The 143349-nt window shown below is 44.8% G+C and overlaps 2 protein-coding genes across 6 annotated transcripts in view; one reads left to right on the top strand and one right to left on the bottom strand.

Annotated features, from left to right (window-relative positions):
* The window catches only part of PAPOLG (poly(A) polymerase gamma), a 19023-nt gene extending 16321 nt beyond the window's left edge, over positions 1-2702 (bottom strand). The window contains exons 1-2 of the mRNA XM_062489424.1: positions 2262-2702; positions 1-61 (exon numbers count right to left, since the gene is read on the bottom strand). The exon at positions 1-61 is cut by the window's left edge and continues 98 nt beyond it. Coding sequence (XP_062345408.1) covers positions 1-61; positions 2262-2320 — 120 coding nt within the window. The 5' untranslated portion in view covers positions 2321-2702. The remainder of the gene's footprint in view (positions 62-2261) is intronic.
* Positions 2703-70200: 67498 nt separating this feature from the next.
* Positions 70201-141510, top strand: BCL11A (BCL11 transcription factor A). 5 transcript variants are annotated; one of them, XM_062490610.1, is made up of 4 exons: positions 70201-70692; positions 76362-76691; positions 131720-131862; positions 140945-141510. In XM_062490610.1, exons 1-4 carry the CDS (start codon positions 70638-70640, stop codon positions 141044-141046), a joined length of 630 nt encoding a protein of 209 aa, XP_062346594.1. In that variant the 5' UTR covers positions 70201-70637; the 3' UTR covers positions 141047-141510. The 5 variants fall into 5 exon arrangements, with proteins under 5 accessions (XP_062346594.1, XP_062346593.1, XP_062346591.1 ...); XM_062490609.1 differs by having other exon boundaries at positions 131720-133447; XM_062490607.1 differs by having other exon boundaries at positions 131720-133599.
* Positions 141511-143349: the final 1839 nt, after the last annotated feature.

Below are 143349 nucleotides of genomic sequence, written 5' to 3'. Positions count from 1 at the left end.
CAAGCTAATTGGAGAGGTAAGTCCATAGTGCCCTTGAGGCTGGTTCTGCTGCCTGGATGTACTGGGAATGAAATTAAAGGAATAAGTACATCAAAGAAGAAAGTCTTATTGCAAAACACCCTTTTGCTTACACTTGACAAATCCATTTCTGTCCTTTTACCCAATGGTGACAGAAAGGAGAAAAAAATCTTGCTTATCATTCTTAGATTACTTGACCTTACTTAGAAGTCACAACTACTTTAAAACATTAAAAAAAAGGCATTTATTTGTGTAAGAAACAATCCAAGATGCTGCCATCTTAACACAATTTATTTGTATTGCTCCAGCCCACCAGAACTAATCACTGGGAAATGAAAAGGTTTGAAACCCACCAAGGACAACCCTATAGACAGCAGGACTTTTGGTCACATTTTGGTTTCAATTTAAGGATACCCCCAACAGTCTCCTGCTAACACCAAACACGACAATTAAACTTCTCTTAATTAAATGTTTTTGTTAGGTTTCTACTTATTCAAGAAGGGCATTATAGCTGATTGTAAAGGCATATAGGTTTGTTAAACAGAGTTGATGCAATAGATTTGGTGCATTACTATATAAACCCCTTGCTTTAGAAAGGGGGAAATGGAGAAAAAGCACCTTATTTTGCAACCAGGAGAGAGAAAGGAGTGGATGGGATAGGACATAAAAACGGTACTTTATGCATCAAAGATCTCTACAGAAACACCAGCAGCAAAAGGGGGAGACACCCCAAAAGGTCTCATTATGCTCATGAGGGTCCAGACCCTAAGGCTCAAAGGATTAATTATGCCATTATTTAAGCTGGATATTTTTCTCCTTCCCATATGTACAGCTTCAAAGATCAGTTGGTTAGGGAAAAGGTATTTATACCTGTTTAAGGTTCCTGACCCCATTCTGGCTGGAACATTAGAAAATGCTCAAAGGCCAGCTTCACCACTTGATTTTTAAAAAGACAGGTTACTACACAGCTCCTTACTTCTAATTGTTGCCTTTACTCCTTCTCTAAGAAATTTCCCCTCTCTTTAAGTATCTTCATGCAACTATACACAGAGCTTGTAGTCACCTAGGGATTTTTTTCCCCCTTTCCTCTCTCCAAGCCTGTTTTTCAAATTTTCTTCTCTGTGCTTTCCAAAAAGCTGGAGGGGCAGGTATTAGGACTGTAGTGCTATCAACTGGTGTCCCCAGTCACAAGAGCTGCTTACTTATAAGCCTAACTAGGCCTTGACCTAATTTACCTTGTTTATAGACATTGACAATTTCCACTTCATAAATAAAAATATTCCTAATTAATATTTTCCTTCCTTTGGTATCATTTTCATAACAAATACAGGAAGAAAGCCTGTACTTAATTGCTGTGCATTACAACTAAATTAAAACACCCACAGCAGCAACTGCTTCCATGTTTGATGCATTGCTTGCATTGTACGACTTGCACTTCATAAAGTTTGCACAAAACAAGAACAGGACTTAGACTACACCAGCATCTAAGACCTTTCCAAGGTACAAAAAGGCACCACCTGCCTTTCATTGCCTCATTCTGCCTACAGATAATACAACTGAAGCTTGACGTAAAGCACAATATCAATTAGATAAACCTAATGTCATCAGCATCAAATAAGTTTATTATTAATAAGAAAAATCCTCTGATTGACAGTAGATACATTTCAGCTGCTTACATGTGTTACTGATTGTTTGACCTCACAACTTAGGAGGTGAGGGAAACAGCACCCAGAAAGTTTCACTGAGTTAACCTCCATAGAATTTGTCGCCCTTTTGGAATAAAAAATAAATTAACTCTTGCTTTGCTCTCTCAGGCATATAAGTGCTTAATTAAGGGATCTTATGGATCCTAAGACACATGGCACACTATTTATTTACCCATCAGCCTTTTGTTTAAACAAAGAATCCTGTTGCAGTTTAATATTTTGCCAAATCTTGTTTTACAACCTGTGCACCAGAGCAAAATCCTCCAATGTGCATCCATTCTGCTAAAGGACGCTTTTACCCAAAAAGCCACCCTAAACTGATTTATTCCACGTTTAGCCCCTTATTTATAGCTTCCCAAAGCCTCAAGGCGTGTCTCCCCCCCACACACCAAGGGCGGAGGGCTAAGCTCACACTATGTGGCTCAGGGTGCTGCCTTCACCCATCGGTTGCGCGGTAGAACCCCTGAGCCACCAAAACCAACAGCAGAAACCAGGAAAAAAAAAACAAGGAACGAGTTAAAAAAAAAACCCCACCACCTGGGACCTTCAAGGAAGGGAGCCCAACTCCACCCTTCACCGCTGCCACACCAGCTCATGCTGCGCGGAGCCCGCCGGCAGCCGCTGCCAGGTCGAGCCTCCCTGCCCCTGTCCCCGGCCCGAGGCTCAGGCAGAGTCACTCCTCGGCAGGGCTCCGCAGTTCGCGCAGCCCCAGACCAAGGCGCAGCCCCGTTACCGCCGTTCCTCGCCCGCCATTGCCGTTGCTTGGCGACGGCGTCGCCACCACACGCGGTGAGACTCGGGCGAGGGCAGTCCCGCCACCCGCACTTCCACCATTTATTTCAACCGAGAATCCCTCTTCCCCTCGGGCGAGGGCAGCGCTCGGCCCCACGCGGGCCCGCCGGGGCCCCTGGCGGGGCGGCTCCGGCGCAACCCTCCCCACCCCGGCGCCGTCCCCTCAGGGCAGGGCGGGAAGGCGCCGCCGCCTCACCCGCGCGTCTCCTTCATGGCGCGCGAGCACAGCCCGCGCCGCCGCCCGCGCTTCCCGCCCTTCTGCACCGCCGCCCCCTTCCCGGCGGCCCCCGCGCCGCGCGCACGGCGCCCCCCGGCGGCCGCGGCGCGGCGTTTTCCCCTCACGGCGCCCCCCGCCATCTCATCAACGTCGCTGACTTTACGGGGAGGGTGTTCCTTCCCCGATGTGGCCGATGTTCCTTTCCGGAGGAGAATATTCCTTCCCCGTGGCGCTGATAGACCCGCCGAGGCTGGGGTAGTCCCCGGCCCACCTGCCCACCCCTCTGTCCCGCAGGACGCTCCCGCTCCTGATACCCCCTTGCAGAGAGGAGGGGTAAGAAAGGACGGGAATCGCTCTGGAATTAGGCTCCTGACAGCCTCCTGACATTCGCTTCCAGAGAAGACGGGTGAAAAAAATCCCCAGGAATCGCTCTTGTATTAGTTTATTCTCATCCAGTAAGTGCACGCCCATCATCCTTTGACTACAGCTGGTATCGGGAGGATTTAACTCGCATGGCTAATGCCAGCAAATAGCTTTGAGTACCCACCAAAACGTCAGTACCCCATATATTTATCACAGAAACACGGGATGGTTTGGGTTGGAAGGGACCTTGAAATCCGTCCAGTCCCACGCTCTGCCATGGGCAGGGACACTTCCATTATCCCAGGTTGCTCCACGTCCCATCCAGCTTGGCCTTGGACACTTTCAGGGATAGGGCAGCCACAGCTTCTCCTGTCCCAGTGCCTTGCCACCCTGACTGTGAAGATTTCTCCCCTAATGTTTAATCAAAACCTACCCTCTTTCAGTTGGGACCCATTCCCCTCCTGTCACTACAGTCTCTTTGAAGTAGTCTTGCCTTATCTTTCCTCCATGTTCCGTTCAGGCCACAATTACCATCATTTGGGGCCAACACAGTCTGTTACAAACTAAGTATTTAATCAGCTAAACTACCCTGAGAATATGGAGTTTAGATGATAATTCCCCACTCACATTCAAGTCTGCAAAATGTTTAAAAAATCAATGGTGTAATGGTTCTATAAAGTTGAATAATTCTTTGTACAAACTTCTGCTTCCGGCTGCCCTAATATCTTGTCACATCACAGCCTTTCTTTGAGATTAGCACATGGTTTCTGTACTTTTCTAAGTTGTCTGTAACATCTTTTTTCAGGTAAAATACATATTATCTTGCAAGAGACTTTGAAGAAACACAAACTTAACTTTTGTCCTGAAATTGTAATAAATTAACAAAACAAATGTACCTTTAGCAGGATAGTCTTAGCTGCCCTACTCAAATAACTTAATGAGGGAGTTGAAAATTTTTTTATCTATTGAACAATTGCATGGTAGTGTTTGTGCTAATATTTCAGTCTTTGATATGATTGATGCTTCTGCAAAGAGTTATATTGATAAAAAAATATCAAGCAAATTTATTGAGAGCTTTTGTTAAACCTCTAGCCAAGCACTTTTTATTCTCAGAAATTTATTAGGATTTTCTTTAATGTTTTATGGTCCTGGCAACAATACTGTGATCCTACAATTAGGAAAATTTGTATATTGCTTTTTTTTTTCCTTTTCTTTCAGGTCCACACCAGCTATTTAGTGTGAGGAAAACACCTGCCTTTATTTTTCCTGAGTTTACAAGCCAAATTACCCAAGTTTAATTTTTTAAAACCTATTTCTGCTGCATGCTTTAGTACCTCAATTGGAGCTGCATTTGCCCACAGATGTGATGGGAGGTTTTTGAAGAAGTGATACTTTACTTTAAATTACTTGGAACATTTAGAGAAAAATTAACAGCTTATCAAGCACAAAAGTTTTTCTTCAGGTGCAGCTCTAATGTTAAATGGAAGTGAAGACTAATCAAGCTTAATGTTCATTTAATAAAGAGAAAAGGCAGGAGGTGTTTGAGAAACAGAAAGTGTTAAAGCTGGAGTGAGATAGTTAGGTGAGTTATTATGGTGGCTAGAGCTTGAATTCACAAATAAAATGCTTTTCCTGGAAAAAGGGTAGTGCTGAGAAAAATAATTAAATAGGATTCTTATTGTTAGGGAGTTTATGAATTTTGGTTTCCAGTGTTACATTAGGTGACTGGGTTAGCTCTTCTGTGGGTGGTTTGGGTTTTTTTTATAGGAAATAAGGATCTCCTGTTGCCTGCTATTTTTTTTAGTCTAGCATTAGTTATAGTTAGTTATTATTAATTTGTTTCTAGTGTATAACTGCTGTATTCTCTGCCCACATAACTTCCAAAGTTTTATGTGTAGTAGTGACTAAACCATATTATGTTTTAGGGTGTGTGGAGTTTGAGGACAGTTTGTTTCAAGGTAGTGCTTTCCTTTGCTGGACGTGTTATGTTAACTTTAAAATACCTTTGTGTAACACCTGGGTTATTTAAATGGCTGAAAACTAATTAAATATTGTAGTTGGGGTTCTTTCTTGGTGGGTGTTTTTGTCATCCAGATAGCATTAGAGTGATGTGAAGTGGGGGGATGTTTGGGTTTATTTGTTTTATTTTTTAAAGTGCTGCTACATTGTCAAGGAGTCAATATCCTTTTCTGTAGTAAAAATGAGCTGAAATCTGAGTACTTTTAATCTGTTAGAGGTTATTGCTGAATTATGGAGAGGTGCTTTATAAATACCTAGGCTATGCATTTTCACATGTCAGAGTCTGTATACATTATTTTAATCTAATCTGTGAAGTTAATGATGGTAGTGTGATGTGGTTTATAAAGGACTTATGGGAAACCATGTGTTTGATAGACTTGTGAAGTTTGACAGTCTTCTTATTCCTGGATAAAAGTAGTTGTCTGTATATTCCTTATAATTTTGCTGTTGTTGTTTCTTCCCGCTTTGCTTTTTCAGGGTCTATTCAGGTGGTACCCTGTATTTCATAGGGGATTTTGCTTGTAGATGCCTGTCCCTTTTCAGTGAAAAGTGGCAACCTTTTCCATTTTTCCCTCTTTAAAAAGTGTGGTTTTTTTTTCTTTCCCAAGTGAGCCAATTAACCGTTACTATTTTATTTGATAAAGTGCTTTGTGATTATCACATTTAAATGTTATAAAATTTTAATGATTAAAGATGAATGCGTCTAAACAGATTTTTGAAGGCAGCTTTGGAGGAATTTGGGATTTATGCATGAAAAGTTATGTACTAGCTACTACACCTGACTCTGCAACATGTGAAATATGCCTTAGAGGGAGACTGCTGCAGAGAAAATATTTGTGTGGTATTAAAATATTGTCTGCATCACAGAAATTTATCAGAAAAAAGTAGTTTATTCGAACTTTGTGCAGAGGATCATATCTGTGTGATGTACTGTATTTCACTAGAGGGGTTTTTGTCAGCAATAATTTGTATATATACATTTAGGCTCTGATTAATATCAGCTAAAATATGGAATTCAGTTCTGGAAAGCTGCATTTTATAATAAATGTTCCCAGGATTCACTAATCTATCACGTGGAAAATCTGTGTTGAGAGATAACACTGAACAGCAGAAGGTGGGGTTACTGAAGACAGATCTCGGATGGATTTTAAAAAGTGGTGGCTGAAGGATTTTAGTACTTTGTTGAGGATTTGGGTTTATTTTTTAATTTCATCAATTTACTGAAGGGCTGTAGTTCTGTTTTAAACTTACAAGCTGCATAAACCACTTACATTTTAAGCCAGTCCTAGCTGCTGCTGAAACACCAAGCTTGCCTTGGAGGACATCCCTTTGGATCCCTTACTGTTACACTGCCACTTGTTTTTTCAGGCTCGGTTTCCGTAATGGTTGTTAGCCCCTCATATGGGCCGTTCGCGGGGATTCTTCCCTTCCCCGCAGTCACTTGGTAGGGTTTCCACATGCCCCTGGTGATGAGCCAGCAAAATGGAACGTCTGGTTTGCTTTCCCAGGGAAGTTTTGGATGCTCCTTGTGCCCTTGATGTGAAATTCGTAATGCTCTTCCCTGCCCTTCAGCAAAAAGCTTCACTGGACCTGCACAAGCTCGCAGGGCAGGTGCAATTGTCACCAGCAGATGGACGGGTCACTCCCTGGTTTCGCTCCCAGTTGAAGCAGAGATTAATGCCGGTGTTACCAGCTCCTAAAACAAGTTACTTAATGGGAGCTAACTGTGAGCTCACTGGAACAGCACTAATCTCACTGAAGTATCTGTCTTTGATCAGCTCATTCTCTCTCAGCAGGCCGAAAAATAGCCACAGGACAGGAGTGCTCGGTTTACAATCACGGTAATTTCGCTTTAGGGTTTATCTTTAGCTGTTGGAGATTAATGAATCAAAAGGGTGTTTAAATTTACAACCAGTTCTCTTCTAATCACTTGGCAGTATTATTTCTGGCTGTTTTCTGCTTTGATTACCTGAGCCAGTCATCCAAAGGACGCTGCTGTTCTGCCATCTGATAGTGGGGTACAGCTTTAAGTGTCTGGGAACTGGTAAGATGATAGCAGAGGGTGTTGAGGATTTTTTGCTTTCCCAGCTGTTTCCTAAATTGTGTATTTGTTGCAAACGTGCCCAAATCCACCATCTCCCTTTCTTCACTCGTTTTTGCCCATGAAACTTTTTGTTGTTGTTGTTGTTTTTGTTTCCCCCACCAGTATGCATCCGGTGTGGGGACTGTATGTTTGGGATTTCCATTTATGGGGAAGTGTGCATGGGATCTGTGATGCTTAAGCATGAGCAAAGGGTCTGCTTAACAAGGTCCAAGGATGATAGCGTTTGGATAAGCAGCTGACATAGGGAATTGTAGGTTTCTTCAGTTTCTTGGGGTTTCACTATTAGGGGAAACTTTGTGTGGTGAAGTGTTTGCACGTCCTGTAGAAAATCTGGGTATTGTGGTTCTGTACGGATTTGGTTTAAGCTTTAGTACCCTCCAAAGCTATTATGTGCATAAGATTTCTTGCCCTTTCCGTTTTTCTTTAATGTGTCTTCTTTAGGGGAATAAAATGGAATGAAAAGTGCACTTTGTAACGAGAACAGTGATCTCTGATGGCTGCACCTGAAGAAGAAAAAAAATCTTATGTGGTAGGTATAGGTTCAGAAAGTCTCCTGGGTCAGAAATAGTTGCCAGGAAGGTATTGCCCTAATTCAATAGGATATAGCTCTTGTAGTTTTTTTCTTCAGCACACTACTTTCATTTTGCAGCTAATATTTGTTTTACAGGAGTACTGAAGAGGTGTAACTTGTTATTGTTGAAAAAAATATTTTCTCTGACCTGAATAGAAGTTTCTGCAGATGATTATCTTTATGAAAAGCTTTACATAGACAGCCAAGTGTAGTTTTTTAATTTTCTTGATCTCTTTAATCTTTGCATTTTTTCTTTACTCTTCTGATGGGGACCCAAGTCCTTGGACAGCTGCTGGTGTGTGACACTGGTACTGTTGCAGTTCCATTATAGTGTGAACGTGGCTGTGAGCCTGTTTTTGAGCATTAAAGCCTGATGCTAATACCCCTGGTACACCATCTCTTATGAAGTTGAAGAGTCTTCTTTGTCATGAATTCATTAGTTTCATGCAGAGATCGTATATAATTCTGATTGCTGCTTGCAGGGAGACTTTAAAGAAGGGAATGGATACTGATAATTACTGAAACACCTAAATTGTATGTGTGAGTGGGGAGAAATTTTTATGTCCATTAACCTTGTAGTAAAACTCTGTTGAAGGGTTTTTTTCCCCTCACCTTTTTATATGTAATGGTGTTATGTTCAATTTCATGCAGAAACAGGAAAAGAGGGCATAAGTAGAGTTCAGCTTCTTTTAGAGGATTTTGTGATTTTGGAGCTTGTATCCAGTCTGGTGCATTGTTCACAGGCTTCCTTTGTTGTAGTTGATAAAGTAAATAATAGATAATTGATATTTTCTTTTTGAACAGTTGTTTAGTCCGGGAATTTATGTGCATGGTAAGCATGGAAGCGATGCTTTCTTAGAAGTCTTTAAATAAACAAAAGTTAACTAAAAAAGGAGATGAAACAAAGGAGAGTGACAAGTAATGAGCTGAAAAAATAGGAAAAAGCAAGAGGAACATTATAGAATAACTTTACTACAATTATATAGTTCTTGTGCATATCCTTTAGGACTTCTTGCCTATCTGTGTATGTACAGGTGGATATGCACATTGAATTACTTCTGTCTTGATGACTGGTAAACTAACATAGGGCAAAATTAATATTGCATACAAATATGCAAGTGTTTCCTGATAGGTTCAAATTTTTAACACATTTAAAAGAAAAAAATTAACCAATGTAAAATTTTAGTTTTTGAATATGTTATGTATTCTCTTAGCTACAATTAAAAAATGAGTGAGAGAATAGAAAGCAAGAGACAAGCAAGTGAACAGTGGATTGCATGTGTGTGATGTTCATGACAGCTGCTTTTCAATGAGGCAGTCCAAGGTCTGGACCCTCAGGAATATAGTACCTGGGGTGGGTGTTCCAGTGTGTGGGTGAAATGCTGAAATGTTGTTGAGCTCCTGAATACAGGGCTCATTCTTGGGTGCATCAACTCTACTGAAATACAAGGGGCTCCTACTTGGGTTAAATGTAACTTATTCTTGGTTTTGGTTTTCTTTATGCTGCCATGTAAGAAAATGGCAATTTTGCAAATAAGCCACCACATTGTCTTTATTGTACTTTCATCTACGTGGTTTCTCTTAAATAATGAATATGTAGTCCTTTTTCTATTAACAAAATTCATTTTAGTCTGAAAGTTTCCCTTTTAAATTTTTTTTTTGCTGCTGTTTGAAGCAGTGGAATAAAGGGGAGGTGTTCACAGGGAAGATTGATGTCAAGATTTCAGATACATGGATTATTGTTTTCTGAGCTTATTGAAAGTTGGTTCACTATGAATTTGTTGCCAGAAAAGTTTTCCATGTTTGAAGTTGTTTTTTTCTGGGGAGCCCTTATTTAATTTATGTTAACTAGGTACATTAACTCCTTTCTGGGATGGCTGAGTTTAGTCTTTAAGGAGAAGTCTCTAGGTGTTCTTTGCTATTTTACACAGGAGTATTTAATTATTCCAGATATTTAAGAAATAATGCTAACTTGTGCAATGTTGCTTTTAATTATGCTCGCATCTGCCAGACTTTTGGGACAATTTCACATAATGTGAAAACAAGGACAAGTATGATCTTGGATTAACACTTTAATCTTTGTAATGGCTTGGTTGTTTGCAGAGGTGATACAGGAAAGGAAAGCTAAGACTTCATTACACAGCAAAAAACAAGACATATCTTGATAAGTAAAATCATTTTGGTCACAACAACATAGCCACAAAAATAGTGTGTTGTGTTGATTGCTGAAAACTTGGTAGGGGGAAGAAATGTTCCATCACAGCTGTTGGAAAAGTGGAGGGAATAACTGGTTTTGTGTATTTATGAGTTTTCCAGGTAGTCCACATCTGTGCAAGTATCTTCTTTGTTAAGCTGCTGGTTCCTTCCCTGACACATGACCAGCAGGTTCTTAATATTTCTGTGTACTGTTGTCTAATGCATGTGAATAAAAGCATTGGATATGCTCTGTGGCTGGGTAAATGCAGTTAGTTGCAATGTTTCTAGAAAGCAGTGAGTTACTGTTAAGCTGTGCTTTTTGGAATCATCTGTGTTTTATCTTTTTTTTTGCTAGGGTCAGGATTAAATGTATGAGATGGTATTTCTTGTTTGGACTTAGATGTTTATTAGTTTTTATTTGTATTACAGTTTCATAGACCGTGAGTTCCACAGTACTTCAAGCTAACAAGGTAAAAATGGAGTTTTGTTTTTTTTTCTATAGGGCTTTTTAAGAGTAAATTACCTAATTATGAAATGCTACTTAAATTATTTTTACTTTTAACCCAATAACTAATTAGTCGTGGTGATTTTTTAACCTAATTATGCAATATCACTTAGACCTGTGAAGAAGAAGGTGAAGGAGGACTAGTCTCCACCCTAAAACTTACATTTTTTTAATATATATTATTATACTCTAAAACCTTAAGCTCTAAGTTTTCTACCATGTGATATTACACATGCCTATTTCAAATGACACACTCATAATTTTAGTTCTTTTATTCAATTTTGGAAGCCTTCTCCATGGCCTCAGGTCAAATGCAGTGTTCTCCTGGGAGTCAGTGCCTGTCAGCATAGAAAGTCTTAAAATTCTCAGTGCCCGGGGTTCCAACAGTCATCTGAATATTTAGGTGGAAACTTAAGGCTTCTGCAGGGTTTTTTATTTGGTGATCCTTCTGCATGTGTCATAGTGTGTGAAGTGGACTCTGCTGTGAATGAGGAGCGTGATGAGGGAAGAGTTGAGAGCTCCTAGCAATGAAATTACAGAAGTCTTGCTGTGTGAGAATCGTCCTCAATGTGGCATCCTCATGAGCGCAACTGTATGTATGACTTGTCTGGTTTTGCTTTAGGATTTCCTTCAATACCCACAAATTCTTCAGGCAAAAATCAGGAAGTAAAATTAATTTTTTGAGGTGTAAGTAAAGTGGTGAGGCGTTCAGGTGTTTGTGGTACGTGTTCTCCACCCCTAGTTAGTCATGGCTGTGGAAGGAGCTACTTGCCAAATACTTGATTCATAACTATGCTGTGTAAATCTTGTTATCATGTCATAGTATGAGGCAGAATGTAAATTCTGGGTGAAGGTCTCTGCTAAAGGCTGGGCCTAAAGTGGTAACAGACACAGATCTGGAACTGTTACCCTGCAGCTCAGCATCTTGTTGGTTATTTTTACTCATCTAGAAATATGTATTTTTCACTAAGCAAGAGACATGCATAGACTGCCCTACCTCTTTCCTGGGAGTGTAACTTTATAAATTGATATTTTTTTCTTTTAAACTACATGTGGATTCATTTCTTTTATCCTTTCATGTGTCCCATCAATGAAGCACGTAGGAAGATAAAAGTATTAATTACCTTCAACTACTAAGACTGAGAATAAATAGGTTTTCATATTGCTAGTTTCATACTGTACTATAATTAACAGCATCCAAGAGTGCAGAACTTGACACAGATTAGAAAAGAAACCTCAGTGCTGTTCAGCTTTTACCTTCAGCTCTGTAGCTTTCCAAAAAGTATACAGTGGATTTTCAGTCCAGTGGATGTTTCATAGCTGGCAACAGATAAAAGCCTTCAGTTTCCTGGGAGAGAACCAGAGTGCAGCAAAAGCTGGTTGCATAGCCACTAGTGGAATCCCTTTCATACTGGCTAGATAATCTTGAGAATTTTTAAAATAACAGTAAGGAGAATCTCATTTCAGTGAGGCAGAGTTCATTCTTGATAAAGAGCTTTCTGGAAACTAGTTCTTTGTAACTATGGAAACACCTAAATTTTCTAATCTTTGATGGAGAATGAGAACAGACTTTGCTGAGTTCTTGGTAAATCCCAGAGCTGATAGTGAATGCTTAACACATTGAATGTAGTAGGAAAGAGGCTCTTTGGAATTTGCTTCCAATAAAACATTCTCTAAATCAGAGTAATATCCTTATGAGGCTGCTTAATAATGAAAAAGGTGGTCAGGTGAATGGAGTGGTGAATGTCCTTGGAGTTGAGAGAAAAAGGCTGAAGCGATGTAAAATAATTTTCTGACTCTTCCAGGAAATTATTCTCTCTGCCCACAGCCTGGTTTTATAAAATTGGAATCAAACCCAACTGTACTTCTTTTCCACTTAAAGAAGAAAGCAAAACTTCTGGTAACACTAAGCAGCAGTGGAAACAATATTTACTGCTATGGAGACACCTAAAAATCTGTATCATGCAAGGAAGATGAAAAACTACTTTAAATCTACAACTTGAAAGTTAAGTGTGCAAGTCACTAAGAAAGTCATCAACCTACTTAGATTTGAACAGAATTTGATATGGAGCCAGATTCAGGTGGAAGGGGTACATCCTGAACCTGAACTAGCTCTTTCGATTCTGGTAGTAAACTTACTATGGCTTTAGCTGTTGTCAAATGGGAAGGAAAACACCAGATGGAGCAGTGAGAAAGACTTCCTTGATGGTGCTTTTGGCTTTTGTTGTAAGGGGATCTTTATTTTTGGAACACTCCCTCCTGTAGGTAACATGCTTCAGAATGTTTGTGAAGGAATCCAGGGAGCAACACAGAGTTTAAAAATTTTAGTATGTGCTAAGTCATATCACACTGAAGTAAACAGAGTGACAAAGCACAAGGTATTCAGAGTGGCTGTTCCTAAATAGTATATTCAATGCCATGCCTTACAGTTTCCTATTTTCATGTTGCTGATTTTGTGGATCTTGTTACTGGAAAAAGATGAACTGGAGAAAATCTGCATACATAATCAAACTTTCATAGTTTAATTGCAGCCCCCTCAAGCACTTCTGTGAGAATTGTGATTTTTACATGAGTAAGGCCCCTGCTGTTGGTGAATGCCACTGGTCCACTGTCTTAATTTGTAAGCAATATTGCTTGAGATTCATGATTCTTCTCTCCAGTAATTCACCAAAGAGAGAATATAATGTGAATGTAGTTTCTTAAAATTTGTCAAGGAGCTGTAGGGGTAGTTAGACACAAAATGATTCTTTTATTTAAGATGATTTAGCTTTAATAGGAAATAAGTGGCTAAATATCCATGTGAGTCTTGGAAAATATGGTAGCTGGGTTGTAACAAGCCATGGTGATCCCAATGAGTGCTTTAAACCCAGTAACTCAGTGCTGTTAGAGGAAACTTAACAAATGGTGCAAACCCTGGAATTTGAAATTAGTAAATTTTTTTTTTTCACTGATGCAGAAAGAATCTTTTTTTCATGAGAGATACATTCTTTTTATCAGGAGTAAAGCAGATTTTTAAAATATTCTTGCTTTGACAGCTGTAAGTTAACTTTGTTTTTTTTTTTTTTTTTAATGTCGTGTTGGGTCAGGTAAAAAGTTTTCTCCCAGATTTGACCCAAGATTTTTCCCCATGCTGTAATTTCAATTGTTGTTCCATGCTGCTGGCTTAACCCTTGTGCTTTCTCAGCTGAATAAGACATCTTGCAATTGTCATGACTGTTTTGTATTGTTAATTAAATACCACAAGCACGTCTGTCTCTGAGAGAAACAGGCTGTCCTTTGTGTTTTTTATTGTAATTTGTGTAACTAGAGGCAGAAGAATAGCAGAGTCTATTTTTAATTGACCTTTATACCATATTTTGGCCAGCATCTGCTCAGTTACATGATTGCAGGTGATCTGGATTTGTGTTGTACCTTCAGCAGGGCAAGCGAGCACAGAGATTGCACAGATGATTAACCTGTGCAGACACCTGCATAGCTTTCCATCCATTTACGTGTAAGAGATTTAGCTTTTGCAGAGTGTGTAGTTCTCATCTGAAACTTCCTTGTGGCAGATGTTCTTCTCCCAAAGTGATATTTTTCTGCCTCACGCATCCTTCCCCCCCCCCAAATAATCTCTTTGTGGTCTTTCTAAAAAATAATGAACAAAGGACGCGATCGTTGTCTGTGGGGAACTGAGTACAGTACTTCGTGCCCAGTGTTGATTTTCATGGGGAAAAATACAAGCTACTGCTCCCTCTCCTGGCCTCACAGAGGAAATATATGGAATTGTCAAAAGGGGGCATTCTTGCTTTTTCAGACAAATGAAAAATAAGTCATAAAATAAGTGTATAGTTAGACCTGTCATTTAGGAAGAGTAGAAATTGCTCAAGCTGAAAGTCTTAAGCCAAAGCAAATATAAAAGATGGAATATTAAATATCAGAAGTGATTTGCAGACTAATTTAATCCCTTACTTTGTGGACAGAGGTTTTATCTATTTCACCTAAGGTTTACCCAAAGCTTTTGTTAATTGATGAAAATGCCCACTGCAGTTACACATGCGTTGTCTGTGTCTAGAAATACGTCCCCTCCCATTGTCATTTAACTCTCAGAGGATAATTCTCTGTATCTGTGGAAATGCAAATCTGACAAAGTCCTGCTGGTCTGTATAGGTATTTTCTGCAATTGATTTTGCACTTTGTTCTGGCATGTGTAGAGTTGCCAAGTAAGAGTTGAACAAACTGTGTATTCTTCTAAAAATCTCTTGAAAAGGTAAATCCTAATGCATAACCGATCTGGAAGTAGGTCTAGAAACTGAGAAGTTCCTGATGCCCTGGGTAGTCCTTGCTCATGCAAACAAAAGCACACCCAGGACTGACTGCTGTCAAATATAGAATGATTTTGGTTTTATGCTTCTGTGTTAAGAGATGTCATCAAAGATACTTACTTCTAAGTTTGCCTGGGCATTTATGGCTTGAACCTTTTAATAAAGAGGTTCAAACTGGTGTTGATGATTCCTGTTTGTAACCAAATTTTACTCTGGTCTTAGGTATTTTTTAGTGTTTTTATTTATTCTAATGTTATGGTCCTTATGAATAGGTAGAGTCTTCATATACATGGTAATTAATTTGCTGTATCTCTAATATTCTGGATCAAGTAGAGGAAAGCAAACATATGACCTGCATTTAAAAAGTCACATCTGCAGAGATCTTTTTTTCCCTCTTGCCTAAGGAATACTTTTCTTTGTAATTTAGTTTATCTAGCTAATACAAATAAAAATTATTTCTTCCCTAAGTTTATAGACTATTTTAGTCACTGTATTTTAAAAAGATGCTACTTTTCCACCAAGATTCTCTTTTTCACATCTCAGCATCTAATTTAAATGTAGTGGAGTGTAGGATTGGGATAAAGATGTTTTTCATGCTAAGTGGTAGAATCAGAAAACACTAGCACAACAAAGAGGTTAAAAGTATGTAGGTGAAGAGACGACCATAAAATAGTTCAGTTTTAAAACAAGCAGAAAATTTCAATGATCTTTCTGTGCTACTCTTCATGTCCTGCAGTCATTTATCCTTGAGGGAAGTGGGTGCAAGGCACTACAAGATATTCCTCCCTCAGACTTACAAGCAATCACTAAGCTGCAGAAGAGCAGGCAGTGTTTACATTGACAGTTTTCTCTTGGTAATGGAAGAAAAGCACTGGCCCCAAGCACTTGATTCTGGGCTCCTCATAGCTCTGCTTAGCCGGGGTGGGAGGTTAATTTGGAGTTAACTGCACCAAATACTCGAGTTTGTTACGCTTTAAACTGCTAATGAAGACATCGTCTTGCAGGGACCCGGGTATTTGGAAAAGATTAAGTTGGAATGAACTGGAGCTACAGAACCAAAGTGCTGACAGAAAAGCAATTGTAGATGTAAGAAAGAAATCCAAGTGTTATCTGTACTCATCAACTCAAAAATAAGACATGAGCAAAGAATTTCAATTAATTCACTCTGCAAAACAATGCAATGAAAAGGTTAAAAGGTGAACAGAAAACTGGCAAGATGGTTAATCTGCTCCTTGATTAAGTGACTGATTATGTTTTTTGGGATTGTGCCTGCAAAGATATTCTTCCCCTACATGAACTGTGACCAGTTTTAGGATTGCTCTGTTTGTGTGTATATGTAACTATTCCATTTCATCCTGTTTTGTACTACTTTGCACCAAGTGCAGCCTCTGAGGGTCGACTACAGCAGGATTTAAAAATGCAGATGGCCATTCTGCTTGGGCTCACATAATGCCCAGGTGTGTGTTTTGAGCATGATTTTACTCCACTGCAAGTTAGGTCTCCTAAGATAAAAGATATGTTATTAGTATGATTTTTTTTTAAGTTGTCCTTTTGGAAAACAAAATGCTGTGGTTTGGTTTATTAGTATGCTTGTGCAGGTGTGAGGGAGTGTAAGATACGTAGATATGTAAGATATTAAAAACCCTCAAACAACCAAACAGAAAACAACTACAAATGATCTTCATGTGCCATGAAGTAGAAATCAGGTGATGGATTACTTGTAGGCTACCCCAAAAATGTGTTCATGAGAATAAATGAAAGTATTCTAAAAGAAAAGACTAGCAAATGCAAGTCAGACCTGATTCCAAAATGCAGAAGGGAGGATCTTGCAGTGACTGGAAAGATATATCAAGTAAAGAAGGCCACAAGGTATGAGGATAAAGGGCCATACAACCAGCCAGGAATAATCATTTGTGGAATAGCATGGAGTAAGTTCTAAATCCTTGGAGTTCTAATCCATGGAGTTCTGCTAACAATGATAAATCCAAGCAACCAAAATTATTTTGATGATACTATTATTACACAACAAAATATTTGTAGTCTTCCTAACGTTCCTCAAATTTCTGGGGAAGAAAAACCCAACCAAGCAAAATCCCAGCAGAAACCTGATGATCAGGAACCTGAAAATTAACTAAGAGCTCTGCTAGTTCACTGTACTAAGAGGGGTATAACAGCAACAGGGTGTTGCATAAATGCAGGGATTGAAATTCCTGAGAGGAACAAACTTGGGTGGACATGAAATAAATAATCAAAGGACTTTGCAGTGCGCCAGCCTGACCCACTAAAATGGTTCAATTAGAGGTCAAGCCTGGCCAGCTCATGTTTAAAAAATGGATTTGTGAGAACTTTGTGTTGCACATGACCAGTCCTTTGACTGCAGAGTAAGGCTGTGTCAGGATGACAGTTGTTCCCTGTGTCAACACTGCTCTGGCTAATCCATAAGAGGGACACAATTATGATTCCTTTAATAATATTAATGAGTTCTATGTCTATCCAGTTCTAGAGGAGACTAAATACATAGCAGTCTGATATTTTCGTGTTTTAGCTTGAGCCAGTGATGAACTGGTTAAGGCTTTTTTCAACTTGTGGTAATTTTGTTCCAAAAGAAGTGTCAGAGGCCTGGTTCCTTTACCTCTTAATTCCTCTTTGGAATACAAGGGTTAACTTTTCTCAGCTGTACGATGGACATCACTTTAAGTAAGAATCAGCATGAGAGGTTTCAGTATTAAAGTAGAACTTGATTCTGTACAGAGTTCAAATTTGGTATCAAAATTGTCAAGATTTGCATGTTAATTTGGCTGTGAATTTCCACGTGGGCTGCTGGACATCCTTCATTTGAAACCAGTGTGCTGTAGACTTTGATTTCATTTAAAGGGGATGGAAAAAAACTAAAATCCTTGAGAGGATAATCCAGGGAGCCCTGAAACCAGTCTTTGAGCTTGTCCTTGCAAAGAATGTAGTGCAAAACTTTCTGAAGACAACACTTTATTAGGAAAATTGAGAAATTAAGCTGATTTGTTCTTTAAACTCCCCCACAGAAACTACTCAATTGATTTCAGAAGATGAGCATAAGTGATAATTTTGTGATCGAGCATCTACTTACAGGTAAGAGCAAAACTCCAATGGATTCTTGGCATTTGGAAAAATGTGAACAAGTTCTAGAACTCTTGGCTTAGCTTTGTCCTCAGATATTGTGTTAAGAAACCAGGCAGGGAAATGCTTTTGTAACTAGTTCTAAGTGGGAAGCAAAGGTAAGTCAGAGCAGAATGATAAATAATGTGTTGGTCTCTGAGAAGAGAAGGTGTCATCTTGTTCCTGATGCACTGTCAAGAAGATGTTTTACTGATTTGGCTCTGTGTTGAAGAACACACAACAGTTACTCAGTGAGTGGTTTTATAGGGAATCTCACCCGTGTTAAAATAAACGGAGCCCAAAGATAACATGTCTTTTATGCTTTTACGCTTTTCAGATGATAACTGTGAAAAATTACCTAGGGAAGGTTAGCAAGTTGTACCTGTGGCCATTTTCTCATGAACCCTGAGTGATAAAGTTTACTATCTTGCATCATGATGTGTTGTCAAATGACAGGTTTGCCTGTCTCTAGCCAATGAAAAGTAATTGAGGAATATTATGGTTTTATAATCTAGGTTTCACCATATTTGTAGCTTTTTTGAGCTGTTAGACCTGAACAAAATAGGTCAGTGTTGACAGAATAAGGTTGGCTCTCACTTTTCTTCAGATTTTGCCTATACTTTGTGTGCATCTTGTACCTGAAAGCTTCATATGGGAAGCATGTAGTTTTCTGGTGGTATTGCTGTTGTAATTTCAGCTTGAGTTAGGATTTTTTTTTTTGTGTTATGGTACAATATTTTTTTGGCTGCTGTTCTGAAATCTGTATCTGGAATCTCAGTTCTGCATGAATATGAGCAAGGAATTTGAGAGGCTCCTGTAAGTGGGGAATTGGGAAATCCTACCAGCTGGAAACTACTTAATAGTGGAAGCTTTGCTGACCGGAGGTTAGCTGTCCACAAGCCATTTATTTTTGTAGGTATGGGGCCAAGATATGGAGCAGCATAATTGCTTCTCTTGCTCTATTTCTCACACCCTCCCCTTCAGAAGTGGTTTTATGTGTCACACCCACGTTGTGCCCTGATATATTAATAACTGGAGAAAAAACAAAACCTCCCCAAACAGATGTGTTTTGTGTGGTGATTTTTGTTTTAACATAATCTTTACTCTTGGGACAGAAGTGTCTGTGTAAACAGATCCTTGTGGCTGAGATTTTCTGTAGCTGTTCAATACCTGCCTGTATGACTGCTTTTAGTCACTGTATACATTAAACATTACTATTTTTAGCCAGCTTCTTCAAGTACCTTCATCTGCATGAAATGTTTTAGTTTGCCACTTGGTGTTTGTCTAAGCCAAATAATAAAAAAGCAAAGTATAAAACCAGGATGCTTTGCATCTATTGCACTTTTCCAGGTAAGTTATGTCCAGAAACAGGATACATTAAAGAAAAAAGGTGGTTTTGCTACAAATGACTCTTTAACTCCTGTAGGGAAAGAGACTTCACATGGGTTTTGTTTTTGGTGCTGCTGTTGTGATATCCTGTTTCAGGGATGCAACTTGGTAAATAGATTTCATTGTAACCTCAGAAAAACAAAAGCTCTGGAAATCCTGAACTTCCATGTACTGTGGAAAACAGATCTGTATTTGTGCTAAAGTAAGAAGATAGCTCATGATCCAGATATGAAGGGTGTAAAAAAGCTTTTCTTGGAGGTGTTGGGTGAACTGAAGGACCCCAGGATGAAAATGTGTTTTTCAGGTTGCATGTAGTGCAAAGATGGTAGCACAGCTGAGATGAGGCAGGTGCTCAGTATGTATAAAACAGTAGAAAAGGTGTTAAGTGAGCTGGAAAAACTGGGAATCATGGAACCAGTGTGGTGACTAAATGCTCTTCTTTTGCATGAAGTGTCTGAACTCCTTAGTATGGACTCTGTGTACATATGTTAAAGGTAAATAGAGCAATTAGGACAGCATAGGAATTATGAACCAAAATTCCAGGCTAAACAAAGTGTTCAACTATGCACAAGAAATGAAAATATTGTTATATTAGCCCTGGTCTTCAGCTGACCACGTACTAGATTGAAGCAGCTTTGTAAAGGAAAACACTTGTGGGAGACAAGTATGTAATCCACAAAGTTATACCTCATATTTGAATGTTTTAGCGTGAAATAAATGAAAGGTAGATTTTTCTTTGAAAAACAGTTTTCTACATTAGGGAAATACTTTTTTGTTTCCCTAGTTAGGTTTGATATTAAGAAATGGTTTTTACAGGGTAGTAAGCTATACTTTTTCCAGCCTGCAGTTATCATGGATTTTCTTAAATTAAAAAAAGCCCACAACCAAACAACAAAAAAAATCCCAACTTGAAGCAACTCTGAGGGATTTGCTAGCTTATTATTTTGCCCTGAGGCAGGATCAATTTTACCTGTTATTCAAGACAGAAGTTTGTCTGGTTTCACTTTAAGACCATTATGATAAAAAGTGAGTCTTCCTGCTGTCCTCTGTTCGTGTTTGATTATCTTTACCTGGTATTTTGTCTTATCTGTGTAGAATAAGTAGTGAGTTTCTGAAGCAGCCTTTTGCACAGTGGAAGGCTGTTAGTGTCCCCTCAAATGGCTTTGTTACACAAAACAAATTCCCTAAGGGCAGTCAAATATAGCACAAACAGAAAATTATAATGTCGGAAAGACAAGGATGACACTTGAAGCCAAACCCAAATGGCAAGTGCAGAAACACTCACCCTGTTTGCTTCTCAAATCTTTGCTTCTTAATGCAAGAGTTTTTCTTTCTAAATACCACCTTGAAGGACAGAAATTGTTGTGTGGCTTTGTAATTCTGCCTCTGTAGTTAAAGGGCTTAGTTTCTCTACAATGTGGGGAGTTTTTCCGAGTTCATAGCAAGTGGCTCTTTGCTGGGGTCTGCATTGGAACAGAGTACAATCCTACGTGCATTCCACTTCCACCTTATGGAGGGGAGGGATTAGATGAGTTGTTTCATGAGCTTCTCTGTCAAATAGCCTGAGAGACACCTTGCCTCCCATAAGACTTCCACATCTGAATCTCATCTATCAAAGGAAAGTCTGATATTTTCTAGGATGCCACGATTTGTGGAAATGAATGAGCTTAATTAAGCTCATGGGAAGCTCTCACAAATGGCTAGAGATAAATATCAAATGGGGTCAATACACTGTCATGAGACTTTTGGCTTGTTACTGGATGTTCCCATCCCTTTGGGATGGCCTGGAGGGCAAGGACTTCTGAGAAGATTGGGGTCGGCCATGATTAAAGCTATATTTAGAAACTTTTTTAATTGCATAGACTTGAGGCACATTAGAGCTTGCTGATTTTTTCTTTCTTTTTTTTTTTTTTTTTTGGTACGGAACAGTTTTCTGTTAGAAAATGCCGTTTAGTGGAAATTGGAGTGTTCCATGGGACTGTGTCAATCTGATTGTAGCTTTTGACAGAAAGAGAATATTAACTCAATTTGTCAGTGCTTTAGTAATATGAGTGTGTCATTTGGACAATGTGTGCCTTATTGAACTATTTGACATGTTTCATGTTGGAACTTGAAGCAGAATTTAAGTAATTGTACTCTTACCCAGACACCAGTTTGCATATATGATAACTATTATCTTCTGCATAATAATTTGTTGATGATAAATCATATTAAAGTGGATGGAACATGTGGGTAGACAAAAAAAACTACTGAGTGTCACTGCCACAGAATGTTATTTATTATTCTAATAAAATAAAAATTAGGTTCTAGATTAGATTCTAATAAAAATTTAGAAATGCTGGAGTTTCTTGGAAAATAGAAGTTGTCCTCAGCTGGAGAAAGAGTTGGCAGAAAAAAAAAAAGAAAAACAGCAACAAATCCTGATGTAAATCAATTCTATCAGTGTTAAAGGTGTTTACCAGTTTTGTGAGTCTGGAATGAAAGTGGTGGTCTCAGATTTTTCTACAGGAAACATAAAACATAAAGGGTGACCAACACACTAAAAATCAGAGGTCTGGGAAAAAAATACTGTAGGAACACAAATTATATGAAATAATTTGGAAAGCCAACCTCAGGGAGAACCTGGCCTACAGTTCCTGGTGGATGGTTGGAAATCTGGAACAGTGAGACACAAAGGAATAGCCATAAGAAAAGCAGTATGAGCACTCTGAATGTACTCAAACATATTTTATGTAGCTAAATGCCACAAAGAAATTGCTTTTGAGCAAATCAAACTCTGTACTTTACAAGGGACAAGATCAGGCAAGTTGTAAAGGGACATGGGAGGAATGTTCATTGGGGTGATGGGATCAGCTCCTGGATTTCTGTTGCAACTTGCTGGCTCCTACAGTGGATGGATTGGCAACAAATTCATTTGCACTTCTTTGCTGGGGAGAGGAAGGTGTTTGCTGCCTGTCGATTTGTAGCTCACTTTAAAGGGTAGGTGAACTGCTTAAGACTAAAAACCCAAGTATCTATTCATTATTATAGTGTCAGAAGAGGAAAGTGGAAAAAGTTAACATGAGGTCTGAGGGTATTCTTGGACTAGTCTCTAGTTTTAGCTTGTACTTGGCATTTCCCCTTTGGTGTTTGTTACAACCGACAAAAGATCTCACTGGACTGTTTCTTGAGAAGAATTCAACATCTAGGTTTGATTGTTGCTTGAATAGTGTGCCTGCTTTTGAACTTGCACAGTGGGTTATAATTTTGAAAGTTTGTAGTTTGCTTCTAGCAGTTTGGTGTAGGGAGTGTGCTGATGTAATATACCTGGGGTGGTTCAGATCACAAAAAGATCACACTGTCTGTAGAGGTGAAGTGCAGAGATAACCCTGCAGAGTGGATATTTCTGCCTTCATCCTTTCAGAAACACAACATAAATCTAGTTCCATATTTTGCAAACTTCCTATTGGAAGTGTTATTTTTAGTGCTATGGCATGTTTTTTTCCCCTTCCTCAGCACCATGACTTTGTTGCATCCATGGCTTGAGCACTTCAAGTAACTTGCCAGCACTAACTAATGCCATTAAGCATAGCTTGTGCCTCCAGAATCCCAAGACAGTTTTCCAGTCTCTAGGTGACACAAGACCATATTCTGAACCCACAAATTAAAATTCTTAAGTGGTACCATTGATGAAGGAAAAATGCTTTACATTACATGAGCATACAGGAGGGAATTTTTTTCCTTGGTTTATTTTTCACATTAAAAAACACCAAAAAATAATATAATACAACTTAATATATGCTGCTGTGTCCCATGTTGGGGGATGAGTGTGTCATTCCATATGCTGTAGCTAAACATAAATGAACTGTTATTAATGATTGCCATAATGTTTTCTAGCAGTTAGCTGGCTGTGATTCTAGGAATTTTTTTCCACTGTGTTTTGAAGGGTTAGGTTATTTAAACTTACTATCAAATAGAATCAGATCAAAGTGAGCTAATTTTTCTTAAACACTAATCATTTTAAGACTGTTGAACTAAATATAGAGTCAGTTCATTAAATCATTAAAACAGCCTGCAATAATGCTCACAAAGTCATTATAGTGCTATTCCCCAGCCAGAGAGGTGGTGTTGCCTTAAGCACAGTTTAATCAAATTAGATAGTGGGTTATGTCCTGGGGTTTCTCCTATTGATATTCATTAAAAATACATGATTTATCACTAATCTCTGTAAGGTATATCCTACTCCTCCAAATGAATTTTGTAAATGTCAGGGGGAAGAAAACAGAATAGTTTATTGTTATAACAATTTAAGTGTGGTGTGATCACATTTACATTTGTATAATATGTAATTTAGTGATAGATGATAATTTTAATGCGCTTTTAAAATTTCCATCCTTAGTTAAAAAGTTAACAAAAATGGAAAACCCTCAGGAATAGCCACTTTATATTTTAGTGCTGTATAAGCATATGAATTAACTTTGGAACTAATTATTCTGTAGATCATCATGTAGTTTCTCTTATAGTTTGTCTATAAAAGTTCACTGTTTAATTTCATGTGCTCCTTTTAGCTCCATTTTCCATTTTTCCCTTTTATTTGGAACACTTCTGTTTTATAACTCCTCTGTCCTCTCCTCTTCACTCTTAATTTTAATGCTTGCCTTGTTTTAAACAGTGAGGAAACATTGATGAGAAGATCACACAGAAATATTCCCCTCTGTGCTGTCACCACTGTTTCTTTTAAGTGAATATTTCTTCATCACTGTAATGCTTTTTAATTTTGTAACACTCTAAAAATGGGGTAGATTGATTGTTTCACCCAACACCCAAACATGCAGCTGGTTAATGGTGCGGTGAGCCTCTATGACACTTCAGACCAAGATGAAACACGTTTGATTAGTGGTTATTTGGAATTAGTACAATCTTATTTCCTCAAACTGGAATTTACCTGAATTATCCCAACTCTTAAGTGCTCCATGAATTTCCATTATTTTTGTATTGCTGTTACTTATGAATTTTTGATACCACTTGGATACCCAGCTGAATATCCCCAGTGATACCTCTTGCTCTGAGAATTCCGTGGCGTTGTGTTGTCACTTCTGTCCAGGGAAGAGCCACCTACTGTACTTGGTTATGGCTCCTGCAGTGCTTTCCCTGGGTCAGGGATTTAAAATAATAGATTTAAGACTTCTGGGAGAAATGGATCAGGTTCTCAGTACCCTGATAATCTTCTATCTTAAGCTCACTGCTTAGCTCATGGCTTTGCTATGTGGACAGTAGGAAACTATTGACTTGATTGTTGGATATTAATCATGTTACCACAGAATTGCCACTTAATTGAGACTGGCTTGAATTAAAACATAAGTTGTTGTAATTACTGAGGTGATGTTGTAATTACTGAGAAGTTCATATAACACTTGCAGTAGGAACTTCAGATGTGGTTTTAAAACCCTGTCCCACTTGAATTTGTCAGCTGTGCCAAAAGCTATTGTCAGTTATTCTGAGGTAGATTTGAACAGATTGCTGCTGTCATGGGCTCTGCTGTTGATTTATACTGGTGCATCTGAACGAGGCGCTTGGTTCTACACCTCTCAGGAATTGAAAAAAATCTTCTAGGTATGTAATTACTCTTGCTGGACACTGGAATACCAGTGGTTTTGGATTTGCTGGGGTGTAGCTAAATGTAATTGTGATTCTAGAGCACTTGAAGCCTCTCTAGTTGGTGCTGTTGAAGTTCCCCCCTGCCTCCTGTACACTGGCACAGGAGCTTGTCTCATGCTAAGGTAAGTTGAGGAACCTCAACCTGCAGAAAAGCTTTCATATTGGCAGCTGAATTCATCCTAGGTTGTCTTACTGTGGGATTTGACAAATACCAGTTCTAGAAGCAAGGAGGAGGTTGGGGGTGTACAACATAGTGAGGAGAAAGGCAGGCCAGGAACAATGCTGTAAGGGCTGGAAATGGCACAGAGCTGAACTCTTGAGTTAAAGAACAGTAGTGCTTTTGCTCATGGTCTTATTTCCAACCATGTGTGAGGTTTTGTGGGTTTTTTTGTGTTTTTTTTTTCATACTGAAGTTCAGTGAGTTTTCTGAAAATCAGAGCTTTTGTCCTACACTTTCTAGCTCTTGTTTTGTGAAGGAAAGCTTGAAAACCTGTCCAAAACATGATGAGATTCCATTGACTAAGACTTGAAGCATTCAAATAGAAAAGATACACTCTTTTCTTAACTGGCTGCCCATGTCATGGTTTATAACCAAACCCCTGACATTCCTGGAATGTGAGTTGTGGTAGATGGAATTTTTTTCAGTGTGCTGGGCTGACAAAGTGGAGTAAAAGAAGCAGCCTCAGAGGTAACTGAGCGGCACAGAAGTCTTGTTTGGGTGCAGGAGCTGCTGGTGCTGGGTGCAGTGTGTGAGGCACTGTCTGCATTCAGCCCCAGTGGAGCTGTAGTGTAGGTCTGGCAATCAGCCCACGAACCCTAATCCTGCAAATATACATCACACGCTCCATTTTATACTCGTGAGAAACCCTGCCTAAATGAAATCCTATTTAATTGTGGGTCTAGTGCTAATTAAACATCTGCCTTTCAGTGGGTTTTATTATTATTATTTTTGTGAGATTGTGTGTAATGTATAGGTAACTACACATGTATAGGGTTTGTTCTATCAATTTTTTTAAAAGGCAGTATATGACACATTTGTTGTTTTCCTGTAATAATTCCCCATAATAAAGTGCTCATGAATGACACCATCTACTTTTCTGGTTTTACTTTTGTTTCAGAACTTCTCAAAGCAAAATGTGAGGTACAATAGGGCAGCTGGCTATTATCCATAGACTCTTCAGCTTCAAAGCCTTTAAGGTGAGATGTGAACAAGACTGTACCTTAATTATTGGCAGCAGCTAGCTTGGCTTTTCAAAGTAATAAATGGGGGTCCTTACAAAGTCTCTTCTTAAGTAGCTAAATGCATAATCCACCTGGGATATTGTTTTAAAATTCATTTCATCTTCAGTAATTTGATCAGAGAAAGAGTTGTATTGGTCATTTCTCTTGTGTAAGAACTGTGTCGCACCTAGGGGCAAGGAACATTTATTTTCATGATTAATACCTGTGAGTTTCATGGCCTAATGAGAAAGCCCTAGATGTATTTGAAATGAAATTGCCTTTTTTTTCCTTTTTTGACCCTTTGTTCAATTCTTGTAAACACTTCAACTACTGTCCTTCTCCTTGTGGGTCTGAAGATCCTGTAACACCTACATAGCATTTGTTTGTATATGTAGTTGCAATATTAAGGTATGGGAGTTCCAGAGCAAGTCATTTTAGATGGACACCTGGATATGTTTGTGTAACTTAGTACATTTCTTGAAGATGAATAGCCCTGGAATTGTGAAAGTTAATGGAGTATTTTGCCCTGTTTTCCCTGGCACCCATCCAACCTCACCAAGAAATCTAGTGCTAGGTTTTGTGTTGCTATTAAGTCTATCAGCCTCTTCACTGCAACCTCCTCTTTGTTAAAGTCCAGTCCAAAATAGATATATGTACCAGATAAAATCCCTACTTAGTATATTCCTACCTGCACTGTTTCCATCTCATGTAATAGCTTGGTGTGAAAGTATTTTGAAGGGATTTTAAACATCCCAGTCTTCCCTCTGCTCCAGTGTAAAAGCAGCATTAGACCTTGATGATCTCACTGCGGTGTCATCTTTCTTTTCTCTAATGTCAGCTCTTACTATATCTTGCCAGTATTCAATTGTAGATCCTTGGTGTGAAGGGTATGTCTTAATTCCCCAAATGCATTATAGCCTTGTGGCTTTGAATGAATGCTAAACCATTTTTACTTTATTTGCTGGTGTGTTTTTGCACTTGCTTTTCTTTAGTTCTCCTGCTCCTTCAAAATCATTCACTGAAAGTTCATCATGTTCTGTAAAGACACAAAGAAATTAAAGGAATGCCTTGGAGTAGGCTGGGAAAGAAGGACATGGAGCCCTCATGATAGGAAGGCAAATACTGAAGGATAGGCTCACCTGTTAGAGCTTCTGGTGTCATTAAATACTTATCCACTGTGTCCAGAAGCTTAAGTGGGTAGCCAGAACTCCACTGTGTAAGGCAATTAAAATGACTGATGTCTTAATAAAAAGGCAGCATGTAGTTGATATTTTGGCTGTTTGGTGTTGTATTGGCATGATTCAAATGCTGCATATTGTTTCTGTGTTGACATCCACCACCACAGAAGATAACTTCAAAAATAAGAAGCAGTTGTGCCACTTTAGTAGGGGTGCCCTGAAAAAGGCTTGGAGTAGCTGGCTGTGGCCCACCTCATTCAAGTCACCTGGCCATGAATGTGATAGTCTGCTTGCAACACTGGGAATGCCCAGCTGCTGATCTGCTTTGTGCCAGCACATGCAGAAACACAACTCTGAGAAGAGCAAGAGCCAATTCAAAATCTGCTGGTCAGAACACTGGTGAGCAGCCTTGGATGGGACTACATGGCCTGGTTCAGTGCTATGTAGAAAGAGTTGAGCTAACTTGGAGTAAGTCATGGAACCATCAGATGATGACCTGGGTTAGCTCCTTAGCTGGCAGGCACTGGGTGAGAAGCAGCATGTGACAATGCAGTGGTACTTTCACCTCAGATAGTGATATCTTTGGACTGAGGTTGTTTGGCCAGTGCCATTAAATCCAAGATGCTGAGCTTTGCTGAACAAAGCAAATGTTACATTAAAACATAATTGAGCAAAATCAATAGCTGTGCTGCTCTGAATGCAGTGCTGGTGGAGACAGTGCCCCTGGTTTTCATTTGAGATGCTGCTGTTACAATTAATTTCAAGGATCAGTCCTTGCCTGTGCACAAGATGAAGCACATTAAAGACTTCGGTTGTTTATATTTGTGTCCCAAAAAAAAAAAAAAAAAGGGATAGAGCAACTGAGAGAAGCAGAAGTTTTCTTTTACCAGAGAAGAGGAAGGGTCTCTGAGGACTTTTGCTATTAGGTCAAGACTCACGGTTGGAAGCTCAAGGGTTCAGTTCCCCTCTTGTCTCAGCGTATGAAACCTGCTGCTTGTGACCTCTCACGTAAGCGTGGTCTGTTAGTCACTTTTTCCCCTGAAAACAGCTCCTGCAAAGAGAATAAAACATTCTTTCATGCTGGTGCAAAAGGTTTAAGTATTTAACAAATTTACATATACTTTAGTTAAAAACTTGTGTGGCAGATTTACCATCCACCCCCTAAAATAAAGACTGATGTTTCCATTAATTACATGATGATTACTTTCCAGCAGGATAAATCAGCCCCCGCTGAGCTCCAGGCTGCCACAGCTAGTCTGGTACCTATGCCTGAATTCAATACTTTAAAGCCGACTTCAGTATTTCTTTCACAAGTAGTACCTGTCTGAAGGTTCCTAGACATAACCACAGACACCATGATGCCAGTAGAATCTCTGACTTCTGGGCAAGTCTGAATAATTTCCTTTGTATTTATCAGAGATAAAAAGTAAACATGTTTATGGAACTTCTCGTGTTTCTGTCCTACTTGTAACATCATGTGTGTGCCAATCTGAATGCACAACTCCATAACACGAGCCCAACTTTGAAAGCATCTCCTTGTTTGATTGGTAAATCACATATTTCCCTATAACTTTGACACTGTCTTGCCTTTATTCTTCAGGGGATTTTACAAGTGTGTCCAGATCCTGTCAGCCTATTTGTTCATGGTGTTTTTCTCACTAATTTCCGCATTCATGTGTGCATCTGATGTGTATGGAGTGTGAATATTTGTGCTGTTTCAATGAGAAAGATGCAACCATAGTCATGTTGCATAAATAAGAATTTCTCTGTTCAAAGCGCTACTCAGGAGTGCATGATTCAGCAATGGAAACAATTTCTTTATAAGTGGTGTCTGGTTTGAATTCTGGCTGCTATCTTTTCAGACTAGACAGGTTTTGGCTGTTGTACATTTTTGTTCCCCTCTCTTTCATCCATTGTTCTTTCTACCACTAGTCTCTCACTGCTCTCAGTGCCTTCCCAGATGTTCCCCAGTCTGGAATGACTCACCTGTCATTGCTGTTCATAACTTACCAGTTTGGTTTGACCTTTTGATGTGTGGTGGAGCTGAATTCTCTTTTCCTGGTAACTGAAAATGTATTTTCTGAAGCTGCATGGTTCAGAACACTGTACAGAAATGTTTTTATGGTGATTATTATGGTAATGAAAGAACTGTTGAGTTCTCAGGAGTCAAAAGAGTCACTCAGAATAATGAAGACATTTGAATACAAGGGCAGTAGGTTAATTCCTGTTTTACTTCAGGGTCTCTTAGGAGCCTTCTCTATGTTCACCATTACGTTTTTGTTGCTTGCACTTCCTCATGTATCTCGTCTTTACTCACCGTGATGTTGATATCTGTTGATATGCCTAGCCAGCATACAGCATCTGTTATTTTCCACACTTAGGCCACCACTCTGGAAGTGTAGAAAGGATTCCTTCTTTCTAATGATCTGTGCCTCATGATTTAAATGTCTTATATATGACTTCATACCTGCTCAGTTCACATTCTGAGTTGCTGTGTTTTTGAGTAGCTATCCTAAGAGAAAGATGGATAAAAAGAACTTATGAAACTCAGTTTGGGTGGATGTATTTTCTGACATTAGTGCTGTGTAGCTCATTGGGATCGAGCCCACATTCTGCTTCACCAAACACCCCTTTTCATGTGGCAACACCCTGAGGCTGGTCCTTGTTCACCAGTTCCTTGTGAAGGCTGTGCTGCATTGAGTTTACAGTGTCTGTATTGCAGTTTTGTCTCTTGTTCATACCGAGGTTTGTCTGCATCTGAAGGGTTCAAAGGATAGTGTCAACAAGCCGTAATAACCTCTGAGCCCAGCTGCATTTTTAGCAGTGGTATCTTCTGAGTTGCTTTTCAGATTCAGCTTGTACCTTGTGCAATAAAAGCAAGGATGGGCTGTGTGTAGTTTTGTAGCCGTTTCCAGCTTCAATGTGTGTTACTTTTTTCCATATTTGTGCTTTCTAGCAAACACCTGAAGATACAGCTGTGCTCTGCCACCTCTTCTGCCATCCTGTCTCCTGTGCCCATACCCCAGAACAGTTTTGATTTTGAGTCTCAGAAATCCTGCTGGTTGCCTTTGCTGAGGACATTAATATTCCTTTGTGGCAGGCTGGTTCCTACATGGCACTCCTTGGCATCTGCTGCTACCCACTGTGCTGTGAGGTAGCCGTTGTCCTTCCACAATACCTTGTGCCCGTGTCTTTGACAGTGAGTATTGAGGCTGCTCTGGCCCAGTCAGGTAGTATTTCTTGGTGAGTGTTTATTCAAAGCTTTGCACAACTTCTGGGTCTATGCAGAAGTGCTGTTACCTGGTTCTGGGAAGGAACCAGGTGGGTACAGAGGCCAGGAGGACCCAAAATAATTGCCTACCTTTTCAGTACCCTCATGCTGCTTATCTAGTTTGTGGCTTTAGCAGTGATGCCTTCAATATTTCTTTTATTGCTCCCATAATTTTTCTTTTATGTGAGGGATGCTTGGTGAAGCAGATGCTCTGCTGGCTAGACTGTTCTACTTTTCAGGTGTGACATGCCAAGGAAACATCAACTACTTCAGTAACATTTTGATAATACCAGAGAGATGTCAGTCTTTTGAGGTGAGGCTTTGTGTGTATGCATGGGTATGGCTGGTGATGTCTTTGAAGATGCTTGTATTCCACTTATATTTGCAAAAACATGGCTGATTTGCTCCCTGAACTTTTCAGGGATCCAAATTTTGATCTCTACAGGCCCTTACTGTTGCCCTTACTTATACCATCTGGATGTGGGACTTCAGAGGGGAGGCTGAGGTGGTTAAGTTGTCACCTGAAGTATGAGGGAATAAAGTCTGTGTGTCTGCTCACACTGAGCAGATGAGGAATCTGAATTTCCTAAAGGAGTATTGAACCAGTTGGTAACTGATTACTCCAGGGACTCTCCCTCTCTACTTGTTTCCTTGCTTGAGGAAACGGACGTGAATGCTGCATTGCTCTGATGCTGGCAGAAAACTCTTGCTGGATGCTACTGATTGTAGCAAAGACAGGCAGGATGCTGAAGTGCCAACAATGGCTATACATTTCAAGTCTGATCAGTTTTAGAGCCTTCCCTATTAAGTAGTGCCTCTGTACTTGTGGAGCAGCTTGTACCCAGGCAGTTCCATGTCTCAGGCTGAGCATTTCAAAATCAGAAGGCTTTGAAGAATCTCTAAGAGATTTTCATCCAGGTGTTCTTGCTCCTTAGTCTACTTGCAGATTGAATGGTGTGGTTGTTATGCTGCTGGGTTATTTCAATTTTGCTTTTGTGGGTGCAGTGTTGTTTTCTGCTTTTGTGTAATGCTCTGGAACTTCTTGTAGCTCAGTGCTATCACTGATGACCTACAAGCAATTTGGTGTTGCTTTTTTTTTTTTGTGCATTGTTGTTATCCTTGACTGCTAAACTATTTCAGGCTTTACCAACCTCTTGACCTTGGCTGGTTTGCATCACACTAATATTGCATATGTCTAGAAGTTAAAAGCAGTTGTTATAAGAGTATTAGGAAAAATTCAAGGTCTCCAAAGGTAGAAAAAGCCAGATTCAAAGATGCTTGGGGAACTTAGCTGGACTTAGTCATGTAAAACGATGAAAGAACCTGAAGATTTGAAATTACGCTCTGCTTCTCCAGTTCACAAATAGAAGAGAAATCTGATAGTAGGGGTAGAATGGTGTGTGGGCATGCCATTAAAGAATGTTTGAGTGGCCCAAAGGGTCTAACTCAAGGAATTACTGATAATCTTCATCTTAGGGCTTCTCAGCCTTTTGAAGCCTTAAGTTAGCAAACTAAAAGATTAAACTCATGTAGGTTTTGGTGAATAATTCACCATGTTTGGGGGACAACTGAAGACAAGCTCTTTAAGTCTGCCCTATGGATATCACTGTTTGCATTAATGGAATAATGGAGAGCTGCAGCAAATTGCCTGATGGTATGGAAACAGGGTGGGGTGCTCTGCTTGTAAGAATATTATAGATATTTTCTAATGGTACAGGAAAGAATTCAAAGGTATTGAAGCCAATTCTAAAGTCCAGATGCAAAGAGTCAAATACTCCCATCCCCACATAAAGAAAGGGTGCTGACAGGAGGTGCAGGATACAGTGATTGTTCCCTTTGGAAACGGAGTGATCAGTATGTGTTAGCAGCCTCTTCCAAAGCTGGGGAATCTTCTGTTCAGGTGTTTGCCTACCAGATTTCTGTTCTCCAGTGGGAATACTGAAAAGATCAGGTCTGTGGATTTTAATCTGTGCTTGGGATCTCTCAAGCCAGTGGCTAAAAATGAAGACAATTGGTTTGCAACTTGAATTCAATTATGTTTCTTTTCTGTAGATACAGTGGATTCGGTATGTCATATCAGTATGACAAAAAAGGGAAGTGAATTATCCTGAAACTATTGTTGGGGAAGGAAAAGATTTGTAGATGTTAGTTAACATACTTTGACAACTATTTGCCAAAGCCATTCATTACATCTGACTCTGCATTAGAAAGGGCACAATATTTCATTTTCCATTTCCTTTCACAAATAGAAAATTAATTGCACAGACTTGCAGAAAGTGCAGATATAACTCGTTATGTATTGTTAAGGCTGTCTGTGATAAATTTATCAAGCTTAGACAAAAAATACTCTGAAATCACAATGGATCTATCTTAATTAACGTTCTTTAAGTGACAGTTACACCTGTTTGGAAATGGGAGGTAGAAGACAAGTTTTCCAAAAGCACAGTAACATAGTGGTCTCTGGTTATAGAGGAAGCCGGCAAACATGAACTATACTTTGATTTGAGCCCTGTTACTACCTTTCATGAATGAAATTGAAAGTCCTCTTTTGCAAATGAATTATTCCAGTGTATCTGTTTAAAAAAAATAAAAAATAAAAGGAACCAAGCTGGGCTGTTATGACCATGCAATAATAGTTATCTTGCTGTTCCTAGTGATGTAATTGAGCAGGTATATGGGGTGAAGGTGAACCCATTAAAGTCCATCTCTTTAATGCAGTTATGACATATGCTGTTTGTAGAACTCTCCAGCCATAAAACTATCCTACAGTCATCTGTTCTTGGTTATATTGCTGATACAGCTTATCTCTGCTGGTGCCACTGGAGTGGTGCTGTGGAGACTGTCCTTAATGACAGCAGAAACCAGAGGGAGATTAGAAATGGTGTCACAGTTTACAGAAAGAAGCAGCAAACAGGTCAGGGACACCAGGACATGTTACTACCATGTGCCAATGGGAAGTTTTGTGCTGTTGGCTGAAGCAAGACAGACTTGCTGGTGGATGGCTGAGCACTGAGAAGAGTTTACAAGTTGATCTTTCACTCTGGTTTCCTCTGGATTGAGGTTACATCCTGGCTGTAGATTTCTTGAGGGAACAGCGCAAGACTGGCACCAGAGGCTTTTGGGGTGAGGCCTTACAAGGGTGATAGGGGGAGTGTGGTGGGCACCACTGTCTTCATTACTGTCAATCTGCAGTAAAGCACTTGCTGTAGAGACAGCCCTAATATGTATATTGAAGTTCTACAGTTGTTAGATTATGATTTAGCAGTTATCTTGTTTTCTGCAGGTTTGGTTTCACAGATCATCTGCTCTTAGAGCTTTTGTTACAGGCCTCACCTTCAGCTGGTGAGTTGTGAACATCTGAAACTTCTGCTTTTCCTGCGTGCTTTTCCAACACCATCCTCTGACCTCCATTTCACCCCTTCCTGTGCTCCTTTCCCCCACTCTGAATTTTTGGAGTGCTGAGATGAGCTCTTTATTTTTGCCAGTACTTTTTAGGTTTGAATTCTAACAACAGAAACTAGAACTAAGTTTAATGCAGGTCTTCCTATTTTTTTTTTTTTGTGTTTGCCAAGAAATTAAAACTTTTTTTTAAAAAAGCAACCTGCAGAAGTCAGTATCAGCCTATTTCCTTAGTTGTTTCAAACAGTTCTAGAGTTCCTTCAGTTTTTCTGCTCAGCTATGCAGATGTGAAACATTCCTCCCTCAGTCTGAGCATGTACAGACCTCTCAGTGGCAGAGCATGATAGAATTTGTGTGATGCACGTACCTCATTCCAGTCACAAGTGTCATTAACAGCAAAACTATGTTACAATTTTCACCAAAAAAGCCTCAAACTCAGACTTGAAAATGTAGGTATATTTGGTTTGTTTTCCTGAAATAGTGTTTGTTTTTACTTGGCTTCTGAGATTATCAAGGGTTTAATAAAGCAGGGATCTGCCTAAATAAGTGAGTTTAAAGGAATCTGGTGGAGAAGATCTAGTTGTGGTTTTTTGTTTGATCTGTAGGTTAATGTGTGCAGGTCAAACAATCCTTCAGTCTGCAAGGACACTGCTGCTGGTGTTGGTGGAAGGAGTTTGCAGACATCTGTCTCAGTGCACTTGCTGTTTTAGTGATGGACCCATTTCCTCTCTGTTTAGAGCTTCGTTACAGCCCCCTTCTGTAGAAAAATACACAGTGGGGCTAAAAGGGCACATTTCCCTTCCTTTCTTCTATTTCTTTCCCTCCTGCAGCTCCAAATGTCCTCTTTGCTATTCACCACTCTCCCATTTTATCTGGTACAGTGCTGTCAGCAGAACAGCTGATGCTGACCTCCTATGTGCCATTGTTATGCTTTATTGCCAACATCCCAAGGTAGGTGACAGAGTTTTCATTTCTTGGCTGTTATTTGAAATTCTAACTTGGGTAGGTTTCACTGCCTTGGTTAAAACTCTGGGCATGAACTGAAGATTCTCTTTTACAGACAAACAAGGGGAAAAAGTTCTGACACCATAGAATTGGAATACACTGTTCAGGCTCACAAAATATACCAAGTAGAAAGAATGGAGTTTCTGGCTTTGAATTTAGGACATCAGTGGTGTGTGGACTTAGATTTATGATGTCTCAGCCTTTTGATTCTCCTGCACTTTTCAGTGATGGTCATCACTGCATTTTTCATCTTATTGATTAGAAGACCTTGAGGTTTAGTCACATATGACTTTTACCTCTGCCAGTGCCATTCCTAGATTGGATTAGGGATCAGGTTTGTGTTCTTTTTCTTCATCCTTCTCCTGGCTCCACATATTTGAGTCTACTGACCTCCAGTCTCTTTGAGATCAAGTTACTGTGTTCAGCAAATATAAACCTGTGTCTGATTCTGTAATCTGAGAAGTTGCTCCCTTTCGGTCAATACTTACCCAGAATTTTTGGGGATTTGCAGCCCTGTCTATTCTAAAATCTCAATCCATTCCCTGACTGTGATTTAGAAGATGGTGGAAGGTGAATGGAAAAAGGGGAGATCTGTGAGGAGTTGAATATTTTTCATTTCTTTCCAGAGCTGTTTCCGTGCTGGACTTCTAAATCAACTTCCAATATCTTTGGCATAAACCTTTGCTTACATCCAAGAAATAAGTTTTCTGTGTCAGTTGCATTATGATAAATCTGAATACCCATTTCTGGTGTCCAGCTTTGAAAACCTTGATTCTTCTCAAATAATATTTAGAAAACAGAATAATGAATAGTCTGTATCTCTGACTTTTGTTGCTTGGATTTGCAGATGAAGAATATGGGTTTGGTTCATAGGCTGAAGATGCAGGGCTAGGTTTATTAATAGGATTGGTACATCTCATACAAGGTGAGCTCACAAGCCATGATTTTGCGCAGCACACAAAACATCCAGATAACCTTAAGCAACAGACTGATTTCAATTAGATCATTGTCAGGGTTACACCAATCAATTTAAGAAGCAACAGCATGTAACTTCTGTGACACAGATTTCACAAAGTGGATAATTCATAATTAATGTTACGAGGACTTTAAGAGGTAGAACAGTGCACAAATATTCTCCTCCCTGTGCATGAAATACTCAGTATTTGCCATGAATCCCCATTGAACTCAACCATACTCCACAGAAGTCTACCTTAAACTGAAGAAGACACAAAGAAACTGTATTTGAAGTTGTAATTCAAAAAGAATAGTGAATGCTAATTACCTACAGCATAAAATAGGCTGTTAAAGTAAGATTTTGTGATTTCTATTAGCTAGCTCATCTCAAAGGCTGATGGGTGTATATGAATGTGAGAAAGCTTAGAAGTTTAAATTATTTTGATTAAAAATCACACTACTCTTAAAGATATAATGTGGAAATAGAAACATTGGTGGAAAAGTGCCCTGTTTCCACATTGCCCATCTTTTTTCCTTTGCAGGAATAGTTGAAAAGGATTCATGTCCCTCAGTAATGCAGGGCCATGGTGAGATGCCTTCTTTGGACTCCCTCTCTGCAGGGCAAAGGCAATAATGCCCCAGCTGCTGGTCAACACCAGCACCAACAGTCTCTCTTCTGTGTCAAGCAGAAGTACCAGTCTAGTTCAACCAGTTCAAACAGCTGGTTTGAACTCACTCAGCTGATTTTGTCTGTCATGTGTTAGGAAGGAAACATCTGATATCCTCTGTGGGCAGAGGAGTGGTTGAGGAGAAGAGTTCACAGCAGCACTGTCCTCAGTTGGACTGTGAAGAATCTGACAATGGCCCAGTTATCTTCACGGGGTCTTTTGTGCCACAGTTAAAGCACTTCCTGTTGTGTGTGGACGGGGCTGAAGGCGGAGGAATGGATCTGCATCAGTCATAGCCACATCAGTAGGGAGAGAGAGATTGCTGTGTGGGGCAGTTGCACTGTAAAGAAAAAAGGGAGAGCTCACTTCCTCTCCCTGCAAAACCATTCCTTCCTTCCCGGCCCCTGCAGTTATCTGCTCCAAGCTGTTTTTCCACTAGATTATCTCCAGAGTAGTTCTACAAAGAGCATTGAGAAACAAGCTAGCACAGAAGCAGTAGAAGGACTTGGGTATTTCTGTCTGATGTCCTGAGGTGTTCCAAGTCAGCTTGATATGAAATACACAAAGGTGGTCACCAGACTATGTGTCTTTACTATGAGCGAGGAGACAAGGTTTCTCAGTGTCTTTTCCCTTCTCAAGACGAGTGTGCCATAAGTTCCTGATTTTGGAGTTTACTAGCTCATCACAATCTGCTTCCCTCTGGAGGTCACCAGAATGGAAGGGGAGATCGATGAAAATTTATTTATCCCAAGGGACAGCAAAAGCTCCTTCTGTTTCACAGCCCATCATGACTCACCCAGCCATGTTTGCTTTTTTCTGTTTGATAGAATTGATGTATTTTACACTGACCTGTATTATGAACAGAGTTCAAAGCAACTGCGTGTGATGGGATTGATTCTTTGTAAATGAACTATTTTCTGTTCCAGGGTTCAAGCTCAGAATGTCATAGTTACTTTTTCATTTTGGAAGGACTACCTCTTTTCTCAGGCAGGAAACAAAAGCTTATGGTAGAGAGCATTTCTTGGAACCTTGACTCTATAAATAACTGTTCTGTAGAGCACACAAAATACCAAAATACCAGGTCTAGTGTGAGCCATGGAGGAAGTTTATGCAGCTACTTACTAATATGACCCTTGCATCAGTTCCCAGTGTGCTGCTCCCCTCCACAGTGTTCACGGCAGGACTGAGGTTGTTCTTCTGAACCTGGATTCAGAGAGGAGTTTTAACGTTTCTAGGTATGTACCTCTGCTGAACGTATAGCAGAAGGTGGACTAAGGCCTAGTATTAGTATGCTGGATTGAGGAAAATATTAAATATGTATCTGTATCAGCACCCAGCAGCTGTCAGGATAAAGGAAATTGTGTGCCAGTTGGTGCATGCAGTGGCATCCTGTTGTGGAGAAAAATGCTGACCACACTTCACCCTTTGAGCCAGCTGTCTTCAGGGATTTTCTGTCAGAATCCATCTTCAAAACGCTCCTTGTCTTCCAGCCTCCTCTAAAGTCTTCTTGTCTTCAGGTCAGTTATTCTTCACAAGGTTCTTCTCCAAATTTCAGTAAAAACCCAGGGGATACTTGACAATCCACTGGAACTGAGGAAAGCTGAAATCATGACTTGGCAATCTATTTTTGATAAGCTGACTTTCAGGATTTATTCATTCCTACTGCATGTGTCTGCAGCTCAACCTAGTAGGCATAAATGACACATTTAGAGTGGAGTAAAGGTTGTACCTGAAGTGAATTTTTCTTTTTATTTCTTTCTCTTTTAAAAATAGTCTCTGTAGCAGACTTTCAAAATCACTTGTACCTTTGTGGGGTTATCCAAGATGTCTTTGGTATCCACGTGTATTTTTTTTTGAAAAGCTTGATTTTTCAGATTATAGATACTTCTCAGAGTTTTGTTTCTCAGCTCTGAAAAATTAAACCTTCAGAATCACCTACCACTGTGTCCAGTTGCTCTTTGTTTCACCTGCAATAAACTTTGTAATATGGACTGATTGTACCAAAATAGTCAATAACATTTTCATTATCAAAGTTGTTATCAGTTTCTTACAGATGTCACAAAAGCAGTGAGTCCTGTATTATGTTGTGGAGGAAGAGCAGGGCCTTCAGGATCACTATATGGAGGGGGCAAAGGTGAGAGGGGACCCTTGGGCATGTGGAGTTTTCTGTGTGTGAGGCAGATGATGGTTTAGTAGCAGGACTGGGGTTGCTGGGCCTTAACAGTAGGAAATGAGGATGAATAAGCAGAAAGGAGAAGCTGGAAGCTTAGAACAAGGCATCTGAAGACGATATGGTGACACAGAGGAGGATGTTAGAGTAATTCAAAGCACAAGAGTAAAATGGCTGGAGCAAAAGGCCCAGGCAAAAGGAACATTACTTTCATAATCTCATAGTCTGCATGGAGAGGAAGGAATCAGGAAGTCTCTGAAAGGAGAAGGTGGGCAGAGAAAAGAGTTATTGTGACATGTTGCTTGGAAATAGATTTTATTCTCTGAAACCAATTACTTTAGAAGATCACAGAAGGATGGGAGTCACTTGACTAAATGGGGACACCTGCATATAGGTATTGATACCTCAACTTACAATTTAAATTCTCTATATTATCTAAATCTCTGTAAATGGGAGAGAAGAATATTCATAAATGGGTTGGGTTCCTGAGGGCAGGGCCTTTACAGAACCCTGAATAGCTCTGCAGTGTTTTGAGTTTCTCTTCATTCTGCAGGTTCTGTCACCCAAAAGACTCTGTAAATTGCTGGTCAATTTATGCTGCAAGGTTGCGGTTTTTTGGCAGCACTTTAAGGTAAGCTGAATTCTTATAGGATAACAAAGCAAAGGTTACCCAGCACTCTTAAATAGATTGCCATTTAGACCCAAATTCACTAAAAGCCTGCAATATACCTGAAATTAGAGAGCAAGTGTCTCCAGCTGATAAAACTGAAACCAGAGGAACACAATGCTGTGGTGACTGTAATAATATGACTGTATTGTGTAATAACTATAATAGTGATGGTATCTGCAAGTGTAACCTTTAATTACTCTGCCTGTTTCTGCAAACTCTTTAGGAAGTAAAAATAACACCTATTTGACACATGTTGTGAAAATTAAATTTCCCAACAGACAAGAGTGTAGGAATGTCTCTCCAATGTCAAACCAAACTCCCTTCTAACACAATGTTTTTGTCTCTGACAGTAACCAATAGTAGACACATAAGGGAAAAAGGATAAAATATGACAGGTAGTGTGACACTGGCTGGGTTGTAATTTCCTACTTTCAAACATTTGCAGATTAGGAATTTTCTGAGTCTGAGCTTACTTTCGAAGCATCTTGTGTAACAGCCCAGCATAGTGCTTCTATTATGCATCTATTTTCTTTGATTGTTTCTGTCCCCTGGCATTGGGTCTTCTTGTCCAGCTCAGTGTCACACGTGGTGCATTCCAATTGATTTAGAAGCCTAACACCCATTTTCACAAGGGTTATATTAAACCAGGTCTTCTGAGAGTCACTGACTATATTGCCCATAATGGGAGTTTTCTGGAGTGATTTTTGGAAAAATGTTGTCGGAATCTCTGTAGGATTTTGGGAATGAAGGTAGTGAATCAGTTAAATGCTATTTTGTGTTTGAAGAAGAAAGGGGGGGGAAGGACAATAGAAATGGGATGTGTTTAAGTTGGAGTTATGCAGCATTAGAGAATCTTACATGTGGCACAAGAGAAATATCATTGCTATTGCCACTGGTATAGATACCTGAAATACTTGTGTGTTGGGGTGCTCTAGTCTCCCTTTTAGATGAGGTGTTAGCAAATAGAAAACTGTATTGTCTATGGCTGGTGCACAAGACCACAGTAGACTAAAATATTTATTTATCAGCCAAAACTCTGTCTTGCTGTATCTCTGGCTCTGTTACAGGCACAAATATTAGTTTCTTTTGTGCTGTAGGTGGTTCTTGCCAAAGGGAATGGGGGAAGAGGGTCGTCCCTGATGTCCCCTTTTTTGTACTGACTTCTCTCTTAACACTTGCTAAAAGTAGCACTGAAATCAGTCCAGGTCCCTTAACTTCTCCCGAGGGAGAATGTGGAGAGAGGTGAAAGTGTCTACTACAAATACATAATTTTCTTTTCACTTCATTGTTCCCTCTCCATCTGACTTGGCAGGTGAGTGGGAATGGTGAGCAAATCGATCCTCAGGCAATCAATGACACGGCAGCTGGCCAGAGCTGAACACCGATGTGCGGATCGCCTCCAAATCAATTCATACGCTGCTCTTGCTCAGGTTACCTGCCACTTCAGCAGGGAGGGATGGAGGGGAACCAAGGAGAAAATTGCACAAAAAGTATTCTGGGACCTTTCTAAATAGGCCACTTATGTGCAACTCTTCTTCCCTCATCCGTACATTTATACTGGATGTAAGGATATGATAAGGTCACGATGCAGTGTCTTGTTTGAAACTCAGACGTTGCTTAAAGAGAGAGCTTAAAGGAAGAGACTGAGCAGTCCTATGTCTTCTTTGCTGTTTTCCACCTTGGTGTTAGGTATTTAACTAGTCAAGCAGTTGGATGTGCACAAGCTTAAATAATCCTGTGGGGTGTTGTGCCACAGGGAACTGTGGCTCCTAATTTCTAAATGCTCCTCAAGGTGAGCGGCTTTTGTTTTGCTTTAGTAAGGCAGGAGTTGTGCATGTCGAAAGTGCCTATTGTACAAAGATCTCAATTTACTTGGCAAACTTCCATGCATTAAGTCTCTCTGCTTTGCTGTCAAGGAGTGAGGTATTGTTATCTCCATTAAGAGCAAGTGAGCCAGGAATAAATGCCCGGTCTCTTGGTATTGCTGCTGCTTCCTTTTATTTTCCTTTCTTCTCATGGATAGTCGCCCTTAATTTAGAGTGTAGATTGTTGAGGCTAGAGATGGTTCTGGCCCCTACAGAAGAGGGACAGACCTCATCCCCATGCCAACATGAGGACATCTCCCTTTTTCTCCTGCAAGTGGCTGGCTGTGACCCAATTCAGTGCTGTCCTTAGGGATTCTCTTGTCTGTGCCACAGTTGCCATAGTCCCTAGGGAAGCAGTCAGCAAATAATTTAGGGGTAGGACCACCCAGCAGCCTCTTCTTCCCACCAGTCACTGACATGAGACTTTGGCAAAAGACTCAGTCTTGTGTGGGAACATGGATCCACATACACAGAGGATAATCCTGCAGGGAACCGTGTCCTGCGTAAGGGTAGCCCTGGATTAGTCCTTTGCCTTTATACATGGAACATGTCACTTGGGGAGGAGGAAATAAATGTAGTTGGCTGAGTGAATTGGTGAAAGGCAGTGGCAGATCTGTGGAAAGACTTGAATATTGTGTGCTCCAGCCCATGCTGCTTGCAATAACACCAGTGCTGGATGACTGAATATATTCAGAGATTATTGCTCTGTGTGTCCCCTTACTAGGGTACCACAAGACCTGATGTGGCAGAGGAGCTGCATTCCCCTTGGAATGGAAGGTAGGAACAGCGTGCACACAACAGGTACAGCCATGTCAATAAGGAAGAACTGGCATTCATTTATTTTGTTTATTGCCCATTAATTTTAAGGAGTGCTGATACACTTGTCTGTTTTCAATAGCCAAATTGCTGCTAATCATAACAGGAAGTAAATATTGGCCAATGCCTTGGGAACACATTGGATCACAAGCGGTTTGTGGCAGAAGTTGTCTTTTTGCTCGGCACCTGATGAGATGAGGCCTTATTTCTGACTGGGGAACAAGAGTTCGAAGGTTGCTCATCACATGTCCTCTCCTGCTCCAAGATAAAGCTGGCAGGTGGAGCCAGGCAGGTGGCCCAGACCGTATGGCAGGGCCCAAGGGTGAGCTGCTGCCATTTTTTATGTACTCTGAGCACAACAGGAAGGTTCAGGAAGAACTAAGTGTCTGAAACAACATAAGCACAGTGTTTCTTGCTGTTCTTCTGGAGAATAGGTACTTAGCACAGTTTTATTTCTTAGCTTTGAAAAATCGAACCTTCAGAATCACCACTGTGTCCAGTTGCTCTTTGTTTTACCAGCAGTTAATAATTTATGTAAATTCTAAGAGGATAAAAGATAATCTGCTGTTTGCAATCCAAATCTATGGTGAGGTTTTGTTAGTGCTGGCTGGACTGTGGCCTAAATTGGAGATGGAGTGTTTTACTCATCTGGTATTTGTGATGATGTAAGAAGCATCTCTTGATCCCACATGGATGGATCTCACCTACTCAGCATGGATGCTAGTTGGATGTGCAAGGGATTAGTGATGGGCTGTTGAGCTTCCAGAGCCATGTAGAACTTTTTTGTGTTGGCTTTCTTGAGAGAATCTTGTCATGGTTACATCTCAGCATCTGGAAAGGGTTACCCTTGTGATGCTTTGAGTTATATGCCGAAATTAGTGTTAATTATAGTTATGGAAAGTATATGATAACCAGATATGTCTTAAGGAGTCTCCCAGACCTTGGAGCGCTCCTGTAATAGTCTTGTTTGAGTTGCAAAGAGGCTGGAGAGGGATTGTTGTTTTACTAGGCTAAGAGTCTGGAGATGCTAATGACCATGGAAAAGTAGGATGGGCACTGCCAAAGCTTCTCACAATTAATGGTGCTATTGTTTGCCTGCCAGCGTGCTTCATGAGTTAGTTAGTATGATAGGGAAACAAAGACTTGACCATCTTGAGAATGGCTCTTGAGGACTCATTAGGTGACTCACCTACATCTGGCCTTCATCCAGGCAAGTCAGGCTCTAGGGCAGGTGTCCATGTTGAAGTGTAACCTGAACCATTCCCTGCCCAGCTCTAATCTCTCCTAAAAGCCAAAGGAGTTTTACTGAGAAAGCGTAGGATTGTCTGGAGTTGGGACAAGGCCAGAGCAAGTTGAAATCCTGTCTTTTGGCCCTCTTGGACTTGAGCTGCTTTCCTGGTGTCAGAACACAGGATGTCACCTGGCAGTTGAGCTGCAAATCCAGCAGTCCCAGACTGCCATGGGACACCCCTCAGAGCTGGGAGACTCCTGCACATTCTAAATCTGAGCTGCAGAGATGCTGTCATGGCAGGGAAAAGCAAAATGGACACAGTATTTTTTTGTAGTAGATATACAGATTGGTATTTTATCCTTTACTGCCTTGGTGAGAACTTTTAGAATAATCTAAAATAGCTGAAATCTCTCTAGAGCTTTAGCCCTTCGAGTCTGCTCTTGTTGAGCTTGGGACGTCTGGTTAATACATTTTTCCATCTGTAGAGTGTGGGGATGGAAGAGAATACTGATTGCTACCTTCTGATTACATCCTTAATCATTCCGATGTTTGGCTGTTGTTTGGAAATAAAAACCTGGATTATGATGATTTTCTTGTCTGGGAGAACAAGGTCTAATTCTTGGTTCTTGAGTGAGGTTCCCCTGCTGTCCCACTGATACACAGAGCTCTGACCCAGAGATGTGGCTGCATTCATTTGTAGCTCTTCTGTGGCCTGTTGTAGCCTCTACTCCTGCAGGCCTTTTGTGAATGATGGAGGGAGGCACAGAATCACAGAACTGGTCAGGTTGGGAGGGAGGCATCTGGTCCAACCTCCCTTCTCAAGCAGGGTCATCTCAGAGCATGTGTATAGGATTGTGTCTAGACATTTGTGGAATATCTATAGTGAGGGGAAACTCCACACCCTCTCTGGGCAATCTGTTCCAGTGCTTGGTCATCCACACAGTCAAATTTTTCCTCATATTTAGGTGGAATTTCCTGGGTTTCAATTTGTGCCTGTTGTTGCTTCTTGTTCTGTTGGTTGGCACCACCAAGAAGAATCTGGCTCCATCTTCTCAGCACCCTCATTTTAGATATTTATACATATTGACAACGTCCCCTCAAATTCTATTCTTGAGGCTGAACAGGCCCAACTCCATCAGCTTTTCCTGGTAAGAGAGATACTTCAGTCCTTTAACCATGTTGGTGCCCTCCTCTGGACTTCCTCCGACAGTTCCATGCCCATCTTAGGTCGGGCAGTTATAACTTGGGACACTTCTTCCCATCACCGCTGAGCTCGGAAACCACCAGCGGCATCCCCGGGCGGGAAAAACCCAACCGGACGTGTTGTTTTCGGGCAGGCGCTCCCGGCGCTCCGGGTCCGGGTCAGCATCTCAGGACCCGGCGGTAGCGGGGTCGGCAGAACCGCGCTGAGGCCGCACGGGGGCGCCGCCCGCCCGCGGACGCGGCGGTGGCGGCGGGACAAAGAGAGCGCTGAGCCCGGCACCGCCCCGGGCGGGGACGCGGGACCCTGGGCTGGAGAGGGGGACACGGGCTGGAGAGGGGGACACGGGCTGGCACCGGCACAGGCAAAGGCACGGGCTGGAGAGGGCACACGGGACCCCTGCCTGGTACCGACAGGGACACGGGACCTCTGCCTGGTTCCGACAGGGACACGGGACCTCTGCCTGGTTCCGACAGGGACACGGGACCCCTGCCTGGTACCGACGCGTACAGGGACACGGGATCCCGGGCAGGGACGGGGCTGGAAAGAGGTACGCGGAACTCCGGGCCGAGAAGGGGCTGCCGGTGAAAGACGCTGCGCTCTGATTCACGCCTGCAGTTTACATTATCGAACCTTCCCGCCGCAGGAAAACCCCGGGAGGGAGTGAATTTATATATGTGTGGTGGTGGTTTTTTTTTTTCTTTTGGTGTTTTTTTTTTCCCAAGAGCTAATGAGCGGGATGTCTTTGGGCAGGATCCCATCAGTTGCTTTGCCGAGCCGGGGAGGGAAATTACTTGTGCTTTCGTTCCCCTCTTTGATCCCAGCCAGTATGTAAAAGAATTGCAATTACACTTAAGCGGCACCTTTTACCCCACAGCGTCCAAATTCAAATACAAACCTGAAGATCAGCTTGTACTCTTTTTTTTTTTTTCTTAAGTTCCCGGAGAAACTTCTCGTGTGGGCGCTCTGGCTTTTCCCGGTCTTCTCTCTGCTATCTCCCTTTTGTCGGTTGTACGGGCTCAAGTCCCCTGGGTGGCAGCCCGAGCTACTCATTCATCATCATAACAACCGTTTAGTGTAAAATTAACAACAACTTAACTACTACAGCAATAAACATGGTCCTGCATTACCACAGATTGATGAGGATTACTTAGTTGCAATCAGCTGGGGCACAGACAGGAGAGGAGAAAGGCTGCCAAATCAATAGCTTTCCCAAAGTTTAAAACTTAATCTCCTCCCTTTAGTGTTGCTGATGCTCGAGGGGTTGTTTGTGGCTGGGTTGGGAGGAGGGAAATGGACGGAGGGGAATTTCCTTCCCCCATCCCCCCGGAAAGCTGACACTTAGTATTTGCTTTGTGGGAAGATGAGGACAAAGTCCTCTGTGTGCATCTGTTCGTACACTTGATTTCTTCGGCTTTTATCTTGAAATGGGTTGGATTGGTTGATTATCTAAATATATTTCGCCTTTAATTCCTTCACTGTTTAAACTCGCATCTTAACCTTCTAAAAGGCAGCAGAGGACCCCTAAACGAGCTGCCAATCGATCCCAAAACAACAGTGCATGAGAAAGAGGGAACTCTCAAGCAAATCGGTCTTCGCTCCCACGAACACAATGTGCTGGTAATCTGGCTCTGGTTCCCCGTGAAAACTCGGAAGCAGTTCATAGCAAGAAACAAAAGGACAAGGCAAAAACAACTAAGTGCACCTAGAGCTGCATCCAAACAAAAGAAAAAGCCTAAACAAACCCAAGGTTTTCTATTTCTTCCTGAGCCAAGTAATCCCTTTGATTACATCTAATACCTGCCAAAACCCAGATGGTATGCCCACCCATCGCACAGTGTGATAATGCCACATTGTGAAATCTAGCCATTAATATTAATTGTCAGCTAGAGAATCTATCTGAACTACTAAAGCTCGAGGTTGCCTTGCAAAAGCAGGGCATGATTTAGCAGGGATTTAAAGATAATTCTTATTCTTTCGTTCTATATATCGAATACGTAGAATGTTAAACAACAGGCCTAGAATGCGATTCCAATTTCTGCCTCTCACAAATCTGATCTTAAACCAGTGTGTTCTTGAGGTCTCTGCCTGGTGACCAAAATAGTAACTTAAATTGCTGTGGGTGTTCAGGCTCCACACAGGTACACCCTGCTGCCCTGACTGAATCCCAACTCCTTGTTCAAGACAGATGTGCCCTACTGAGCTCATGTGACTTTTCCTCTTTCTTGCCATTGCTTCCCAAATACCCTTGCCATGATGGACCTGGTACTCCTTGAGAATTACTAAAAAAGTCTTTTGGAAACTTTTTGGTTTTTTTTTCCCTACACATTGCAAACTCCATGGTTGAACAAGGTGGGGAAGGAGAAAATGTGTGTAGAAAGAGGTGATGGTGCTGCAGTGGAACTGCTCTCCTCAGATTTTGAGGAACTACAGCTGGGGTTTGGACATAAAGGTCCTGGAATCCTCTGAAAAGAGAGAAAGAGAAATGTGAATGAGAGGAGGTAGGATGAATGTGTATTTTCCTCATCCTGTTAGCTCTTGCCAGCTCCTCTCAAGCCCTCTTTTCAGAATAATAGTAATCATTACTTGTTACAATGCCTGGCTCTTGTCATTCATCTGTAGGCCTCAAAACCAGTTTTAAAGTGATTGTGGCTCTGTTGACATGTAAAAAAGCAACCACAGGGTCCTGCTGTGCCCCACAGATGCAGGTGCTGGTCTGGACAGCACTGAACTGTTCAGGAAAGCAGTGATCAATTTTGATATGCGTTGTTCTCAAAACGGCAGCAGCTTATAGCCTGTCTCTAGATATGGCCTATTTCACATGGATGAAGGGTGACTTCTAAATGTTGGGCCTGAAGACAAAAACATTTGTGTTTTAATCCCTAGTCAAGCTACTCTGTTACTAATCTCTACCATAGATACTCTGTGGATGAGTGGCTCAAAGTAAGCTGGCACTTCTAGAATAGAGTGAAAAACCTATGCAAATGAGACCATGGCAAAGCTACCAAGGCCTGGAAATTCAGGTTCCAAGGTCTGGTATTCCATCCTTCCCTCATTCCTTTACATCTGGCTATTCTGCAGCCATTTAGGCAATAAGAGTCTTTGAAATGGGAACAGTCAGGCATATAAATATATGAATATGTAAATCAGATTTGTGTTATCAGAGGTTCATATCAGTACAGGCGTGCATGAAGATGTGCTGCTTTCTTTGTCGTTTTTCTTCCCACCAGAATCCTTTGTGGCTCCTTTGTTTCCTTGCAGTGGGACCCGAGTCTGTTGGGGTTTTACCAGAATAGCTCTTCGGTAATTTTTTGACCTTGGAAAGGTCGGAACTACACTTTCGCAGAGCCACCCTGAAAGCACCTTGGCCTGGGCTTTAGAGAATGCCTGAAAATCTGCATGGCTTTCCCAAGCAGCTGCCACCACCACCCCCTCCAGCTCTTGTGTCACGGGCAGCCAGCCTGGGCCTGCTCTGGTTACTTTCGCATCCTCTCCCCGATCAGCTGAGTGACACCAGGAAGAGAGAGATTTGAAATAAAAAGTGGAACAAAGGACCCTTTTCCTGCCACTGCTGAAGCTGATGGCCAGTGTCCTGCTGACTTCAGCAACACCAGTGTTGATAAGAATAGGCCTGTTCTAAGCTCACTGTTGTGCCTGCAGCTCGAATGGACTTCTCTTGAGTTACAACGTGTGTGCACATGCATGGTGAGGGGAAATGTACAGTTTTTGGCAATTGAAAGTTTAATCAAAAGGCCACTTTTCCCATCTGTTATTTTTGGGCCCAGCCTCCCGAGGGTCAGCTTGATAACATTTCATGCTGCTTCTAATCAATTTTATACCAGGAAGCAGTGTGAGAGCTGACTACCAGAGAGCTGGAGTGGCATGGAGCTCAGCACTGGGAACATAGCTGGAAAAATATGTTGGGGATTTTGGGGCATAAACAAATGTTTCCTAATCTGGACTGCAACTCTGTCAGGCATGTACTGACAAGCAGATGTCGATTGGAGCTGAAAACCAGCAGGTTCTACTACAGTGTAACCTGTAAATCCACATCTTGACAGGCATGTTGTGGTACGCAGAGCTGTAGTCTCTGAGAAATATGGTAACGCAGGAATCAGATCATGGAATCAAATAGAGTGATTATCACTGCCTTTTTGCTTTGTATAGACAAAGCAAGCAGGTAGTAGTTTGTACTCATTATATTCTATATGACTGTTTAGATCCCACTTGATTTTTTGGAGTTTGCAGCCTTGGAGGTTTAAATGGTTTTGAAGACACAGGCCCTTTTTATTGTCTGTTTCTACTCTGTGTCCATTCCATCCCGTGATTGTCTCTTCCACTGTACAAACACAGGCATATATAATTCCTGGGGCCTCTGTTCCTTGCTCCACACACCTTGTCGATAACCACAAGGGAACCACATGTAAGAGGAAGAAGAACTAAGAGTACTGGGGTCAGAGCTGGAACGAGACTTCTCAGCAGGGTTGGCAAGACTGAATTTTGCTGTCTCAGCTGTGAGAGCTTGGGATCAGGCTTGGTGACCTTGGAACTGTCAGAGTTTAGAAGTTGGGGAAGGACTGTAGCTGCCAGAAGGGAGCTGCTTTTCCAACCTGGGCTGCAGCAGTAACCCTGGTTTCAGGGGACTTGACAGACCCTGACTTCTTGTTGTAGTCAGCTGCTGCTCCTGTCCCTTAAAGTGCAGGAACCTTTATTTATCTGGAAGACCCTTAAAATATCAGGCAGAATCTGCAGCAGTACGGTTGAGCCTTGTCTCATGCTCTGCTTTATGCTTTTGGCAATGTGAAACTTCCATTTTCAGGGACTTCTAGCATGTTTGTAGGCAGAAAATGCCAACAGCCCAGCTCTGTGGGCTGCACTGACCTCTGCTTTTCAAGTAGATTGTCCCTACATGGTTCTCAATAGTACCTGTGGACTTGTGAGCCAAAGAAACCCAATTAAAATAACACCACATAGTTTGCATTGCATGCAGCTGTGTCTCTTCCTGTGCCCAGGGCTGATGCTTCTGACCAACCGCTGTTACTTTCCGTGGACAGGTTTCACGCAGCACAGGCAGAGCACTCGGGAGTGGTTACTGCCTGCATCGGCCGTGTGGGATCTGCAGGCTGCCGAGTGCCTGACTTGATCCCAAAGAGTTTGCTTTTTGGATAAGGAATGAGGTTCTTGAGGATGTAATATTGGGCAGTTTGGGATGGAGTGTGCCCTGTTTTATCTGTTTTGAAAATAGAGTCTAATCTCATAGGGAATAGGTGAAATATTAATTTTTATTTCAGCATGCAAACGCTGCTCACACCAGTGTATCTGAGGAGTGTTATTGTAGCCCACCCTGGAGGGCGGCTCTTTAGTGATGCAAATAGAGTTCTGATGGCTCGGGCTTTTCTCTGTGTAAGGAATAAAGCTGGGAGCGAGCATCGAGCATCTTCTTCCAGCATTTCAGCTGCTTCGGTGCCAAGGATTAGACCAAACTTAACCTTCATCAGCAGTTTAATCTAATGGTGTGGTTGTGCAGCTGATTTAAATCAGCACTGCACTGGGTTGCTCCTCTCCGCCCTCCAGCTGCGTGCTCTGTTCTGCTGCTGCTGCTCCTCTCCCCTCACTCGTTCTGTGCACTTTGCTAAACCAGCAAAAACCCTCTCGGCAAAAGGGAGCAAATTTTTTGTGCTGGCTTAGAGAGCCAGATGGTGAGGCCAGCAAAGTGGCAGGGCCAGCCCCGGAGTGATTCTGTAAGTTGGGTGAGCCACCCTGGTAGCTCACTGCTGCTGGGAAGAGTGTTCCTACACACAAGTGCTGTGGTGTCAGTCCTGTGCACGGTGGACCTCACCGGCCTGTGAAATCTCAGCTTTCCCAGAGGATTCCCTGAAACAGGCCTCTGTGACTTGTCCAAATTGCAAAGACAGCCGGTGGCAGAACCAAGATCCCAAATTAACAGCACGGGAACAAAACCCCGTTCCTTTTGTAGTTTAAATTGGAGTTTTATTTTTATTAATAGATGCTAAAAGGGAACTCGATGTACTTTAGAATAATGGTACTTGGAAAGAAACATCCTGGACTAGGATTTGTTTTTTTGAAGCACCTTTCTTTTTGGGTTAAGGTACAACAGAAAACCACAAAACGGAGCCTTTTAGGCAGTGGGAAAGGATGTAATTCTCCTGAACTTCCACTGGGCTTCTCTGCTGTTACAGTCAACAGAAGCACCAATTAAACCCTTCCTGGTCTGAACCGAGCTGGCTTCCAGTCAAGATTCCAGCCTGTGGACTCGGTATTGTTTCTGTCCAGAGGTCTGTATTACCAAAACTGACAGGTGTCACAGGGGTTATTCTGTTCTAAGGACTGTTTTGAATTTTTAAAAAATCCTGAAATATTAAAAATATCTGAGAAGGAAAGGTGTTTGTAAGATATTGGAAATCCTATTACGTGGCACTGTTCTGTTTTCCAGGCTGTCCAGATGATAGGTTATGGATGATATTGAAGCTCAGAATCATACAATGACTATTGTGTTAGACTTATACAATGAATACAGTGCCGCACAGTTGAACCAGGTTTCTTTTCCTACTAATATTTATTTTCTGTTGAAGTGAAACAAGACCTCAGTTTTATATATTCTCTTTATATAAATATTTCTCTACTTTTTCAAGTGCTCATAAAAAATGTGACAAGATGTCCACCGAGGTCACAAATGTAAGCATAAATAGCTGCAATTTAACATCAGTAGTTAGCAAACAAGATACCCTCGAGGTAAAGAGGCTGATAAAAAGAGGGCAGCGATGCATTAAAGATGCATTATTTGGGGGTCTATGGATATAATTTAGGCTTCACAACAAGGTCAGACTGATTTAATTCTCTCTGCAAAGGTCAGTCCAAGGCCTGGCTGTACTAACCCCTGTGCTCTCCATCTGTCTGCACTCCAAGGCAGACACTTTCAATAGGTGATTGTGTGCTCATGACTGGATGAGAACACATTGAAATTACCTCCAGGTCCAGGCCTCCAAATGCGTTTACTCGGAGCCACCGCTGACCCTGGAGTAGCTGGTACCTCTGGAACTTTGCACTCGGCTGCAGCTTTGAAGTGTTGAGGAGAATATCTGATATTGGTGTTTTCCTAATGTTGTAAATGCCCATGAGTATTCACCTTCATAAATGTTACCACAGTGTCATAAACGCTTTATGCAGGTTTATTCTGTGACCCTTGAAACGTGAGTACTTTCCAATGCTGGCAAAAGTATAATAATATAGAGTGAAAAAACCCAGACCATTCCAATACTTTATCCAAAATGAGGAAAAATGAAGAAACTGGTGTTTGTGGACATCTTTATTTAATAGTCCAGGTTTTTAAAAAATCTTCCTCCATAAACAAGGGATTCTTTAAAAATAATTGACAGGACAAAATAAATATGCCATGTCCTGGTATCTGTTAGTCATTTTCTTGCTGCTTTTTTCACTTGATGCTAAATGTTTCGGAATTTTCATTTTAAGTAGGAAACAGGTTTTTTAATCTGAATGCAGCAACTAGAGAAAATGAGGCCAGTGAATGATTTGAGTTTTCAATAGATACTTAGCTCATTGAAATAGTCACACACAGCAAACAGCACTTGCTTTCATGAAAAAAAAGAGACACATACGGTTAGTGGAAGGTACACTTAATTTTAAAAATGTAAGAGACCTTATTTTTACCTGTAAGAATACAAGGGTATGAACAGATACTGCTTTTATTGCAGGCAAAAGCATTCAGGTAAAATTTTATAAAATGGCATGAAATAATTGATGTACTGTGCTAACAAGCAAACCAAACAAAAAAAACCCTCCACACAGTGCTTTTACCCAGATGCTGTAAGTATTCCTTGGGTACAATACTTATGTACATCTGGTTTCATTGCTTATTTAACATTTGTAAAGTAAACAGTTTCAAAAAGAAAAAAAATGTGTGAATCTGGTTAGAAACCAACAACATTAAAATCAGGAATTCAGACTTTAGAATTCAACTCTCCACAAAGTAGCTCATCCTGTGTTGCTCAAGCCTGCCTACTGTAAAGTCACCTAAAAAGAGAACTCCAAGAACAATAATAGAGATCATAACAGAGTAAATTAAAGGCAGATTTTCAGATTTCTGCCTGTCTTCCTTAGGTTAAATAATGTCCCTGGTAAACAAATTCTGATCTTAAATGATAAAGACTTTTTGTTCCAGGTATCTTATGAAATCACCTTTTGCTCTTGTGCATGTGTGCTGATGAATTAGAGATAGTATTTGGCTCCTGAGGCTGTTTCAGTGGCCCTGCTTTTCTAAGTTTGAAGACGGCAGAGAGAGAATCTGTGCAGAGATCACAGAAATAAAATAAAGTATCTTGTAAACTTGTAGAATCCTGTTTGGTTTTGTTTGTTTGTTTGTTTGTTTTGTTTTGTTTTTTGTTTTTTGGGGTTTTTTTGAGCATATGGTGCTTGACCCCTTGTCCTCAGGCGCACACTCCCATTTCCGGTGGCCAGCTCACCTTTTCACTTGGTCCAAGGGTTGCTGGAACACCTCTTCTGCTGGAAGGTGTGCAGGTGTGCTTGGATTAGCCACGGGGAACCATTGGAGAGTGAGTGGCAGAGGAAGTCACCCTCCTGTGATAGAAATTCAGCCTCTGTGGGTCCTGTCTCCTGCTCTCTGAAGGAGCTGGGCTGTGAACTTAGGCTCTTTTCACAGAGTGGGTATTTTTGCAGTAGTTACATTTGTGGTATTGTATTAGGAGTATCAAGGTATTCATTACACCAACTGTTTGCTTTAAAATGCTTTGTGGGTGAGCTTTTATTGCTCAGGAATGGCGCCAGATGGACAGTCCTGAGGAGCAAAGTCCTCACACTATCTGCAGATCGTGGCACAAGCAGTGGCACATTCAGTTCTTCCTTTTCTGTCTTCTTCCACCACCAGCCTGACAATTCTGGAGGAAAAGGGCACTCCAGAGAAACCAACATCAGGGTGACCTGTTGAGGTGATAGGTTTGAGAGACATTTATTGTAACTCAGTGGGGCCTTTCCCACAGGATGCCTGGGATTGGGCTGTTTACAGGCTCTTGGTGTATTCTTCCTGGAAGTTGGGGCAATTTTTGAAGCAGTTGCTGTCTGTTGCACGAATCCACATTGAACAACAGGCTTTACAATATTTCTGTCTCCAGCACCTGGAGGTGTGATTTACCTTTTTTAATTGGTTTTATCCCCTCAATTAGGGAAGGGATACAATTTCCAATAGGGATTGAACTGGTGATGTCCATGCTTGTGTCAATAATGAAAGCCATTCACACAGAACAAAATAACCTGTTGTGCTTGGCAGTCCCTGTCCTTTGTTTGCATCTCATTTGGAGCACTGCTTATCCACCCTAAAATCTGTCTGGCTTCTTGCTTGCCTGAAAAACTGATCCCTGGTGGGCTGAAAAAGCTGCCAACACTGTCAGCTCTCTGGAGATGTGCTCATCCCCCTGGCTGATACCGTTTTCCAGAAAGCCTTTACAGGATCTGTATCTTAGGCTAGGATGGCTTAGACTTAGAGTGGAAACTCTGGCAGACCCTTAACATGACAGTATTGACTTCCACCCTCTAGGGTGGTGTTCTGCTGTGGCAGCTTCTTCGTTGGGGAAGGACCACTTGAAGTACAGTGCTGCTTCTCATGCTTTGCTTATGTTTGGTACACTCAAAAATGAAAGCAAAAAGCAAATCTGGAAGTCTCATAAAAACATATGATTTACACTCCTTATAGCAGTGAGTGCTGATCTGACCTCACACTGCACTGTCAGGGGCTGCAGGACTTTAAGGGTTCAGGCTCTCCTGGTTTCCAAGAACACATTTTGCTCTCTGAAACAGAAAAATCCTGTGCCACAAAAATGGGAGCTGCTTTTTTGATTGTGCGCTTGTCACAATTTTTTGCGTGTGAGACACGACATGCTCTGTCAAGCCACCATATTCAAACTTCCCCTAATATATTTCATTTTTATTAGCGACAGAGGACAGGTGATTTGAATCTTAATCCTAGGGGGTGATGTGTGTGTGAGGTGTAGAACACCTAGGCGTGCGCTGTGGTGCAGTTATTGCAACCAGCTCACACGCTTTGCATATCAATCTCGAGGCTTTTGCTGTGCCCAGCTTTTCTAGGGGCATCATCTGGTGGAAATTAAAATATGAGGGGTGCAGGCCACTTTATACCATTGTATTTCTCATTCCTATTGTTAAGTTTTTGACTCCTCTTTTCCCTTATTGCGTATTTATACTCCTGCCAAGTTGCAAAGGAGCAAAAAGCTGCTCCTTGTATTATTATTAAGTGATGCTTTTGACAAGTCAGGCTTTCAGAGAGGAGAAAGCATCAGGCAGGGCAGGTGAAGACAATTTCTGCATTGCAGAGTTACCATCTTATATGTGCTCATCCTTTGGGATGGAACTTAATTCACAGATCTCTTGTCCTCATGCTCCTTGTGAAACTCACTGCAAGCCAGGATCTTCCAGTTTGCCTCCATTTGGTTGGAATGGCTCCCTGATCTAGGAATTCTCTCCTCTCCTATCCACAGCTTGTAGGAGCAGTGTTTGGGGCAAGATAGCTGAGCTACCATTAGGCAAGAAACGGGGCAAACAGGTTAAAAGAAGTCTGCGTTCCCAGGTGGCTAAAGCCGAAGGAGAGCAAAGAAATCACCCTGGCAAAGCAGAAAACAAAAAGATGTTATTTTGTCCTTTCTGTTGCAGCGTTTGTGTGGAGCAGCAGCTGCCAGCACTAAGTGCTTCCAGAGAGTCCTGCTCCCAGCAGAGACCAGGACAGGCACTGCCCTGGTGCAGGGCCTTTCTCTTGGGACGGACAGACAGACGCCTCCTGTGCTCTGAGACGAGTTCACGGCCTTGCCCCCACAGCTCTGGGGAAGGTCACTGTTTGCAGGCGCTGGAGGAATGTGCTTTTGGTGCTGGCAAAGCTCAACACCAGAGGAAGCAATCCCAAGTGCTTCCTCGGGTTTTCCCTGCAAAAAGAGGGCTGGGGGAGGAGAGAGGACAAATTTCTTCTGTGGTGGACACGAGTGATGCAAAGCTCTGCATGAAAGCTGGATAACATAAACCCTTCCCTCTTCCCCTCCCACACAGGGACCCAGAAAAAGTTGTGTATGTTGCTTTACCTGTATTTTGATGTCCCAAGGCATACACAGACTTCAGGCTAGCCCTGTATCAGGGCAGCAGCATCAAACTTTTAATCCCTGAAATTAATAAAGGCCATCTTACCTAATAGGGGGAAAAAATACCTTGGGACATTTGCAGAGAGTTAACAGAAACAGTGTGTAACAGTGTGGACAAAGTCCTGACTTGAAGCACAATGAACTGCACCAACGTCTTTGGTACAGCTACAAGTTTATAGTGTTCTGGAGTGTTGTTTATGTTACTATAAAAAAAGGTGAGAAAATATATTCAGTTACTTTCTGTTTCTCCCCATTGAACAGATGGCAATTCATAGCTCAATGTTTTTTAAGCCATTTCACATTTTACTAATAAGTACAATATGCTTTTCAACAACAAGCCGTGCTCAGGCACTTCTGCAGAGGTTGTGTGGTTGCTCAGGTAGATCAGAAATCAGAGGCTTTAGGAATCCTGTTGCACTGTAGTGGCAAAGATTTTTTGGTCGTGTCTCACATGGTGGAAAACACAAGCTGAAACCTCTCCTACTTCTTGATTCAAATTATTTCTAATTTTGCAGGCCACAAATAATAGTCCACTTACCTGAGCCGCCTTGGTCTGAGATTGTTTCTACCAACTATGTTCTTGGTAGAACAAACCACACTTTTTAAGGAGCTGAAAATTCTTTGCATTTTAAGTGTATAATAATAGGTGGAGATGGCCACTGGGAAAGGAAAAAACATTGAGTGGTTCTGTTCCAGGAAGTTTTGGTGCTTTCGAATGAAAGCTGTTAATATTCCGCACACTGGAAAATTCTCACCATTACATCCATGGTTTTCTCAGAACCTGTTAAATTATATGAGTGCAGAAGTAAGGAAGAGTGGGTTTTATTATTAATTGACACTCATTTTTAGCTGGCATGTGGTGGCAGGTCCTCCAAACAAACCCGAGGCACAGATTAGAGCTGAAAGTTTTGGAAATGTTCTAAATCTTTGTAGTATTGCAGAGAGGAAGTGTAATATTAAACTGATAAATTGAATATATCTCTTTTTTTCAATGTAATTCACAGTTTCTTCCTATTATTTCTTACTACCCACGGAGATAAAGCAAAACAAATTCCTCAAAACAGAGAGAAATATATTTCCAGATACCTTTTCCTATTAAGTAATATATCCTCTCATACATATGTGCTGTCAAATATCTATCCATTCCTTTTCCACACCGCGTCTCCAGCCAGAAGTGTTGGCTATGCAAATATTGCAGAACCGACTCTTAACATATGTGCTGTGTGCCTGGCTACAGCTACACGGGAAACTCTAGGTAATAATTAGAGTCTGCATATATTATCTTGCAATTATAATTTTACATAATCGGTTATGTAATCTCGAGGCTGGTATGCGGTGAGAAACTGTGGTTACGTCAGAATTCTTCGGAAGAAAAATAAAATTATTGACTGTAAGTGCACGTCCTAGCGAGGAAGGCGAGCAGAGGGATGGTGCAGCACGGAGTCTCTCGGCGGTGAAAGCCACGCTGGCTCTCGCTGAGGTGGGATTCGCCCCTCAGGAGCGAGTAGCGGCATCCCAGCGCTTCCAGGGGCATCCCGGCAGCTCCGCGGGGAGAAGGGGGGGCGGCGCGCGCGGGGAAGGGGGCAAGAAAACGGAGCAGAAGTGGGAAGGTGACAGAGTGGCGGGCGCTGGTGTATTGTAGGAGCCTGAGCTCGTTCCCAGCTATCGACACGCTCTCGGAGAGAAGCGGGATGTGGAGCTGGGGCTGCGGGCTCGGGTCCGCTGCGAGCCGCGGATCGAGCCGAGCCCGTTCGCCCCTTCCTTCCCTCGGGGGCTACGGCAGCGGCATCCAACAGCCCCGGTCCGAGCGGCTGCACCGCCCGAAAGGGCCGGGGGCGTGCGGGTGAAACCCCCGAAACATAAAATAAATTTTAAAAATAACCCAGGCACGCAGGGAAAACAACGGACTGATAAATAAACCACAAAGTGAATCAGATTAAATTGCCAGGCGTTCGGTCCGGATAAACAGCAAGCTTTATAATATCCAGGTGTTGGGAAAAGCTGTTGTCTTATAGTTTATAAATCCCTGCTGGTGGGAGGGAGGGTGAGAATCTTTGGAGGTGAATGAAGTATCAAATCACGAGGCTGTATGTAGATTTATGATTGCATAAGAGGTTCAATCATTTCCATATATTGAAATGTGCAGTCCTTTCCACGACTGCCCAGCCCTTGGAGGGAGAGAGACGCTCGATTCAGCCGTGATCAATGCTGACTGTGAAGCAAGGAGGAGGAGAAGGGGGGGACCAGGCTGGCACCAGATGGAGCAGGGTCTAGGGAAAGGTCAAGGTTAGCTCAGGCTGCTATTGAATCGGTTGCAGCCTCACAGATAGATCTCTGCCTCCGAGGCACCCACTGGGGCTTCTCAGAATCAAATCTAATAGAAAAGGCAGTCACAGAATGAAATCGCTTCATCTGAATGCTAAAATTGTTATTAGGCTACATTAGAGAGATACCGGGCACATGATTACCAAAAAAGGAAGCATGCCTAGCAGTTTGCGACTGAAATAAAAGCTGTGAATATGTTGATACCATCGGCGATGTGCAAAGATAATAGATAACAGGAGAGAGGGGCAGGCAGAGACGCGTGTGTGTAACGAACAGATTAACATATTGATGCGGATGGATGTATCCCTATGAAATTATCCCCGTGTGTCTCCGTGGCTGTGCCAGGGTGTCTTTGGATGTACACAGAGAGGAACGCTTAGATTCCTGCGTGTGCAGCGGCCGTGGTCCTCAGCACTCCCAGGACAATTCAGTAATTGATTTGGACCACAGTTATGGGCTGAGAACCAGGAGCCTGCCTGGAGGAGAGGTTTGGTGGTGGCTCCTTGCAGAACCCCACCTGCAGCCACCCTCAGCTCATGTTGTGGTGGTTGCCGTCACTTTCATTTTTGATTTCAAGTCCTCCTGGAGGCACAGGACTCAGACATTGTTCAAGGCCGCTCATTTTCTGGCTCATCCCAGGCAAAACTCCAAAGTTATGTCATTACATCCACGCACATGTGCAGCCACCCCACATCCTGGACACAGAAGCAGGACGTGAGCGCACACACACGTGTTTGGAGCAGCGGTGCTGTCAGCTGGCTTACAGAGATCAAAGTGAGGCTCTTCCCAGCTACCAGCTCCTCCATGTTACCAATGCCTTAACCTACAGCACAGCCATGTCTTAAAGAAGGATTTAGTCTTGTAAAATAAATGCTGGCTACACTAGATTAAACATGATGACTGCACTCTAAGGGTTAATAAATTTAGAATTAACAGATCATCCCAGCTTGATACAGCTACTATAGATGATTTAATATGCAGCCTAAGCAGGTTGACAGTCAGCTCACAGATGCAGATAAGATCAAACAGTCTCTTGATTCAATAGATTGAATGGTTGTACTGAGTGTCTGGAAGGTGAGCGACAGTACGTATATGGCAGGGGTTCTGGTAAAGAAGGGCTTCGATTCCCCACTGCTGTGCACTGCACTGGTTTTCCTTTTCTAGCAGTCAACCTTTTTCAGCAATCAAACCCGGAGTTAACATGAAAAAAAAATTGTCTCAAATATAGTTCAGGAGAGTTATTTGAAGTTTTCAGTAATGAAAAGCTCCACGCTTTAATGGTAATCACCATTACTATCACTAGTCTGCACTTCAGATTCCTTTTCCATGGACAAGGCCGTCGCCACCCACTCCAGCCCACAGGGAGTCTCAGCTGTCCACAGGCTCTCTCTGTCTGTCCACACCAGTCTCCTTCCCTGGCAGACCTAAATCCACAGGAAGGAGCTATTTTGGAGGCCAAACAAGGACACCTTGCCCCAGACAGCCCCTGGGACTTAGTGAGTGCAGTCTTATCCTAATGTGGTTCACCGTCCAGGGGCTTTGGCTGTAGGAAACCTCAATGGATTCAGAGTGACAAAGACAATTCCCCCAGAATGGAGCTTCTTTCTCAGCCCTTTTGCTTTTCTGGCTTAAAAGTTAATGTCTGTAGTAACTCTTCTGTGGTTTACGTTTTCCTTTTTTGCTCTCCTGTCCTATTTAAACAGGAATGTAAAACAGTCCTCATGGAGGCTGGTGAGCAATGGGATGACAGAGTGGTTTCTAACAATTTTATTATTTGATCAAGAGTAAAAGCTCCACCTGAACCATTAGATTTTACAATATGAATATGTTTCCAGGCAATTTTAAAAATGCATATTATGCATTCAGTAGACCATCACAGGTCTGAATTGTGTCTTATTGTATTATATGGGCCCACCACCATACTGATAGGGATATTTGTGCTATTTACTGCACATCTGAATGCTTATAAATTACCTGTATGGTTTACTTTGGTGGGGTTTTAAAAATATTCACATGGTTTTGATGAATGCCCTGCAGAAGGTTGGTGTGATGAGCAGTGTTGCTTTGCATCTGCCAGCAGAGCAAACCCAGAACCCACTTGAGATGTTTCTTTGTGATTTTTAAAAACGGGCTCACGTACTTTTGCAAATGCTTACCTGTGAATTATAGTTTCATTTTAATTCAGAAACCAGTGTCTCCCTTTCCATCCCTCAAATGCTGAGTTAGAAAAGAGAGGGCTTGGATGTGCTCTGGATACAGATCCACATGGGAGTGCCCACAGGTTTTCCCGAGCAGGTCTGCGACGCCACTCAGGGATGAGCCAGTCTTTTTCCTGCTCCATGCCTAGGAACACCTCTCAGGTGAGCCGATGGAGGCAAATCTTCATCTCTAAAAATCTTCGTCTTCTAATTAGACACAGGCGACATCTAACTGCCAGCGCTTCTCAGGACGAAGGAAGAGCACTAACCCCTTGCCAAAGAAATGCCCAAGCAGAAGAGCCCAGGAGCACTCCGAAGAAGGCCATGTGAGGCAGCGTGGAGCTGGGATGACTGGGGGCACCCGTGGGGCTCGGAGGAGCCGTGCCTCGCGGGGCCGGCGGGACTCGGGCGCGGAGGGGCCGCCGGGCCCCCCGGATGCCCCCGCGGCGGCGGTGCCGCTTCCCAAGGCGGAACAAGCGAAACCAGTTATCTGGCAGCAATTTGCATATTGATGGTGCCTCCTGCCGTTCTCCCTGATTGCTTTACAGGAAGGAAAAGTAACAGGAAAACACAGAACCCCCTCTCAAAAACGGCAAAGAGGCTTCTACGTGCACGGGGGCTTTGATGGAAGAGCAAAGCCTGATAAAACCCATGGCAGGGAATTTGTTTGCCAAACTGATTTTTGTCTTAGGATTTGAAAGCAGTTGTGTGTTTCTTTTCTCTTAAGTTCTGAGGCTGAAAATGTGAGGTCCATGCTAGAGATAAGCACTGATCACTTCAGGGAAAAATAATTAGCCTCGTCATATTCACTGAACGTGTACGCCTAAGGAGGAGGCAATCCTCGGAGATTAGGAAAGGCGTTGAATAGACACTTTAAAAGTACAGTGTCATGGTACAGATATTTTTTTAGTCCTGCTCATAAGCAATATACAGATGTGCAGTATGGCATTGAATATAAGAGTTAATAGAGAATAGTTTCACTTTTGTTTGGGCTCTGAGTACAGTGGCTGCCTGAGACACACCTATTGTGAGGCACTTTCAGCCTCTCTCATAGGAGTGGCCACAGCTGTGTGCTTGTACATACCCAAGTGTTCAGATTCCTTCATTTCTGGGCAGCACCAAACAGGGTGCCAGGAGCCTGTAGCTCATCTCAGCCCCGTGCTGTTCAGCACTGTTCAGGATGAGATGGCAGTGGATCCCATTGCTCCAGCCACATCTAGACCAAACCTCTCCATGCTGCCTGTGGAGGATAGCACTTAGAGACTGGTGCTCTGTATGGCCTGGATTTACCCTGTGGATATCTATAGCACCCAGACGTCTGAGGGAGGTGTGTGTCAGCACAGACAGTGCATGGAGCTCTCTCCCCATGTGTTTACACCTATTTCTCTCCAAGCTCTCAGATGCTGTGAAACTAAATACGATAGGGCAAATTACAGTCTAAATTGTGAATACATTAATTTCAGTATGGTAATATCAAACATTGTACTTATTCCTGATTTCTGTATTTAATTTCCCTTGCCTTTTTAAATGCTGGGGAATAGTTGCTCAGTGAACAATAGCATTAGTACAATAACTCCCCCCAACCCCAGCATTCATACTTAATGCACATCAGCTTTCTATGTAATGCCATACAATATACTTGCATGTTATTTTAATTGAGTGAAATCTTATTCATACTGGTGGGAGAAGGCATTCTTTTCACTGCAGCCAGGATTCATACTGCACTTACAGAATTATGTGTGCTCACAATAACAAATGGTGGCAAAACTATCCAAACTGCTCAAAGAAGTAGGCTCTTATCACAGGTTATTCACTAACACTCCTGCTCCCCCTCAGCGCTGTGTCATTTTGTGCAGCTTTGGGCTAATAATAATTTATTCTTCTGACTACAGAGAGTTGCATTAAAATATTATTGTAAGTATTTTAACAATTAAGCTGAAATTTTGCATAGAATAAATATGGCAAAGGAGAAAACCCACAGTAAAGCTGTCCATATTTTTAAGCACAGAGAAAGGACTCTGCTCTCTCAGCTATTAATTATTTTTCATCTAGATCCTCACACAAACTATGTCATGTTCTGCAAAGCAAGAGCATTTTTTCTTGGCTGAAGCTAAAAGCTAAACCTAAATGTCACCTGAAATAGTAATATAAAATGAATATAGAGGATGATGACTGTGTATGTTAAATTTCAGTCCAATGCATTCTAAGTGACTAAAAGTTGAAGCTCTAAAAAGCAATGTGAGTTATTTACAGAAGATGTTAAAGCACCAATCTAACAGCATGCTTGAGTACATACTTACTTTAAGCATGTAAGTACAGCTGCCCAAATTAAATATGTGCCTAAGAATTTTGCGGTACCCAAGGCCAAGCAGATTCCTCTGGCAGGGGTTATATCAAGCAGAGTTAGAAGAGGAAAATCTTTTTTTATTGCACTGTCCTTTCTACTGTCCCTCACACCAAGTGTGCTAGGAAGGAGGGACTGTGTTCAGCAGCAGGTAAGTAAACAACTAAATCTTTCTTCATCTTGTATAACAAAACTAATTTCTCAATAGAAATAATTTCTTTTTGATTGCTGATGTTTGGTTTCTCAGATTAGTGAGTTATTTTTGTTATTCTACTTTTTAAAATTGATTTGAGGTATAGCTGTATTTATTTTTCAAGACAAAATGTTGCCTTTCCCTGCCTGCCACATCCAGAGTAGGACTTTCCAGATTTTCTCATCAGGAGGGTTTGACCCCCTTGGATCTAATCTTGCACAGAAATGTACTTATCCACTCAAGTCAGAACAGGAATTTAAGAAGCTGTTTATGTCAGTGACCTGTCTTCCTACTGCTCATAGGCTTGGACACACGGCCGGGGCCTGCGAGGCAAGACAGATGGGGGGATTTGGGTGTGTGGAACATCTGGCTTCTTATGGTCCTTTGTTTTGGAATGGCTTGCACAGGACACAACCCTGTGGGTGTGAGAGCCCCAGGCTGCAGCCAGGCTTGGTCAAAACTCTTCCTGAAACAGATGGAGATGCTGCTCTCGAGTTCAGGTGTCCCTGCTCCTGAACTGTGTGGGGAGGTGGGCATGTCTTGGGGTGACTTTATGATGCTTCTATCCCCAGTTGTCTGTTCTGTTGGTGTTGAATATCGAGTTCTGCAGTTTTAAGGCTGGTTTCAGGAGTGAAAGGAGAGAGAAGAGGTGCAGAGTTTGTTATCAGAAACTGTACTTGCTCCCCCGCATCCTTCACACAGACTGTGTTGTCTGCAGTGGACAGCAGGAAAGAGTTCTCCTTTGCTTTCTGTTGGCTTTTCTGGCTAGCTGAGGCAAAGTTTCCTGGACTGTGGATTTTCTTTCTTTTTTCTTGGAATTGTTCAAACCTGCTCTGGACTGAAAACCCAGAAGAGCACTGGGAGCTCACACCTGTGTCTTACCAGGCCTGGCCTGGGCTGTGACATTTCCCAGAACCAGAGGGACTGAGAACAGCCTGGGCTGCAACCCACGGAAGGGACTCTTCTGAATTTGTCATCTCTTCAGAGAGGCGAGAGGTTTTGCTGTTTAGTATTGTTCATTTTTGTGCTGGGGAGTGCTTTGCCTGTTAAATAAAGATTTTTTTTTTCCATTTCTCTCTGAGGAAATATTTTTCCCTGAACCAGCAGGGGGAGGGACTGATTGAATCTGTTTCCTAGAGAGACCCCATTCAGGTTTCCTCCCAAATTTACCCTAAACTGGGACAGCATGGAAATGGTGGGATCCAGCTCTGTGAGAGCAATCCATTCACACCTTCTGGCTCATCTTTCTGGCCCTGGGCTGTAGGATCAAGGAAAATCTGGAGTCTGCATCTAAACTAAACATGCATTTTTTGTCTTGGTGTGATTTGAGGTGATAAAAACTGACTTTTGGAAGTTTAAAGATAGAGAAAAGTAAGGAGTATTTGTCAGCAAAATCCTTTGTAACACAAACCAATATTTAAACTCGGGCTCAATATTCAAAGCTGAGTAGCTCATCCCTTTCTAAGTGATGCCAGCACACATGTAGGACTCATTTCCACACATTTCTGGGGGAAGATAAATCCCAGGAAGATTAAAAGATTCTGGGAATCTGTTAGCAAAGGTATTTATTTATGTTCTCTTCATTTTATACATTTAGGACCTTCTTTGGAGATAACTAAAGTGTCATTTCTTGTTCCTGGCCTCTTCTCAAGAGTGTAGGAACACGCAGGTGGGTCAGGGTGGTAGGTGTGCCCTGTGAAATCCTCGGGGTAGCTGTAGCTTTACCTTGGGCTTCTATACACATTATATTGAGTATGGAGCTTCAGAAGAGCTAGAAGTACCAAATTCATACCCTAGATGTCAGTAAAAGAAAAAAACATTAAAATCCATTAAAAATAATTTTATAAAAGTCTGTAAATCAAACAATGGGTTAGCCAATTATTCATAAGATAATTCCCTATATGGACTGACAGTCAGAGTCCCAAGTTTCAGTTCAATCAAATTTACACAGCCCAAGTTATAACCTCTTCAAGATGGGGATTGTAACAGGAGCACTGACAGACCATAACTACTGTGCCTCTCAGCTACCTCACTTGTGCCATGGCTTCTGGTGCTGCAATAATTAAGACTGTATGGATTTGCATTATAGATCAGATTCTGGGAGGTTTTAAATGCACATAGTTTAAATCATGTTGGCTTGAAATGTAGCATAGAAATGCTTAGGGGCAGGTTATGTGTTTACTTATAAAAAGATGTATAAATATTAAACCTACAATATGACAACTAAGTAAGTAGTGCAAACTAAACCCAGTTTAGCTGAAATCAAACATTTGATTAAAATGAGATTTTTAGTAATGCCTTCCTCTGCCTGCCCACACACAAGCTAAACTCTTTGTGTGCTTCAAGGGAGGTTTTTTGCCACTTCAAAGTCTGTTGCCTGAGCACTTTTTGCCATTTATTTTATAGCCATCCCCAGAAAGCCCAGTCAAGGCTCAGGGCTCAATTGTGCTAGGTGCTGTGCAAGCAGAGGCAGGCTGAAAGCCCAGGCCTTGCTGAAACCCATGGAAAAAAAGGCTCCCCAAGTTCAGGGTTTTATTCCAGGTCCTGCCTAGGGCGAGCCGATAACGAAATCTTTCTGTCACCTGGCGCTCAGATGTCTGTGATCCTGCACGGACTCGCTGGTGTGTGCACTGTGCTTGCTAGTAAGAGCTTGCAAAATCAGAGTTTATTTTGAGCCTTTATTAAAAAGGGGGGAAAAAAAAGGAGAAAAGGCAAAGCAGCACGCCCAAGTTTCTCCTGCGGGAATACTAATGCACGTTCTAGAAATAGTCTTCTGCTCATTCACAGGAGTTAGCCTGGTGTGATAAGAGTTCCACCCACGTTGCCTCCGCCTGATTGAGACTATCAAGACGGTGTCGGAAAGCACCCCGTGCGATCTGCCGTTATATAATACAGCCCAGCTCCAGGGAACTGGCAGAGTTTTGGGATTTATGCTTGGTCCTAATGTTCTGTAATGTTGGCAAGTGAGATCGCTGCTCTGAGTGAGTGACAGCTGGAGCTCCGAAGCAGGAACATTTGCCCACCAAAGTTGCTGAACTCACCCACTGCCAAGTCTGTCACTAAATTAGCAGATAGGCAGGGACACCAGTACGTGGCATGAACTGTGCCATGCTCCTTTGCACCTTCAGGTCCCAGTCCTGGGTGGCTGTCTGGATGGAGGAAGGCCACACTTCTCAAAGTTAATTTTATGTGTCTTTCTACAGCAACCTCTAAGAAACTCAGGTGCTTGAATGTAGGGAGGACCACACTGTCAGGCAGAGAGCTGAGGCATAAGGAAAGGGACAGACACATTTTGGCAGATTTAAATCTTAAGACTAATTTTTACAGCATGAATCTTCTCACCTGGGCACTTTGTCCTGCTGCTGCAGGTTACTGCTGTTCTGTGGGACAGGGGTGGCTGCTCACCTCTCCTCTCAATTGCTCCAGGGCATGAGCTGCTGTCTCAAGGCTCTGGATCACATGGCACAGCCTGAGGCAGGATGGGCATTCAGCTAATGAGACAGACCCTTCTCTAAGGTTAGCTTCCCCTTGGAGGCAGCCTGAAACCCACCATGGCTCTGATTTCAGCATGTACCTCACAATTTGCTGAGGTTTAGGGCCACATTTCCTCCAGCTGACTTTGCTCTGGGGCTAGGAGTCCACAGCCAAAAAGCAGCTGATAAAACGGCCAGGGTGACAGCAGCTCCAGATACTGCAGCTCGACTGAGAGGCATCCTCTGCACCTTGGGCAAAGAACGGTGATGGAGGAGCAGCAGGTGACACAAGTGAGTGTCAATCCACAGAACATGATCAGTGGGTCATCTTCGGTGCTGACCTGGGTTTGTTTTCACCTGCCCTTCCAATCTGTCACGGTTTCCAGGTGTTAGCAGTCAGCATCTGGGCATTTCTCACTGTGTTTACCTGCCATTTGCACTGTATTTGTTAGTACAACCCAGCAAGGGACACCAGCATGCAGGAGGTAGAGAAGGCTGGAGATGCTCGGTGTGTCCCGGAGGTGCTGCAGGGGTGGAGGCAGAGATGCAGAAGATGCGGCTTGTGGGGTGCAGTGGGGCAGTGATGGGGTGCATCGCCCTTGCTCCACAGCACTCCTGGAGCGCTCCCAGCCCCAGCTGTGCCCTCTGGCCCTGTCTTTACCGCCGGGGCCAGCTCAGAGGCAGCTCAGGCCCCTGCCCCCGGACGCGCCAGGGCTGATCCCGCTGCCTCTCGGGCAGCGCCGGGGGCTATCCGACGGCCCCTTTCCGCGGGACGTCCGAGCCCAGGACACTGGGCTGGGGGTCCCGGGTCTCTCGCGGGGCTCAGCCCGGTCCTGCGTCGGGGGACGGCCCCGCATCCCTCCCCATAGCGCCCGACGCTGGGCTGAGGCTACGGCAAACTCCCTCTCGCAAGAGCTGTTTGTTGACCACATTCACGTTCAGAGCCCTGAAGCTAAAAGCACTTTACACCATAAAATAAAAGCACTGTCTTTTTTCCTAAAAGGTTACGTCTGGAGGCCACGCTGCTCATACTTCATACAGAAAACTACTGAAAGGGCTATGAAATCCTCTATGATTTACACTCCCTCTCAGTGCATTAGGATATAGATCTACTAGACTCTAAAAATACTGTGGAGTTTCTAACCGACGTGAATATATGTGCATTATTTCAGAAAGTCTGTTAGAAAACTTGTCAACACATTATAAAGCATAAACCAGGACTTGGCCATTAAATACAGAGATCAGAGACAAAATGTATACGGCAGGAAGTACCGAGAAAAGTCCCTCCATTCAAAAAAAAGTCTATTAGTGAAAAGTTTACACACAATATACACCAGACGGTTTAGAGTGAGACCGTGGACCGCAATTACAAGGCATAAATGGAATCAGTAGGGGCTTTACAGTTCCCAGCGCAGTTAACTGGGCTGCCAGAAAATAATTTTAATATTGTCATAATTTATTACCCACCGAAAGCCACATCAAGGATTGTAAATACAGTCACTTTGTGTCCACGACTGCTCGTTAAACGGCCTTGTTCCCTTCCCCTAAAAATACAATGAAATAAAAACCCACCTGCATTATTAATCTGCGGTCATGCCGTGTTAAAAATGTCTTCTCATTCCTTTTCTTTCTTGAGGTTTGTTATCTGCCTCCAATCACATGACAATGCGAAGCGCTGTGGGGTGGGGGGGGTTACAGGAACGAGGGGGAGCCAGCACTATTGCGATCAAATGCTAATATTAATAATTATCCAGCCAGGATGAAATATTATTTTTAAGACAGCGAGTTTCCATTTAAATCGAGGCATTTTTACAGTGCTGGAATTAAGGGCATGCTGATGGTAAGAACATCCTCGCTGCCGTTCATGAAAGCATCTGTAAAATTAGCTCCTGACTGTAGGTTTTGAGATGCGGTCCGGGAAAGTCACCTCTAGAATCTCAAACACGGCACGATAATGAAACAGATTTAGTTGTCACCAAGTGCTTAATTTGCTATGATTTTTGTAAAAGAAAATAAATGAAACGATGCCTATGATTGGGAATAGGCACAGGTAGGTGTTCTGATGCAGGTTCGCTTTAGAGAGCGTAATGAATTGTAATTCAGAGGAGTGTTAACTGCGAACCGCAGAACCTTTCAGGGGTAATAAAGTCATTACTTTTTACATTGCAGCCACCTTCAAAAGCTTTATACGTGCCATTAGATATAAATCAAGTCCCATACATATATATCTGCATCACCGGTACAGATACACACGCCCGTGTTTCGCGCAGGGACACGTGCACGCCTGGCACAGGCAGCCCTGCGAGCGGCTTGAGCCCAGGAGCCGCCGCTGTTTGTCACCTGCGGCTGAGTCCCCCGCCATCGCCACGTCCCGCATCTGCTCCAGCACCCTGTCCCGGCAGCCGCGGGGCGCATCCCCGTGCCGATGGATGAAAGGAGGAGAGCGGAGGCCGCAGGGGGCCGAGCGGCGGCGGCGGGCGGAGCCGGGGGGCGGCTGGCGGGAAGCTGAAACCATCCCACGGCGGAGCAGCTCAGCCCCGGCCCTTGACAGCTCCGCCGGTGCGCGGTCGGGCTCGCCCCACCAACCTCGGCAGGTTCCCGCCGAGCCCCGATCCCGGGCGGCCGCGGCTCTGGCCGGCAGAGTCTCCCTTACGGCGGCGGGCAGCTCCTCGTTCCCCCCGGGCTCTCGTCCGGCGCTCCGCTCCGGCTGTCCGCCGCCGTCCCGGGCACGGTTACCCCCTCGCACTCCCTTCGCAGCCGCACTTTACTCCGCACGCCCGTTCGCCTCCTGAGCTTATCTCTACCGCAACCTGATCCCTCCCGGTGCCGGCAGCGTCCGCCTCGCTCCGGGTCCTTTCGGCGAAGTTGCAGCCGCCGCCGCATCCTCCCAACTCCAGCCACTTCTCGGTGCCTCCTGCCGCCTCGCCTCCCCTCTCTCCCGCCCTGCCCCGTTGCCAGCCCGCCGCCCCGCAGCCGGTAGCCCCACGTTTCCCTTTCGTTGAGAGCCCGTAGCTGCGGGCAGGGCTCGGAACGCCGCCGGGGGAGGAAGGGGGTTCCGGGGCTGGCGGACGCCAACGGCCCGCGGGGAAAGCTGCGAGGTCTCGCCGCCCTCCGCTCCCCCCCGCGCCCAGCTCCTGCAGCTTCTCCCGTTTCTGTCGCTTCCTCGCCCGCCAAACTCCGCTCGCCGGTCCCCCGCCCGCCTCGGGCCAGGGGCCGCCGCTCGCCGCCGAAGTTTCTCGCGGCCCGGCCCGAGCTCCCGCCGCCCCCCAGCTCCCCGCGGGGCCGCCACCGCCGTCCCCCGGGGACGGGCCGCAGCTCCCGGGAGGAGGGGACTCGGCGGCATCGAGGAGGATGGGGGGGGTGGGGGGGGCCGAGCGGGAAAGCGGGGAGCCGGATGCCCTCCCCCCCCCCTGCTTTTTGGGTGGTCTCCGGTCCTAGTCCTACCTGGCTTCCCCCAGCTCTCCCACCTCCTCGGCACAGCCCGCGGCCAGCCTGCCCCGCAGCCCTCTCTGCCCGGCTCTGGCTTCACAGATGTGTTTGCTTTTCCAGCGGGGGTGTGCGTGCGAGAGCTGCCGCTGCCTGCCTGCCTGCTCGCTTTCTCCCGCTCCTTTTCCTCCCTCCTCTCTCCCCGTGTGCGTGTTTAATTTTCCCCCCTCGCCCCTCTCCGGGTCCCCTCTTGCATCCGCTCCTCCGCGGCCACTCGCGGCTTCGGCCGCCGCCCCCTCCGCCCCCGGCTCCATTCGGCAGCGTGCACCGGGTGGCCGGTGCACCCCCCCCCCCGCCGCGCCCCCTCCCCTCTCCCCCCTGCGATCACTGTCCATTGGCTTGTCCTGCTCTCTTTTTCATGTCCAGCCCCTGATGAGTGTCCATTGGTGTTGCCTTCGCCTTCCCTCCTCCCCTCTCCCTGGCTTGCCCTGCCCATGTTTTGTATGTCTCTGTCCATCCAGGCTCCTGACGTTCAAGTTCGCAGGGACGTCACGTCCGCACTTGAACTTGCAGCTCAGGGGGGCTTTTGCCATTTTTTTCATCTCTCTCTCTCTCCTTCTCTCTCTCCCTCTCTCTCTCCCCCTCTCCCTCTCTCTCTCTTTTTTTTCCCTTGCACAAAAAAAAAAAAAAAAAAAAAAAAAAAGCCATGACTGCTATCCCACAATTCATCTTCCCTGCGCCATCTTTGTATTATTTCTAATTTATTTTGGATGTCAAAAGACATTGATGAAGATATTTTCTCTGGAGTCTCCTTCCTCTCTAACCCGTCTCTCCCGATGTGAACCGAGCGACTCACAAGCCACCGAAGCCACCAACCCACCATGTCGCGCCGCAAGCAAGGCAAACCCCAGCACTTAAGCAAACGGGAATTTTCACGTAAGTAACCCGGAGAGCAATTTATTTAATTTCCCCTTCACGGATTTAATTTTTAATTCGAGCGAGAGCAGGGGAAAAAATAATTTAAAAGTGAGAGCGAGTCGGAGAAAAAATTAACTCGGCGCCGGCTCGGGATTCTCAGCATTCCGGTTAATTTCTCCCTCTCTAATTTAATCACCTTGATGACTTTTCTTCTGTTTCTGTCCGTGTCCCTCACCCGCCGGCGCGCACTTCGATGCCCCGCTCCGCGCTCGCCTCCCGCTCTCCGCGCTCTTTGGCGGCAAGAGCGGCAGCTCTCGCCCGGCACCGGGAGAGGCGCGGGCGAGGTACGGGGCTGCCGGGGGCACAACCGGCCGAAAGTGGGAAGAAATTCCTGCGGGAGCGGCGGGCTGGACGCCGGACACCGCGGCGGCCGGGCGGGCGGGATGTGCGGGCGACCGGAGCGCGGAGAAAATCCAGCGGTCGGAGCCCTCCGGGCTGCCGGCGGGCTCGCCCCCTCGCCCCGCGGCGCCCTCCCGGGGTTGGGGGGGGGGGGGGCGCACAGCCGAGCCGGGCCGCCTCCCTCGCCTCCCTTTTGTTTCCGCCGCGGGGTGCGGGGTGGCCGTCCCAGCGCCCCCCGCTCCACGCCGCCCCGGGCCGGCGCCGTGCGGGGCTCCACCGCCCCGACCTCGCCCCGTGCCCTCCCCGCCGCCGCTCCGGCTGGGGCTGGGGCGGGGGACGGCACCGGGCGGCGAGGGAGACGAGCCGCGCCGCGCCGGCTGGGATTCCCTGCTCGCCCTCGCCTCGCGTTCTCCCGCTCGCTTACTATTTTTTGGAAGATTTTCAAAAAAAAAAAAAAAAAAGTGGAAGTGGATTTTGATTGGGAAAAATCTCGTGTCTGAATGTTTACAAGCACCGCGTGTGCGGGGAGCCTCCTGCCAACAAACACAGGCGAGAGCGAGCCCGGGCTGAGCACACGCGCGCACACACGCACGCACACACACACACACACACACACACACACACACACACACACACACGCACACACGCACTCGCACCCTCACACCCGCGAACGGCCCTTTCTCGCCGCCGCATTTCAACCCCAAACCAAATCCGCTCTCCCTGGGAGAAAAAAAACAAACCCCGAACCCCACCACACCGTTCGCAACAAAAACTCTCCGGCTCCCTCCGTCCCTCCCTCCAGCCGCTACCACACACGCCACGGCTAGATGCGAGATAAGCGGGAGCGCTCTTAGCACAACAAAAGGCAACTCGAGCTGGAAAGGTTTGGGGCGAGGGGGGTGGGAAGGGAGAAAAAAAAAATCCTCTTTTCCTCGGGGTGAGCCTGGGGGAACGGGAAATGCTGCATGCTTTTCCTCACTCCTTTTCCCCCACTTTCTTTATTTCTTCCCTTTTCAATCTCTCATTACTCCCGGCGGGATTTGTTCCCTCCCAGGGATGGCAGAAAACCCAGGGCCGTTTCTTCCTGCCAGCCATCCCCGGCTCCCTCGGCCCTTCGCAAAACCCCCCAAACTTTCCGCCGCGATTTCTCTTCCCTCACGGCCGCCCAGACACTACAGCCAGGTTCGCACATGGAGCGAAGGAAGCAGCATTGGCTCTTTGCAGGCGGCCGCTCTGCCGCGGGCAGGGCCGGCTGTGGCTCTGCCTGCCCAAAGTTTGCCCTAAATCCCGGGGGCTGTCGGGGGCTCAGGCCGTCCCCCCGGCCCCAGCCGTTTTTCCGCTTTCTCCGCTACTTTTCGGAGAGGTTTTATTTATTTTTTTTAATTTTTAAAATTATTTTTTCATTGCCCGGCTGATGGAGTGCAGCATCACTGGCTTATGGGGATGGGGGCCCCCCCTGGAAATGGGGTACGGGGGGTGCTTTTCCCGGGCAGCCGTGGAAGTGGGGTGCGGGGAACGGGGATCGCGGCGGGACCGGAGGACGGGGTGGGGGGCTCCGACTCGGCGGGCGGGATCCCCGCGGCTGCCGCTCGCCGAGAAACCCGCGGGCCGGCGCGGAGTGCCCGCACGTGCGGGGTGGGAGCGGCGGCCCGGACGGGCCCGGGGGTTCCCTCCGGCGAGAGCCGGCCCGGCGGTGGGGAGGGGGGTGTGGGTGGGCCGGGAGCTGGGCGGGGGGGAGAGGGAGGCCGGGCCGGGGGAGCGGCGCGCCGGGGATGCGGCGGCGGGGCCGGGGTCGGGGCGACGGAGGCGGCGGGCGGGCTCCGTGCCCGCTTCGGTCGCTAGGAGGCACAGCGAGATCAAACAACCGGGCAGCCCCGCGAACTTGAACCTGGCCGGCTCCTCCGCTGCCTCCCGGCCGGCGGGAGGGGGAGGGTGCCCAGCTCCCTCCCCTCCACCCCCCCACGCCCTCCTCGCTCTTCTTTGTTCTTAATTTTGCGCGGAGTTTTGCTTGCTCCGGGAGGCAGTGGCCGGGGGGGGGATGCTCGTCTTTCCCCTCCCCGCGTTTCCACTCCCTCCCCATAACGTGTTGGCGGTTCCCATTGTACCCCCAAGTCTCCTTTTCCTTGCACCGCGCGATCCAAAGACACAAATTTGGGATTAAAAAGCCCTTCTCCATCCTTTCCACGGTACGGTGCGGGGAAATGCCCCGGCAGCCCAACAGCATTGCCCCGCGGGTATTTCTCCTCACCGTACTGTGGCACCCCCTCCTCTAGGCCCTATCACCCCCAGTACCTCCTTTCTCCCGGCACTCCAAAATCCATCCCGCTTTTGCCCGTGCGGTTGTTTTGGTGACTGGAAACGGGGAAAAAGGGGGGAGTAGGAGGGTGAAGGGGGCAAGCTGAAAAGACATGTTGGTGGAAGGGCAATTTGCATGAAAAATAGAGACGGATGATTAGGGACCCAGGCAGGGAATTTTGATTGCTCCAGAACTAAATGATGCATCCTGCAAATCGGAGGCAAGACCAGGTGAATTGTATTCCGGTGTTTTCTTTGTAATTCTGGTATTTTATATTATGTTCTAAAAGTAGCAGTAATAGTAAAAAAAACCCCATATTTTTTTGCTGTCTCTGACTCCATCAGGAGCCAAATGTTTTGCAGTGAGCACAGTGCCAGCCGTATTTCAGACATTAGTATATAATTCTTGTTAATTAGCAATAATTTACGTTAAGAGCATAGAAAATGTTGAGGTTACAGGTTTTATATCTGTACATTTGATCATCTTGTTATTTTCAAGAACTTTGCCTCCTATAAAATTAATTAGGTGAAATGTGGAGGTGTAATCAGCAACCTCTGAATTACCACTTCATTTCCTGGTTTTGATTGTAAATCAGCCCAGTCTGTACAGACTTTTAGCAAAGTCTATTTTTGTACAGTGCCACTTTTAACTGTCTGGTGTTGAAGCAGCGGGTTACCTTCCCCTGCTAAATAATAGTGACAGCGTCAGAAAGGAATCAGGCCGCGGGAAAACATTATAATTGAGTCATGGTTATGCACAGCTCCTTGCTAAGCCAGTTGTTGTAAGGGGAGCACGGGTGGTTTTGTGTCTTTTTGCTGCGGAGAGTCGGCGAGCTCGAAGTTAAGATTCGCAAAATACCTTTGTCTGCGGCGAGCTACCGGTGGAATTAGTCCTGCAATAATTTACTCCCTCGCTCCGAACGCAAGGAATGGCTTGGGGAGAAGAACGCCGTGGCTGGCAATCCCGCAGAAACACCCTGCTCCTCTCTGCCGGCTTCCCGAGGAGCGTGAGACGCACGTTGTGCCTCCTCTCCTGTCAGTCTGTAAGTTTAAAAGAAAGCCCCAGCGATTAAGACATTGTTTTTATTAATACGAATGTAACCTTCATATTCCTGTGGTTGACCTTACGTTAAATTAGAAGTAGTACTAGAGGCAAGAAATGATGGACTGGATCCCTGTGTCCTAGTTGGAGCTGAGGTACGGCGAGGTAGTGTGCTCTTTCAATATTATTTTACGCAGCACAACTGGGAGCTACTCCAGATCTTCTTCCTCAATATGCAGCCTAGGTAGGGTTGAAATAAATTTAACCTGAGTTCACTGGATTTTTGCACTTTATCAAAATCAGTTCCAATATTGTGCAGTCAAATTAAAATCTATTTTTTGATTCTCTGTGGCTTTAAGTTCATTAAATGTGAAATTGGCAGCCAGCTAAAGAAGGTCAGGCTGATTAACTGTTTAGGAGTTGTATTCTGTCTCACTTACATTACCTGGCAGTGTTCTGAGGTGGGTTGTATTTGTAGTACCCTCTCCTCCTGCTCGCTGCTGTTAGGGTGTGTGTAAGTGTTGCGCAGACAGAGGAACACCAACACGCTGCTGGTATTTATTTTTTTTTCCCCTTGTGAAAGGCAGTGCTGATGGAGACTGTACAGAGATTGCCAAGGTATTTCTCTGCAAATTTAATGTAAAAAAAAAAAAAGGCAACAGGAAAGAGCCGAGTCTGCCTCGTTAAAGCATCCACGGGCGATTCTGTGAACAGAAATAGCCTCATAATGAAGCTTTTTGGAGCTCATTCAGAAAATTTGTCAACTTTGACAACGCTAGGCAAGGTATTTTGAGTTTAAAGAAGGCGCTTCTCACTCTTGCGAGGAAATGTGGCAGTTGCTTGGCCAGACTGATTTTTAGATGCTGAAGGCCACCAGTGTTAACACGTTTCAAGATAATTTAGGCATTCCCTTATTTCAGGATTAAAAAATGCAAAATGACTGATTGCCTTATTTTCTTTAGTAAAAAATATCCCATCCAGCTAATATCTCTGAGTGTACTTGGTGGTGAATTTGCTGTTTATTTGGATCCTGATGAGTAGTTCAAAAGTGAGAGATGCCTCCCCCTGCCCTACAGGCATTTCTTCTGCATTTTATCATTTTTATCATTTCGGTTTTCTGCCATATATATGTGTATATATATATATATATATATATATATCTGCCTTGTACCCTCACCCTTCCGCCCCCCATGTATAACTACTGCCTTTAGGATTTTTTTTAAATTGGAAGCTGCAAATGGGCTGATGGGGACAATGACACAGATCCACGCCTTTGCATCTGCACGTGTATTCTGAGGGCTGGATGTGCCCGCGTGTCACTGCCTGGGTGCGTGTACCCATGCAGGCTGGCTCTACCCCTCTTCTCTTTTACAGATGTGCACACTTTACCTGCACGGCCTGTGCGGAGAATGTGCAGTGTCTGTGTGTACTGAAACACCTTCTGTCTACACTGTTTCTGAATTTCAGAAAGTGGGTCTTGTCTGGCTGCTGAAAGATACACACCCATGTGTGTGAGAGTGTGTGCAGTGCTTTTAGCCTTGAATTCATGTACATAAATAATATATTCAGCAATAAAACACCATATTCCCTTCCTGTTGTAGTACCACAAGAGTTTTGTAGTGTATTCTTTCAGCCTATCCATTTAATTTTAGCACTGGATCGTTCAAGAAGTCAGAAATGTGCTCTTGTGTAGGAACACGGAGCCAGTTGCAGTGCTCACCCTCCTAGTTCTGAATGCTGCAGCTGCTCCTACAAAATCTCTTCCCTGTACCTGATGAATCCCTGTCCCGAGCTGACAGCCGTATTGCATGAGTTGGTTTGGGGGGGAGCAGGTGGACTCCAGAGCGGGGTGTAATATTCATGAAGAGGGGACTCGGTGCGTTCCTTCCCCCGCACCCAGTGCCTTTCCCGAGAGCGCTAACCATTCTCCCTTTTGTTTCTCAAACTGCAGCCGAACCTCTTGAAGCCATTCTCACTGATGACGAACCTGAACATGGCACATTGGGAGCTCCGGAAGGGGACCACGACCTCCTCACTTGTGGCCAGTGTCAGATGAACTTTCCGTTGGGGGACATTCTTATTTTTATTGAGCACAAACGGAAACAATGCAATGGCAGTCTCTGCCTAGAGAAGGCTGTGGATAAGCCACCTTCACCCTCACCAAGTGAGCTGAAAAAAGCATCCAATCCTGTGGAGGTTGGCATCCAGGTTACGCCAGAGGATGACGATTGTTTATCAACGTCATCTAGAGGAATTTGCCCTAAACAGGAGCATATAGCAGGTAAATTAAAGCAAGGAGAAGTGTTTGTGAGTTTATTTCTGTTTCTGTTGCAACGTAGCGTGTTGGCAGTCGTGAGCTGCCGTGTCTGTGTGTTGTGCTCGCCATGAGGGCCAGGGTGTCCGTGCCCTCCCTGCCTCGGGTTAGCGGTGTTTCCTGGTGCCTGTGCAGCGGCAGGAGCAACAGGCACGTGCCGTGCCAGCCGGTGTTTCTGGCTGTATTGTTTGAGGCCACTCTCGTGATTTGCCTGCATTGTAGTCACCGTCTCCCGGTGTCTCTCTCCTGCTGGAGCGCCGTGGGAGGAGGGTTCCGAGGCTACCGTGTGAGAAAGCGAGGAGCTTTTGAGTCTTTGGCAAAGTCAGGGGTGAAAGAGTTAACTGAGCATCCGCCAGCCTTGGTTCCATATTGGCTGTCAGCGTATGGACTGTAATTAAACACAGCCCCATGGCAAAGTGACACCACCGACCTTGACTTTAAGATGCCATTTTCGACTGGCCAGGCCAGAGTAGAGAGGGCAGTTGCTGAAGCGCACAGACATGCTTATTCGAAAAGTTTAAGGGCATGTTGGAAATTTCAAAAGGTTGGTTTGACAGGAAAGGCTGCTCTCTGCAGCCTGCCTCCTCAGCCAAATGATAAATGCTTCGCTGTGCTCTCTCTTGTCTCTGATGTGGTTTTGACAGATGTATCTTGATTTTGTTTGCGGTTTACACAGCCACATGTCAGCTGTACAAATGTCCAAGGCAGAGTTCTGTTTTGTGCAACAAACAATATGAAATGTAATTTTAAAAAAGAAAAAATGGTAAATAATTCCATTTCATACCATATTTTTTTTTTAAAATCAGAAAGCCATTGGCCACGCAGATATTTTCACAAATGATGTTAAAAAAATAAAAGCGTACCATGTGAAAGACACAGCCCTGGGAGTGTAACAAGGCACACTCCGCTTTTAAAACCCTACTAGTAAACGAAAGTACTGCCCATTTGCACTGACTGTTTCAGATCACTTCAAACCACGCCATTGCTGCCAGTCGAAAAAGGCGAGACCACAGCATATCAACCCCAACAAATGCCTGAACCAGTTTCAAACTCTCCCTCCAGTGGTGTTTGGGATGTGGCACTGCTGGTGCCTCTCTTCGGGGAGCCCGCAGGACCGCTTGGGGTTGTCGGAGGCGCAGTACATCATCACATGATGTGCTGGAGCTTGTCTTGGGCTTGCTTTGGCCACAAAGTTAAACCATAATAGGGCAGTAGGTGCTGGGAGGTTCAGCGGGATCCTCCCTCAGCCTTCCCTGGCCTCCAAGCCAGCCACCAAACCGTGCTGGAGAGCTGCAGTTTTGGAGGTTTTGTGGTGGCAGCAGATCCATGTCAGTGCATGGGTGTCTGCCTGTGCACATGCGTGTGTGCAGAGCCATGCACGTGCACATGCAGATGTCATGTGAACAAGTGTGTGCTGTTTCTGCAGAGTAATTGGGCTACTCCTTGGAACACGAGTATCTGCATTTAAGAGGAGACATGAGCTCAGCTACTGCTAAGCTACATTTTGAATGAGACTTAAAGTCCTCCAGTAATTCTCCACATTGCACTTCCCAGACATGGATGCTAAAGGTGAGGTTTCTTTCCCTGAGTGGTAGAGGGCAGTGCCCATTTCCATTTGCTGCCTGCAATCTGACGGAAAGCGAGCAGAAGTGTAGGGCATGATTAATGAAGCAGGAGCCTGGTGGAAGGGATTTGTAGTCTTCCAAGCTCTGGAGCCATACTAAATCACCAAATATGGAGGAGCGGTGGTATGATGTAACGCTGTATTTACGTACGGCGCTGCTCCGCTCAAAAGACAAAACACAGTATCTGTCAAGCAAGAATTAAACATGCTCTTGTCCCCTTGGTCCCAGATAGGTCCCTGGGCTGGAGGGATGGCCACGCTGAGGAATTCTGCAGGAGGGGGAGCCTCCTCTTTGCTCTGGCACTCATTTGGCGTGGAAGGCTCAGCAAGCCAAGTCTCGCTTTGGCATGGCGCAGGTGACGCCAAGCAAGGAAGATTTGGGCTCGTGCGCTGTCACAGGGCTGTGAATTCAGAAAGGGCTGTGGTTGTAACTGACTGTAAATGCTTCACTGAGCAGAGGCAGTGGCTGAGGACAGGGCCACAGTGGCAGGGCCTGATGCTGCTCGCTTTTACACATAGGTGGGCTTGACTGGGAGCAGGCTTGGTGCCGTGCAGGAGGGTCCACGGAGCAAGCTGTGAGCGTGTCCTGAGTAGAGATAGAGTTCTGGTTGTCAGGGCTCTTCTGCCCCAAGGTTTCTGGTTGTGGTGCCCGGCCATGCCTGTATGGATGGGAGGTCCAATAATGCAGGTTCTCTGCACCTGCCTCCCTGGCTGGGCTGGAGACAAGCAGCGCTGGGGTCCCTTGGTTCTTCCTGTTGGTTGGAAATGCAGCCTGGCTTTGGGAAAGGGAAAAGGTGAACCATTAGTTACACCGTCTTGTGCTGTTCCTCCCCTTTGTGTTTTCATCTCCTTTTTCAGTTGGATGAGTTAATCTCCCTCACGTCGCAAGGAAGTGTGATGATAGCTGGAATGACCTATTGCTTGTATCCTGTAATTTGAGGAGTCCAGCAGTAGAATTTCCAGTGAAGGTCTTGGGGCCAGAACTGTGAAGTTCAGGCTTCAGAAGGCCTCTGCAAAGAACCTCAATATCTTCTAATTCAGCTATTCATTGCTGATTTCTTTGCAAGAATGCAAAATGCAAGATTTTAGTGTAATTAAGGGGAAAAAAAAAAGATAGAGGCTGCCTTTGGAAAAATACACAGAACTTGGGGAAGTGATTCTTTCTGCTAAGAGACCATAAAATACATATTTTGTAGCAGTATAAAAATGTTCCAAATCAGTTGTGAGGCCAGAAGAAATGTTTCAGATCAGCCCTGGATACAGAGGTGCTGTGGGTGAGCTCTGGGTGCAGTTTTTTCTCTGCCTGCAGTTTTGTAGTCAGTAAGTTGGGGTGTTAAAGTAAAAGAGAATCTTAAGTAATGGTTAAAGATCTACAGACAGGAAGGAGGCAGCAACTCATTGAAATGCAGGAAGAAATGATGTCTGTTTTAACTAGTTAAGCTGCTTTTTATCTTGCTGTTTTCCAGAGACAAGGATGAGGGCAGGAGCTTATAGGTGTGTGCAACCGGTGCAGCAGCTGCTGTGGAATCCATATAGGTGCAGGCATGTGTCCATACCTGGCTCTTCCATGTGGGTGTCTGCCTTCGCACAGCTCTGCCTTGCTATAAAATTTTGAGTGATGCTGATCCAGCACTGGAGCTGAAATGCCATAAATTTAACTGAAAATTAATAGGATATGTTGTGTGGGTCCAACGAGGCAGCTTTCATCAATATGTATGTCAAAGCCTCACCACCAGATACTGGCAGCCCGTGATTTGCAGTGAGGGCAACGGCAGGGCTTTAGTTATCCGCTCTCGTATTTTACAGTAGGGGGAAATATTAAGTGAAGTATCTGGAGATCAGTGAATGTAAAATCGCTGTTCACTTATTGAAAAGTCTGAGGAAATATTTATTGCCCGCCCATGTTAGGTTTTGATGGTTTGTTTGTTGAATGTATAAATACGAGGGAAGTAATGAAAGGTTAGGGTTTGGGTGAAGAAGGATCTTAAATGTTACTTGGATGCAGTTGGGGGAACACTTTCGGGGTCCTGCTGCAAATTCCCTTGTATAATGCCGAGTGTGGATCCGTGGATGCTCTATTTACTGTACAAAGAGGAGAGGAGGAGGGGAGGTCATTTTTACTGCTCGAATCCTATATTCTCAAGCTGCTTGTGACATTCAAGTAAAATGCGTGGGAAAATAATGTAAGAAATCCTTCTTTCTGCTGCAGTCGGGGGAAGGTGAACCATCATTTGGTTCTAAATTTCAGACTGAGTATATTTGATTATTACAGTTCTCAGGTGGTAAGGTCTTTAAGCAGAAATTTTCTTGGGCTGTTACTAGTAGTTGCCGTAATAATTCTGTAGGTTGTGATTGTAGATTCCTTGTTTTGTTTTGTTCTGGAGACGAGAAACTACTGCTGTCTGCAGTGAATAGTTAGTATTGCATCTGGACAATAAGATGAAATATTAAAGAGGAGGGGAAGAAAGACTATGGGAAGATTTTGAAGTCAAATTTTGTCTGCTTTCCCCATACAAAGAAACAGAGAGAGCAGGCTGGGTAAAATATTGCAGGCAGGAGAAAATAGTGAGAGTGCTACCCAAAGGCTCCTGCTCCTGAGATTTGGGGCGCTGCGTACAAGCTGTATTTGTAAATAAGACAGAGAAAGGTTGTGAACCGGCAGCTTGGTGTTTTGTCAAAGTACAATGTCAGAGAAACTCTTTCTAAGACAAATTGTAAATAGAAACGCCACGATGATTGCATGATTGAGCTCTAGAAGTGTCTTGCAATTGTTAGCATTGTCAGAAGACTTTTGAAAGCTTAATTAAAGGCGGTGGCCTGTGTGGCTGTGAAATTTACTTCTTGGGGGGGAAAAAATGTAAAAAATGTAGGGATCAAAAAGTTGCTCTAATGCTGCTCGCGCAGGGATACAGAGAAGAGTCAATAGTTTCCCTGCCTTCCCTGTTGCCTTTTATAAATAACGTTTTTTGAAGAAGCAAGCACGTGACACCAGTATCATCCTTTGTACGAGGTAAAGATTGTGTTAGTTTTCCTATTCCCTGCTGTTCCAGACAGTTAATGTAAAAATGGCTCTTTATTGGAAACACAAATATGAGTTCACTCGAAGCACAGAAGCAGTTCTCCTCTGCCTTCCAGGGGAGCATCACAGTGTTGTGGTGCCCTGAATATTTCTGGTGGTTTTTTTGTTCCCTGGAAATCAGATCTTCTGAGAGGATGAGAAACATATTTTGTGTTCCTTCTCCTATTGCACGGGACACTGAATTGTGGTGCTGTTCACGAGCAGAAGGATCACTGCATCCAAAATGCTGGTGGTTCAAGAGGCAGCCGGGCAGATGTTAAACTCCAGTATAGATCCTGAAAGGTGCATGTTGGCATCAGTTGCTGAAAAGCTTTGAAAATCATGCATGTAATAAACGTGAGGCTCTGCGTGGAGAGTCCCGACAACGAATGCTGGGTGATGGAAACTGAGGCAGGGAGTAAATTAAACACCTTCTAATTAGCCCGGTGGGAGAAGTCAAGTCTTCCCTAAACATTCCCATAATTTGGTAATGCTTCTTTTAAAGAGGACGAGGCCTATTAGCATCACCCCGTTTTGTATATGCATCCCTCAGCCCACGAGCTCTTTCTTGTTCTGTTCAAATAATAAAGACGATTAAAGAGGCTTGTGAGGCACTGTCAGGCAACGGGAGTGGAGCCTCCAGTTGTTTGCCTGCATGCATCCTCATTACGGAAATATTTTCAGACAAAATTCCAGCTTCAGTCTGTTTTTATATCCACCAGTACCAGCTTTGTGCAATAAAAGGCATTTAGCATCAAGCTGGACATGGCCTGGCACAGTGCCACTTCTGGGTGTTTTTTTTTTTGTTTGTTTTTTTGTGGGTTTTTTTTTTTTTTTTTTTTTTTTTTTTTAGCTAATCGCTGAGTATCTCTCATTGCCTTTCTCCTTGTGATTTTTTCGGGTCATGATGCTGCCTGGGATGTCGCGAGTCCAAGGAAGTCCAAGACTCTTCTCCCAGTGGCAGGCATTTGAATGCAACTTCCGTCCAGGAATGCTCCGTTTTATGTGTCAGCTACTGGGGTTCTGTACAAGTCCATTAAACACATTAAATACATGTATTTAAATATATTAAGACTTACATATATATATATATATATATATATATATATATATATATATATATATGTTCATACTGGTAGCATGGCCCTAAAATTAACCATTGGGTGGATTTCTCTTTTTGTTTTTCCGTTGGGCAAACGAACATAATTTTGTCTCTCTGTGTACATAGACAGTAACTCCAGTCTGACACCTGGTGACATTGAGCATAGCAGGTTTGGGCCCATGTAGGTAGGCACCAGTACATGGATTGCTGTGATTTATGGCATACTTTTAAGAATAACAGGCACATTAATGAACCCACAAACCACCCAAGTGGTTGGGATGATCTCATAATGAATTTCCATGAAACACAGTTTGCTCTGAAGGGCCCCCATCTTGGGGTAAGCTTTGCTCTGCCAGATGTGGATCAAACACTTGCAGGAACTGGACCAGTGGCTGTGGACCCCTAGGATGAGCAGACCAAGTGCTCACATTATTCAAACCTTCCTGTGTTAATGCCAAACGCATTTTGAAGCCCATAAACATCCTCCCCATCTCTCTAATCAGGTTTAGTATGCAACGCATCCCACACGGGGTTCAGCCAGTTTGTTTTCCAACCTTTATTGGCCAGCTGCACTCGCTGTGCATCTTTAAAATATTTCAGCAAGGTTTTTTTTTGCTCTTCTATCACCGGGGCTGGTAACTTGGTGGCTCATTCTTCATTCGGAGGTGGCATTGCCTGGGGTTGGCGAGGGAAAGGTTTGCGGTGTGGGGTGTGGCGAGGTCAGTCCTGATCCCAGCAGGGAATTTGTGTTCTTCATTTGCCTTTACAATCGGAGCACAGCTACTGTACCTTGGAGCAGCTCTCAGGTGTGAGCTCAGATGGGCGCATGTAAATGTCCTGTCAGATGCAATACAGGAATACTAATGTTTCCTCAGCACCACACTATAATAAAGCTGTACACAGCCAGCTTAATATGCAGCTGGGCTGGGGAATTGTATAAAACTTCGATAGCCCAGTGTGAATGACAGCGGTGGAAAAAAATATTCAATATGCCACAGTTTGCATTCTTGTTTGCCTTTGATCTAAAGCAAAATGAAAGCATCCTCTTCTTTCCCTTCTCGTTGTGAATAGGTGTCCTTCCTGTGCAAAATTGGATAGTAAGTAAGAAAAGAAGACTAAGTATGGGGCACGGTGCAGAATTATTTGAAGCACATTAACTTCAGCCCACTGGGGTTGCAATTTTTTCAAGTAGTAGCAAACATTTATTTTTTATTCTTGGGACTGTTGGCATTGCTTTTCATTCTTTTTTTTAGCAGCTGGGTCTGGTTGAAACAAAGAAAACGGAGCCACCACAGACAGGGGCTGGAGCCCCTTTTGCCCCCTGGCTTGGGCACAGCCTAGGGCTGTACATCCTCCTCGCAGAGGTTTCATTTGCATCTTCTTATGTGTTCGAATCTTCAGCTCCATCCAAAGGTGTCTGTTTTTCAGTGTGGTTGTGTTTGAGGATTTTTAATAATATGCTCATTTAACAGAATCAACAGCTGTCCAGAGCGGTTGTAGTAAATCCACAAAATGCACAAAGAAAAATACATACGTTCCCTGAAACGAAACACTTGAAACGAATTGGCTGCCAAAAAAAGCTGCTGAATTCGGGGTTTGCAGACAGTGCACCAAAGTGTTTCTTTCTTCTCTCTGCTTTCCCCAGAGAGCTCTCCTTGCTTGGCTGCTGCAATTCTACTGGAAGTTTTTACCTGAACAGGTTGCTGTTAAAAAAAAAAAATACTATCACTTCCCCATCTGGTGGGTACAGAGCTCAGCTACTGCTCAGATTTTTGTGTATCACACTAAATAGCTGAGGCAAGAGCAGGGCATGAGGAAAACCCAAATAACTGCGCTGCCGACAAGGAGGGGAGGCTCAGTATCCCTGGGAAATAACTATCAGGAAAAACAGTGCTTCCTCTCTGCTCTTCAAGGTAGGCATTGTCAGGGTGCTTCAGAGGGTGCAGGATTCCCACTGGAGTGGGTGTGCTAGTGGAGGGAGATGTGGGGAGCTTTGGTCAGTCAGAACCCGAGGACGTTTCTGCTTCCACCCTCCCTTGCTTTGCCTAAATGCTGAACAATTACACCTACAATTTGATCTTAGCTGCAGATAGAAAAACCTCTGCCTAAATAAACAATGGAATTACTGCTGAACAACAAAGGCTCAAAGAAGAGCCCTGCCTTTAGTGGTGTTATTGTTGTTGTGTATAATAATATTATTACTATTGTTATTATTACTTCTATTACTACAGCTTTTTAAAATTACGCATTGCAGTTCCTTGTTCCTTTAGGAAGTAAGGAGTTTAATTTTGCCTTAATTGTTTGCTTAATTGATATATCAGGTAGGGAAATATAAAATGCAAAAATAAAAATGTGTTGTGTTGTATCCCCCCTACCTCTCCACCCAATATTCGCAACAATTAATTTGTTACCCAGCATTACTTTGCTTCAGTGTCGCAGCTGGTTTTTTTTTTTTTTCCCAGACATTGAGTGAATCATCTGGGTTTTGTAGCATTTTAGCTACTGAGTTTATTCTTTGTGGAGTAAGAGAATAGATCAACAAAACTGTCATTCTTTAGCCAGGGCATCATGAGTGCACGGAGCAATTACTGTGTGAGGGTGGACAGGGGCTTTTCCCTGTGTTCCTCTATTCCTGATGCAGATTTTCGTGTTTAGGGAAGAGTTGTTGTGCAATGAGAAACAGTAGTCTGGAAGCCTTGTTCTCTTTGAGGAGCTAGAACACAGTGGGATGCATTTGGAAAAAGAGATAGAAGCTGTATTATTTTGTAATAAACTATAAACTGTCCTATGTTAAATTTGTGTTACGTTAGAAAAAAATCAATAAGGAAAAATTAAATTCTGATAAAGATACTCTTGGATCTTAGAAAATAACTACTGTCCTTTTAACTAAAACATTTGAGGAGCTTCAAAGAGTATGTATTTCTTCTGATCTTAGAGCTGTGTGACTGGTAACAGGGAAAAAAAAAATCTTATTCTACATACAAGTGGATTGCTTAACAAGTCAGCACAGACACATACTTGTTTGTACCATAGAGATAAAAATTCCTGTATAAAAATAATTCAGTTGCTGACAGCAGGCATTGTGCTGGGGCTGCCTCTTTTGTGTTGGCCGGGGGTCAGGGACCACGGCTCCCACTTTCTGCCGGGGTGGGGGGGGAAGCTGTCGTCGCTTGCGGGAGCTTGGAAATAAGTTAATTATTTTATTTTAGGGAGTGCTCAGAGCCCAGTAGTGTGGTTTTTACATCTCTGGGAACAGAAAGAAGTGGGGGGAAAAAATCTAATGGGGACATGACTTGAAGGCAGTTTGGGAGACGTGGCCTTCAACAGCTCGGCGGCCCAGCAGTAGTTTCTAAACTTTTGAATCTAATTCTGATTTATGCTGTCACATCCCATGCTGGCCTTCCCTGGACTCTTCTTCTGTGAAGTAATGTTGGTGCTGGGGGGAATTGCTTAAAACTGGGGACTTGTGGCCAGTCCAGATGTTTGCTGTTGTGGCACCACGTCCTATTGTGCCCAATAAATGTTAAAAAAGTGGGGCATTAGCACAGCTCCAGGAATCATCTGTTTTGCTCTGCAGGGGTGCAGGTAGGATAAGTCACGAGGTTGGGAGAAGGCTGGCAAGGTGGGAATAGGAATTATTTCAGCTTTCATCCATCCTTTAAAGTTGGGGTGCTGGGGAGGCAGCCAGCACTTCCCCCCAGACTCCTCCCTGTCTGGCTCGCTGGCAGAAGGGTCTCCCTTACTCTGGACCCTTTGGGATGACTGGGTCAGGCCCTGGAGGAGCCAAGTTTGGGAGCGGCCGGCGGCGCTGAGCGGTGCCCCCGCAAACTCCGCGGGCTCAGCGGCTGTGGCTCTGCTCCCCGGGAGCACCGCGACTTTCTCAGTGCCACGCTCCGGTGCCGAGATCTTTTCATCCCTGCCTTTTCAATGCAGCCAGTTTCTAAAATTAATGCTGCTGCACTTTGATGAAAATAATGTTTTTATAATACATTTGCTGTTTACATGGAAGATGTGACTTGAGGGGAAAAAGGCTTTTTTTGGGGGTGGTGGAAATCTTGTTAATCTGCTCTCGGAGAACAGCACACAATACTGCCTATGAGCAAGTCTGTGCTGCTTTTGATAAATTACCATGTTTAGAGATAGGTTTGGCTCTTAAGGGCTTAGTTTTCTGAACAAAGTCCATAACAATGTTTTCTGCCTCTGTTTGTCTCCAGCCCCTTTGGCTTGACTCGGAGCCCTGTGTTTAGTTGAAGCTCCGTCTGGAAGATATAACAATTTTGCATTAAAAAAATAAGGAAATCACAGGAAGAAAAACCCTTTTGCTTTTTGGATGAATCTTACTGATAATTTGCTAAAGCTCATTTGAATTTTAAGCACTTCTTTAATCTTCAAAGGCTAAATTGCTTTATGAATATGCATGGTGTGGGCAGACTTTAGTTCATTACCTAGTTGTAAATTCTAATGACCATTAGGTCCTTGCAGTAATTGCGAATTGTTTTGCATTTTTGATTGGCCTATTAACATGTGCATTCGGCACACATCAGGCCAGCCTGTCAGGCTGCTGAAGGAGAAAAAAAAGGTGAAAATTGTTTTATAGCACCAAGATTCTTAGATTTTCAATCTTGGAAAATTGATGATGTAAAAAAATTAAAGCGGTGTTTTTTCTTCTCAAGATTGAAAGTTCACCAAGAGATTTGACATATTTAATTTACATGATGACTTTGCACTCCTTCATTAATGCAATTTGCATATGAAGCTGTTGTTAATCACTTTTGATCATGTTTTGTGTATTAGCTGCCTCAGTGGCTCTTCTCCCTCAGATGCTCCAGTAGAAAGCAGCAAAATGATGCATCTTCTTGCCAAGTTTCCTTTAGTGAATTGAGGAATTAGGAGTCTAACCTTGAGTAATTAAATATGTTCTATCAGTTCTCTTTTAATGTTAAGTACACTTGGTTGGAAGTGTAGAAGGAAATTGTTCCCATTTGGGGGAGACATTCCTTTAAAAAATAATTCTGCATGTATAGATAGAAAAAGAATTATTTTCTGCACTCTGGAGATATCAGGGCTGGAGAGAGAGGTGACATCAGGGCAGGATGTGTTGGTGCCTGGACCTTTCTCTGCCTGACCAGTGTTGAAAGCACGTGCCCCAGGCTCCATGCTGTGCTGCCCATGGGTGCAGAGCTGCTGCTGGCACTGGGGTGGTGGCCCTGCCTTTGGGGGACGCTGCATAAAGGGCAGGCAGTGCCCTGCTCGTAGCAGCAAATTGTGCCCTGCTGGCGCTGCTCCTCTTCCACTCCAGTCTCCCAGTTGCCTCATCGCAAGGAAGGGTCTTTTTCTCCTGCCTGTCCCGGCAAGGCGTTAATCATCCAACCCTGGGAGGGGAAACTGGGAGCAGCCTGGTTGGAAGCTTGCCCAGCTCTCATAACCTGCTGGGGCCTCCACGCCCGGCCAGTGCTGGAGGCCATGTGCCAGCCCTCCTGCCTGGCTGGGGCCTCACCTGGTCCCTGTCCCCTGTCCCTCACTCTGGCAGCACCACAATTCCTGGCTGTAGGATCAGGCCCTTGCCGTTGCTTCATCTCTTTGGCTGTCCAGCCTTGGTAATTGATGCTCGGCTTTGGTTGGAGAGTTTATCACTGGGGAAGAGGATGAATCGGAGGGTGAAACGGATACCCTGATTAGAGGAACTGCTTAATGAAAGAAAATAAACTGAGAGGGAAAAGGACCGTTCTGGAAGGAACAGAAGTATAATTTTAACCTTAGAGGAGACCTGCTGCTGCCCTTCCATGACTTCCACCCATACCACGCTAAAAGCGTGGTGCAGTTCAAAGTTGTTAATATTCAGCTGGGAAACAGTATCCAGAATACAAATAAATTATTAAGTGCATGAACTTTTTCGGCAGTAAGATGAACTGATGGGGTCCATCTGCGAGATCCAGGGGCTTTTTATTTGTGTGTGTCGAACGATTCTGCCCTCTCTGACTTCATAGCCTTTGGTCCCTGGCCAAGTGCATGCATAATTGATTCCACACGCGCTATCATTTTCTTGATGTAATTGCTCTAGCAAGATATGTTGAAATCTAATGGATAATTTACTGTATGAAAATGACAAAAAAGTAAACGTTCACGTTTTGCACCGGGTATGGAGAAGAGAGTGCCCTGTGTGGTGAGGGGAAACCCATGTGGACCATCTCCCATGAGCAAAGACGGGTAAATCGCTGGAGAAGTTCAGAGCAAACTCTGGAATTAATTGGAGTTTTACAACACAGGTGGAAGCAAAACAGTGGCATTGTTTGAAAACTTATTTTTTCTGGAGCAATGATTTACTTGCTTTTCTAATTGCTAGAATGTGAACTCAGAAAAAAGTTCTCTATAGAAGGCAAGAGGGGAGTATTTTTAGAAATCAGTGTGTCCTGGACTTGCTGCTCTGTGCCACAGAAGGTCCTGACACGGGTGCCTTGCCCAGCAAAAAGATCTTCTCTTCTGGCTGCTTAAATAATGCACCGAATTAAAATCAATGCATCAGTTGGGCTGGATATATTTTTAGAGATTTCAGAAGTGTATAAATATCAAGTCCACCTATAATTCTATCCCGATACAATGGAAAATATTCCACTTTAAAATTTGACATCATGTTGGTCTTTAAGAAATGATTTGTGAATCTCATTTCCTTTCCCTCTTGCTTCCCAGTGCTGGAATATTTTGTATTCCTTTCCATAATTTTTTAAAATAGACTTTTGAGGTGGTGCAGACACAAAAAACATTTTCTCATTTGCTTTCCCCCCCTGCCATGATGTTTTCAATGTACTAAAAGAAGAAAAAATATCCAAGGCAAACCCACATAACTGTAGCAAAACTGTTTCTGAGCAAGTCATAATAATGAACAACACATGATCTGAAATGTGATCAGCAAACATATACTTATGCCAAGGAATTTTTGCCATTCACGTACCAAGGTTCTGTAAATCAGTAAACTGCGGCAGGGAAGCCCCCGGCACAGCACTGTGAGGGGAGGAGCAGGAGCAGGCGCAGGAGCCAGAAGCAGGAGCAGAAGCAGGAGCAGGATGGGCTGCCCAGCAGAACTGTCTTGTTCAGAGAGCAGGGAATGGGAACAAGTTTTCTCTCTTCCACCTTCCTCGTCCCCCTCTTGGTCCACGCACCAAAATGTATGGCCTTTAAAGAGGGAAAGTGCAGCCTGAGCTATCCTCAAAAGCAAAAGCAGACTAATAAGTAGCAAAGGAATGAAATTTCATCACAACGTGTTTTATGGGATTTTTTTTTCCTTCCCCCCACCTCCCCATTTTACACAGAACCAAAATGTAAATTACTTTCTGGTCCTAATTGGATTTAATTATTTCTTTAGGAGAGGATGGGTGGGTGGGGGTGGGAATGGCACACAGCTGTCCTAACAAAGCAAAGGAGCCAGAAAACCCTCACTTTCCCCCATGCTGGCTAATAAACGGTGCAGAGGATCTTAGTGCTGGCAAGCAAATGGAGCGCTCTGTAGACCTAGGGAAGGGGTGTAAGTGCTGTCGGCAGCCGGGAGCATTAGGAAAAGGCCAGGCTAGCTGTTAAGAAGTGCCCTTAAATGGTGATTTGTGGTTTCCTATTAATTTCTGTAACTGCCCTGTGTTTTAGAGCGCACAGCCTGGTCCTTCCCTTAACCTAAACCATCTAGCCCAGATGCCTCAGCCCTGTGGTGAGACTCACCCTCATTATTGGGCTGTGAATCTCTCCAGTACCGCTCACCTGGGAAACTCCCTGTGGCATGACTGGGAGGGGATGGGAGTGGATTAGATGGGAGGGGATGGGATGGGAGTGGATTTGCCCTGCACTACATGGGGTGTTCTCTGTGCCCCCCAGCTGGGGTCTGGGGCATTTGGGTGCCAGCAGTGGGATCTGGGCGAGCTGATGCTGCTCTGTGGGTCGGTGGCACATTGTGCCTGTGGATCTCCAAGAGCTTCACAAGCTTTAATGAATGTGACCACTAACATGATTTATAGTGCGATTCATTATTGGTATTGGAGGGACTGTATTCTTATTTTGTCATTTGCTGTTAAAATTAATACACTCCATGCTGGCTATAAAAGTGTATTTGCATTTAATTGCAAGTCAGAATGAATTAGTGGATATGATTTAAAACCGAACTCACTCCCTAAAAAGAAATCTTCAGTGGGGAAGGAAAAATCAAGCTCTGCTGGATTTCTTTGGTGGACATAGGGATGGAGACAGGAGTTAGGGAGAGGAGGGGGCAGACGGGGGCTTGGCTCTTCTTTTTTTTTTAGTTCTTGAGGTTGCTTTCAGCAAAAAATGCCTTTGCCAGGAGGGGCTTAGGCAAAGTGGTCAAGCACATCTGCTCCTGGAAAGGTAGGGAAGAAAAGAGGTTACTAGTAATAAGGCAGCAGTACAAAGGGAAAATTGTACACTGGAAGCATTAGTCTCCTCGGTGGTGGTGTGGCCAGACTGGTTTAGCAGACAGGATGATAGATTGCTTTGTCAAGGGTCCCAGGGTGTGCCCTGAACTTGAAGCACTTTGTTTATCTTGAATAGAAAGGGAAAAGCACAGACATAATCGATGTCTAGTTTTTTAGGAGGGAGGAAGAGGTAGAGGAGGGAGTGAGGGGGGGGTGGTGGGGGGAGGCCCTGGCTGTGGCTCTCCATTAACAGATGAACTTGGCTGAAGTCCAGAGTTTGATGAGAGAGTGTCACAGCTCCGGAGCCGGCCAGCCTTTTCAATAATTTTCTTTTTGTTTTTTCTTAATACCTGCTGACTGTACATCAAATGCTCCCAGGTCTTTTGGCTAAAGGCAAGAAGGGGGGGGGACAAGGGGGAAAGAGACAACTCCATTTTTTCTCTCTGAACCAGTTGAGACCAGTCCCTTGGCCACGCACTCAGGTTCTATCATCTTTCCTGGCTCGCTGTTGGGAAAAAAAAGAGTTGTCGCCGTGCCAGTAACCTGAGGGCCCAGGACAGGAAAAAAAATAGGGGGTTGCTGTTCTGAGAGGCAAACTAAACTCGAGTGTGAGAGCAGGGGGGGCATGTGCATGTCTGGGAGATTTCAGAGATAGCAGGAGTTAAATTGGGGGGTGAAAAGCATCTTGCAAGGCAATGCCTGCCTGGCTGGGGAGACCAAACCCCGGGACCAGACCCAGTGCAGGTCCACAGCATGTGCATGACAGCAACCTTTTCATAGTGGCTCCCACCCATTCAAATGACTTTAGGAGAAACAAAATTAAATTGATCCCCTAGTGCAGAACTGCACTGGGTGTGAAGGTGGCCGCACTTCTAGTCTTTAAGCAGCCCTCACAGAACACTGCTGGGCCATACCCAATGTTGAGATGCTTTGTTGGATGGTGAGAACATAGACAAAACGCTGTGGTGGTGATAACAGAGACAAAAAATCCAAGATCTTTACTGGGTTACCGTTGTTTTTACTTAAAGTTCCTTGGTTTGTAAGAGGTGGATGTGTGTACATGATGCTGCAGGGATGCTCCAGGTCGGAGCTTCTTCGCAAAGCTGCCTGAGTGGGAGTGTGGGTGGCCCCAGAGTGCCTGTGACTTGGAAACACAATCTGAATTCATGGTTGTTTTGGGTATTTTAATTTTTTTGTTTCCGATTATGCCATTTCTGACAGTTGTTCAGCTACTTACCAGTCTTGGCAGGAGGCTGAGCCTGTAACGTCCTGACATTTTTGCTTTTTAACAGGCCAGTCTCATTGTGCTGGGGCAAGCAGCAGCTTAACTGCGTTTCACTGTGGCTGATTTGAATAACGTGTACTCTAGTCAAACACAAAACTCCTCAAAGGAAGAGCTTGACGCCTTGTTTCCCGTTGTGCTGATGGACGGTGGATTTCAAAATGCATGGAAAGGGCATAGCTGGGAAAACACAGGCACCCTCCTGCTGCAGAGGCCAGTGTTTTTGGAGGTGTGAAGGGTAGGTCGGAGTGGCTGGGCCACCTGCCTGTCCTCTGTCCCATTGATGCGTTCCCAGCATCGTGCCTTGCTGGGAATGACGAGGTTTGCTTGGCACTTGAGGCTTTATGTCATGTAACTGTCCCTCTTGGAAAGTGGGCACATGTCCACACATCCAGGATGGCCTCTGTTTAGTTAAAGCTTTGCCTGACCACTTTGAACCATGTGGGCATCCAGGTCTGCTAGTCCTAGTTTTCGAGGAGGCTGGGAATATCATATACTGCATTGGTTGTCTCCTCTCGTTCCCCTTCACGTTCTTAGCTAGCAGCTGGTGATGTGTGGTGCACTGAGCTCTGCTCTGTGGGAGGAAAGTACAAAGGCTGGGAAGAGGCTGTGGGATACAGCTCCATGAAGCTGAGTGCCAGGGCTCTGGGTCTGGAAATCTCCTTCCTTGCACTGGTCCTTCCTTGCTCCTCGTGTTTTGTGCCAGACTGTAACCAGTTTAATGGTGAGCTTCCCAGCGACTTGGCACCCGTGTGTTTTGCCTATGCATGTGCACAGCACCCATGTGTGCAATGCCTGCACAGGACTCCCTGTTATCTGCTGATCCAGGTGTTTACCTCTGCAGCATCAGGTACAGGGGGACCCGAGTGCCTTGGAGATGTTAATGTACACACCCTTGCACTGCTGGGGTGAGAGAGGCAAGTGCCGTGGCACAGGTGGGGTGGTTTGTCCCAGGTAAGGCCCAAGAGCTGCAGCAGAGCAGAAATGAGAACCCAGCCTCACTGCTCTTCCTCCCTGCTGAGGCTAGGCAAAGCTGGGGAGAGAAGCAAAGATGTAGTTGCATCTCCAAACCATCCTGCACTTTACCAAGACCTTGGTAAGGAGTCCACATCACTTTACCTGTGGCCCTGGGGAGATGCAGCCCTGTGGTCTGGGGGGCACATGCTTGGCTCATATTGCCTGGGTGAGATTCACCTGTACATCTGTGGAGAGGCAGTGGAGTTTGCAGGGGCTCCTTTTGTGTTTGGGCAAAAGGCAATGATAGCAAAGGTGGGTTGTTTGTCCAGGAGACGAGGCAGTGACCTCTGGGTCAATTACCTGTGTCTGGAGAGCCCACAATATTGTACACTGGGAACAATGGGGCTGTAACAGAGCTGTGCCCGAAGAGGCTCCGGCCGAGCAGCCGGATGGCTGAGAGGCTGCCGGGGGAGCGGTGTAGTATTTCTACTTCAAACTGATTGAAACGTCAACTAAAAATCAATGTTGTTGACTAGGGATAATTTACAGTTTTCTCGACGTTAAGTAGCCGCGCGTGTAAGGATGCGCTCCGGGATGAGCGCCGAGTGGTCCAGGCACGGTGCTGAATCAGATGCATTATAGGTCAGCTCTTTATTTGTATCATCACGACTTTTACACAGTTGTCATGTAATTTATGGCTGCTTTCACGTTGTCAAACATTTTCATTGCGGCTGCTTCTTAACACACTCCTGACACAAACAGGGCTGCTTTAAAGACACTGTATTGTTTCATAATCTGAGAGGAGGACTATAAAACATCAAATTACACTATCTTCAGGCTAATCTAAATGCACTACAGATTGAAATCAGAGCTCATTTGTCCCTGATGCAAATTATTAAGTTCTAATTATAAATATCCATTTAATTACCCCATACATTTTTATTCTGCAGACCTTCTCAGCAATTCTCTCTGAGATACAGTAGATGTATAGGAGAAAAATCTGCAGTAATTAATGTGCATTTCCTAAATAATGAAGAACAAACATGAGCCACTTTGTTCATGGATGACATATCCGCACACATTTTTAGCTATCTGTGTCATGGCGGCAGACGCTGAATGCTAATTCAAAAATAAATGGAAAAGACAAAACTTAAAAGTTTGGGGGTTTATTTCTCTCTTTTGCCTGCCTGTTGTGGAAAGACCTGGGTATTTCAGTGCCTTGTGTCCCTCCTGGTATAGAGAAGAAGGTGGCTCTGGGAAGGATAGCATCATGTCCCTGGCCTCTGACTCATGGAGGTGCTGACCCTGAGGCTGCCTTGTACTGGAAGCCCCACAAATCCAGATGTATCTTGCAGTTAAACAAACTGAGGGAGCCACTGTCTGCCTCTCCAGCCCTTCTAACCTTCCAACTTCTCAGTTTCATGCCCAACAGCAGCTGGGCAGGTTACAAAAGCTTGTCTCGGGCAGCAGTAGGGAATGTTTGTGGTACCCTCCCTGCTTCTGTGCTCATGCAAAACCCAAGGGCAGAGACAGACACAGAAGGAAGTGTTTGTGGGGCCAGATCCTGCTCAGAGTTACCTCAGGGGTAAATCCTAAGTGGCTTCCCTGTAGCCAGGAGAGTCACTTGGTAGGCACAGCGGTGCAAAGGAGCTTGGGCTCAACCCGTTATATTTATGTTCAGATTAACATAGAGCTTTGTCTACCAGCCACTGGAGTCTAAGATAAAAATGTGGAGAAGGTGGCAGTCATGGAGTCAAGCCTGGATACAAGTGATGCCTGTCAAAAATCACCAGAGGAGCATGTGTGTGTGTGTGAAGGTGTGTACCCACACCCATGTATGGGATGGAAGTCTTATTGCATGGCAGTTAATGTGAGCATTGCCACAGGCTTCATTGCACTCCCTATTTATACCTATATTTGCATCTGCTTTCTGGGTGATAGAGTAGGCTTTCTGGAAAGGATACTCGTGTTATCAGTAATTATAAACAGAAATTAGCTTTGAGTTTTCTCAGACATATATTCCACTAAAGCTCCATTCATTTAATCAGTTAAGAAGATGAGGGGCTGCAGCAGCGTCCTTAATTCCCAAATAACTTTGTCCTTATTTATTATAATCGTTTTATCTCAAACTTTGTCCTAGAGTCACTGGGCACTAATAAGAAATTTGTAAAAGTGTTGGTAGGAGCCTAAGGACCTTTATATAAGGAAGCCAAACAAAACCCAATCTTGATTTCCGAAAGAGAAAAATAATTACCTTGGCTTTTCTAGTGGCACTATATTTTTTTAAAAGATCAGATTGTCTTATTTTGTTGTTTTTGTTGTTGTTGTTGTTGTTTTTTAATATTTTGGTTTTGGTTTTTTTTTTTCCCCAGAATCACAATTACTGTACTGCTTTGAAACATGTTTTTTTTAAATTATGATTCCTCTTCAGCACAGTCACTGTACAGATAATACTGCTTGAGATTTTGCATCTTGCCATGTCTGTTATGCAGAAACTTAAACTGCAGCCTAACCTGGCAGTTGGATGGTGAGCAAGCCACGCTGCAGGCTTGTGATTTAATTCCCACATGATCTGCTTTTACCTGAGCAGTTGAATGTATATCTCTGCTCATGTTGTTACTGTCTGGAGCAGAAAGTAAACTACGTATCCCACCACCCACACTAGCTTTTCACAGCTTGATAGTATTTAAATATTATTATTATTATTATTATTATTATTATTATTATTATTATTATTATTATTATTATTTTCTCCAAATGCTTTGGTCGTTACATTGCTGATGTCTGGTGGGGTGCTCTGGCTAGGACTTGCTAATGGGGTCACCCATGTCAGGGTGTGAGGTATGGATTATGTTTACTGTGGCATGCTTTGTTTGTAAGTGAGGCTGTGGCAGTGGGGCAGGTGATGAATGAAGATACTCCACGATTTCATGCTTGTCCCTGTGGTTCCAAGTCTCCAATACAATGAAGATCTTCTTGTGATACAGAGGGATTTATGTGCCTGTACTGGACTTGAACTTAAAAGGTGTTATAGCCCAGTGCTTTGTGGTATTTTTGGTTAAATTTTGGTTTATCTGTGATCTGGACAAACACTTGGAATTTGTTGTGAAAATTTTGGAGATGTGTAAACCATCCAGTTAAATAATTCGCCTGGCTGAAATACCAGTCTGATTTTCATCTTTGAGCTTCAAGTCAGCTCAGGGTGAAATTCATCACCAAAACACAAATGGCCAAAGAGAATCACAGAATGGTTTGGGTTGGAAGGGACTTCAAAACTCATCTGGTTCCAACCCCCTGCCACTGGCAGGGTCACTTTCCACTAGACCAGGTTGCTCAGAGTCTGACTCAACCTGGCCTTGAACACTTCCAGGTATGGTGAATGTGTGTATACTGTCTGGGACCCCAGTGATTAATGCCTTCAGAAGCTTCCTTGCCTTCCAAGATGCAAGTAAAGCATTAATTCTCTTAAAAGTCAGGTTTGCTGTAGTGCCCTTACACCTGGGCTGTGGAGATTGGAGTCAGGGCCTGGTAAAGATGGCCTTCACCCTTGGGGCAGCTGGCTTGTCACTATGGCAGAAGGATGCTCAGAGCTTCTGCACTGTTCTCTCCCATAGGTCTCACCTTCCCTTCCCCCCCCCCCCCCCCCCCCGTGCACCTACTTAAATGGACAACTGTGGTCTGTATGCAGGTTCTTCTTACTTATTTTATCTCCTGAAAGACTCCAACAAGCTTTTACCCACCGAGTCTATAGAGAAAACGGCCAGGCAATTTTTGTTTCAATTTAGGCGTCTCTGCGGAGTGCTAGTTCCAGAGACTGATCAATAGGTTTTATTGTAGACCTCACTGTCTCTAAAAGCACCGTGACCTTATCCTATCTAAAAATAGCATTTGCTCTTGCTGCCTGCAGAACCTTGACCTGTGACAACCCATTTGGAGCGTAACTGACACGTGCAGTCAGCTGTGCATCCAAGACCCTCGCATGCCCCAGGAGAAAGCTCCCGGTGCTCATTGTACCCCTTGTTGAGAAGAAGGAGAGAGGGAGGGGTGTGGGGGTGGATGAGATGCCCTGCTCCTTCAGGAATCCCAAAGTGGATGAGGTTGCTCTTTTCAAGGTCCTGAGTGAGCCCTACTTCAGCCCATGGGCAGTGGGAAGTGAGCACCTCTGAGTATCCATGCTTGTCTTTTGGGAAAAGCCTGCATGCAGACACAAAAACACATTCACACCACCCACACAACCTTGTGCCACATCCTTTGGTGAATTCCTGAGCTTTGGGAAGTGCTTCTCTGGAAAACGTACTCTCTCGCTTGTTTCTAAGTTGCTCTTCTTGTGTTTGGACAAAAGAAGGTCACCTGAATTCCACCATTTCCTAGCCATTGGGTGTGTTTAAGGCATTCTCAAAGGCAGAGTGAGGGGCAGAGCTCAGCATGGATTTTGGTGACCTCTTGATGCAGCTCAGGGGCTTGAAGTGGCCTCCAGGTACTTCCTGCCTATGGCAGTGTCAGGCAGAGCCCCGTTGCACACCTGCATGTTTCACCAGAAAGGGCTTGTTTGGTGTTTTCCGTGCAAATGAAGGGATGTGGGAGAAGAGGAGACTGCAGGGACCCTGGCACCCCTCCCTCCCTCCCTCCCAGCTGCCTGGCAAGGGTTAACCATCCTCCCCAGTGAGCAAGGTCTGGTGGGAGATGAAAAGGGAGGCAGCAATGATTGCAGAGCTGTAAAAGGTGGCATTTTGTTCTCCCTGCTAACAAAGGCCAGGACTATTGTTGCCTCCCAGACTGAAAGAGAGGTCACCGGTGGTATTAGTGCAGCTAATCACAGGAGAGGCCGGGTGGGCTCTCTCTCAGCTGGGACCAGGCAGCATGGGCTATTCCCAGGCATGGGTTCCTCTTTGGTTACACAAAATGTCTGCTCCCGCTCCCCTCGTCCGCAGGCTATTATTAGCCGGTGTCACTTGGTTATCTGAGAGTGGCACTTTTAGCTGCCATCTAAGTGCTTGACACTTGGGTTTACAGCAGATTAAATTAATTTTTAGGCTGGTTTGGCTTTACTGGGTGTAGACAAAGGCAGCAGCTGCCATGGAAATGTAATCTGGTGATGGTGAGGGTGGACAGCCCTAGCTGGTCTTCCCCTCTGCCTGCACTTGGAGGGTCTCAACATGCAAGGGACAATTTTGGTACCTAAAACACTGTCCCTTGGAGCATGGGCACCTGCATCCCCAGCTCAGTGCCAAGCCATGGCCCTATTGGTCAAAGCATGTTAAGATGGAGAGAGTTTGGATATGACCATCTGGCAAACACAGGAACGAAACTGGTGCTTATCTTGTGTCTGTCCGAATGCTGTAGTGCAGAGCTCATGATAAGTATTATTTACTTATTGATGAGTCTGTTGGTGCAATCCATTCCTTTTTCTCCTGGGCATGTTTTTGTCATATTAATTTTTGGCTAAAAAGCGGTAGGCCTTCAAGAAAATTCTGCACAAGTTTTTTCTGCCCTAAAAGCAGATCAAGTCAAGAAATTAATCAGAGATGGTACTGACTTAATTGCCAGTTTTTACTATGGGTGACTGGCACAAGGGATGGTGATTTCAAGTGGAGGTGGTAGGGGGAAAGGAATTTAAAACAGGGTCAGTGTCAAAGACTGAGCTTTTCTGAGCCAGCTCTGCATGGAAAAGTCTGGTTGAAGACCTCTCCCCGAAGTCTTAACTGCTGCTTGAAGGGCATTCTTAGACATTGGATCTAATATCACTCTATCTTTAAAGTTAGATTGAGAGGGATCAAAGACACCTCTCAAGATCAAGACACAGCTGGCCCTGCTCCAAAACTGCTTTCTCAATAACCTTCCTCAAGAAGAGAAGGGTAGTGGCAGGCCAGGAGTCGACAAGGTTGTTTGTGTCAGGAGTTATTTTTCTTTTTAGCTGGCTGATGAGGTTCCAGGCCGGCTGGTGCCTTGTGCTCCTGATGTCAGACCAGTCATCACCCCAGAAACCTGAGGGGTTGGGATTTGTGGGGCAGGGGAGCAAGGTTAGCCCAGAACTGGTGTGAGAGGCCGCTCCACACAGAAAGAGCAGATGTTAAAAAAAGTAACGGCTGGATTAAAACTCAGCTTGTCTTAAATTAATTGCTGTCTTTTCTTGTGGCTTTGGGGTCAATGACTGACATAAGCAAGTTCCATTTTCCCTGTTTCCCTGCTCAGCATTGACTGGTGCAGCTCTGGCAGGTTGGCCTGCTTTCCCTTGAGTCCTCATCACCGTTCTTCCCAGTTATTTGCCTCCTGGCATGGGAGAGTCTCTGCGGCTGTGGTTTGTGTGCAGGGTGTATTTCAGTGGAGCATGCACAGGTGCTGTATGGGCATCGCTATGGAAGGAGATGTGGACTCTGAGGCTCCAGAGCCGAGGTTTTCATGGGTGAAGGGCAAAGCAGAAACACCTGGGGTTTCTCTGCCCAGCCTGGCTTTTGGGTTTGATCCGTACAAGACTGATAATCACATTAAGTTAGCCACCTTTCAAAGTGAGGTCTGGGCAGTGGTAGGAGAAGGTGCAGAGCCATGATGATGGTACTGTGCAAACCTTGGCATGGCAGGCTGGTTGCCCCTTGGAGCTCTTGGCTTGTTGAAGACCTCCTTGAGCAGCCTGGAGGCACATGCAGCGAGTCCGGCCAGATTTTGGTCCTAGCACTTCCCCTGGTTCCCTGGGGGACTTCCGGGGAGAGTCACAAATAATTCAAGTTGGTGTGGTGCAAGGATTCTGTCTCGATTTCAGCATGTAGTGGTATGTTCACCTGAAAGATGAGAACCTTTTTTGGGCAGGTAAAATATGTGCTGGAAAGTCACTGGGTGAATTTAGGCACAGCTTTGGCTGGCAAAAAGAAAAAAAAAAAGAAATTAAAAAAATAAAATTGGAAAACTCTTGGTCATTGAAGCAAATCGAAAAGATATTTTTTTCTTTTATTTAATTTCCATTCTGTTTTTCCCTCTGAATTTTCTGTTTGGAAATCAGATGGAAGATCTGGTTTATGTCCTGCACTAATTAGGAAAATGGAGCTTCCTATGAAGGGGATTAAGTTTAACTTACTAATGACTGCACAACAATTTTACAGCCTCCATTTAAAGAGTGTTACCTGCTCATCTTATTTAGAGTTTTGTTCACTGTTGTGGCAAGGTGGAGGTTTCATATGGGTTTCTGGGCACATCTGTAAGTACACCTCACCTATATGCTCTGCCAGTAAAAGTTTTTCAACAAGTGGGTAATGTGTTTTAATCATCCCAACAGACCAGCCAGTGGTAGCATTGCTTTGAAATATGTATTGTTAGGATGGAAAGCCCTCCTTGTCCACGGTATTTTGGTAGTTAGGAGATGGGTTTTAAGGAGTGCTGACTGTGCTGCTTTCCATCTTGATGGGGATGTCCATCCTGATGGGTGTTGGTCTTGGGGAAGGTGGTAGCTGCTGCTCCTGCTAAGAAGCTCTTGGAAACCTGGTTTTCCATAGCTCTCTAATTTAAATTTGTTGTTGGGGCTGCAGTATGTCAACCCAGTCAAATCTGAATCATGTTTGCATAATTGACACCTCACGTCTGATGGGAGAAAAAGTGTTTCCTTAAATTTACAAAACCCTGTAATTATTTTCTTCTGCATGTTGAAATCAGAGAGAAAGGCATCTCCTTGAATTTTAGTCTTTCTATAATTTGTTTTTGCTGTTGTTTCAGAATAATGTAGTCATGTATTTATTAGGAACTGGCAGCATCTGCTAATTTTCAGAGACATCACAATGATGCCAACATAAAAACTTGAGGCCAGAAGTGGGGCCAACACCTTATTTGCAAGCAGTCACATTTATTTTGGTGCTAAGGCTGCTCTGTTAGCAGAAGAATATGGCGTTCAGCATAATAAAGAGTATGAAAATTTGGCCCTGAGCAATCATTTCTGCTGCGTTGGGGTCAGATTGCGGAGCCTTTACTCATCATGGTAAGTATTTATTAACCTTCGGAGAACAATGGCTGAAATGAGATTACCTGGGTAAGTGCTTATCCAGTCGGGAAGGAAGTTTTGGAGCCTGGGCCCAGTGGTATTTTAAGAGAGATAAGGATAAGGAGGGCTCTTTGCTCTGCAGGTCTCTTTCCCACCTGTGCCTGGCAGGGCTGGAGGGCAGCCTGGACTGGCCAGCAGTTAATGCCTTTTGAAGTGATTGTTTTACTCTGTGTTGTCTTTCCCGGATTAGCCGTGCTGAGAAGGAGAAAAAGCAGGAAAGAAGTCAGTGCTTGAGTGACGTGGACAAAGTAATTGACTATCAGTATCAAGAATTACTGCACAACCATGCAGGGGACAAGTCAGAACATACCTTGACAAAACCCTGCAACCAAGGGCTGCTCAAACACACCCTTCAGTCTCGGGAGTTGTAAATTGAGCTTAAATTCCAGGAAAATACTTTCAGGCTTTGTAGGTTTTTGTATCTGCTTGCAGCGCTTCAGTGCCACTCAGGAGGTGACTGAAGTCCCCAAAAAGAAGCAGCAAGCACTGTGCTCAGCCAAGCACCAAGATAACTTGTTCATGTTGCTTCATGGCAAAGTGGTTTTAGTCTTCATAAATCACATGGGATTTCTCTGATTCCCACCTCATTTTTCCATCTGGCTCTGTGTACTTCTCTAAAAAAATGTGGGGAGGTAAAACAGCTCCTCAGACATATTTTAGTCACTGTTTTTTCTTACAAGGGGGAAACAAAGAGGGGGACCTTGTACCCTGCTGTGTGAGTGCAATGATTGTTCCATGAACAGCTCCACACCCATTTCTTCCTTCAGGTTAGAGACACATTTTTGGCACTGGATACGGTAAGCGTTCCAACATGTTTTTAATCTGCGGCTCTCACGTCTTTAAAGGTCTGGTGTCGTGGCTCTGGTTGCGTGCACATATTTTAAGGTATCTGAGTAGTGCAAAATATGGGTAAAATACCGTGACATGAATTTAATCTGTTGGTAGGAGTTTGCTCTGTGTTTGTTCTGCCTGTCCTTCGGTGGCACTTGCTGTGTCCTCAGCTTTTTTGCCTGTGACATTAGATGACTCTTCTGGATTTCCTGGTTTCTGGCAAAAGGCTGGTGACAATACACTGCTGATACTTTCCGCGCTTATTCCTAAATGCTGAAAGCTGCCGACTGCTTTTGCTGGGCATGCAAACTGAAAAGCCTTGAATTGTTAATTTTCTACCCAGCATGCGCCTAGGTGTTGCAACACAGTGCCAGAATCGTGGAGTTCTCTTGAATCAGGTTTTTGATCAGACTCCGGATTCTGGTTTAATTCCTTCCCTTTTTGCCCAAAATGCAGACTGTGCCAGTTGATTTCCCCCCTTCTTCTCTGAATGGCATTGCCACAGCAAACAGCCTCATGATTTCTCCGATGCTTTTTCTTAGAGACAGAGCCATAGGAGCAAATGTCTGGGGAGGACCTTCCAGGTCACTGGGTACAGTCTGTGGCCTTCGACATCCAGAGGTGCTGAAATGGCTTCACGTGGCCTTGTTTTTTGTTTTACTCAAACATGCTGAGATGAGAACAGTGCCCAGAGTGGAGGCAGTGGGTGAGGAGGAGGGAAGAGGAGATGGATGATTCCTCTCTTGTTGTGGGAAGATTCAGCAGTTGCCCTTGGTCTTTTCACCTCTGCGGGGCCATGTGGAGGTTACAGCATTTGAGACTTTTCCCAAAGTGTCAGTGTTCAGAGCACCATTAGGAGAAGATGAGATGAATGACAAAAATGTAGGGGCAAAACAAATTAGGCAGTTCAAAAGCTGCAAACAAGTCATTTGTGGGGAATAACGAAGGCTTGTGGTTGTGAGGCTGTCCCTTCTCCAGCCCACTGCCACTGTGTTTATAAATCAGGGGAACAAAGCAGGAGCCCTCATTAGGTCTGGGTGACATTAAGGGTGCATTTAGCTATAGAGTGTAACCCTGGCTGCTGTAAAATCAGATGGATGCTCAAGCTGTGCTGCAGCTCGCATGGAGATGACAGCAAGGCTGTGCCTTTGGGACTGGGTTGGACCTTGCACGCGTATCATGTTTCCTGTTCTGCAGAGAGGGACTGTTCAGCTCCATAGGTCCAAGCTAGGCTTTTCCCCGTTTGTAGCTATCTAGTTCTGCCTCTTGAGACATTGCTCCAGCCTCTCCCTGCCTAATATCCACTGACCTCTGCTCCCTCAGGGGTAGATTCAACACATGCCCTTTAGGCAGTGGTGCCTCCTGTCCCCTATAACTCCATCTGTGGGGAACCTGGATGTGCTGAAACCCTCCTGGCTATCCTTGCACACCAGGAAACCTAACTGGCTGGTGTAGGTGCTTCTTAGTGAGGAGTATTATATTACCCCACATAAATGTCACATTAATGGAGCATTATAACCAAAAGATGCTCGTAGATCACTCTAAACCATTTTAGGCATCTGTTACGTTTCTGTCATCTGGTCTTCACCCATTTGTTTGTGTTTGGGACGGGAAGGACGCTGCCAGGAGAGCCTGGAGGGGACCTGAGGAGAGGGGAGAGTGGGCTGGAATGATGAGCAGCTCACCTTATGTCTGGAAGCTAGGCTGGGTTGAAGGCCAGCTTGACCAGACTATTGACCATGCTGGAAGAGGTGTCACAAGCCGCAGCTTGGCTTCGAAGGGGTGTTGATAAAAAGTGGTGACTTATCTGAGCTGGCTCAACGCCTCCTGAAAGTCCAGTGTAGGCATGGGGGGAGCCTGAGCGTCAGTGCAGCCAAAAGCCCTCAGTGCCTCGTCTGTGACGGCTTTCTAGATCACACCATGTAACACAGCCCAACAAAGGGCTTTTAAATCCTAGTCAAGAAGACAGACAATAGAAGGTCAGAGTTTAAAAGAGAAAGTGTGCCTCAGACTGATGTAATTCCCCTTCTCCCCCCTTTTCTTAGTGTGAATCCTTTGATATTTGAGCAGGGAAATCCTCTTTATCAGGAAACTCCACCTCCTCTTATCTCATACTCCCTTGAAAATACTATCTGCTCTCCTGCCTTTCAGCCTCCCAACCCAGTTTGTCATGGAAGCCTCCCTGCATGGGCAGCACTGCCCTCCCATCCCTGTCACCAGGTGTGCACAGCAAGGCTTGGGGCTGCACACTGGAATTTGGTGTAACTGAACACCCTCTGGCTAATGATTCCTGAGGGGATCCATGCCTGCATGTCCTGGTCAGGATCCTGGCAGCCTGCAGGGTCTGCAGATGAGACAACCTCAACCTGTCATGACACTGCCCTTGCAGCTATTGGCTTGCAAGGCTTAGGTGGTGAAGCCTGCCCATGTTTACCTTTCAGCCCAGCAAATAAAGGTTTCCCTCACCTCCTTGTACTGTGGAGCAGTCTTTTTCAAAAAAGATAGAAAACTGGCCATGTTGAGTCAGGCCAGAGATTTGGTGTCCCCTTTCTGGCCTGTACAGAGTGAGAGCCCTTAAAGCAGAAGACACAAAGCAGGTAGGGAGTTTGCTATTCCCTGCTATGCTCTCTTGTCTTTCCTCTCTGGCACTGTGGGTTGGGCTGGAGCATCCCCAACTCTTCCTTCACGTTTCTGCCCATCCCTTCTGGTTACTTGCATGTATTTTGCCTGAACTGGGACTTGGGAGGTTGCATTACACTGCTGATTGCATCAGATAAGTTGTGTTTCTTAACCTCCTTGCAATGGGCTCCAGTAAATCTTGTTAGGACTCTTAATTTGCTCTAACAAACAATTGCAAAGCTAGGGAATGGAAACGTCCCTGTGTGTGCATTCAAAACCACTGGGGATCTCGGCAGGGCTGCCACAGCTCTGGAGACCAAAGTGCTTCTGTCCCTCTCCTGCCCGGTGGAAAATCAGATGGTGGCTCTCACCTGAGCTGTTGGTAATCAGAGGACCAGGCTCTTCTTTCACTCGAGCAGATTTTCACCTGCTGTGACTCTGTGGATGTCAGTAGGTGTATTCTCAATGTGTGCTCACGTGAGGCAGGCAAAGTTGCCTAGCACATCTTTGTGTGTGGAGGACACCAGGTACCTTTCCTGATGTCCAGCTGCTGTCAGTGACTGCTGGGGTGATGCCTGAGGAGTTTTGTTCTTACCACATCCGGAAGAGTCAGTGAATCACCTGTAGTCACACCTAGGGCAACCCTTGAGGTGTAAATCAGATGGGACCTGCCAGACCAATTTGCACCAGCAACTGTTCTAATCCTGAAGACTCATCGATGAAGTCATACAGGATTGGCCACTTAATTTTTTCTACTTAAGACATTTAAAGAAACTTCTCCAGTACTTAGGATTTTGGTACTCACATTGCTCTCTCCTGTCCCATTGGCCCTAAACTGCAGAGGGCTGGGGGGAGAATTCACAGGACTTCTCAGCAATGTTTTACGATCTTCCCAGTCAACTGTGCTCCTGCATTTCCAACTTCTTATAGTCTGGAAAGGAGCTTGGCTGCAAGAAAACTGTGTCTGTGAAATGGTGCAGAGTGGAAGGAAGTTATGTCAGTAACTGTGCAGTTGATGTAGATTGTAATTCTCTCAGCCTTCAGTTCCAACCCAGATTAGCACTCCCTTAGTTTAAAATAACAAAAAGGGAACTGTCAAAATCAGAGCAAAAATGTTGGCATGATGGAACATGTTAACAGGTAGCCATTAGCACTTTATGTCTGCATGAATAGTGGCTGTAAGTGTTTTTTATTGGTAACAAAGCAGGGAGGATGAGCAGAAAATGGCATTTGTTTTCAAACTGGCTCCTTGCTTTAATTGCAGTTTTTGTTGTCATTACTTTGTGGTCATGGTATGCACTGGGCTGAGGAGGTGGCCTTGGGACACAGCTGGGTTTCAAGATTTTTGCCAGAGGACCAGATAGTCTGGACAGAATAACCCGTTGTAATTCTAATTTTGCTCTTACAAGCAATGTGTTTGAGATACCCAGCTCTGGAAGAAGAGTGAGGGGACAGCTGTGGTGTGGACTGAAACATGAGTGTAACATCCAGGGCTGGTCAGTCCAGGTGTGTGGGATGTTCCTGCTGCTGAACCATGGAAAAGTCACCACACTGAGAGCAGCTCTGGGTTGTGCTGGTGCTTTTGCTGGTTGACATTTGACTGATCCTTCATGGTCATTCCCGGGCGCCAGCATCCAGATGTTGCTTAAGGGAATGGTAGACATTTATTGGTAGAATTAAAACAAAAAAACAAACAAACAGACAAAAAAATAAAGAAAAAGAGAGGAAAAAAAGAAAAAAAAGAATAAAGAAAAAAAAGGAGGGTCTGTGTAAACACTGGAAATATTTGTCCCAGAAATGAAGGCAAATCCTTTTTGGGATTTTTGATAGTGTTGAGAGGAGGAGGAGAGGTCATTGGCTCCATCCCACCAAGCAGCAGCACATGCCAACTCTGATGGTTGTGAATGACTTAAGCTGTGTGGTTTCCTGACTCACCCTGAGCCCACAGCCCTGCTTGTCTCTGTTTCCAACCTCTTTGACCATCCAGTTGGTGTTTCCTCTGGTTCGTGGAGCACTCTGACATCCATCTTCTGCCCATGTGGAGGTCCTTGGGGGAAAAAAAAGGATAAAAAAATGTGTGCTCTTGCTGTCTCCCATGGACCCTTTCTTTTGCATCCCTTGAGAAACATGCCTTGTAAATGTTTTGTTTGTGTCTCAGCAGCTGGCAGCCCTTCCTGTTAGTGGAAATGTCAGCCCCTGGCTTGTGGCTGACTGCAGGCCTCAGTCTCCATGTCTCACTGCTGGCAAGGAGCCAGCCTGGGGCAAAGCCTCTCTTCCACCCTCCTCTCCTGCCTGCTCTTGGGCCCATGTCTTGATAAACATGAGTTTCCTCCTTTTGTTTATTTATGCAAGATTTTTTTGGGGAGACAGCCTGACGACAGTCAGTGTCTTAGGTTGGTTCTCCATAGATGAGCTTAGTAGTTGCTCAGCTGCTTTTGCTGTTGGTTTTGGGTTTGTTGTGAGGTTTTGCTCATGTTTGTGTGTGTGGGCTTGGGTTCTGCTGTGGGGAAAGACATTAGTGCCCCCTGTGTAGCCCGAAAGCCTTGAAAATCTCAGCCCTGGGTGCAAAATGTGCCTTTTGAGTATCAACACTTCTTTCCTTCCTTCCCGGAGAAAACAGAATAGTGCTGGCAGTTGTAGCACAGTGCCTTGTTCTTTTCTTACGGGAGCTCTGGATTAATGGCAAAAACATGGTCTGGACGCTGCTCTACAGCCTTCAAAAAATCCAATTGTTTGTTTTTCCCCCTCAGCAGCAGTGCGGCGGACGCGAGGACACTTCCCACCTTTCTGCCATATGTTCTTGGATTCTTGCAAGACGGTAGCAGGGTTTGCACCTGGACAGCTGAAGGCCATGGGTGTCTCTGTGGAACCCACACTGCCCTCCCTCCCTCCCACGCAAGCTAAAATGATATTTTCCTCCCACTGAACCTTACAAGGTTTTCCTCCATACGCACTTCAATAGGTTTTAACTTTTTTGTCTTGAATCCAAGCAGCTTTAATCAACAGAAATGCTTGCGGTGGGTGTAGGTTGCCGCATTTAATAAAGGGTGAGCTCCCCCCCCTTTCTTTTTTCTCTTCTTTCTTTTCATCCCTTATTTTGCATTCTGCTGCACGCGATGAGCGTTTAATCCCTGCCCTTCTGTCTGTTGAGATATTATGTTTTTTTAATAGTGCTTGTTTATGACTAAGGTCAAAGATAGTATTTCAGAACAAAAATTAGAGTTAGTTCATAATTGAGTACATATGTATGTTACTGTTTATTTTTATAGTTTGCTAATTTATTTTTAAACAGCTCGGTTGAGCCAACATGTTTATAGGTCTGTTTATCACATGTCTTGCCAGTCACAGTGCTAAAAGACACATGCTTTTCAATAGCACAGATTCAAAGTGAAATTAGATAATACCACCAGGTAGCAATTTAATTACATTAATTGAATGTTTAGGTTGAAATGTAGTTTTGTAAAGGCTATAATGGAATACATTTATAAGTGTCTGCATATAAATCTTGGCATTTAAAATGTTATTCAAGCCTGCTGGCAGGGAAATGAAACTCCATTGAGTGTTTTTGAGGGAGAAATGGGGTATTTCACTATGAGTACTGTGCTTGCCATCACTTGGGGTTTGGGCCCTGTCCTGGCTGTTCGGAATCTCTGTGAGTGCCCCCTTCTGCAGGGAGTTACCTGGTTAGGAGGATTCGTGGCCTGATCCACAATGATGGGATCAGGAAACAACCCTCCTGATGGGGAGATAAAGTCTCAGTGGAGAGATAAGGGGTGAGATGGTGCTTGCCAGAAGAGTCCTGTGTTAGCCACCATGGAGAAAGTGTTTGTCCAGCTGAAACCCAGTCCTTGTGGTTGTGCACTGAGTAATTTCCCAAGTTTGCCAGCTGCTGTAGTGGACTGTACCTGTGGGTTCTGGCCATGGGCTGCCTTTCCTGTCCAGGGAGTTGCTGAACAGCCCTGGAAAGGCAGCTCAGGGTGAGCTCCACTGAGGAGCAGAAACTGTGAATGAGCCACGCTCTCCAGCCCAGATGAGGATTTAATTCTCAGAGTAAACATGTACAAATAACGTATTGTCAGGAGAGGGAAAAGGAAAATTCCTTTGGTTTGATGGTGCCCAAGAATAGCAGGCTTGGTTGGAAGAGGATGGGAGGAACTGCTCTGGCAATCTTTGGTTTTCCTTACACCATTGCCTTTTGTATGCACTCGTTTCCAAGCAAAATGCTAAAATCATGGCACTTCTAGTGGGAATAGGGCTGGGCTTTTTGCCGGTTTCTTCTAGAATCCCAAGAGCTGAGCAAGGTTTCAAAAGCAAAAAGTAAAAAAAAAAAGGGGCAGGAGGTCCAAGGTGGATTTTTATCCAGGCTCAGGGATAGATAAGGGGTGACCAGAGGAGAGTCACAGCTTGTGCAACATTCTTGTGCCATGGCGGGTGATCTCCTTTTGGGTGCCTGCATGCTGGGAGAGATGGAGGAGAAAGGGGGGCTATGCAAGACCTAAACACGCAGGTAGTGGGAAGTGTTTGGAATTACGCTGGTGGTGAGCAGGCCTCTGGCATTTCTCAGGCTTTTGTATTGCATACAAGCCAGGAAAAATGCTTCAGGCTCAGCACAGGGATCTTTGCATCTGGTTTGTGCACACACTTTTGTGTGGGAACTTGAAGCTTCTCCTCCCTGCTGTTTACCTGGGTTGGGATGGTCACTTCAGGTGTGGGTTTTCCCCCTGGTCCTGAAGGGCTGATATGTGTTTTCAACCCCTCTCCAAAGCACAAGTGGCATTGAAATGTGGGTTCTCAAGTCGAGGTGCTTCCAGTGAATCTGGCATTGTTGGCAGTCACGGCTGGTGTTTTGGCAAAAGCTCCGGTTTCTTCTCCATTTTTCAGATCACAGAATTCCCTGTGTGTCTTGGATACAACTTCGTGGTAGAGTTTGGCCTTATGGGTCAGGATCTGCTGAAAAAACAGCACAAAGCTACTGCTGGACAGGGTTTGATGCACATACGAAAATATTTAACTGTGTTAATGGCATTTGCTTTTTTTCCCTCTTACTTTCCCTACCAGTCTATAAAGTGATGATTCTTTAAGGGCCTGATATGCACTTGAACATGGGGTGGCTATTTGTCCCCTCCTTTAGTAACTTGTACCTAGCTGTCTTAAAAAGCTCTTATCAGTGACGTTTTCTCATTTTCTCTCCTTTTAGCTGAAAATAAGTGACTGGTTTATATTTTTCCATCTTACAAAGGCTCACCTCTGGCTTAAGACCAACTAGGGGAGAGTTTGTGCTAAGAAAAAAATAATAAAAAAAAATTAATCAAAATCAGAGGACTTTCATTGAAAATCACAACATAAAGGTGAAGTTAGAGTGGCCTCCACCAGGTGATTACCATAATGCTGAGTGCTTATTGCTGGGCTCAGGGTTTCTAAATGCTTGGAAATGATTCCAGCTTGTTTGGGCTTGGGAACAAAACCTCTCCGTGATGCTGCAGCCAGGGTGGAAGGGATCCAGGGAGTGTTGGGAAGCAGCACAGCGCCATCCCCGTGCTGAAGGCTTGTTTTAATGACAAGAGCTGACAGAGCATCCCATGGCATTGCAATAGGAGTGTTTGCAGGCTCAGTTCAAAATGCTTGTTTAAAAACAATTAGTCATGGCCCTATAAGCTGCCTTATTTTAGGAAGGAGGCCAAAATGTCAGACTGCTGTATTAAGGATGCTGAAGTGGTACCTGTTTTAGGATCAGATTGCAGTCTTTTTTGGTTGGAGGGCATCTTCTTCAGCCCTGATTCTGCTGCTGTCCTTGCAAACAAAACCAAATGTAGCTTTGTCTCAGTTTTTGTCTCAGGTGACACAGTTGGTGTTGTAGAGAAGAGCTGCAGACGCTCTTTTTTGGGGTTTATGTGGCCTAGGCCTTGAAAGTTGAGTGCAAGAGTCGATAAACAAGCTCTGCTGGTGGTCTTCTGTTACATTTGTAATGGGATTGTGTTTTTTAAGAACCTTTTTCCCCCCGAGTCTTTGAGGGTAGGCTACTTAAAGGACTCACAGAGCTGTATTTTCTTTACAGTAATGAGGCATCATGACATACCAGTCATGGGAAATCTGATAGACTTGGGAGATGCTAGGAGGGTAGAAAATTACTTAATTTACTTTGTGTGCAATAGTCTTAATTTCCAACTATTTGAACAACTGATTGCTGGGGCAATCATCAGATCTTCAGAGTTAAGATGTTTCCTGCTGGAACTGAGCATTAGCTAAATCAACGATGGCAAAGCAGAGCGATTGCACGCATCCATCTGAGGGTAAAGAGGAGAAATTAAATCCCTGAACCTGAGCTCCAATGCTTTCTTCTTTTGTGGGAGGAGTGAGGTAGGTGAGGTTCACCTGGTCTGGTGGTTAGTTACCCAGGTGGGGAGCTGGGGCTCTGTGGCTTTGGCCGTGGCTCTGGTTGGCTCGCGGTGGCTCTGGCAGGAAGGAGCTGGGTCTGGTTTCCTTCTGAGCTCTCTGCTCAGTGATTCCCCTGGTATTTGCTCATTGTGAATAAGAGTGATAAAATCTAGTGGTGGAATTACATTATATCGTGGGTGCTTTCTTTCCAAATTAGTAGTAATCCTACGTGTATTTGACCCATTTCATAGAGACAGAAGGCTGGATTCTGCTGCCTGTTTTCCATGAGTAGCTGGCTGAAGCAAACAGACCTTGAATAAAGGGCTTAGAAATGACCCCTTCACTTGGCTGGGTGAGGTGTTGCAGTCCTTGTGCTGTGGAGAGTTTTGCCCACAAGCCTTGCATAGGTGCCTGCTCATAAAGAGACTGGTGGTTTAGCTCACAGGGACGGGAACAGCAGCAGCAGAAGCGCAGAGCGAGGCACCCATGGTGATGGGACCCATTTTACATTTGTACTGGAGCAAAAAGGATAGAGGACAATATTATTTTGAAACCTCTATGCCACTGAAAAAAAGTATTTGAAATTGTTCAGAAAGGCAAATGGGCATGGATGTTCAGAGACCTTATCCTGCCTTCCTGTGCCAGCAGAAAATGAAAAATTCAGTGTGAAAGTATTTTCTTATTAAAAGAACCCTGAACTGGACTATAAAATGCAGTACTAATTTCTGAAGGCTGAGAACTGCATGAGTGAGAATATTTAATTACAGTGACAAAGTACAAACATTTCCTAGCGAGCATTCATTGTATTAATAATAATTAATTAATTTCTGGGCTAAAACATACATCCTGCTCCTGATCTTTTTTAGTGGGCTGGGAATCCGATCCCACTTTCTATTTTGCTGAAAACCGCCCAGCAAGTAGGGAGGGTAGAGGCTGGAGACTATTTAGATAAACAGGCTTTATGTTTCACTGTGGGGATGGTGATGCCGGGCTTGCATGGTTTTGGTTTAGCAAAGGAGGCGAGGACTTTAAGCCGATCAGCTGATGCAGGGGGCCTGAGTACCTGACTGCTCCAGCGGTAAGTGTCTGTACAAATATTTATATGATCCAAATAGTCTTTTGAATTGCATTATTACAGCACAAAAAGCTGTCAGATTTCCAGGCTTTCTGAGGCGTACTTCTTACGTGGCTCATGTTCATTTTGCCACCGGACACGGGCGAGCTTTGCTCCCGCTCGGAGCCAGCTGGACCTGTGCCACGGCCCCTCTGGGAGTGGGGTAGTTGCTGAGCCCCTGCAGCACCCAGCCCCAGCTGATAAGCCCCGTGAGAGCCTGGCTCTGTTAGTTCAGGCTTAGCACTGAATTCATGCAATTCTGTGGCACAGGGCTGACTCAGAGCAGCCGCGGAGTGAGACTGTGGGCTGAAGAAGCTCAGAGCAAAGAGCGAAGGAGAAACAAGCCCTGCACTGGAGAGACGTTTGTGTGCCAGGCTGCTAACTCCCACCTTATCCTGGAATGTTCCTCCTCACCAGGGTCACTCACAGAGGGTCTGATCCCAAGTCTGCTGCTGATGGTTGGAGGCTTCCTATCAACACAAACGTTACATCAGTCCCCATATAGGAAAATGACAGTTGTCACCCAGAAGGAGAGGTTAAGAGAATTTCGTGGCTTATATGCAGATGTAGATGGATTTGGATGGGTATAGAGGAAAACTCACCTTGCGCCTTTTCTGCTGGAAGGTAGCCCAAATATCCACATAGGTAGATATCCAGGCATTGCTGATGGCTTGATGGTGATTTGCACTAGATTTGGTTTTTTTCTTAAGGCTCTCTTGCAGCCATGGGATTACAGGATCCTACTGGTGCTCTGGAATAGAATTTGACAACGGGACTTCAATTCCACTTCATACTGGATATATGCAGGCAGGGTTCACGCTGCTTGCTGCCATGAGGCCAAAGGGATTATTCCAGATCTACAAAACCAACAAGAGTTTGAGTCAGTGGTAGGGGAAAGCTGGAGGCTTCACCAAAGTGACTGCAATCTATTGAACGCTGTCAGTGGAAAGCAGTGGCTGTCCTGGAGCAGGGTTGGAATACATCAGTAGCTACCCCAGCCCTGGCAGAGAAAGCTCTGTGTTTTCACATGCTAATAGTGATTGCCTGTCCTGTTCCACTTGTTTGTAAGATTAGGAGTTTGGAAAATACTTGTAAGGTTGTGAAACCGCAGTCTGGGGTTGCTGAGGGCCTCCTGGTGTCCTTCAGCATCACAGGTTGGGATAGGCTTGGTTTTTAAGGACGAGTGTGTGTCTTCTATCAGCTAAAAGTGTCTCTCCAGAGGCTTCAAAGGAGTGGGCTCCTTACTTCTAGCACAGCATTTGTTTTTAGGGCATGTTTTTCCCCAAGGAAAGAAGAGCAGCAATCCCATGATCAAAGAAACAAAGCAAATTGCTGCGGAATTTCTGCTTGACAGTATTTGAATACAAAAAAAAAAAAAAAAAAAAGTAGTATATAATTTTAGTATATAGTTTATAAATGAGTCATGTGTGCCTGAGCTCTGTGAGAGCAGTTTTGGGTTCAGCAGCCTGGGTAGCAGGGAGCAGCCTGTGTCAGCCCATCATCTGGGATGTGGTGCTGTACAGGGAGAGCAGAGCCATGAGGCTGCTCCATCCACATCCCTGGCTATAGTGAACCTCTCTGCTGCTGCAGCATTCTGGTTTGGATAGGTGAGAGCTGCATGCAGGGGAAGGATCAAGTGACTTGGGGAGGGAAAAATCGCCTCCTGATGCTTGTGGTAAGGAATAAAGCCAGGTTTTCCATGGTGGCTGGTTAATTCACTGTGTCCTGCTTCTGCAGTTCCCAGTGCTGCAGCATCTCTGCTTGGCCAGTATCACTGGACAGACCATGCCCAGCACAGCAATGTGGTTAGCCAGATAACAAGGACATTAACCCTGTTTTTCTGCCCCTGTTCTAACAGGAACAGCCCCATTCCTGAAATTGTACCTGCAAACCTTACATCTCTCATCTTACCTGGCTACTGCACTGCAGCTGAGCCCGGCTGCAGTGGGTGTGATGGGGTAGACCCCTCCCTCCATGCAATCATTTGACATCTTGTGGGGCACTGCTTTGCTTAGAGAGGCTTTACTAGGATAAGAACAATTAGGGCTGGTTTTCTGAAAGTAGTAGGGTTATGCTTAAAAATGCCTGTTGGGCTTGGAAGGGCTGCATGTGTTTCCCTGGCAGCCTCTCCTTTGGTTTCCAGCAGGGATGTGCTTTGCCACTGCAGCATCCAAACTTCAGAGGAGGCAGATGGAAACAGTAAGTGCTCAGGGCAACTTTAAAGCATCATTATTAATGTCACAACCCCAAAAAGAGTCTCTGTACTGTACTGCTCGATGTATAGCGTAGCTGGACATTTTGTTTGGTGTCTCACAGGCAGCATAGCTGGAGCAGGCAGGTTTTGTAGCAGTCACCTGTTCCCCTTGCTGTTTCCTCTAGTGCCAGTAGCTCTCTGGATGGACACAGTGGAATGTGACATCCGTGGACCATGAGTCCAGAAGTGGTGCCTGTAGCGATACAGCACTTTGAAGAGGGCTTTTAAAAGCTCAGCTTTAGAGGAGATGGGAAAGGAGGTGCAGAATTGCTTCAGTCATCTTGAAAATGTGGGATGTGTGATGGAAGGCACGTGCACCGCAGCTGTTTGTGACCTGATCTGATCCTGATCACCCATGAGTCCTACTGAAGGGGGCAAGGAACTGCAGGTGCTGCAGAAGCTGCATCAAGGGGACGGATAGCTTCCGTGGCTCCCATTTTGGTGTCATCAAGGCTGTGGAAGCTCAGCAGTGGTGGGATCTCTGTAAAGCTCAGAGCTTCAGCAGCAGCAAAACTGGAAGGTGGAGAGGGTCCAGAGGTGCACATCCTACTCCAGCAGTTTGCCTCAGGATTTGGATTGTAACTTTGGCACTCTCTAAGCAGTATCAAAGTCAGCCCCTCAGTTCTGTCCTGCAGACTGTCCCATAGATAGCATCTTAGAGCACCTGCACTTCTGCGGGGCAGAAATCAAAGCTGTGTGCACCTTCTTCCAAACGTCCAGGTGCTGACTAAACACTGTGAGTGGCCTTGGAACTGAAATGGCCAATCTACTTTAGAAAATGGCCTTATATCACAGCAAAAGCTTTTCTTCTATGTAGGTGGTGACCAGAGTGCCAGGTGCAGGGGAAGGACTGGCGCTGCATCACTTGGTTTGTCAACCTCTGCCTGGTGCAGGCAGTGGTGAGATGTGCTCTGGGGACATCTGGGTGACAAGGATCTGGGACATCCCATTCAAGGGCTTATTATTACGACTTTGTGAGGATTTTTACTGTATCTCTCTTTACTTCAAGCATCTTCTGGCAGTGACATGTGCCTGGGTGGACAGACAGACAGGTGGTGGGATGCTACCCCACAAAAGCCCACAGGGAGCCTGCACACCCAGCTGCTGCCGCACGCGTTGCCTCAGCGGGCAGATGTCGGCGTTGCTCAACGCCAGCAGGACCCGACTGTCTGTTTATTAACGGATAAGATGGTCAGGCCAGCACACGGCTCCTGAGCCGGCCTATGCAACTCCTGTGGTTTCCAACCGTACTTATCAAGGGAGGGGGCAGCCTGCCCAGCCAGGGTGTTTCCTCTAATCAGTATTTTCACATGCCAGTGGCAGGCAGATGTGCTGGGGGCAAAGGGTCTGCCATCTCTCCACAGCTGTTCAGGGGAAGGAGTCACCTAAGGCAAGGCTGGGGAGGTGGGAAGAAACTTGTTGCTCAGAGCAAGTAAATGTTCCCCAATACAGGCTAACACCATGGGGAATTCACAGACACACTCTTGGCCATGAATTCCCACCATGCCATCTAGAAGGAACCAACTGCTTGCAGTATTGCTTAGCAGTGAGTTCAGTTCCAGAAACCCTTCTCCAAGTCCCCTTAGAGGCTTCTGCTATTGTGTGCCCTGTGTCCCTGAGCCACCACGGGCAGTGTGCGAGAGTGTCGCGGCTCTCGCAGCTCAATTTAACAGCATCTCCCCTGCTTATCAGACTACATAATAAACATGGCTTTTAGCGGGGACTTTTTGGGGAGGGGTGCGAGGCAGGCGGTGAATGGAGAGGCCAGACACCATTGTCTGGCAAGAATGTGAGTTGCCCTGGGCTCGCCTTCCAAATTGTCCCAGCATCAATCCCCCCTCCTTTGCGGGATTTCCTTCTCCAGCCGGGGTTTTGTTTCGGAACAAGCGTTGGTCAAACAAGCTTTTGTTTGCGGTCAGTTGCTTGGCACACATACACCACTTCTGGTGGGGGACAATGAGGAAGCTGTTTCGGGGGCAGCTGCGGTGGGACTGAAAGGGAATACTGATGGAAAAAAGGACGCGGGGAGGAAATAGCTGGGTGGAAATTAATTGGGAGGATCTTATGAAGTCTGGGTGCTCTGCAGCAGGGTTGGGAGAGTGGCGGGGAGTCGTTCGATCTTGCTGCCTCATCCTGCTCATGCTGGTTTATGTGACTTCTTCCCCTTAGGATACCCCGCCTCAGAGCAGAAAGCTGGACAAAATATTAGTGACTGTGCATCTAAAAAGCATTTTTCAGGAAGAAGTAAACTTATTTACAGCAATAATAGAGTTTAAAGGAATTGTGTAAGTGAGACCGACTTCTTTGTCAGCAAAAATCACAGCAAAACTGGTCATAGATGACATTACCTAAATGACATTACGTACGCATGTCCTTTCTTTCACATTTCCTGTAATCCTGTTACGGCATTGTCCCATTACCTCAGGCACTGTCATCTTTAAATGCTGTCAGATCTTAACTGGATGGCAAGGACATCAGAAAAGGATCGAGGTGAAGCTGATGGCAATTTCAGACCTGTTATATATATGGCCATCTCCCAGCCTGCTCCTGAATGGGGTGTTTTCTGATAACATGTTCAGGTAAAGTGATAACTCAAGGGGTTGTACATCATCCCCACCACATCCAGCCCCCTTTCTTGGAAGTGCGGGTTTTCAGGCACAGAGTGTTGGAGGTGCTGGAAGTGGCAAGTACCAGCTGTGTGCTTGTTGGAAAGTGCTCCCATCCCCAGGAAAATGAGGACCCAGAGGTCAGTGGATGGAATGAACAACTCTTCTACTCCCTGTGCAGCCTTTGTGGCATTAATGATCATTGAAAAGCACATGGAGCTCCTTGGACTTAAGTGCAGCATCTTGGTGTTAATACTTTTAATATTATTGCTCTTACTGTGTTACTGCTAAAAAACTACATGATGCCAATTTCTTTTACTTCAGCCATGAATGGGCCTCTGTGGCTTTTCAAAAGCTCTCTGAGACGTGGCAGCAAATCGGAGGATTGCTACTTCTGCAACTCACCTGCTGAAATATTCAGCGCTCCTAAGCTTGAGGAGTGGGGAGTGTTGGCGTGGAGGCAGTGCCTGTTAAAACTGGCAGCCCCTCTCACCAGGTTATAATAGCGATGGTGATGGCTGACTGCTCTGGGGGCAGGAACTGTCATTTTGTTATCTCTGGGTGCAGTGCTGTGCTCTGAGGGGTTCTGGTCCCCCATGGTGGCTGCTGGACCTGGCTGCAATGCAAACAGCAGCATCCCTGAACCTGAAGCGTTTGCTGCAGACAAAAGTCTGTGGTCAGGCATGCACAGATGGATCTGGTTGCCCAAGTTTGGCCCTGTAGGCTGGTTTTCCCAAAAAGCAGAGCTGCTCTGTGTGCTGGCAGCAAGGGAGGTGATGCCAGCACGTGGCTCCCAGATGGCTGTGGCTGTGTGGATGTAGAGGTGCTGCTGGCAGGTCACAGTGCGCCCTGTGTTCTCCTGTGGTACTTGAATGTACAGCAGCACGTGTGGGCTGCCTGTGGTAGCATCAGCAGGTGGATGATGGAGATCCCACCCTCCTTGTGAAGGGTCAGAAGAGGAAGACTCATTGGATGAAGAAAAGGAGAGTGGCTCATTCAACCACATTAGTTTGGCCCAGCACAAGGGTTAGATAGCACCAAGGCTTCATTTAGTCCCAGGGATGGTAAAGAGCATGGCCTGGGTCCACAAATCTTTCTGCTGAAAAGTAACAGTGGAACAGCCCCTGGAGTAAGGAAGGATATTATGATATGACCATGTAGCCTGCATGGGAGGTTGTTTACTTGATCGGGTGAGGGTATGGGGTTTTTTTTAAGGCTGTTATTGGTGTCTAAGGGCTGGCAGTTACAACATTCAATTGCATTTTCCTGTAAGAAAATGCTTATATTGCTGAGTACTGGGGTTCTCTACAATCTGTTTTGTATGCTTAAAAACTCTGGTTTTCATTTAGTTCTTTACTGTCAGTGCCATCTTAATGCATCCTCCAAGGCCAGCCCTCAGGTCTTATTCTCTGCTAGTCTGAGGCTGTGAGTGGGCAGAAATGTCCATGCCAGGACTTCCCTCATGAATGCAGCAACTATGCCCCCTTCTCCTGCAGGATACGCTAGAGCCATCTCATCTCTCCATGCCTCCCACAGCCCTGAGAAGGATCTCCCTGGAAAGGTCTCAATTCAGTGCTTCTTAACTGGACACAGTTTGTGAACTGTTGCCCATCTGGCTACTAAATTGATAGGTTTTGGGATGCTGAAGGACAATTTTTCTCTCTTTTCCAAATCTCTTAATAACTGAAGATTGGGGTATAAAAGCACTAACTGCACGGTCCACTGGGGTTTTTTTTTCAGTCATAGCTTGGGTTATTTTCCGCCTATGGCCACATTTATAGCTGAGGTGGGCTGAGTTTGCAACTTATTAATCTCTCCCTCACATGTGGGTTGAAAAGAGACACCATGCCTTTATCAAAAGCCAGGCTAGCACAAAAGCCTATGCAAAATAATCATCAAATCCTATTAGAGGTGGAAAATATCTCTTAGATCATCTCATTCATTTCCCTGCCAATGCTAGACAGTTCCTGAGAGTTAATTTTGTAGCGTCTGTTGCCAACTCCCTGTGTGACTGCAGGTCTGTCATCTTGCCTTTGGGTTGTCACTGTAACTTCCATGCATTTCCATGCGTTTCCAAACAAGCCTTGTTTTGTTCAGTCACTGCCTTTGTTGCTATTTGCCTTGCATTGGATGTTATCAGTGGTTTCCACTCTGGAGAGCATCACCAGACCTTGCTCGTGGCTGGGAAAGGCATCCCCATGGAATGGGGCATGCTGGGTGCTAAGGGCAGCTCAGGAAGTTCCATCCACTGGGCAGGAGCTCCATCCTCTGCAGCCACAGGCGCTGGGGAAATGAAATCTCAAAAGGAGGTTTCTCCTCTGCAGTTGTGGATGTGAGTTCAGTTGAAGCAGATTGTTCCCCATAAAGCAATTCCCTTCTCCCAAACCCTGCTGGTGCCTCCTTTGATAAACTAACACCCTGAAGTTTTGGACTGGCTGTGACATCCACTCACCAGGGAGGAAAAATAATAATTCAACACTGGAGCTATTTATAGCATTAAGCAGATGCAGATTTCATCAGGGTTTGTTTCAGAGAAGGAAACGACATCTAGGAGCAGGGTAACCTTACTTGTAACTTCCCGGCAGCGCTGGCAGCCGTGATTGAATTCACCGGCATGGCGAGGGTCTGGGCAGCCCTGCCAGCGCTGGAAAGGTCAGTCCAGCAACTGTCACCCGGAAAGCATCAAAAGCAGGAGCTGTCGATAGCGACCTGCATTTGCAGAAAATCTGAGGGCTTTCTAATTAACTGAGGATCTCTAAATTAGAGCGAAGCCACTAGACAAGCCCCCTTGTATGCCTTAAGTGTCAGGGCTCAGCTGATCTCCGCATCTAACAAGCGGCTGATTTTTAGCAGTAGCTCTGAGACTCAATCAGCTCCTAATGGCTCCGTTTCAAAACGTTTCAGTGCATTTTTCATCTCTTACTCTGGAATTTATGCTCTTTGTTCCCTGCTCAAATATTCTGGCGCTCTTCCTTAATTTCAGGCTTCTGCGTTGCCACAGCTCCTCTGCCCTAACTAGGCAGCTCATTGCCTGCCTTTCCCCGCATGCGATTCTCTGCCGTGGCCACTCGCTCTGCTTTCTAATCAGGAAGTTTCAGAAATTCCCCCTCTCTCCCCCCGATGTATAGGTAGTGCTGCAGGGTCTGGAATTTCATAATTAGAAGGAAACCCACGTTTAAGCAGGCTGTAATAGCAGCTGAAAAGTGATTTTATTTCAGATTTGAGATAGGAAGCCAGTTTGGAAATGCACCTGGTTTTGACTTTCTTCTTGCTGCTGTTCCATGGTGCCACAGATTTGGGCGGTGGTGCTCCTGATTTGCACCATGGACAATGAGATTGAGCCCTCCTTTCAGCTGCATTCACAGCAGACTTAGATTATGCACATTTAAACTGAGGGCTTCAGGCTGCTGGGAAAACGACTGGGGGATGTTTTCTGACACGTAACTCCTGCTGCCGGTAATGAGAGCCTGGATGCATCCTTGGGAAGGCAGCAGGATAAACTCCCACATAAACGGTGATTGGAAACAGATAAATTCCATTCAGGAAGGTAGAGAGTTAATCAGAAACTCCTAAAGACTCATGCGCGTGTGTTTATGTTCCAACAGCTTATCCATATCTTGGCAATTATTCATATGAAATAGAATATAAATCCCACAGCCTAATTTTTCTTTGAAAAAATTTCCCCAGGTAATCAAATTCTGAAGTGCATCTTCTATTCCAGTGGTTTTATCAGTAAATCAAATTTTTATCATTTATCAGCAAAAGTTAGATTTAAGCATCTTCACTGTAATGTTTGAAAGATGAACATTTGTTTCAGCGGGTACTGTGCCAATCAATAATCTTCCAGCTTGACTCAGCTATCAATTATTGTTGCAATTATTTGTCTAGTTGGATATTTAAAATGTCATCAGAAAGAGATGATTACATATTCCAGAAAGCAAGGCACTGTATAATCAGATGAACTGAATTCAGTTAAATGTAGTGTGGTACTAACCTGTCCTTCAAAGCTGAATTCTGCAGCCACGACTAAAACAGCAGCTTTCTGCATTATTGTAAGGAAACGGATCTTAACCTTGGAATGGCGCGTGTTATTGGGGTCGGGTAATACTCGGCGAGAGGAGACCTTGCAAGCCTGGAAATTGAATCAGCCCTACTGACATAAAAGAGGAAGGTGGGGTTTGGTGGGTTTTTTTGGTGCTTTTTTGTTTTGGAGGGGGGGAAGGCTGGTTTTGTTGCATTTCATCTGCAAATCTATAAATAAGGAAATCCACTCTTTATCTGCTTTTCTGAGAGTTTCAGCTCCTAAGCTTGGAGCGCCAAATTTCCTCATGCCCTTTTTGCATTCCTTGACTTGATGTATGTGTGGTAAATACTCTCTGTGCCCCGAGAATGCAGTAAAGCTGTAGCAATTTTTGCAAGTCTTACATCCTTCCAAACTCCAGATATATTCAGAGTATTATATCATTTTCAACTTCAAGGTTGAACGATGGAGAGGAGACAGGATAAACCAGAGAAGACTGGACAACTTCGCAACACCTTTTGGTCCCTTTTGCAAAGCAGAGAGGGGAAAAATATATAATTTATTGATTGTACTAATACTTGCTTGTGCGAGTTATGGAACGAAATGTTGTAGGGTCTGGTTCAGCACTTGCTGTGCTTGCAACTCCATGGTGACATTGAACTTGATCAGGGACGGAATAAACCTTTGCCTTCCTGGCAGATGATTTGCTGGCAGAGGTGTTGTTTGGGGGGACCTGCAGCTCCCCTGACCCACTTTGTCAGGATGGTTTGCTGCTGGCTAAATATCATTCATTTGTAAGGGAGAGGAAAGTGAGCCAAAGGAAAAGGATGGGAAACAGGAGAGTCTGAAGAGGATCTGTTTTGGGAGGGAGATGGTAGAATAAAGTGTCCAGGGAGTTCCTCAGCCACTGGCTTGGCTGAGGGCTGGGAATTTTTGGCTCCACTGACACCTTTCCCAAGGCGTGGGGAGGAACTGGGTGCCAAGGGCTGGGGAAGGGAACACTGATAGTGTTTGGCTGATGAGAAGGGCCAGGAGGGCACTTCAAGATGATGGTTTAAATACATGTGGCTTTACGGAGCTGGGCACATCAAACTAAGAGACACTTATATGTGTCTTAGTGTCTTAGAGACACTAAGATGGGAAAAATCAGCAAAAGTAAAGCAAGGCCATCAGTGAGTAGGGAACTTGATGGCCCAGCCATGCTCTGGCAGCAGTGTCCCTGCTGGAGAGCAGCAGTGGGTAGGTCCCCAGCCCCACTTTCTCCCTGAGATGACGCTCAGCCGTTTGGAAGCCAACACTTCACCTCTCCAGGACTGCCCCGTGCAGCAGAGCCGCTGCAGCCTCCAGCAAGGTCCTGCAGCACTAATCAGGTCAGCAGGCATTAGCACTCTTCCCCGGAAAGCAGTGTCCTGGCGCTGGTCTGGAAGCCTGTGTGTAAGAGATACTGAGTGCACGATGTGCATTGCAGAGCAGCATCCACGACTCACCCTCGCCTGTGCTGGGTGCCGGCTGTGCGACTGAGCGGTGCCAAAATTGGGATGCAAACAGGGAGAAACACCCCCTGCTCCACACCAGTAGTGGTGACCCGAGATGCGCTAGAGCATCTCCATCCTCTCCTCTGCAAGAAACTTTCTGAAGTGTGCTCTGCCTTTCCTTCAGATGCTGCTGGCCAGGGAGAAGATGGTAGAAAGGGGAACAATTCATTGCATAGGTGTATGAGTGAATGAAATTATTTGGAAGCTCTTTGTAGCTGTATAATTACAACACTGCATTTAAAAAGCGAATTATTGACTTGATTGTCCCCAGCAGCCACTGGGTAAATGCATAATTATGGACTGTTGGAGCCAGGTACCATTTGCTGGATAATCAGGTGAGGCTGTGGAAAGGCTTTGATGCTTTTTTTCTGGCAGGGCTTAGGTGAGGCATAGTCCTTGGTGGGTCCAGGTGGACATTCTGGCAGGGGACATACCTGGTGCCGGGTAATCCCAGAGGAGCTGATTTAGTGGGTGCCACTCCAGTGATGCCACTCCTGTTTAAACGTTTTACAATCCCTATGCCTGTGCTTGGAAGAGGCAGTCAGGGATAGGCATGTGGGGAGGAGTGTGCATCACAGAAAGACAGAATGGTTTGGGTTGAAGGGACCTTAAAGACTATCCAGTTCCAACCCCTCTGCCACGGACAGAATCACTTTCCACTAGACCAGCTTGCTCATTGCCTTTCTAACCAGGCCTTGAATGCTGCCAGGAGTAGCATGTTGGTTAGGGATGTTGGTTACTTCACTAAGGATGTTTTTAGAGATGTGTGATGGTATCAGAGGAGAGTTCGTTCCTCCTGCAAGGCTGAAAACACTGTATAGTTCACCCTCTAGGTTCCAGCACTGGTGTTTGTAGTTACTGGAGCTGCTTCCCATGTAGTGCTTAGGGGTCTGCATTGCTTCTGTTTCTCCACCCCATAGCATCAATGTATAGGCTCCATGTGTGCACGTGATCAGGTCGCCTTTGCTTGAGGCTTTCTTCTAAAACTCACTCAGAGTTTTCAAGCACAGCACTGTTTTCCCATGACAGGTTTCTTCTGTTCCTCGCTAATCAAGGCGCGACAGATTTCCACCCCCCTTAGGTTTTAAAAGCACAAAATCAGTCGCAGGCTGATACCTTACTTGCCAAATTGGAGCTTGAAGCAGGTTTTCTTGGTGGCCAAATCGTCATTGCCTTGAAAATGGTGACAGACGCTGAGGTCAGGCCATGGGACCCCAGCACCCCATCGAGGCTCTGACAAACCATGTGTTTTGTTTGTTGCTAATGAAGTATTTTTTGGAGGGTGGGAATCTAAGTGTGTGGACTTCGGTTCTAGCTAGAAGGATGAGTAATGTTGAGGTTACAACCAAATTGGTTACCCATGAGATACCCATTTCTTCTCCTGGCAGGAGCTGGTCTCTGTAGTCCCACCCCTTCCCACCAGCTCTTTCCTCAAAAAACTTCTGCTTTGTGGAAACTTGAGCAGTGCTGTAAAACCCAAGGAAAGTTTGGCTCTGAGAGAAAATGGGGAATTCTTGGGAGCTCCTAACTCCAGTCTAAATCTTTTACTGGCAAAGCAATGCCAGCTGCTGTTTTATTATTGCTGGGGCTTGGGTTTCTTTTTGAAGTTTGAGGAGGCATGGCATTAATGTTTTGGCCTGGTTCTTCCTTAAAGAGAGTTTTAAAAACAAGATGTAATGAAAAAATGGTGTTACTCATACGCTGTTTGGAAAGTGTTTTCCCAGTTTTATTTATGTGATTTCAGGAAGTCTGAATTTGAAGGCAGAATAATTATTTTCAGGAATATAAATATCAATATTGATATACCAATCTCAGTATTGAATATCAATTTCAGGAATATCTTGTATCAATTAATTACAGTAAAGAAAATCTGTTAAAGATGGCAGGTGGGGCATTGAGAGTCCTGCAAAGCAAAATTTCTTCTACAGTATTTGAAGTTTTCATGACTAAGCTGGTCCCAAGACTCTCCACCAGGCCTTTGCATAAACAGCATGGACTCAGTTTGCGGAATTTCATTTTCAAAGGCAGAACAGCCATGGTATTTCCTGTTTTACAAGCAATACTGTGTAAACTCCTTCAGGTTTTTGGGGATATTTTCCTTTTTCAGCATTTCTTAATCTTGTTCTCTCATGCTAAAGAGAGGAGGTTAGCGAGGAAGTACCCTGTTGTACACAAATGCAGCTACTGCTGTTACTTAGTATTATTCCAGTTATTATGAGAGCAGCAGTGACAGTGCTGATGCTCCCAGTGCCAACAGCTACTTAGGACCAGTTAATGACAGACCAGGTTAATCACGTGCCCTTTGCTATCCCGAGCATCAGGAGGAGGAATTAGTGCAAGAAGGAAAAAATACGTTTGGACAGTTACAGTTTCCCTTGTGAGCTGATGCTACCAGGAAAAGGTGAGTCATGCCAGAGCAGCTCTTCCTTACTAAGGGAGAAGTGGCTGCTGCAGGAATGGAGCAGGATGCGCTTATCTCTGAGCCCTGTGATGCTTCCTGTGTCCCAACTGTTTCACTTCACTAGTCTGCAGTTGAAAGGAATTTCAACAGTATGGATTTCCAAAAGAGAGAGCGAGGAGAAAAAAAAAAACAGGAGATATTTGACAAGCCAGATGGAGAACTGAATCAAGTGCAAGTGGTAACAATTAGCTAAATTTTTTTCCTTCCCCCCTTTAAATACCACAAGAAGTCCAAATGTATCAGTCCAAAAATCAAGCAGTCAGTTGACATTAAAGCTGAATAAAGAAGTTCCTGGTTTTGGCTCAGGCTGTTCCTCCCATGATTGTTTGGTGGTGAGCAGAAGAGAGAGGGGTGGTTTAACTTTTGTCCTTGCTGTTTGGTAGAGGAAGGTGTTTATGTGCCCTCTAGGTGCAGGTAGCCTGGTAAAAGATCCCTTGGCTCTGTTTACACATGCAGGTGTCATGGGAAGGTGAGGGAGAACACAGGAGCAAAGCCACCAAGGTTTGTGGTGCTGGTTTGTGGAGGGATGCTGCCGAGATCAGGGCCTGGGCCATCCAGGCAGCAAGGGCCACATCCAGGTCTGCTCAGAGATTTCTCTGGTGTGGGGATTTCTCTGAGGGAGCAAATCTGCAGCTGTGAATGAAATCCTTGCGCACACCGTTGGCACATGCGCAGCCACTACTTACGCTGCTGGTTAGTTTGGGAGAACACTGCTCGTGCAGTGCCGTGGGGAAAAACACACCTTGTGTTTAATATCCTGCTCCTTAAGCAGGGGCTCCTTCCTCAGACAGCATCCCGTGCCATGGGTCTGGTTAGATGTGCCCAGAGGATGCTGCGTGTGCTGTGTCCAGCAAGCCGCCTTCCTGGATCTGGCCCTGACTTTTGAGAAACTAAGGAAGGTCTTCCAAAGCACATTGGCACACGCGTGCTGATTATTCCATTACTCACTTGGCAATGCCTGAACTTCCATGCCTAGCTCCAGAAAGGCTTTTTAATTTTTTTTTTCCCCTCCCAGCAGTGGCATCTAGCTGACAGCTTCTCCTCCCAGATGGTCTTCTCCCCAGCATCTTGTCTGGCTTTGCTGCTGGTGGCTGTGGAGATGACTGTGGCTCTTGCTCAGAGCCAGCTCTATTGTGCCTGGAGGGGTTGGCTTGCTCCAACTCGGACTCGGAGCATGCTGCGTGTATCTGTGAGCATGGTACAGAAGTGCCAGCTTTTCCTTAATATAAAAAAAAGCCCCTTAATGCTGAAAGCAGCCATCTCTTCGTATTTTACTGAGTAATTGTGCCAACTGCCCTTAAAGGCACTCAAATGCCAATATCCATCCCTCTCATTTGTTAACATTTTGCGGATCAGAAGCTAAATCTGTCACTCGTGTGTCACTGGTTAAGTCACTTCTTCTGGGGGCATGGCAGACAAGAGTTGTTCTGCTGCCTTTTTTTTTTTTTTTAAGCAGGAGCCAATAACTTGAGAAACACTGGACATTTGTGCTGTAGTGAAATGCTGTGCCTCATCACTGGTCTTTTGCCATCCAGGATGTAGAGAAGGAATAAAAATGTAATGGTTGTTGATGTTTTACTGAATGAGGCCAGTCAGGTGTCATCTTGGCCCCAGGTTTGTATTTGGGTCATGGTATCCCCACGTAATTCACCTACAGGAGTAATTTCCAAAGTAGGAGGAAAATGAGCAGTAAAATTGACTGGGAGGAAAAATGTACACACAAAAATGCAAATGGTAATTGGAAGCTATTTGTAAAGAGTTGATGAGCTGCCCAGGAAGGAGAGGGCAACTTTGGCCCCAGTCCAAATCCCACTTCACTCGCTTCAGTGGTGAGATGAGAACAGCAATTAGATATTAAAAAAATCAATATATGACAATTAAAAAATGGAAAATGGATAGCAATCAATTGCAGTGAAAAACCATGGCGGGTAGAGAACAGGTCAGGAGAGCTGGAGATGCCAAGGAAAACTTGTGCCTGGCACCACTGGGGAGAGGAGCAGAGAGAGAGAGCTGCTCAGCATTCTGGAGAGAAGGAAGGGATAAATGAAAGAAACAGTATGGTAGAAATTTTTGATAAATATTTCTGCTGTAGACCTGGAAAGCAGCTGTGTTATGTTTCTGTATCATAGGTGGGTGATAATGTTTTTTTCTAGCTCATTGGTAGCCAGGGAGGGTTTTATATGAGCAGAGAGAAAAAAATATTTCTCCTTTGGTGGAGAGAAATATTTTAAAATAAAACGGCCCTGAAAAGTTGCACCCAAGGAACCCTGAAGAGTTGACATGCTGTTTTTATAAAGCTGGGAAAATGCTGTCAAGAGCTGGCCAGGGTAACGTGGGAGATTTGGCAACACTTTGCTTATCTCTTCTGGGCAAAATAACGGTAGAACCAACACAAGATTCAATTGATAAAGAATTAAAGGGTAGAAATATAATTCGTGCCACTCAGCCTAGATTTATGGAATATGGATCTTGTCAAATAAACCTGATTTCATTCTTCTAGATGACAGCTTTGGTTGATAAATGCAGATGAAATAGACTGCACAGCGCTGTGACATTGCATATGGGAAGACGGAGCACTGGGTGGTACTGCTAGCACAGGTGATGTAGAGCTGGCTGACAGATTTGGGGATCTGGGGCTTTAGCTGGAGAGCTCAGCAGGTGCTGGTGGAGTCCTCAGTGGTGCTTAGTGCTTTGTTGGTGATTTAGAAATTATTATACAATTCTGATTTAGAAATTAGTATACAATTTGCATTGTGGGTAAAGCAAAGGCAGCTGCAGAGCAAGAGAGGCAGGGTAATGGGGTGATCTGGAAAGACTGTCAGGGAGGATGTGCTGAGAAGACATCAGGTCCAGCCTCATGTGGTCCTTGGCTAGAAGAGTGGAATCAGGGCTGTGCTTGCAGAGCTGGGCACAGTACCCTGGAAGGCATCAGCTCTGTGGGAAGCTGAGAGGAAAATCAGGTGATTTTCCAGCGTGATGCCAGGATGAGAAGGGCTAGGCTGGTCCTTGAGTAGTGGAGGGAGTGCCCTCAGGGTGGCAAAATAACTGGATTTTGAAGTGTGCCTCGATTTCACAAAAAACACCTTGGTGGGTGTTTGAGGAGCCCATTGTGTATCAAGAGCTTTTCAGTGTTTCAACCACGAAACCCCTCAAAATCTAAAGAGAACAGGTAGAGGTTAGAGCTAGAGAAGTTCAGGTTGATCCTTATACCTGTTTTTGAGTGTGCTGGCTGTGGGAACTGACTGTGGTGGCAAGCAGTGGGTGCTCCCTGTCTGCTGAGCTGGTTTGAGTAAATTTCACTGGGATTTTGTGCTCTGCCCTACGTTTTCCAGGGCTGGAAAGGGTTGTGCTTTACTGGAAGACACTGTGTTGGTCACAGAGTGACATGTGCCATAGGGAGGGTCAGAGGGTCAGGGCTGGGGGTCCCTTTCAGTCCTCAAATTCCTGAACTGAGAAGTAGCCAAGGATGTGAGCTCCAGCCCTGCTGCTGCTGGTGGCCAAGGAGGGCTGGCTCAGCGGTGACTCCTGACTCTTGGAAATCTGCTGAAAGCCCCATTTGGCATCACAGTCGAAGACATAACCCATCACATTATCCTGGTGGATGGTGAAGCACAAAGAGCCCTATGGGACCTTCTCCAGCTCTGTCCTTGGCCAGCACCAGCTTCTGCATCTCCCTGCTGTGAGACCCACCTCGCTTGCCTGTGGTCATACCCAGATGCGTTAGCTGTGAAGGACATGTGGACACAGGGGCTGGCGCACACTGTAAGGAGGCAACAGTGGATATGGCCTTTGGGTCTGACTCTTGAAGGGACACAAATGGTGTTCCAAAAAACCCATAGTGGTGGTGGGATGGGAGCAAGGGAGGGCAAGTCCCTTCCAAACCCTGGGTTTGCTGTGTTAGTCCAAGGATCCATCCCGTTGCTGTGGATTAGTGCCATAATTTTTGCAGTTTGGCAAGGCTGCATCAGACTGGAACGTATCTCTAGGTGGTGATACGGTCAGTCAATAGCCTTCATAATTAATCAAGCACTAATAGACAAATTAGAAATCATGTCTCTTCAGAGCAGGAGGTGGAGACAAATGGCTGGTGGATTTTAACTGTTTTGCTCCTTTGTTTTATTGCCTGATTTTACATTGCTCCCTTAAATGGTGGGTTGCTTAGGGAAGTTTTGTACATAAACATGATTTAAAATGTAAATTATTATCTTGATTACCAAACACGGACAGTGAATTGAAAACTTGTTTTTCAGGCAAGTACATGGAGAATAATCTTACATTTTACACTCCACTAAGTCAATGTAGCCCTAATTTTGCCACGCAGGAAATCAATTCCAGTCTTTATAACAGTCGAAGATGTTATGAACAAAGTAATTTTGCAAATTATGGCAAGTAACACATTTATTGATGACTGTAGCTTACGAATTTAGAATTTGTGAGCACTGTAATATAATAAGGCTGCACTGGCAGGAGCTGAGTGAAATACAGATTATATGGTGAAACTGTAATGCTTCATTTGCTATTAGTGGACTGGTAATAATTACCAGTTTCAAAGCAGCTTTTTCCATGTAATCTTTAGTCTCAGTCGTAACAGCCCTTCTCATTGACATTATGATTACACGAGCTGCCCTTATGATCTAGAATATCTAGTTGATGGGAATACTAAAATGTGGTAGTAAACGCTCGATGTTGTATCCTCATTATAAGATAAAATGCTGTTTTCTCTGACCTGATCTATAAGGTAGAGAGGTGAAGTAGTTTTGTTGTTAGCTCCTACCATGTTGTTAAAAACTTCCACTTCATTATGATGAAGCAAGATAATATTTTTTTCTCCCCAAGCTCACAAATGAGCACAGGAATGTGAAAGTCCAATTGAATTTCCCTCTAATTTCAGCAGATTTAAGTATTTATCTATCACATGCCTGACACATACTAAACACAACAGTGCAATTTTTTCCAGTGCAGGCTTCAGGATGAAACATTAAATATTATTCCATGAGCTTTTAAAGTGATTAAAGTGTTAAATGTCTGCTTGTAGATGATTGAGGCTCTTCATTTGCCTGATTCAGCTTCTCAGGCCAAACATAGAATAGCGGCAGAGCCGGGAGGCAGGGAGGGAAGCTGGGATGGATCAGTACAGCTGGTGCTGGATCTCATAGGATCACGGAATGGTTTAGGTTGGAAAGGACCTTAAAGATGCCTGGTTCTGTCCTGTATCCCCACATCACTGAGGTGAAAAATGCCCACATGATGCTTTTCCTCCCCTCCTCCCTCCCTCCTGTGAGATGGGAAACAAGATGGGCGCAGATAAAGTGATGCTCCCTTTCCTGATTTGCCTTACTAGGTTTTTTTTAATTTCTCTTTTCTTTGTATTAGGCAAATAGGAGAAACCTAATGAGGGCAACTCTCAGTGCAGCCTGTTTACCCAAGAGAGATGCCTAAGGAGCAGATTCCTTGGGATGTAAAAGTTGGGTCAGGGCAGGAATATGTAGTGAATGCTGGTACCACCCCAAGTGCTGATGCCCTTGGAGGGCTCCTGGTTTATCTCTCAGTGAACGTCAACATTATTTTTATTTGTTAAAAAATCACTAAACAACAGCTCTAAGAACTGCTGAACAAGGCTGGAAATGAATTTATATCCTTCTCTTAACTCCAGCTTTGGTTCACCAGCATTTAGCAAAAAGCATCCATATGGGGGTGGAAGTGAATTATTTGCAAAAACCCAGTAATCAGTAAAGGCACCCTCACCTTCACCATATCTCACGCCACTGCTGCCTCACAGGCAGCCCTCAAAAAGTTATTCATCCCCCTTGTTTTGCCATATATTAGAAGGGACTGCTTTCTGCTGTCATTATTAGCCAGCTTTTTGTTTAGTTATTTATTAGTTGGTTGCTCTTTTATAATGTCCATGTTATCTCCAAAAATAAATTATCATGAAATAGAGTTAGCTCACTACTTGCCAAAGTGGCATTTACCATCCTCAGCTTCTTTTCAGTGCGAGAGAAATAATGCGGCTCCGGCAGGGCGCTCGGCCAGGCCTCCTGGCCTCCCTCCAGCTCTTTCCCTGGTGGAGCTGCTGCTCTCTGTGTCTTCCCCTTTCCCTGTCCCAGGCCCGAATTTTTTTCCCCTTTTCTTTTTCTTTTTATTTCTTTCCTTGCCCCAGAGGTGAATCTCTCTGCTAAGGAGCGGAAGTTGACTCTTAGTTTTGTACACATTGTTAGTCTCAAAATAAGGAGGAGACTAAAAACGTGTTGATGCCCAGCTTGCTGGCAGTTGTGATGCTTTGAACTGTTCTGTGTGGAGTGCTTTTCAGTAGGGGATTCCTTTATTTTGTATTTATTTATCTATTTATATATTTATTTACATATTTATTTACCAACACTCTAAATGCCTGCAGCCTCTTGCAGTGTAAAGTCTGCTGAGTTGGAGCTGGCGTTGGTTGATTTTAACATTTCCTAGCTTGTTTCGTTCTATGGTTACCCAGCGTGGTTCCGTTTTTCAGCATGGTGGGAGGAGGTGGATATGCTTGATGTGGGTTTGGATCTCTCTGTTGTGCCCTTCACCTCTTCCCTTTCACATCCCCTGCCTGTCCCTCAGCTGGGATGTTCCTTCCCCAGCTCCCAGCTGAGTGTCCCAGAGGAGGAGAGGAGGTTAGGTGGGGAAGGGAGTGCTCGCCTGCCACTAGACGGCCAGAGATTGACGCTGCTTGTTGTGTTATTTTGCAGGTAAAGATGAGCCCAGCAGCTACACGTGTACGACTTGTAAACAGCCTTTCAACAGCGCCTGGTTCCTCTTGCAGCACGCACAGAACACGCACGGCTTACGGATCTACCTAGAAAGCGAGCATGGCAGCCCCCTGACGCCACGGGTTGGTATCCCAACAGGACTAGGTGCAGAGTGCCCTTCCCAGCCACCTCTCCACGGGATTCACATTGCAGACAATAACCCTTTTAACCTGCTCAGAATACCCAGCTCAGTCTCGAGGGAGGCGTCGGGGCTGGGAGAAGGGCGTTTCCCACCCACGCCGCCCCTCTTTAGCCCTCCCCCGAGGCACCATTTGGATCCACATCGCATTGAGCGCCTGGGTGCGGAAGAAATGGCTCTGGCCACCCATCACCCTAGTGCCTTTGACAGGGTGCTGCGACTGAACCCCATGGCGATGGAGCCCCCCGCTATGGATTTCTCCCGGAGGCTGCGGGAGCTGGCCGGCAACACCTCCAGCCCACCCTTGTCCCCAAGCCGGCCCAGCCCTATGCAAAGGTTGTTGCAGCCCTTCCAGCCCGGCAGCAAGCCCCCGTTCCTGGCCACGCCACCCCTTCCTCCTCTGCAGTCTGCTCCTCCTCCCTCCCAGCCCCCCATGAAGTCCAAGTCCTGCGAGTTCTGTGGGAAGACCTTCAAGTTTCAGAGCAACTTGGTGGTCCACCGTCGGAGCCACACAGGGGAGAAGCCCTACAAGTGCAACCTCTGCGACCACGCCTGCACGCAGGCCAGCAAGCTGAAGCGCCACATGAAGACCCACATGCACAAGTCCTCCCCCATGACAGTGAAGTCGGACGATGGGCTCTCCACTGCCAGCTCCCCTGAGCCAGGCACCAGCGACCTGGTGGGCAGCGCCAGCAGTGCCCTCAAGTCCGTGGTGGCCAAGTTCAAGAGCGAGAATGACCCCAACATGATCCCTGAAAATGGGGATGAGGAAGAGGAGGAGGAGGAGGAGGAAGAGGAGGAGGAGGAGGAGGAAGAGGAGGAGGACTTGAACGAGACCGACAGGCCGGACTATGGCTTCGGGATGAGCCTGGAGGCGGCCCGTCACCACGAGAACAACTCGCGGGCTGGCGAGGAGGGCCGGGCGATACCGGACGTCATGCAGGGCATGGTCTTGAGCTCCATGCAGCACTTCAGTGAGGCCTTCCACCAGGTCCTGGGGGAAAAACACAAGCGGGGCCACCTCCCCGAGCCCGAGGTACACAGGGACACTTGCGATGAAGACTCGGTGGCCGGCGAGTCCGACCGCATTGACGAGGGGGCCGTCAACGGCCGGGGCTGCTCCCCGGGGGAGTCTGCCTCGGGAGGCCTGTCCAAAAAGCTGCTGCTGGGTAGCCCCAGCTCCCTGAGCCCCTTCTCCAAACGCATCAAGCTGGAGAAGGAGTTTGACCTGCCAGCCGCTGCCATGCCCAACACTGAGAACGTTTACTCCCAGTGGCTGGCAGGCTATGCTGCCTCCAGGCAGCTGAAGGACCCCTTCCTCAGCTTCGGCGACTCCCGACAATCGCCCTTCGCCTCCTCCTCCGAGCACTCCTCGGAGAACGGCAGCCTGCGCTTCTCTACGCCGCCGGGCGAGCTGGACGGAGGGATCTCAGGCCGCAGCGGCACGGGAAGCGGAGGGAGCACCCCCCATATTAGTGGCCCGGGCCCTGGCAGGCCCAGCTCAAAAGAGGGCAGACGCAGCGACACTTGTGAGTACTGTGGGAAGGTCTTCAAGAACTGTAGTAATCTCACCGTCCACAGACGGAGCCACACGGGCGAGAGGCCGTATAAGTGTGAGCTTTGCAACTACGCCTGCGCCCAGAGTAGCAAGCTCACCCGGCACATGAAAACACACGGGCAGGTGGGAAAGGACGTTTACAAATGCGAGATTTGTAAGATGCCTTTTAGCGTGTACAGTACCCTGGAGAAACACATGAAAAAATGGCACAGTGATCGAGTCTTGAATAACGAGATAAAAACTGAATAGAGGTATATTCGTACCCCCCCCACCCCCCATCCACCCCCGTCCCTAACCCATCCTGCATCCCTGTAGAGATTTTCTAGTCCCTTGTGATGGAAGTCATGGAAGCTAAGGATATTTGGAAAGTGCTTGTCACCAGCACACCCTGTTTATTTTCTTTTTGTTCTCACCGTTTGAATGCATGATCTGTATCGGGGCAATACTATTGCATTTTACGCAAACTTTGAGCCTTTCTCTTGTGCAATAATTTACATGTTGTGTATGTTGAGTTTTTTTTTTGGGTTTTTTTTTATTTTGGTTGGTTTTATTTTTTTATTTTTTTATTTTTTTAAATTTTTGGATTAGACAGCATGTATGGTATGTTATGGCTGTTTTTAAATTGTCCCTGATTAGTTGCTGAGCAAACACGTTGCTGTTTCCAATTCCGTTCGGGAAAAAAAAAAAAAAGAAAAGAAAAAAAAAAAGAGGAAAAAAGGGGAGAGGAGGAGTTAAAAAAAAAAAAAAGAAAAAAAAGTGAAACAAAACCAAACCCGAGAGCAAACAAAACCGACCATGCTGCATACATCCTGTAATACATATCATGTACAGTTTTGTTTTGTGACGTGCAAAGGAAAACTCGCTGTGGGTGACCCTCTGCGGACAGGAGCGATAGCACCGAAGAAGCATTGTGTTAGCCTAGATCACCGTCTTAAACCAATAAACCCATTATTGGAGACAGAGTTCCCCTTGGGAACATTAAAAACAGGCCTTTAATTGGGAGTAACTGACTGACACCAGTCAGGAAGAGGTAGATTTCTCTTAGCGTTTTATTTCAAACACACCCACGCACACACACTAATAATAATAATAATAATAATAATAATAATAATAATAATAGTAATGAATAATAATCCGAGTGCCTTGGATCTGTCGTGGCCAATGCCGACGACTCCTTTCTGCTCGTCCTCCACGCGTAGCTCATCGCCACGTCGGCTGCACTGGGAGCTGCCCCGTGCCCCTCACAACGTGGGCCACCTAGGAACGAAGAGGGAAGAGAAAACTAAGGAAGAGAAAGACATGGCCCGCTCAGTCCTAGTTAATCATCATTCTCCTCTGCCTTTTATTATTATTATTATTAATTATTACTGTTATTTTTTTTAAACTGATCATACCAGTCTAAAAAAACCTGCTTGGCTCATGGAGAGAGCTTAAAAAGAGATGTAGAACCTTCCCCCAGCCTGCCCCATCCCAAACTTTTTTCCCCCCTCCCCATCAATGATTAAATAGAACGTGAAATGCGCAGAGGCCCTTCAACACCATTAAACACACAATAAAGGAAATCCATTTTATGAAGATATTTACTTTTAATAATATCTTTTATTGATTCTGGCACCAAAACAAATAAATCCAGAGCCACTTGGTTGTCAGGCTGACAATCAAATGATAAACTTTAAGACCTCGTGTATACCGCATTAAAAAAAAAATAAAGACTGGCAATAATATTTTACCGAGTGTAACAGATAGAGGAGCGAAAAAATAAATAAATTGTGATTTATTAGCACAATGTGGTACTGTTTGCCATTTAAAACTAGAACAGGTGTATAAGCTAATATCAACACAGTGGTGATTAACTATGAACTCTTAAGACTTGCCTTTTAATGTGATGCTTTGGAAGAAGTAACAGAAAATAAAAAAAAAAAGAGGAAGAAAAGCAAAAGAGTAGCAGTATCTGTCTGTGCTCCCTAAAAGTTGTCCTTTTTTTTTTTTTTCCCATTCTCTGTGTGCTATTTGTGTTGATGTGAGAAGACGATTCCTTGTTTTTTTCCTGAGCTAGAGCCTGCCCCAGTTGGTGTTCAAATAGCACTTGACTCTGCCTGTTATGTCTGTATCTTTTCGTTAATCAAAGGTACAGAGGTTGAGTATAAAATAAGACTGCTCAGATAGGACAATTAAGTGCACTGTACAATTTTCCCAGTTTACAGGTCTATACTTTAAGGGAAAAGTTGCAAGAATGCTGAAAAGAAAAAAAAAAATTCAACACACATTGATGAGCATAAAAAAAAAACAAACCCACAAAACCCCACAAACTTTGCCAGCCATTTACTTGACTAATGAGCTTATCTTCTCGGACGCGACATTACAGCGCTGTGAATGGAAACAGACTCTACACTCACATAAAATGAATGATTGCTTTCACTCCTACAGTGCAAGGATTTTTTTTTTTGTACAAAAAAAAGGATTAAAAAAACACCACAAAACCTTTTTTTAAATATAAATGTTAAGAAAATTTTTTTAAGGAAGAAAAAGAAAAAAAAAAACCACAACACTTCATTATGTTTAGGGGGAAACTGTATTTTAGGTTTCATTGTCTTGGTGGTGTACAAGACTTGTTACTCATTTTAAAATGGTAGTGGAAATTCTATGCCTTGGATATACACAGCTCTTCAGGTTGTATAAAAACATGCATTGGGGAAAGGTTTTAAGATTATATAGTACTTAAATATAGGAAAATGCACACTCATGTTGATTCCTATGCTAAAACACATTTATGGTCTCTTTTTTCTGTATTTCTAGAATGGTATTTGAATTAAATGTTCATCTAGTGTAGGCACTATAGTATTTATATTGAAGCTTGTATTTTTAACTGTTGCTTGTTCTCTCAAAAGGTATCAATGTACCTTTTTTGGTAGTGGAAAAAAAAAAAACCACAGGCTGCCACAGTATATTTTTTTAATTTGGCAGGATAATATAGTGCAAATTATTTGTATGTTTCAAAAAAAAAAAAAAAGAAAAAAGACAAAAAGACAAAAAAGGCGTGACATTGTACAGATCCAAGGCCATATAATGGCCCTTTCGGGGAAACCTGTTCTGATGTCACACTGCTGGCCGTCACAGAGGGGTGTACATATCTTTTTTTGTTCTTTTTTCCTGCTGCCATACTGTATGCAGTACTGCAAGCTAATAACGTTGGTTTGTTATGTAGTGTGCTTTATGTCCCTTTCCTTCTATCACCCGACATTCCAGCATCTTAACTTCATATGCAGTAAAAGAAAGAAAAGAAAAGAAAAGAAAGAAAGAGAAAGAAAGAAAGAAAAAAGCAAAAAAAAAAAAAAAGGAAAAAAAGAAAAAGAAAAGAAAAAACCGTTTTGCAGTTTTTTTCATTGCCAAAAACTAAATGGTGCTTTATATTTAGATTGGAAAGAATTTCATATGCAAAGCATATTAAAGAGAAAGCCCGCTTGAGTCAATACTTTTTTGTAAATGGCAATGCAGAATATTTTGTTATTGGCCTTTTCTATTCCTGTAATGAAAGCTGTTTGTCGTAACTTGAAATTTTATCTTTTACTATGGGAGTCACTATTTATTATTGCTTATGTGCTCTGTTAAAAACAGAGGCACTTAATTTGATCTTTTATTTTTCTTTGGGTTTTTTTTTGGGGGGGGGGATTTTTTAAAACTTTTTTTTAATTTTTTTTTTTTTTTTTATTATTTGGATGACCAAAGGTCATTACAACCTGGCTTTTTATTGTATTTGTTTCTGGTCTTTGTTAAGTTCTATTGGAAAAACCACTGTCTGTGTTTTTTTGGCAGTTGTCTGCATTATCCTGTTCATACACCCATTTTGTCCCTTTATTGAAAAAATAAAAAAAAAACCTTAAAGTACACAGTGTCAGCTTCTGGTGTCCTCATTTGACACACGCTGTAGGTGGCTTCCAGCAGCAGGCTGTAGGGGAAGGTCCCGTGCAGGGGCGTTTTGGGGGGCCCCCTCCAATCCCCAGGGCCTTAAATCAGACCCCTCTGCCCAGGAAGAGGATTTTTGGGCTAAGGAAGTTCACTTTCCGGCCAGTGGAAGGTGTTTGCAGTCTGGATCTGTAGCTTTGGGATTTTTCCCCCCTCTAGATGAGGAGTGAGCTGTGACCCCCACACCGCGATAGCCTGCGGCACCCTTGGCCTTCCCTTGGTCTGCATCAGGGATTTCCCTCCCCGCTTGGCAGATCTGTGGCAGAAGAGGTGAGCAAACCAGGAGCTCTGCAGCCCTCCGGGGTTTCCCCATCCATCCCCTGATGCTTTTGGGGACGGGGGTGAAGTCAGACACGTGCGGGTCTGTGGGCAGGAGCTGATTTCTCTCGGGGGGCCAAGGTCTCCCGCTGTGGCTCTGGGATCGCACTGACCCCACCCCAAAGCTTCCAGCCCTGCTCCCTGCTTTTCTCCCTAGGCTTTGATTTTTTTTTTTTAATTTTTTTTTTTTTTTGGTGGGCATTGCAGGTTTCTGTGCATTGTCTCTAAAAATCCGGAGTTCAGGTCCCTCCTGCCCCCCCCACCCTTAGGGGTCTGTATATGTTGTCAGTTTGACAAATACTGCATGTTGCAGCATCTCTTTACTTTATTAAAGCACATACCACTGTGATATTGTCTCTTGCTGTTCCTAGTGTAATGGATTTAATACTTTTTTTTTTCTTTTCCTTTTTTTGATTTCTGTAAAACCTTCCAGTTGTTCTGTCGTCTTCTTGTGATGGCATCATTTGTTGCCTGTATTTTGCCCAGTGCCTTCTGAAGGGGAGGTTTGGAATTCTAAAAAAAGACAGGAACACCTGCCTAAAGAAAAAAAAAGTTCCTTTTTTAAGAGAGATTTAAAAAGACTGTAGTAAAGCTCCATTTTAATCCTGGAAGAGGAGGGATGAAGATTTTGTTGTCTGAGCTAGTGGGATGAGAGTACAGGAGGGCTGGAAAGGTGCCGGCAGTGCCCCCTAAGTTGTGCTCCCCTTCAGCAGGCTGGTACCCACTGGTTGGAGCTGGAGTTGTGCCACAGGGATCCCTAGCACAGTGTAGGGTGGGCAGAGTCCTGTCTCTGCATGGGGAACTTGAGGTGACAGGCATGGGCACATGTTCCCTGGAGGGCCAGTGTCCACAGGGATGTGCTTTGCAGCTGCCTTGAGGACACGTCTTTTGATCCTGTGCCATGAAATACCTGTACAGAGTCTGGGCTCTCCCTCCGTGTCCCTGTTTTTATTGCTGGTCATTATGTGACCAAGGTGGAGGTATTTTCTGGAGGACTGGGGTTAGCTGTGCATGGGGTAGAGCATAGCCTGGCTGTCCTTCTCAGGGTCTGTCCTTCCGTGCTCGTCGTCCCACTACCTTGCCCTATGCTGTGTTTTACTTATGAAATAATCATACATAAAAGCACATAGACAGGCATCTGCATATATCCATATACAGGCATCACAGAGCAGACCTGTGCTGCTGCAAGATTAACCAGCGGAAAGCAAACAATTGACTTCTTTATTACGTGGCACAGCGATGCGTGTGATTCACAGGTTTCCCAAAGCTGAATTATCCAGGTTTCCCAGAGATGAACGAACCCAGTGGGCGCTGCATGGCACACAGGGCAGGTGGTTTGGAGGAAGGAGCTGCGGGAGAAGCGGCTCCTGCTGTAGGAGGAGTTGTCTGAACACCGGCTGGTGAGGGTGTAGCTTGCGAGTGGCAGCGTGCTGTCACGCCGACACCAAAGCAGATGTTCATGACTGTGGTGTTGTTCTGCCAGGGGCAATGAGTTAATGGTGTGGTGAGCCCACTGAAGGTTGTTGGGTTGGGGCATGGATGTCCCAGGCCCCACCGTGTGCTCTTGAGCCGCTTTGGCATCCCGTGCACGCGTGACCTGCGCTCCCCAGAAACTTCTCTGTTTCTGTGCAAAATTATGTCTCTAGGATCCTATAAGTGATACTTGGGTAAAAGCGTCTCTATTCTTAAAATCTCGAGCCCTATCAACTTTTGAGGAGGAATATGGCTTTTTGGCATGGACCCTTCAGTGTCTGATCTCCCCCAAACTGAATGGTTAATGTAATGAAGGCACTGGAACAGTATCCAGAATTTAGACTACAGATGTTTCATATTTATTATGTTTCCAAGGGCTGAGATAATACAGGAATAAGCGATACCATGTCTTTGCTTGACATTCAGGAGGCTGTGGCGTATCTGATGAGATACAGTTTTGGGGTTTATCTAAGTGCAGAGTTTGTACCCAACAGAAAAGAGATACCAGCTGCTCTTTTAGATCCCTGCTTCTCTTTTTTTCCTCCGATAAAGGTTGAAACCCACTTTTGGTGGATGCATGGACAAATTGTAGTATTGACTAGGAGAGAGTGATACTGCCCGGAGGGCTCTTTGCCAGAACTGCTGAAGAGATGCTGCTCCTCGAGCCCAGATGCTTGGCTGCTGGTTTCCAACGAGCCACAGGGATTCAGGAGGGACAGGAGGCATGGGGGAGCCCCAAAGTTTTGTGCCCCTCAGCAGGACTTAAGCTTTGCAGTGGTGGTGTGCTAGTGGCTGGGAGGGCTGTGTGCTCTTGGCTGCCTTGGAAGTCTCAGCCAGCTTTAAAACCTTAGCCTGGAAACTGTTGGGCTCAGACAGCAGCAGCAACAAGCCCGCCCTGGAGGGAAATTTGGCACGGTGCTCCTAACTTCAGAGGAGACACTCCACTTAACACCCACTGAAGATCTGCCCTAGGAAGGAGCTGGTTATTAAGTCCTGATGCCAGCTCACATGTAGTAGCCCTTTAACCACTCTTTTAGCTATTTATGTAGTAAATTCCATAGAAACCAGCTCCCCATTGGGCTGCCAAGGTGGATTTTGAGGTGTGTGTTGATGCAGCCTTGCCACCAGTGTAGCCCATAACCTGTCGTGTGATAGTGCGGTGCTGGGTGATGGGCCTGGAGAAGGGGCTGGGAGCTGGAAATGCTTGCTTTCCAGTTCCCCATTCCATGCTGCTGCAGTCAATGGCTTTGCTGGGTGTGGGACTGTGCAGCTTGAGCTTTGCTGCTGCAGCGTGCGCTTCCATGCTGTGCAGTGTCCACCGTGCTGGGAGTTGGGAAAAGCCACCTGCCGTGTGCCATGTTAAGAGTTCCATGGCTTTATCCATGGCTTTAGGAGGGCCTTCAGCACCTAGGGGAACCCCATGAGGGTTTGGGAAGGAGTAGGAGGAGGTTCACAAGACAGGCTGGCTTGGTCCTTGCCCAGTAAAGTCCAGAGGTTTTTCTTCCTAAATGATTCCTGTGGTTTCTGTGTGGTGCTGAGGATGCTGGATGCGGGAGTGTGGCCTCAGAGAGGAAATGCTCTGTCCTGCTGTATGCCTTCGTGGCAGCTGGGTGTCCTATTTGTTAGAGACAGAAAGAAAAGTAGGATAAGGGAAAGACTCATACCGTGGGCCATGTCACACCTGTTCTCTCCTCTGTCCCCATGCTCTCTGTAGGTTCGGCGTATCCCCCCAGCTGGCGCAGCGCCCAGGGAGCCCCGGATGTCTGGCAGTTTTCGGATGGAAGTTCCAGAGCACTTAAATTCTGAAAGGAGGTGAAGCAGGGGCGAGTGGCTGGCGGCGTCTTGGCATCTGGAGGTGGCCTCTGTCCTGCTGGCTCGCTGCATCCCTGGGAGAGCCTGAGGAGTCACCCGCCGACGGCAGCGCTCCCGGGGCTCCTCCTGCCTGCAAGACTATCGTATTTATATTTTGTAATAGAGTACAACACTTCTTTGGGGTTGGTTTTTTGGTTTTTGGGTTTTTTTTTTGTTCATTGGTTTCTTTTTTCATTTTCTAAAAACAAACGTAAAAAAACCCCACCCACCAAGGTCAAGGGCTTAATGATGGCTTTGACTGGCTCCTTTCCCCATGGAAAAGACTGTCTTGCTCTCGTGGACAACCCAGCCTGTTGGTTATCCCTGCAACGTGCCATTCCTCGGGAGGCACATCTGATGTGATGAATTAAAAATAAAGCAAAACACAGTGTAGGTCTGTGGGTGGGTGGGAAATTGCCATAATAAATGTTGGAGCTTTAGGTTTTGTTTGCTCTGTCTTTAATTTTTAATGCTAACAAGGGCCAGACGGCTGGTGTGACTTTGTGTTCCCGTACCGGCTGCAGGAAAGTAAGTGCTGGGTTTTCACTGGGGGTGGTGTTGGCACGAGGGGCTGCCTGGTCCCAGCGGACAGACCTTTCCTGCAGAGCTAGGCCAGGAGCTGGGTTTAGGGCCGGGTACCCCGAGCAGTGCTGAGCCCTCTCTGGCCTTTGGTGATGCTGAAGGGGGGAGTCTTCCAGCTCTCCTGCATCGTCCCTGATGAATGCCGGCTGTCGTGTTGCATTTCTGCTGTTAAGCTGTGTACTTTTGGGGCTGCTGGGATCCGTGATGTCCGCTTGTGTCCATGTGAGGAGAAGCAAGGCCAGCGCAGGTTTTGGGAGGGGTGATAGTCGTGCTGTGATGCTGTCAGACCAGGGGATGCAGAGCCCTGCCCTGAGCTGGGGGAGCTGCTGTCAGGTTGTTGTCCTGGTGTTTTGCAGACTTTGCACCAGGGACTTGCCAGCGGCGCTCCTCCCTTGCTGGGCACTGAGCACCCATCCAAGGAGTCTCCTGGTTGGGGGCCCAGGCGCTTTGCCGAATGGAAGATGGGTTATGTGTGAGCTTTGTGCCGTCTCTGATGGTATTTATAGGCTGTGGCTGCTCGTGCCTGTGCTGATGAGTGGGAATGGACCTTATTTGGTGAAAGAAGCCAGTTGGGTAGCGAGTGGAGTGGTCGTGTCGGGCTGTTGGCATCAGTGGGATGGAGCCAAGCTGTGGAGAAAAGGACAGTGGATTTATTTGCTTTGTGTATTAACTTCAATCTCACTTTGGTCTTATTCATCTCCTTGCTTACAATCTGAGGCCCTCACTTGTGGTGACTCTCTCCTGGTAAAACGGCCATAGGGAAAACGATGCTGCCTTTTCTGTGAGCGGTGGTTGCTCTTTTGTTGTTTAAAACCCCGGGCTGTGGTTTTCTTGTGGTGGCCTGGACACAGAACAAGCATGGACACTTTGGTACCATAAAAAATTTGGCTGGGGTGGGCAGCAGGAGCATCTCCAACGGATGCCACACTGGGAGCCTGGAGGACTTGGTGCACTGGGACACAATGGGAGCTATTGCTGCTTCTTCAAAGGTGATCTGGTCCTTGAGGGCAAACCACCCAAAAGTCTATGCACAGCCTCAGCTTTTTTTAACATTAAGGGATGTTTTTAAAGGTTCTTCCTAACCCAGCCTGTGCTGCCACCCCTGTGTCTGCTCCTAAGGGGTTTATGAGCCTTGGAAGGGTGGATCATGTTGGATTAAGCACCCGATTGATTGTGAGTGCACCAGTGGTGGAGAGTGAGACACCTGCTCCTGCCCTGGGGATCTCTGCTCCAGGCAGCTGTGTCAGACCAGGGCTAATGGAGTTATTTATTGTAAAGGGGATTGCTGTCCTCATTTCTCTAGCCTGCAAGTCAGAACTCACCTAGTCCATATCCACAGCAGGCCTGGCCCAGGGCAGCTGGGAAGCTGCTTTGTAAGGGGTTCCAGTGTGCTGGCTCCTTCTGGGGGTGTCTGGCCCTTGCTTTGTGTGAGCACAGGTCAAACTCAGTTCATGGATGTCTTCTGGGGTAGCTGGTTATGCTTTTGCTGCTCTGCCTGGTGGAACAAGAGTGATGGGATCTGCTTTCTCTGGCTATGGCTTGTCTCTCCTTCGGCAGGCAGTGTGAGGGCAAGGGCTTCTCCCAGGAAAAGTAGGAAATAACAAAATGGGGATGGCTGAATGTGTTCTGCCAAGCACAGAAGTGGTACCTGAAGTGCTGAAGATGTAGTCAAACAGTCTTTAAAAT

Source organism: Cinclus cinclus, chromosome 3 (genome assembly GCF_963662255.1).
Source record: "Cinclus cinclus chromosome 3, bCinCin1.1, whole genome shotgun sequence".
In the NCBI taxonomy this organism is placed as follows: domain Eukaryota; kingdom Metazoa; phylum Chordata; class Aves; order Passeriformes; family Cinclidae; genus Cinclus; species Cinclus cinclus.
This window is presented reverse-complemented; position numbering and strand designations above follow the sequence as displayed.

Excerpts from the sequence above, each read along its gene's own strand:
- BCL11A (XM_062490606.1), top strand. The coding sequence starts at position 70,638 with ATGTCGCGCCGCAAGCAAGGCAAACCCCAGCACTTAAGCAAACGGGAA. Across the intron at positions 70,693-76,361 it reads AAGCAAACGGGAATTTTCAC|CCGAACCTCTTGAAGCCATT; the intron begins GTAAGTAACCCG and ends CTCAAACTGCAG. Across the intron at positions 76,692-131,719 it reads TAAACAGGAGCATATAGCAG|GTAAAGATGAGCCCAGCAGC; the intron begins GTAAATTAAAGC and ends GTTATTTTGCAG.